Source organism: Parambassis ranga, chromosome 2 (genome assembly GCF_900634625.1).
Source record: "Parambassis ranga chromosome 2, fParRan2.1, whole genome shotgun sequence".
Taxonomy (NCBI): Eukaryota; Metazoa; Chordata; class Actinopteri; family Ambassidae; genus Parambassis; species Parambassis ranga.
Genome location: NC_041023.1, coordinates 25,930,592 through 26,049,340, shown reverse-complemented (window position 1 = coordinate 26,049,340; position 118,749 = coordinate 25,930,592). Strand labels below are relative to the sequence as shown.

Below are 118,749 nucleotides of genomic sequence, written 5' to 3'. Positions count from 1 at the left end.
CACTTCAAGCAACAACATACAGCACATTATCAACATTGGTATTATATGAAGGGTTACAACTGTTGCTTTAACCTTGCAGAGGCAGCTGAAGGTGTTCCTGTGTGTGTAGCAATACAGAAAATCAGTGATGAGAAGCAGTCAAATGTGTGTGTATATCAGAGCTCTGAGACAGCACAGCTCAGAAATACTTTGCATCATAAGACACATGGGACAAGTGCTATATTTTTTTTAAAACATATTAAAACATATTTAAATATAAAATATAGTATTTTAAAATATTTTCAAATAGGCCTATAGTATTTAATCAAATTTCATTTTCACATCTAAATTGTTAAAAGTATGTTATCAATGTAATCACATTGATAACATTTTTAATCAGGAATTACATGATTAATAGTTTTATTGTTGATTTCACTGTCTATACTTACAACTGCTGCTAGTAAATGTACTGATTATTTAGTGCAAATCAAAGCTAGCATTACTGTTTCTCCTGCATTCTTAGCTTTTCTAGCTTAAACAAAAGTATATAAAAAGGTACATCACCCAAGTCATCTCAATCCTGGCTCTAGAATGTGACCACAAGAGGTATTATACATTCAATATCAAACAAAAGAACTAAAAATAGCTTCATTTCAAAGTAAATGCAGTGAACTTTTTCCATCTCTGTGACCAGGAGATCACTCATTTGATTATTGCTTTTCCACTCTACTCAGTCACGAGTGACCTGTCTGACTCCACTGGATGCTGATAGAGGTGTACAGAGTTTAGGCAGATAATGAATCTGAATTTCAATATTGACTTCCTTCTTGATGAGGGCAGATAGGTCACATCACAAACAGGAAGTGACAGCTAAAAAGAAACCTGTTCCCAGGTTGCATTGGCAAGTACTTCCTGTGACTGCCTCACAACAGAGGCCACCCCATGTCTGAGTTAACACCAAGCAAGGAAGGCAAAGAAACACTTAGTAATGCCTGGAGAAAACTTTCCAAGTGGGTGATAGATGGATTCAACTCTCATTTCCACATCCCAGTACTTTGTCCCTCTGTGTTTCTACTAACCTGACCAGATGGTTTGTTACACAGAACCATCTAGAAAGTTGTCCTTGAAAACTGTGTTGTAAGAACAGGCACCATTAAAAATTATTTTGAGAATGACTGGCTGAACAATCTGATTACCGCCAATCATAAGTCAACAATCCATAGTATAGCCCACTGTTATTCTAACATAAAAGATGGGCTGTGTGTTCTATATACTTTGTGTTCTTAATTCTTTGAATCCATTTTATTACCGTGATTATCCACAGTGTGATTTTTTCTTCTATGAATAAAAATGAATAAATCATACATGAAAAGTCATTCTGCTGTGCTGAGATCATACTTTTAGTGAGTCAGCCTGGGCACAGCAGTGTGATGCTTTTCCAGTTCCTCTGTGCTGCTGACAGACAGTTTAAAGGACAAAGTAAGGGTGCCCTGATTGATCCGGTACCGGTCAGAGTCAGCTGATATTGGCTTTAGATTTATTAAGTGGCTGTCTACAAAAAAGACAATCAGAGGACCCAACCAGATGATGTCTAATGAAAGTTCCTGTTTGTCATGTCATGTATGGTCTTCCTAAAGAGCAGCTGCTTGGTAGCTCCGGCAGTTGCCTCTTGACAGTGCACAGATACAGTGTGTCATTAGCCATTTGAGTAACTGCCGCGTGCATGCTTCATGTTTCAGCTCCAAAGGTTGCTCCTTGCACTGAACAGAGGTTGGAGCTAATACTTAACCATAGCTTACATGTTGCTACTTAAAGCAGATTCCCAATAATCCCTGAAATAAGCTAGCAGAAAAGGTCAGTGAAGCATCTGGAATAAAATGTGTCTGCTTCTCTCACCATGCAATGGGAGAAATGAAAAGAAGCAGCACTAATGACAGTATCAAGGCTACAAAACCAGCCATTATCTCCATTAAATCCTCCCAATGTGACCCACTGTGTCTGAGCTGGTAACCATGCCAGCTATAACCACAGAGAACACTGACATTATCAGACCCCTCAGCCATTTGCCATCTGGAAAAATCTTGTAACCAACTCACCAGATCGATTCAGCTGGCCCCTGGAGGCATGGCTCATTGGGTGCATGATGCGTCCACTCCTGCTTTTCTACCTGACTCTACCTGTCATCATTTACATTTTGATAGGTCTCTGCCTGTGATGAATACTGATTTCTACCAAGGTCAAAGCTGCAGCACCTGAAGACAGTGAGGAGCAGGAAAAAAGAGGCAGAACTGATACTGATGGTGATGGAGGAGAAGAAGATGAGAGGCGCAGATAGAAAGGCTGTGTGAAAGGGGTGTGACTAGTCAGACTGGACAGGCAGATGGGAGAACAACAACAACAAGAAATGGAGTCATGCTGTGTGCAGTTTAAGGTATGTTGTACCAAATGATGGTATGTGATGAAAGATGGTATATAAATGCTGTTTTTGATGACAATGGAGACATTGATGCTGGATACAAGGTGTGTGAGTTGTGATTGGAGAAGCTGCTACAATTTCTTGAGAAACATATTTGCATTCTAAGTCCTGTCACCATACATAGGTATTGTGTCAATATTATATGTATGTCCTGCACAGATCAGAATTAATTGGCTTTAAAAATAACAAACACATATTTGTAGTTCAGACATGACCTTGGATTTCACTGTAAATTACATTGGACATAAACTTACTCCAGTAGGCTTGTTAACCTAATGTGACAGAACTATCTACTGTTGGAAAATATATGGAAGGGAGCAATGCATGGCTGGATTTCTAAACCATCGGTCAGTCACCACCCAGCACAGACTTCCTGCAACCAATCACATCAGTAAATCCCTCCATAGGTAACACAACAATCTGGTTTTGTTAGAGTTTGTGAAAAGGGTATTCTCTTATCCCCCAAAATATTTGAGATATTCTGTACTTTAAGTAGCAGCCCTGATGTGAATTTTGCACATAAACGTTTTCATGGAGGAATCAGCATGGAGGGATGTAAACCTTGTTCATTTACATATGCTGCCTAATACATATTCTAATCATGTAAAGCTGAACGGCAAAACCAGAATACTGTGTGCACGTGTAATTGTAGTAAGCCAAGTAATAAATCTGTCAATACACAAGTCTGTCTGTAGAACTACAGCAGACTACATAAAGGACTCAATAAGGTATGTAATTTTATGTTACCAGGAAAGACACTAAAGGCGTGAGATAAGAAAGACACCCATCTCTGTCATTGGATGACCCTGATCCATAGAGAGAGTCCAGGAGTAACTGTTAACTGGCACTGCAAGTGATAAATGGTCCTATTCACATCTCACACACATGCACACAAACATGTATCACACTATTCAAGTATCTGACATACCCTTTAGCATGTGTGCTGTGCTGGGGTGCACAGGCACACTTATCTCCACGAAACACACACAGGGTTGTTGGTGTGTTTGGAGGATAACACTCTGTAATCAACCCCAGAGGATCTGATGTTTGCATGTAACAGAATGATTTAGCTGTTAATCACGGGCAAATATACTCCATGGTTTAACATGTGTATCCACTGGGCAGTGCATGAAAAAAGCAAGTCTGCTTACATCATCAGTTTTATCCCATCATCCGTGATCAACTGTATATCACTTTTATTACTGTAAAGAAAAACAAAAAAAGCTATGATAAGAAAACATATCATTACACTTTAAATAAGTGGATGTTTTATACTAAATGAATTCCCTTTGCACTGAATTACAGTGAGAGAATGTATTTTCCAAAAACAGAAAGAGGAGCCATCAAATCAAACTGATTGATCCGTTCATAGATGCTCATAAAGTGCAGCTACCGATTTCAAATTTCCAAAACAAAGTTCAAAACCCCAATTCCTGTTTGACAAATAACCAGTAAAAATTGAAACATGCTGGGCAGCTACAGCCAAAGACACAATAGCTTTCTGCTTTAGACAACTATACAAAGAGAAATAAGGACAAGTCTGTAAGCACAAGTGAGGCAGATGTGTGGTGACATCTTCTGTCCAGCTGCATCTCAGCCAGATGGAAAGGGAAAGAAAACCGAGGAACTCAGCACTGACGTCTCTGTTTGCATCCACCTAAACACAAAATACAGACATGACATCTGCAGAGATGCAGTGCTTTCTTGTCTGTGTAGTGTCTACTGTACATCCCTACCACTCACTTTCTGTGGATAAATGTACTGTTCATGACAACTGTGTTGTGCTGCCTAACTAACGCTGTGCTACTGAGTGGCAAGTGGGTCACAAACCTGTTGCTTACACCTGTCTGCCAACTTGGTAGTCCACTACTAATATTTGAATGAACTTAGTATAATGAGTATCTCCCAGAAGGGACATGAAGACAACTCCAGGGCTCTGTACTGCAAAGTGAGCGACATTAAGATTCCAAACTGCTCTTCAGATGTTTGTTTATCTTTATGTACAGTCCACAGTCTGCAATTATATTGCACATGAATGAGCACCCATTATTCAACCCTTATAATGAACCTATGGATGTTAGTTATGTCAACATAACAACACGTAAAGTACTAATGTACAGCCAATCTTCATGTTAACACACACACACACACACACACAGTGTCTCAGATCCTCCACATGGCTTGTGTGGTTTACTCCGCTGTAACATCTCCGATGCTGCTGTTTAATCATTTATCACAGTTCTCTTCTCGATCGGAGACCCGCAATTATGTTTGTCAGGGGTCAATTTTAATACCAAACTCACTTTCATCTAAATTTCTCTTACATAATCGTTTCTATATCCCAGCTGCTTTGTCCTGAGTGTGTGCCCTGTTGCCATGGTGATTTTTCAAGAGGATGAATGGTGTTTGAAGGGCAAATGGGGGGGGGAGGCCCAGCAAACTGCCTGAATTAGGAACACAGCTGATTGTATGCCTGTAGAGATCGACCCCGCAGCTCTCCTTCTGTCCTCCCCTTCTCTCTATCTCTCTCTCTCACACACACTCACACTCACACATGCACACAGTCATCCAAAATTACTCCTTTGTGGTCCTAAAATAGAGACACCTACTTGGGCAATAGAGGAACAAAAAAGGCATCTGAGAGCAGGTTTTCACTGAAGACGAATTGCCTCTCTGCTGAGAGAAAGCAGGCCAGGCAAGATGAAGAAGAAGACGAGGTAAGCCCGGTCATCCCTGTCTCCTCCCTCCCTCACTCTGTCCTCCCCCAAGTTGACTAGACTAAAGATTCTCAATGGTACATTTAAACCTATAGTATAAACATTTAACCTATTGTATAAACTAATTGTGTGTCTACTCTTATTTACAACTAAGTGTTGCCACATTTGTAGTGTTTTTTTTAGTTGGTCACATTGCACATCTTTCTGTATGATCCCCCCCATACTTTCTATTACTTGCAAGTAATTTAATATTTAAATTGTTCTGAAGTAAATTTGTCATGTTTGCCAGCTGAATTAACACACCTCGACAATCCATGACATTAAATTAGAGGCATCAGTCTATAATGTCCTGGTGTAATTATTTGTAGAGTTTTTTTTTTTTTGCAATTGGCAGCATATTAAAAGTAAATCCACCATACATCCAGTGTAACATTAAATGTTACACTGGATTATTATTGTTCTTTAGCAGCTAAAAGCTCTACTTTATTCGTCAGCTAGTCACTTAGTCTGCCCGTCTGCCTCAGCTCCACGGGTGACGCAGTGACGCTGCCAACATGGCGATGGTTGAAGCATCCCAGAGCCTCCAAAGGGACTTATAACAGTGCTCCAGAAACCTGCATGTGACATTGTGGAAACTTCATGTATTTTGTTCTTACTTCATTGTACTTCATTTGTATTTTTTTTTTACTGTTAGTGGTTCACCCCGGCGTATCATGCCCTTTTTTAAAAGTACAATTACAGCTAAGTTACTATTGATCACAACAACTGAACATTAAGAAAAATTATCCTTAATGAATGAAACTAATTACTACCACGCCTGATAATTTACTCTCATATCATTTATGAACATTATAAAACTTTGTGTGGGCTCTATCCTCATGTTTAATGTTTACTCTGTAGTCATAAACACTAACTGCACCAGAAGAAGAGGTGAGTGAATTTACCTTTTAGAATAAATACTGAACTGACATTTTATTCTCATAGAATAAATTAGGTATTTCTATTTAGTTATTTGTGCTGGGTATACGCTCAAAAATCTGTGTCAAGCATGATGGACCATGTGTGTAATAGAAGGGCATAGAAGAATTGCACCTGGCTGAATGGAAGGTGTGCAGCATGAAGGATAGCATAACCTCTGCTTGCCATTCTGCAAACAGAAAAATGCATTTTAGCACACTTGGTGTGTCTCCCTAGTTTTGTGTGCAGAAATGCTGTGCACACGTCTGACCTAAACGGTTTTAGAAACCTTTACAGGGATATGAACATGATCTCAAGAAACCCCAGTCGAGATCAAAATGCTTATAGAGCTGAGAGCTTCATGTAGCACTGAGGTGGTAGACAGGAGGATTATCTGTTTCACTCAAATAGAGTATGCATTTCAGTTGGAAACTAGCTCAGCACAGCTCTATCAACAATCCAGTAGGCGATTACATTACCCTAACCCTGAAGTGACAATGTCCAATCAGAAAGCAGCCTGTTGGCTCAGTTCTGTCAACTAAAACTGCATGTTTCTGAGGGAAACAGGTTGAAACACCCAGGAAGGATTTAAGCATTGCCTCTGGGGCCTCAGAGCTTTCATACAGCGATGAAATAATTCAGATTTTGACATTACCATGAACTGAAATGAAATGGGGTTTTCTTATGCTATCTTAGTTTCACCTGATATGTAATGTCTTACTTAAGCTGCTCCAGCTATATGCAAAAGCAGACACAGGTGTTGTGAGTCTTTGAGCAGAGAAACCTGTCTGTCTGTCTGAGCGCAGCATTTCCCTGGATATATAAAGTCTGTGTTGTGCACTGTAAATGTGAAGTCTTGCCAGCAAACATTATGCCAGATGGCTTTCTCCTGAAGCATAGCTTACCCATATGTCAATCCCCAGTAATGACTCCCATCAGGTTGGCAGAAGGGAGAAAGGTTACACGCTCAGCCATAGACTTCAATTGCCACAAATCTTCCCTGCAAACAAATAAATAAATAAATCTGATATAAGATGCTCGAGTGGAGGCTGGTATGATAAAGGATAAAACATAAATATAGGCACGATTTTATTACATTTTAAAAACAATGACATCATCTGCATTTATAGCTGTTCACCATTGATTGACAATAAAGGGGATTTAAAATGAGAAAACAACATGCAGATTGTCTGATGATGTTGATGAATGGCATTTCTTCACTTGACACTGTCCTTTATCAGACTGCAGGTCAGGTCAAATGTTTAAGTGACTCATTTGTCATTTCTAGCAGCACGAGGACAATCATTTGTCCTTTGTCTCATCTCGATCTCTGTGTGTTCTCTGCTGAATGCGTCACCATTGAGAACATGTGTCTGCATGGAAGGATGATGGAAGGACTTCCATTCAGCGGCTCTGTGGAGATGTCTGAAAAGACAGCAATTTCTATGGCTGAAGTTTCACTGAAAGCTTCAAGGACAAATCTTTGTACTGAGAGAAAATCTCTGCACCTTCAACTAAAGGTTAACAGCTCCAATTCAATCATTCCCTGTCTCCATGGATACAAGAAACTTTCTTATTAAAGGCATACAGTAGCTTCACATTGACTACAGCATTTAACAGTGCCTTTTTATTCTGGTATATTGTCCAGTTCAGAAGAAACCTTGGATTTGAAGCTTTGTTACTATAAGCCGATACAAAATCATCCAAATCCCTAGAATCAAAGGGAAGTCAACATGATGGTTTGCTTCATTGATGTTTAGTCGATTCAGTGTTTCATGAAGTTTAATACATAAGTACGGTGGCCTTGAGTCACGTGGCCTGAGTTCTGAAAACCCAACCTTGCATCTCAGTGCCCTATGAAACATTGTAGAACAAACCATAAAAAGGATTAAATCAGAAAACAAGAACAACAGAACACAGGATCATGACATGATTCATACAGATAGAAACAAAATGATTAGCCCCGCTTTGAAAATGTCCCTTTTTTAAGTATTTCCTACATTTTGTTTAAAGGTAGGGTAGGAGATTTTGAAAACTCAGTGAGAGTCAGCCAGGTTTTGAAAGTAAACACACGCCATGCCTCCCAACCAGTCTGTGACTTCGGCCATCATGCATGTACCTCTCTGGTGCGTGCAGAGCAGGAAGAGAGTGACAACCAGCCAATACTACGCGCAGGTGCACCTCACAGGATTGGCTGATGTTTTTAGCGTTTTATAGCTTCCACAGATGATTAATATTCTTCGTTTTAAAGCGAAACTGCCAAACTAATTGGTTGCTATTGGATCGTGAAGAGAAGTTACACTAATTTAACACAAAGTGCATCAGAATGAAACAGACTAAATTGTATGTACAAACCACATTCTTCATTTTATCTCTGTATAAATGTTCCAAAAACTTGTTTACACTTGTTTAATGTATTAAAAACTCTGGGGATTCATGCATACATGCAGGGCACAGCGCATGCAGCCACCACCATAAAGCTTGCATTACCGCTAAAATGCACAATCCACGTTTCTATGCAGTGTCAGGTCACACACACGTGCACACGCACACGTACGTACGCACGCACGCGCGCGCACACACACACACACACACACACACACACACACACACACACACACACACACACACCATTCATTTTTCATTTGCTCTTAAAAGCTGAATCAATCTTCACAGCAATTAGACTGAACTTTCAGCTTCTACTTTGTGTCTCTGTAATTGTCTTTTTTTTTTAAACAAAAAAACCTTCAGAGAGGACTCATCATTGCAAAGTTGGTTTTTCTGCTTTTGAAATGCCACCATTTTAGCACTGCGATTCACCTCTGTGCCTGTTGCCAGGCAACTCCTGACACTTTGGGGATGCAGAATGAAAACAGGAGCTGCCATGGTATTTCCACACTGTTTAGCACCTCAGGACTTAGGTTTTAATGTCAGTCACTGGTGCTCAGCCCTTACAAATCTGTAAGTTAAACTGGTTACATTCCTCAAAATGTTGAGAAGACAAAATGACTGAAAACTGTGTGAACAGGGATTTAGGAGATGATGCAGCAAATGTACAGACTTTGACCTTTATGGAAGCCAGTTTTAGTAAGACAAAAGAATCCTGTCCCATATTAATGTCACAATAAACTGTTCTAGTAGAAAAGTTGGGGTTTATACTAATTTTGCATGCAAATAAATGAAATAATAATATTCCAATCAGAGCAGACTCTGCAGCTTCTTCCCTGGAGGAAAATCAAATAATATGCAGAAACAGCAGTCTGTTAGCCACTAGCTCAGCAGGTAGGGCTTGGTTCACAGTAAAACCTAAAGCTCGTAAAAACTGCCACAGCTGCCAGTGCACTCCAACGTGTATACAGGCCACAGTACATGAATAGTGAATGTCATGTATGAATGTTTAAATTTCTTCTTAATGTGTGCTTGACATAAAGGTGCATAGATTACCTACATTCCCATCTGCTCAGAGGTCATTGCTTTCACAGTGTCATTGTTCCTGTTCCGCCTAGATGTGTGTATGAATTGTCTCTACCAGCACTATGGGACTATGTTAATTCCCAGCTCAGGAGTCACTTGTTGGCCCGGCACAGCTTCACTCTGTAACACATACCTGCCTACGAGGTGCATGCAGAGCTGCTGTATTTACCCTCTCTGGCAGCCTGATGGATGTAGTGCGGGCTTGCCGCCGCTTTAAATACTTCAACTATGTCTGCTTGAGAATTCTGCTGGAAGGGATGGACATACTCCCTGTGCAGCCTGAAGTAAACAGGAGTAGATATGTGTAGTACGGTTTAACCAGCTAAACCCACACTGTTTTTTTGTGTCTTGTAAAAATCTCCAGCCCTGAACTCAGCAGTCTGTTTTGTCATTCTTCTGACAACAAAGGGCTGCACTAGGGTGGAGTATAATATTAAACTACACCTATTTTATCAGCCTAATTCACTGACTGATGAAATAGCCACATTAAGCCTTTCTGATCACTTGACAAACATGACAACTATAAAAGCAGGAATTGTTTTCTGTCTGCACGATCAAAACACAATTCAGTTTTTATACTATTGACAGAAGGACAAGAGGCTTTGCTGCCTCTGTTTGGCAGTTGTTTTTTGTCCATGGTGCCAAAGGAACAGCCTTGTTTTCGAGGGTTATGATCATTTTTGTGAAAATACAGTATACTTTAAAGGGATTTACTGTATTTTTAAGGGAGAATTTTCTCAACCCATAGAGAAGCATTTAATCCTATTTAGTGTACATTTTTAAAACTGTGCTTGGTCACTAATGATGCTTTCACCAGTTGCATAGTACAAAGGTGTGTATATGCTGAAGATGCTTATCAGTATAGTTTGTGCAGCTATGGTGCCACTGATTCATAAGTCTTATGTGTTTCTATGTGAAATACTTCATTTGTGTATTGATATTTAATAATGCAACTCACATTACTGTCAAAACAGATAGAAATACATCTGAAAGGGTCTTGGCCCTCATGAAGATCTGTGTCAGCACTGAGGCCAGGGCTGACAGAATGAATTTAGGAAAATTCTGCACAGAGGAGGCCTGTCTAACCCTGCAGGTAGCAGGTAAATTGCTTCAGGCATGCACAGCAAAGCATCAAATCCAATAATATTACTCTCTTCAGAATATTCACAATAAGGTGAAATTAAAGTCAATGGTCAGGATCAACTTACCCTTTCTTTCAGGTATGTTTGCTGTCATTAATATTAGAATCTCTGATTTTTTTCCTTGGTATCATCAGAAAAACAAAACATGAACTCAGTTTATAGAGGTGTTGCAGTATCATCAGAAATATCCTAGCAACCACATCTGGCATTAGGGAATCCTAGCAGACAGCTGACTGTGTACAGAATGAGAAGAAGAAAAATCTTTTGAGGCTTGTTTTGTGCCTGCTTCACACCAGAGTCTTCAAAATACTTTACCAGGGCTGCATTGAACTTGTATGTACAGCTAGCTATAACCGACAGCTACTTGAACATACAATGAAATAGCTGTATATCTAAGGTGCACAGATGCAAGAATATTTTGTTAGACAAGCAGTCATCAGAACATAGGACTGTGTTGTGCTTTGGCACTATAACTACAATATTGCTGTAACAGGTACTTTGGTAGGATTAGCAGATTGGCACTGATCTGACAATCCCAGGTTTTGAAAGTGCTGCTGCATTATTGAGGTGGGGTAGTTCATATGAATATAGAAGCTGCACATTTAAAATAAAGACAGCCTTAGGATGGAAGCCCAGCTGTCCTTCACTCCACCCACACCTTCTAGCTCCTCCCGAAGGGTACTACAAAGGCTGCATGCCAGATGGTCGGTATAATCCCTCTAGTGGTCTTGGTCTCCTCCTCCAAGAAGGATGCACCTCAAAAACCTGACTAAGGGGCATCCTGGAGGTTTCCTCAACACATCCATATAAATCCATTTCAGACAAAAACAGCAGTGACTCCATCTAGAGAACTGACAAAGTACACCTTTAAGCACTGTCTGAATAAACTGAACACAGAGCAGTGTCCCTTTGCACTTTAAAAGCTAACATTTTAGATATGGTAGCAACACAGCCAGGATGTAGACATGCCTGAGATGTTCCTTAGCCACATTCCTACCACTATCATCCCACTCACACTCAGACGGACGCTTTCAGCTGCAAGCGTGATGCCAGATATGCTCGGCACTCAGACATTGGTAATCAAATGATACTAATGAAACAAAGAGGCCTGCCGTGCCTCAGGCCCAGCGCCGCCTTGCTTCGGCTGATAACACAACCAATTGCTTCATGGCACTTTAAGCAGGCAGAGGCCCTGCAGCCATGATCAGGACTGCAAAAGGAGGATGTTGTTTTTTCAACTTTAAAAGTTGGTTTTAACTTTTCCAACCAGACTCTAAACTGAGTGCCAAGTTTACATTTGTTAATCTTTCCTACGAAGAGCTTCTGACAATTATCGCCGTTCTGATTGCTATGAGACCAGACAGCAGCCATCAAAGCATAAATAGAGGTAAATTCACAAGAATATTGCAAGTGGTGTGTGTTTGTGTACGAGTGAGTCATCGTGCTTGTTCTTTAGGTGCAGAGGGTGCTGTGTATAACACCTCAAGCTCTCTGCCGAAACCCATGTGACAAATCCAGTAGGAGCTTTGAAGCTGTAAAAAACATCAACAGCAGAAGCGTTAACCGGATTACCACTGGCTGACAACCGTGAGACATGTAAGACTGCAGGTGTAAGACCTGCATTCTGCTTCAGCTACACATATGTAAGTGTGTGCTGTGACTAAGGACTGATGGTCCGGCATTCACTGATGTTACTATAAAAACAGCATTATTGAACTGGATGTGGAAGAGACTCAGCAGGCCAAACATCTGGGGTATTTTAATTAACTCTGGTTATGCAAAAGAAAGTTTTCTTTAACTGAAGGCTAATTCAGGTGTTTGAGGGTGACGACCCTGTCTGAATGTTCTTTGAAGTGAGCTGGAATAGGGTCAATCTCAATGAATGTCACTGGCTGATAAAGGGACAGGTGATATTCCTTTTGTTAAGCAGGACCCTGGAGGTCTCCAGTGCTTAATTACATGTGGATTAATAAACTGATAAGCTTAATGAAACCTGACTGTTAAAGCAGGTGAAAAGGGGCTAATGGAAGTAATTACCTCAACTGATCTGTCCGTTGGAGGGCAAGTCGGTCCTAATCCGCACGATAAATCAAGGGGTAAAACCCACTGTGAGAAATGGAAATGAAATTTATCATTTGTAAAACATCCCCCTCATAGACACATTAGCTGTGAAGTTTATGAGGCGGTAAACAGGGATGGGCTATTTGACTTTGAAAACAATAAAGCATCGTCATACCCGAATGCTGACCTCAGCTGTTTCCATGACTCTAGGCAAAGGATACAAATAACTACCCATACACATTACACATTCAGATAAAGTGTTGACCGATTGTTTTGCCAATATACATTGAAGCTATGTAATGGTCACTGGTATTACTTTCAGATCAATACCAAGCCTGTAGCAGCTGTTTAACTAGGTGGGAAGGTTGATTTACTCAGTTTGTCACTCACAACAAAAGCCTAACCATGAATGTGTGTGTGGGCATGTCCCTGTGCAATCCTTGAGGAATAATGTCCTTCAATGACCTTCGGTCTGCCTGTAATTGAAACACATGGAATTGAACACATGGGATTGAAACACTGGTTGGTGCTCAGCTGAGCACTAACAAGGAGACACAAGGGGATCATGTGTATACCTTTATTGGTTGCATGATATTTGAAAGATGTAAGAGGGTGACAGCTTAACACCTTTGACCTAAGCAGTGGCTCTGAAACACCTAAGTTCCTGAACAAAATGATAAAAATGTTAAAATGGCTTTGCTTATCGGCACTTAGGAAATATTTAATAAAAGAATGACATTTTCACAGGGGGGCTATGAATTTTCCAAATGAAATGTGTCTCCAAATGTAAGTAGGACACGATAGAGGTCATTATGATTATAGCCATCAGGAATCATTAGGAAAACAATTTTTGTTAACGTAGGTGTAATACTGTACATTTAAATGAGAACTAAACTGACCTTTGTTTTCGCAGAGACCATTCAAGTTGTTTTTTGCTACTGGAGGACAAACTGTTGTGGAGTCCACAGCTCTATCAGACCTCTGTCACGTATTCAAGCTGCAGGTCTGGTTATTTGAGTCAGAAAAGAAAAATGAAACAAGAATAACCTTTACTGAAGGCGAATGGTGCTGCTTACCCAACCTGGCAAAAAACTGTTTCAGGGGCTGTTAGGTTGCTTTGGCAAAAAACTGAAATGAATGAAAACGTAGCAGTGAGGCAAACAGAACCAGACATAGAATATGCATACTGTGTAGGGATTTACACAATATATAGATAACACTAAAACAGGTTACATTACTGACTTTTACTGAAGTTCGACATACAACCAAGCACCAACTACTAACCAAATATTGTCTTATTCTTACCCCCATTTGGTGATGCCGGCAACACGCCTTACAGTGCATTACTGCAACCTGCGGTGTTCGGAAAGACACCATGAATACAAAGAAGTTGCAGTGATTTATGAGGCTTTGAAATACAGTATTTGCAGACCATGTGCATGTTCAACATGCCCACAACTGGCCACCTATGAACAATGAGCCTGACAAGTAACATTACTCTCCCTGTTTCTGCATTCCACGTAAAATAAAAGTTAGTTCCAACTAAACACCATTAAAAGCAAGAATGTAATATTTTTATCTATTTTGTTTCACCTTTAACAAGCACAAGCCCTATATTAATGTTCTTGTTAGACTACATTGATTATTCATTGCAATTTTTAATTACGTGATCTCCTTTTTCAATTGTTAGCCCACTAAACACTAATTGGATGTAACTTACAAGTTGTTGCTGAAGTTTGGGTTGCATAGCAACAAAAGAGATGCAGACTCCCCACAGCCTTTGAGCTATTGTTCTCTCTGTGTTTCTAATAGTGCTCACAGATTTGCTTTTCCCCCAGCCTGTGATCATAACACATGCTTGCGAGTAAACAAGCACGGTGCCTATAAATTTAGTTTTTATTACCAGGAAACAGAAACACTACCTGGCTGTCCTCTAACAAGGACTAAAAAGAAGCGAGCAGAGAAATAGCTGCTGTGTATATATTACATCAGACAGGAAAGCAGCAGTGACCCTCACTGTGTTCTGCTCCTCACCAGCAACAATAGATAGCTAAAAGACTGCTAAATTGCCCAGTGATTGCTTTTTCGCTCCTCTGTCCTTTTCCATAAATGGGGTGTAAGTGTTCAGTGACACAGCTCTACCTGACAGCTGTGGTCACTCCTCCAACTCAGACTGACTTTTCCTCTTTCTTCTTTCTGTTCAGTTTGCACAAAAAGAGGCTGAAGGGACTCTAAACACCAGTGTGATCAATATGTTTAGAAAAGGTGTCTCTTCTTCAGCATCTGTCATTGTTTGCACATTTCACTCATATTCATTACAGTTGTCATTCTGACGGAGCATGCTACAGAAGGCTTCCAAGGTTTTAAAATAAAAACACAATTTGGCATTTATTAACTAGGAGGCCAACTCAGAACTTTGGTGTATTCAGGTCGTGTAATTTGATGGAAGGCAAAGACCCTCCTGTGCCTGGGGGCCTGCAGGCAGGTATGGAGTGGAGCCCACCTACTGGTGACTCACAGGTAGCCAAGGAGGAGGCCACAGGGAACTCTGTGGAAGCCTTTGGACCACTAGCTGACTCTGCGAAAGGCTCAAAACCACTGGATGGCCCAGGTGAAGACAAAGACCAGACCCCAGCTGGCTCAAGCAAAGATGAAGACCAGACCCCAGCTGGCTCAGGCAAAGACAAGGAGAAGATACCAGACATTAAGCTCACCAGATGGCAGCTCCGAGGCCGACGACAAAAAGAGGGGAGTCCACCGGCTGGCGGCTCTGAGGCCAGTCCCGTCGAGGGGAGCTCCAAAGCAGGCAATGAGGAGGGCCCAGTCGGCTCTGTGAAATGCTTTGGCACAGAAACAAAAGAGAGAACCTCAGTCAGCCTCATGGAAGGCTTTGGACCACTGGCTGGCTCAGGAAACTGTGAAGATGAGGTGCAGGCCACAGCTGGCTCCAGTAGAGAAGAAGCGTTGACCCCAGCTGGCTTAGGCAGGGAGCTAGAGGCACCAGGGTAATGGGTGTAATGGGTTTGGGCCAGCAGATTGGAAATAGACTCGGGGCTTGGAGTGGTGCGAGAGGGAAGACCTTGACTGGAGCTAGAGTGATGGCCATGACCAGAGTTGGAGGGATGGCCATGACAGGAACTGGAGAGATGGCCGTGACCAGAGGTGAGGCTGTATGACTGGCAGGGCTGGAGCTGTGCTATAGCTGTGACTGGAGTGGGTGCTGTGGCCGTGGCTGGATGCCAACAGGGACGATGTCGCTCAGAACCCACACAAAGGCCCCGTTCACACTGGAGAAAGTCATTCCAGCTAGAGTAGGATTGAGCCCAGACAGCCTTTAAGCTGGATGCGTTCAGACCTATTTTCAAATCTGGCTAGCACACAGTTGTGTCCGCACCATTGACAGTAAAAACTATGGACAGAGCCTCCGTGACGTCACCCGTTTGTTTCTGAAGAGCCGTTTTGAGGCTCGGTGGGAGGTTCCGGGACTTGATGACCGCCGCCATGTTGGCAGCGTCACGTCAACTAAAACTCCGATTATGGACAAAGAGGGGGAGCACGAGCGGGGTTTAGGGGGGCGGGCGATCGTGGAAGCAGGAAACTCACACTGTGATACGTCAACTGTCTGTCACTCAAGCGGCAACGCCCATAATTAGGCGTAATTTTAAGTCCGAATACCATTGAAACGAGTGAGTTGTAAAAAAATTCACCCTCCCTACAATTGACACTAGCAGAGAACCTATCATCTGAGACCAGAGTGGTTTTTTGTACCAGGCTGTAAACATGTTTTTTTCTGCTGTGAAGTCGGCCATTTTAACATGGGAGTCTATGGGAAATTACTCGCTTTTGGAGCCAACCCCCAGCTGTTGCGGCGTGAATTACAAGTTTTGACACTTCCGCATGGGCTTCCACTTTGAGCCCCGAAGGTTGCCGCTTGGTCCGCACTCAATCCGGCTTCATCCAGCGTGTTTGCTGTTCTCCAAACCACTAGGTGGCGCCTCGTAATAGGGCTAATAATGTGGCAAGCCGGATTCGCTAGCCACATTTGCGTTCACACCTGAGCCACATTTGAGCCAATCCTGCTAGATCCACCTCTCGAGGGTGGATCTAGCCGGCTTGAAATCAAACTGGATTCAGCTGGATTGGAGGTGTTCACACTCGGAAAAAACACATCTGGATTGATCTGGATGCGGCCAAATCCTGCTTAAGCCACATTTTTTCCCCAGTGTGAACGGGGCCTAAGTGAGGGAGGCTTGATAGCCAGGCAAATTCCAGAGAAAAGTGTCTCAGACTGGTGGAGGAGCCAAGGTTTATAGTCCAACATGTCTTCAATGTAAGCAAGCAGAACATGTCTGTGCTCTACCATGGATCCATATTGGTTGGTTTGTTCTGTTCACATAGGACCCAAATGCAGGCAAGAAAACCAAGGTATTCAACAAAAGGTAAGCTTTATTGAAAATAAAGTCACAGACAAAAGAAGTCTAAAAATCCCAAATGTCAAATACCAGACTATCAAACCAAAGCCCAAACAAACAATCCTAAAACAGAACAGCAACAAATCAGGATGAAGAAAACCTGACTGGAAAAACACAGGGAACCGCAGGTTAACCCAAACCGCAAACTTTTCTTACAACCAAGTAGTTTGAATGTCTAAACCTGACTGAAAGCAAAAAAATATTGGCTGATTACTAATGAAAATCATCATTGGTTGCAATAAATATAATATAAATATATAACATAATAAGTTGTAATCTTCTTGTTAGTAGAGGTGTCAGTTTTAGTAACAATAACTGAGTGTCATGGTTCATGGACTCATTCTATGGATATCCTTAATTTTCTGTTGTGTAGAATTATGTTTTAATTATATTCTTGGTTTTGGTTCCATTTCCTGTCTTGTCTGCTGTGTCCTATGACATTATTTAACCCTCGGGGGCCCAAGACATTTTTGGCCATTTTTTCACTTTTTCAGTTTCATATTTTTAGTCACTGTAGGCTGTCACTGTAGTGCAATTTGAAGTGCTGTGCCTCTATGAAAACAGTACATCACCTCTAGGAGATGTTTCACGCAGTGACACCATCCATCCATCATCTGAACCCGAGGGTCACACGGAGCAGAAGCCTAACGCAGCAGGTGAGAGGCGGGGTACACCCTGGACAGGTCACGGTGGCACCCTAGGCATGCCAATCAGCAAACCAATTCTTCACTTCTATGCAGTTGTCAGTGCAGGATGATTTAACTACAGTGGCTTCTTCAACATTAACATTTTTTAAGGCAACCTGTTTCTTTTTTTTGTGAAACCGTAAAATTATCCATCCATATCTTGTTGGTATATAACATAGAGTCAACATAGCTTTTTGAACTACAGAATTCCTGAACATTTCAATCTGTCTTCTTATTGCATATGTCTTAATATCTTCTGCTGGATTTCTCTCATTGTTCCTTTCCCTGTCTTCACTTCATGAACACACGAATAAAGCCTGAGTCAGTGCCAACTGGAAAAGGCCCAGATCATCTGAAGGCTATCTGTGAGGCAAAGTTGCCAATTTCAAAGCGATTATGTTTCATTACAGTGGAAATGGGAGAACAGTGTTTCCTGGCGCCTCCGGATCAATAACCCCACCCTCCTCTGCACGCACACACACACACACACACACACACACACACACACACGCACAAACACAGCTGCTTCATTCTCATGTCTGCATACTTTTTAGTGTTGTTAAGAATCCTCTACTCTCTGCCAGGAGAGGATTATACTCATTGTTTATGCTTATCTTTGCTGGTGTATTTGTCATCTCTTTTTCATTTGTATTACGCATTAACTGATTAAATTTATGACTCTGGTGTATTTGTTGCATTATCATTAGGAGTAGCAGGCATAATTGTGTGAATGTGGATTTGTGCAGTCCAAAGTGCCACAGTGACTCGGGGTTTGTTTTGTAGCTGTAGCATCTTATTGTTTTTGTGCTCAGTGTAGGCTGTCAGCTGTATGTGATACTAACAGCAACTTTCCATGTGAAAAACCTTTCAGTGTTTTTATATTCAATTTCTCATGAAGTAATCTCTACTATTTTTCTTTAAAAGATCAACTGGCACTTCTACAGTGAGAATCTACAACCTTAGAAAAAAGCTCAAATAAGACAACAAAGACAGGAAAACAGGGCACGTAGTATAATTTGGCCACATAAACAGGCTTCTAGTTTATGGCAGTTTGGCTCCATTTAAATCACAGCCATCTGAATTATTCCATGTTCTGGGGGAGGGGTGGCTGGGTGTGGGAGGCTTCTCTGCTGTAATTAGTGCTGTTCTTTAACCCTGCATAAGGCTCCAACCACTATCGAGTATATTAGAATTTATCTCTGAGACTGCTTCTGGCAATAATCCAACAGATAATTAAGAGCAGTAAAAACGGATTCAGTGAATTACAGCTCCCACACCTCTAATTCTATATTAAACATCAATTTTCTAACCTCTTTATCTCACAGGCATGAGATGACTAATGGATATCGCTGAGCTAGGAGCTGCAAAGCTGTAGTTTAGTGCAATTGGTTAAATCGTGTTTAAAACATAAAGAAACATAAATACAAAGCATGATGTGCAATAGGGAGACAAGTGCAATGTGGAGGGTTTTGTGTCAGAAACTGCTTCCAGAGTTGTCATTCCTTCAATCAATCTATGAGCTTACTCAACTAACTTGATAAGTTAAATTCACAACATGAAATGAATAATGGTCAACTGCATGAATTGCAGTTTCTCAGGCCCAAATGTTGTTTCTACTGCCTTGACTGTTTGAGATGTAGGGCTGTGTGTGTTTAGCTAGTATGCAGTTGTTGTTCCTCTTGAGCTAAACAAAGCTGAAGACCAGACAAGCAAATCATTTTACTAAGAACACTTCTTTTGCTGACACCCTCTAATTGCAAAGGTAGGTTGAAAAATTCACTGCCTGCATGTATTCTGAATTTTTTAATCCATTGAGGTTTTAACAAAGTGATTTTCATTTCCCTAAGCATTGTCTCCTGCTTAGAGTCTAGCACGTCATAGCACTTCCTCCACCTGTTGTGTGGAGTGTTCTGTCAAATCCAGACGTTCAGATGTTTTAAAATGTCTCTGAAAGTCTATTGAGCTTGAATGACCAGCAGGATTAAATAAATAATGTCAGGCATGTGGATTCAATGAACAGAGACAACTGATTTCATTTCATCTCACACTCAATTACAGTTTTTGACTCCGGCATGTGGAGAGACATTGTTGCTGGGTTGGATTAACATACATTTGTGGTCCATTACAAGAGCCCATCAGATGACAACTTAATTGTCTGCTGCTTCATGAACTCCATCGAAGCACCACGTCATAAATGACACTGCTGTAATTGCGATGAATGTGATATGAATGTGCTTGAAAATATAAAAGCCATTTTATTGAGTATTGGAAGCACAGGGGGAAATTGCCTCATTTCTGTTTGTTTTTACTTATTTATTTGCTATGCTGCATCTCCGGCACTTTGCTCTCTCCTGTGCATGCAGATGAAGACTCTAGCAGCCATTTTACTCATTTATGATGAAGCAGTGACCATTCTAGTTATCTACCTTCTCAATCATTTCTGGTGTGGTGGATTTTAAATGTTTTCTGTTCTTTACATGTCAGATGAGAGCCGGCAACTGCAAGGAGATCAGCTCAGACACTATCAAGCACTTTCAGTGTTCTCTAAGCAATTTGGCGCCTGAATGCATCACAGCACAAATAAACAACAAGACCCAGAGACTCATGTGGTGTTTAATGTTTTAGTCCAAATCCATTAAGAGGATGTCTGGCCACATTAGAACAACAAGACTGAAACAGAGAGTGGCTGTTACTTCTCACTACTGTGTGGTGCTAGGGCATTTATTTACTTTTATTTTTAGCATTTATAACCCATCATTTGTGTTTATATATATTTACTTATTGTAATAGAGAAGGGGTGTGCTGTTATTCCTATGTATAATTGCACATTCTGTCATTGTAAAAGCACAGGGTGTTGAATGCTACAGATGATACTGTACAATTATAATAAATATTAATGTATGTATTACTACCATGTTAATAATAAAACATTATCTGTCCTTCCGGTGGCGGACAGGACTCTTTAATGATGCTGGTCATGGCCAGGGGGCAGTATGCGAGGAACAGGAAGTACAGCAAGCAATCAGCTTTTCAACTAAAAACAGATTGAAATATCCACCCCAAGCAGAACACATGGTAGGTAAGGCTGTAAAAAACCAAATGAAAAAGAAAACTAGCTGGTTCATTGCCCAAGTAAAACACTGTGTATTCATGAACACACCCACCCTCCTTTAACATAAACATTTATCAAAAAGTTTTTTAACGAGAATGAGTTCTTAAATCCAGCTTCTCTGTTTTTTACGACCCTCTTATCACCTGCTGAATATGTGATTTGAGTTCCAAACAGTGATTTTCCACCTTTAAAATTAAGCAAATGGCAGCCTCGACCAATTTAGAGCAGTATTAAAATATTAGAGACTAAAAAGCTCCAGAGAGTCATCAGGTATGCTGGCTGCTATGCAGGAGCTCAACAGCAAATACTGGAGTAAAGCTTGTCAACCTGTGCAGGATCACAAATCCACCATGCTAAATTTAACTTGCTGATACAAGTGCTGCTTGTGAAAGCCTGACGCAATGGTGTGCACAGGCTTACCTTAGCACAACTGGCTCATTAACACGCTGTTGGGTGCACACTGCCTATGATCTCTCTGTGTGTAATGACACAGAGGCAGCTGAGCTGGATAAGAGACTTCGGCTGATCAATGGGACTGTCTGACATAAAAATTTAATACTCCACCCCCTGCCCTCCTGCTTATAGATCAACATGTGAGGCGGTTCACTTCTTGAGTACCTGAGGATGTTGGAAATGGTTTGCTTTTTGCTCAATACCTTGTAAATCTTTGTTTCAGTCTGAGACCTTTTGGTAGCAGGATGCAGATACACTGAAAATGAGAGCAGCTGCGAAGGTTCATGTTTGCACTATGTAATCAGTTGGCAGCAGACTTACCTGTCCTTATTGAAAAGACTTTCTTTTGCAAGAAATATTTTTTTTGTTTTTCTGATCCTAAAGGTTTCAGTCTGTCTCTTGTACATTCATTTCTTATCTGTGCTGTCCGAGTACACATCAGTCAGCTCTTGCCTGGCTCTACTTTAATCTTAAAGTAAACCCATATCCAACTCCGAATGTATCAGTGAAAACTGAGGCCTGTCAGCAAACATTTCAAATGTCAAATGTCAATGATGCACACAGCTGTGGCACAGAAAACACAACACTCACAATGTCCTGGAAACACAAAGTCAGGAAATTATGGTCAGTTCTGGTCCATTTAAACCTCAGAAGCCAGGCTGCAGCCAGCTGTTACAACAGAGGGGACGATTATATTGACCCTGAAACTAAGCAGTCACTTCAGCAATGGCACAGTGCAGGGAAGAAGGGTGGGCAAAGACAGACAGGTCATCCTACACTAAATACATACTTACTCGAGAACATGTAGGGAAAAATCACAAGAGCAGAAAGGCTACTTGGACGGCTGTGTCGCATGGAAGACTCACAAGACGAACTGGCTGAAACCATGACAGTACCCCCCCCTCAAGGAACGGCTCCCAGACGTTCCACTAGAAACCACAAGTCCGAACAAAAATACAGGTCTCAGAAAAACTCAGTCTAATAAGGGTCTAATAAGGGTCCAGAAAACAAAAACTCAGAAAACTGAGTAGAGACCCAGCGTGACGAAGTCTGGGGGGGGCTCAGAGAGCAAGGCCAGAGGCTGAGAAGGCCGAGATTTCCCAGGGTCGAGAGAAACGGCGGGGGAACACCAGAGACGAGGTTGCAGACCCTCCAGGGTCTGGGCGGAAGAACAACAGAGATAGAGACGCGGCCCCTCCAGGGTCCGGGCGGGAAAACAACAGAGATGGAGACGCGGCCCCTCCAGGGTCCGGGCGGAAAAACAACAGAGATGGAGACGCGGACCCTCCAGGGTCCGGGCGGAAAAACAACAGAGATGGAGACGCGGACCCTCCAGGGTCCGGGCGGAAAAACAACAGAGATGGAGACGCGGACCCTCCAGAGTCCGGGCGGAAGACCACCAGCGATGGAGACGCGGACCCTCCAGGGTCCGGGCGGAAGACCACCAGCGATGACGAGACGACGGACCCTCCTGGGTCCGGGCGGAAGACCACCAGCGATGACGAGACGACGGACCCTCCTGGGTCCGGGCGGAAGACCACCAGCGATGGAGAGACGGACCCTCCTGGGTCCGGGCTGAAGACCAGCGAGGACGAGACGACGGACCCTCCTGGGTCCGGGCTGAAGACCAGCGAGGAAGGCGAGGCGGACCCTCCTGGGTCCGGGCAGAAGACCAGCGAGGAAGGCGAGGCAGACCCTCCTGGGTCCGGGCAGAAGACCAGCGAGGACGAGACGACGGACCCTCATGGGTCCGGGCTGAAGACCAGCGAGGAAGGCGAGGCGGACCCTCCTGGGTCCGGGCAGAAGACCAGCGAGGAAGGCGAGGCGGACCCTCCTGGGTCCGGGCAGAAGACCAGCGAAGACGATGAGACTGACCCACCAGGTTCAGGGCAGAAGGTCGGCGGAGATGAGGAGGCTGACCCACCAGACGAGGAGGCTGACCCTCCAGGGTCAGGGCAGAAGGTTGGCGGAGACGAGGCTGTGGACCCTCCCGGGTCCGGGCAGAAGGTCGGCGGAGACGATGAGGCTGACCCATCAGGGTCAGGGCAGAAGGTCGGCGGAGACGAGGCTGCGGACCCTCCAGGGTCCGGGCAGAACGCCGGCGAGGACGAGACAGAAGACCCTCCAGGGTCCAGACTGGAAACCGGCGCTAGAGCAGAAGACCCTCCAGGGTCCAGACTGGAGACCGGCGCTGGAGCAGAAGACCCTCCAGGGTCCAGACTGGAAGCCAGAGCCGAAGACGAGGCAGAAGACCCTCCAGGGTCCAGACTGGAAAGCCAGAACCGAAGACGAGGCAGAAGACCCTCCAGGGTCCAGACTGGAAGCCAGAGCCGAAGACGAGGCAGAAGACCCTCCAGGGTCCAGACAGGAAGCCAGAACCGAAGACGAGGCAGAAGACCCTCCAGGGTCCAGACTGGAAGCCAGAGCCGAAGACGAGGCAGAAGACCCTCCAGGGTCCAGACAGGAAGCCAGAACCGAAGACGAGGCAGAAGACCCTCCAGGGTCCAGACTGGAAGCCAGAGCCGAAGACGAGGCAGAAGACCCTCCAGGGTCCAGACAGGAAGCCAGAACCGAAGACGAGGCAGAAGACCCTCCAGGGTCCAGACTGGAAGCCAGAGCCGAAGATGAGGCAGAAGACCCTCCAGGGTCCAGACAGGAAGCCAGAACCGAAGACGAGGCAGAAGACCCTCCAGGGTCCAGACTGGAAGCCAGAGCCGAAGACGAGGCAGAAGACCCTCCAGGGTCCAGACAGGAAGCCAGAACCGAAGACGAGGCAGAAGACCCTCCAGGGTCCAGACTGGAAGCCAGAGCCGAAGACGAGGCAGAAGACCCTCCAGGGTCCAGACAGGAAGCCAGAACCGAAGACGAGGCAGAAGACCCTCCAGGGTCCAGACTGGAAGCCAGAGCCGAAGACGAGGCAAAAGACCCTCCAGGGTCCAGACTGGAAGCCAGAGCAGGGGACCCTCCTGGGTCCCGACAGGAAACCAGAGCAGGGGACCCTCCGGGGTCCGGGCAGGAAACCAGAGCCGAGGACCCTCCGGGGTCCGGACAGGAAACCAGAGCCGAGGACCCTCCGGGGTCCGGGCAGAAAACCAGAGCCGAGGACCCTCCGGGGTCCGGACAGGAAACCAGAGCAAGGGACCCTCCGGGGTCCGGGCAGGAAACCAGAGCCGAGGACCCTCCGGGGTCTGGACAGGAAACCAGAGCCGAGGACCCTCCGGGGTCCGGACAGGAAACCAGAACTGAGGGAGGACCACCGGCGTCAGGGCTGGAGACCAGAGGCGAGGGACCACCGGCGTCGGAACTGAAGACCAGAGGCGAAGGACCACCGGCGTCGGGACTGGGGCTCGGGAGCGGTGGACCACCGGGGTCGGAACAGGGACTCGGGAGCGGTGGACCACCGGGGTCGGAACAGGGACTCGGGAGCGGTGGACCACCGGGGTCGGAACTGGGACTCGGGAGCGGTGGACCACCGGGGTCGGAACAGGGACTCGGGAGCGGTGGACCACCGGGGTCGGAACTGGGACTCGGGAGCGGTGGACCACCGGAACAGGGACTCGGGAGCGGTGGACCACCGGGGTCGGGACAGGAAGCCGGAGACGGAACCCCACCAGGCTGAGAGCTAGAAACTGGAGTTGGGGGTTCCCCAGTGACAGAGTCAGTCGCTGGGGCTGAGGGTCCCTCTGGGTCAGGGCGTGGACCCAGAATAGATGGCCTCTCCAAGATCAAGGCTGGATGCACCCCCTGCCCCCGGGCGGAACCGGAAGTGGTGACGTCATCGGGAGCCCGCCCTCAGGCGGCACTGGGGAGAACGGCGTCAACTGGAGACGGAAACCAGGAGGGCAGAAAGGAGGCCACAGGCGCTGGGAACTCCTCCATTTCCTGTCCTATATAAAGGACGTGGAGCCAAGGCTCTGTGTTCAGTGCTTGGTCCATGCCAGCTTTCAGTAGCTCTTTCCAGTTCCATAATGTCCCCAGTTGCTGAAGCAGGACAACCCTGCAGTTAACCATCTGCCACATCTCCTTCTCTTCTGTGGGCGGTGAGGGCAGGTTGTCCAACAGGTTTAACTCGGCCTGGACAGTTTCCCTAAGCCGGTAAACCTGGCTCCAGAGGCGCACCATTTTAAACGGTGCCCACTGAAGGCTTCGGCTTTTAACAGCCGCTCCGACCTCTTGCATGTCTGCTGCGTCCTTTACTGGCCAGTTCGTAATGTCAAGGGGGGTTGTGAGACGGAGGACACAAATGCAGACTAAGCCGGAAGTATCAGGCAAATCTCAGTGTTTTAATTTAGGCAAGGTTCAGTACACAGGAGTTCAGTCCACGTGGCAGAGGTATCCAAAAAGGCAAAGGCAAAAAAGCAGTAGTCAAATCCAAACCAAGTCACACACAAGAGAATCCAAAACTTACTCGAAAACATGTAGGGAAAAAACACAAGAATCCAAAACTTACTCGAGAACACGTAGGGAAAAATCACAAGAGCAGAAAGGCTACTTGGACGGCTGTGTCGCATGGAAGACTCACAAGACGAACTGGCTGAAACCATGACAATTACATATCCAAAAATATTTGCCTTCAGCTACCACATTTGATTCCAGCAGAGCACCCCTCCTAAATTGAGTTAGAGTGTTAACCTGTCCAAAATTCATGCACCTAACTAACACAGACCAAGCCTCTTCCCATTCCATTAAAGGTAGGGTAGGAGATTTTATATTAAGCTGCATGGAAAGAGTATGAATATGACACCCTGCTTTATGAATTACCTGCAGACAGAACTGATGTTACCATGTATTTCGGTCTGTTTTAGGTCAGCATTATGAATTTTACACATGAATTTTGTACACAAACCTGTGCTTTACACTTTACTTTATTGTGCAGCCAATGCACGGTACATGCACACCGCTCAGGCACATCAAACACAACACTGCCGAACCAATTAGACAGAACAAGACAAGGACTTACTAAGATGACCAATATCTGCGTCCTTTACCCGCTGCAGTAACGTTAACGCAATTTTATCCACAGAACCCGCTTCGTTGACTGCTAGCTAAACGCTGTTAGCTTTAATTAGCAGCACTGGGAAACAAGCCATATAAAAAATGTCCACAGTTACTAATCGTGAGTTTAAATAACCGCTTCTAATATGTTTAAAGGATAATTTTTAATTTCAAACTAGACTGTAAACATCACCTAGCTAGCTATCATCGTCTTTTACCACTCAGTGTGACTGACAGTAACCAACAGGCACCTCCAGGGGGTGCTGTTTCACTGTCTCAACAGACATACCTGGAATAATGAAGCAGCCCTTAAACTTTCTTAGTGAAAGTGATAAAATGGGATATTATCAAATGTTATGAAACATGTGGCCTATATAAAAATAAATACTTGCATGGCTTTACCTCATCATCCTGCAGATAAATAAAGGATGAAACTCTAAACTCTGGAGGAGTTCACATCAGTGTCCCACATACGTACAGCAGTGAAGTGGACAGGAGTGCTGAGGGGCCAGCCCGATTTTGGAGAGTCGTTGCAGTGTGATCCTCGTCTCATCTCTGCTGTTTACTGTTTGTTAATTATTATTTTTCTCTTGTCTCCCAGAGCTGACACTGGTATTTACAGCCCTCGTGTCTCCCAGCACTAAACTCACACCACTACACGCTGCCATCCTGGCTGTCAATAAGGGGCTCCATGTCAGCGTGTGAGTAATTTAGAGCATTCCCGTGGCTTTTTGAGTACGCACCTGGAACAAAGCCTGTAAACGGAGCCCCCACTCTACTGCCTGACTCACTCTGCCCTCGTCAACTACGCCAGTCTCATTACATGGCACTTATCAGGATTTAAATGCCACACTGCAGTACAACAGCTTCATGGCCCAGCATCTTGCTTTCATTTATACAGTGTGAATATAAAAAGGCTGATCATCACCAGTGTCATCCCAGGTGGGCTTTTATCAAAACATATAACTCGGGCACCTATGTCTCCACTAGAAAATCCATAATAACATGTATTTTCTTTGCATTGCTAAGAGCTGTCAGTTAGCATCTGGCCCTAGTTTTTAGTCAGTGTGAGTCACCTTTTCAGTTGACTGATTGATCATGCTGGACTGTCAGTTGGATTGGTTGTGCAGCTGGGCGAATCAGAGCGCAAGAACAGCAGTGATGAAAGCAAGCGAAAACAGGATTTTAATCATGATCTCATCTGAACTTTATGAGTATTTGTAACAGCGTGACTGGACTCACGACACTAAACAGTGAAGAATGTAGACTACTCCCACCTGCTGGAGCAGAGGGTTTCACAGGCACAGGAGATCTGCTGTGGTCTTTGTGTTGTGTTCAGTTTGGCCCGTTCTCACAAACAAAACTTAACATGATGTTGATATTTCAGACCTTGTAAATAGAACATGTGTGCATATTCATTTTTATGTAGCATCGCTACATATTTACAGAGACGGGCACTCATCGCCAAAAATGGCAGCAGCAGGAAGGAGAGGTTTTTCTTGAAAAATATTTAATGTTAGGAATGATGTGTTTTAAGTGAAACCACAAGCTTCACCAAACCTCTTACCATGTTTTAACATCCATCCTTAACCCGTACTTTTAAATGCTAAGCACAACCTGTGAGTGTAAACAAGACGCAGCGTCAGGGTGTGAGAACCCTGGAATCCAGGGAGAAGGTCCACCACACTGCCTACAACTGTCCACAGGCTAGGATCCTATCCTGTCTTCCTATCCTATGATGGGGAGACATCAGGCAATACATTCATCTGTTACAAATAGCCATCTAGCATTAATGTAACCACGTACCTTAGGAGGTGTATTATCAGCCGAATGTGAGCACATGTTGGTTCAGGTGCAACTTCTTGTCCTTGATACAGGTAACACCACTGCTGGCCTTTGTCACTGATAGTACTTGTGACGCCCACTAATGTGTGGTCACAGTTGGGGTATTATTTTTTTTAATTATTATTTAAAGGCATATTTCTGTTTTCTGATTGTGATTTAAAATAATTTCAATTTAATAAAAAAGTTTATAATAATGTTTCTGTGATCTGTAAACTAACAAGCTAGCAGTCCCTATGTAATTGAGTTTAGACTCTGTGTTGTTATTAAGTTAATATTTTAATATGAGCTCATAGTTTGAGTGTAGTTACCTTCAGTGTGGCTTATGTGTTTACCATAAGGGGAGTATTTGTTCTTTATGAAAAGATGTGCAGCTGTCAAGTTGTTGATATATGTTGTGTATTTCCGGGTGACTCGCGCGCACTGACTCACTCTGTTTATCTGGGCAGGTTGTGTTCATTATTTAGTGCCTATTAGCTTCTGCAGTGCCTACTATCAACCAGCAATGTTAAATAAGAAATTTATTCTAAAGATGAGGTGGTAATGTCAGAATGAAAATAGTGAATTGTTTTATTGTGAAGCTGATGTGAATTGATAATTCATGGGAAAGTTTAGTTTTGAAGGAAGAACACAGTTCTACATTCATGTCAAAGGGGCATTTGTCGTATAGCATGGTGATGCAAAGAAATTATAAGTCCCTGGGATGTGTTTTAATAAAGTCATTGTATGCAGTGCAATTAAGCAATGAGCATCACGTCTTTGTGTCTCTCCTCTTTCTTACTGTTTAACAGGAAGGAATCAGACACAGGAATAATTACTAACTGTCAACACGGTTTGAGCCTCGGACCTGTAACATACTGACAAGTGTCAGGCCTTGATGTTAATGAATCCTGACTGTGTATTGGCCATGTGGCACCTGTTTAGCAATGTTTAGAACACAATATGAGGATATCCACTTGTACAAATTGTTATTCTGTAATTATGCAACCAAATGTTTACAATTATGATTACATTAATGATTTGGGAAAGGCTAAATATTTATGTTAGGAAACAATACTACAATTTAATACACCACATTTTATTGATCAATGGTTTAAGCACCAAAGGACTCATGTATATTTCTAGCCAGCAAGTGTCTGCTCTCATCTATTGTGTGCATGAGCGTTTGTTCTGTGTATTCATCTGTAACACACTGTATCCGTCAGGCTGGTCTGGATGACGTGTGTTTCACCAAGCAACAACCAAGAAGTTTAAAACAGCCACTGATGCAATATTCATGTCACGAATTTGGTATTTTGGTAATTCAGCAGCTGGCCCTGCAAGCCCCCCCCCTTCCGCAAGCGGGCAGACAGGTGGAGGTTGGGTGGTAGAGTGGGTGGAGGGGAGGAAGGAGAAGAAGAGAGGGGTCCAGTTCTGAAAAAAAACACTGTTTACATCTCTTTTGGCACGTCTGTGGCTGTTTCCATGGCGACGGGAGTAAAGATAGTCGGGTTGTCTCAGAGATACAGTGCACCGAGTGGTGCTGATTGCTGGACGTGAGTAGAAGAATAAAGAGGGAACGCAGGAAGTGTGAGAGAGCGGTGCCGGCTTACCATTAACTCAGCCTGAACCTGTGGGAGAAATCACGCCGGCCGCCACGCCGGCCATGCAGCTTCTGTTTTTAGGCACCAGCTGCTTTATTTGTCTTATCCTCTCACTGGGAAATGACATTTCCAGCTGCAGCAGGGTTAAAACACACCTGTGTTATTAGAGGAAATGATGCAGCTACAACAACACTCTAATTTAGGGGATACATGTTTACATGTCAAAACCCACATATTCACATGCACCCTGTAGTCGGTTTTATTCTTCCATACTAACGTGTCATGTTTATATATTAATTTAACTCAGTTCTCTGCTCTGATGTCTTCAGCATCTGGTATGCATCTGTTGCTATGGGAAACGAAACCACCCTAGTTGTCTAACACATCCAGCCCTTGAATTTGCATGTCTTTTCACAGAATTAAATATTCTGTAAAACTCCATGTGTCTTGTTTTCCCTGCCCTCTCTGCAGGAAAACAAGCTTTTAGAGAAGCACAGACAGCAATCAGTGCAGCCTGGTAATGGTCTGAAATCCTGCAGGAAGCTGGTGGATTTTGGTTTTTCACAGCCTTTGAATGGGAGAGATTCACGCTGGAACAACAACATGTATAAATTGTGAGACAAGAGTTCCAAATTATGTGCTGATAAAGCTTGACGAATGTTGGTGATGTATTTTTTGAACTTGTAAACATTCACAGAGGAATATGTTTGAATGACAAAGTAATCCACATTAATGAAGCAAAAGAGGCCATCAGTTAAAAGATAAATCGTTTATGTGAATCTCTCACACAGCATTTACCTTTACTCTATACATCGTTTTTAACATGATATACAGTATGTCTTCTTATTTTCTTTTGCAATTTCTTTTGCATTTTTTAGCATGCACTTTAGAATGCCAACAAAAGGCTGCACAAATACAGACTTCAAACTAGAATTCTTCTCACGGTAAAACATACAAAACATGAACTTCAAAAGCCTGACAGTTTGAGGACACGATGGAGAAGCACAGCATCAGACTACCATGACTTTTACAGGTAAGAGCAATGTACTCAACAGTAAGACACAAAAATACATGTTCTGGATTCAAAAAAATAAACAACCTTTTTTTTTTTCAAGTTACAACGTCGTCCTAGAAATACACAAAGAACGTACCCCTTTATCAAAGAGTAAAGCAGCGTGTGTACTACACGAGGAGGATTGTGGGTACAGGGTGACATTTTAACAGCTAACCTACAGCTAAGCAGGTTGCCCACCACGTGGTCCTGCCCACCAGCTTTCAGAGCTGCGTTTTTTCCACTCGGTTTGCCTTCTTGTTTGAACGGGCTGCTGAAGTCACAGTGTGCATCGGCGCTTTTTGTTTTTTGGGTGCTTATTGCAGATCCGATCTGATTGTTGAGTACATGGGATTGCTACTGTGCAGACGTAGCCATTCTAGAAGTCCCGCTTTAAAACTTGTTAAACTTCTGCTACACTTTTGCTCCACCCCCTCCAAAAAGGGGAAAGTTTGGAAGAATCAAGTTATGCAGTGTTTTTGTTTAGTCACCAGGTGTTATGAGGAGTAGTCCGGTAAGAATAATTTGGTTTGTGAAGAGGCAGCACTAACGCAGGGTAAGTTGCATGTAGTAATGCATGGCAGGAAGGGACTTCTACAACAGCTGCTGCATCACAGGAAAACTCTGTCTCCTTCATGTTTGTGCTAAAACTAACTGGAAGAGTGATAACCTCAAGTCCACTCGCTGGTCTTCACTGACCTTGTCTTTCAAACTGCAGATCTAACCCTGGAGTTTTAGGATACACACACACAGTTACACACAGCAGAGCAATTAACCTACTGAAATTTACCAAGGGAAATAAAAGCAGAGATGACAATAATGTCACATTTATTCAACTTAGCACGTTTGTCTCTCTATACTTTATACTGTATGTAGAATTTCATATATGAATACACTCCATTTTCAGAACACAAAGTGCTTCAACTGATACAATTTAATACACTTATTGCGAGGAGGTGTACCACAGCAAGAAAAGTGTTTGAGTGTCACTGCGCAACTTAGCAAACAAACTGCCTTGTTACCTGACTTGCCTCAAAAGACAGATGTGTGGACGGAACCACTCGGCCCAGATGTGCTGTGTTGTTATTTACAGGAGCAATATCTATACAGTAGATAGTCTCTTTTTAAGGATGTGTCGTTTGCTTTTTTTCCCCTTTTAAGAGTCTGACAGGAGGAAAAAACAGAAACATGTAAATTCCTTTTCCTGCTTGCCGAGCCATGAGCTGGCTGTCAGTCAGTCAAAGGCTTTTTGCGTGTGTCCTCGTCTGTATTGTCCTGTCGAAGTGGCCTTATGGCTCCAAATGGGGGTCTTCCTACTGCAATAGGTCCCTCATACTGATGACAGTCTTATCCCACCGTCATTCAAATAGGAAATGTATTGTCTAAATAAAATACAAAAACATCTCTAAATATCAGAAACACATGAACAGAAACGAAAACAGTACATATTTATGACCGTGGATGAGAATATATCCAGAGTTATAAAAGCTCTATTGTACTGTACTCTATAATGCAGCACTTAACTGTCAACTGTTAGAGCCTGCATGTGTGCGTGTGTGTGTGTGTGTGTGTGTGGGGGGGGGGGGGGGGGGGGGATTCAACAATTTGATGCACAGACAAATAGATATGTTTAAGAGAGCTTTTCTTTTTTTAATTGACTTTTTGCTGAGTGTATAAGATGCATCTAGCTGTGAGCCAGTTGCTAAGCAACACTCTGCTACTGGTATAGACATACTGTAGGGATGGGTGAGGCACATTGCTGCATGGCTGTGTCTCACACCTGTTGGTGCGCAGAGGCAATTTGTGCCTGTCATGGTGAAAAGAAAGACGTCATCAATAATAAAGGGCTGCTGCAGCTTAGAATGAGATTTGTTTTAAAATGGTTCCAGTCTACATGATTTAAGTGTTTTTAGAGCAGCCCTTGTTGTTGGGAGGATATTAGGGGGATTTAAAAGGAGGGAAGCTGATTGATTTTTTTAATCCATAAGAATGTATTTTAGGGTGCAAATCATAAAATCTGTGTTTTTTCTGTTTACAATCATAATAACATCAACAATCCACTAAAAAAGGCAGCACTGTCGTGCTTATACGGTAATACATTCCAACCTGACCCTCACAGCCCTTCCAGACAGTTACCTTTTCGCCATGGCAGTGCCTTTCCCCTCATGCCATTAAGATAGAACGCTGCTTTCTGCTTGTGTGAAACCAGTAAAGACAACCTCTTTGCAGTTATCTGTGAGTAAACAATCAGAAACACAACAGCTTTGGTGTGGCACTCGGAAATGAAACATTATAAAGAGAAGAGGAGGCGGAGGGAGTTAATCGGAAACAGCAGCAGCTGAGCAGAAACCCACATGCTGAGAGCAAAAGACACCCTGTGTGTTTTCAGTCTCCTTGGTGGATTGTTGGTGAAGCCAATGGCAAAATGAGACATGATGCAAATCGAACTAAAACCCCAACATAATAACATTCAAATGAAAAAATACTCCTCTGTGTGTATAAATCCTCTCCTCACTGTCTGCCTCCTCCCCTAGTCGCCCTCTTGCAGACGATGGTTACAGAATGGTCCATGCAAAAACATGAGCAGGCCCAGCAGTGGGTGAAGAGTGACAGACTGTACGTGTGCTTGTGTGAGTTAAAAACTAAATCTTCAAAAGAATAATCCTCCATCCCTCTTATCTGCAACCCAAAATAAAACTCACTTTCTTTTTATGGAAGCACATCTTTTTTCAAAGTACCTAAATATAGCAACATCTAATATCCCTGATTATTAATGTTAATACTTTATTAAATGTTTATTAAATGTTATGGCTGCTACTTCTGAAGCCACCAGTCAGAGTTCTTTTATTGCAAGTCAAGTACGACAATACGATAATCGAGTGAAAGGGGACTCCAAGTGACAAAGGACAACTGACAAGCTACTTAAGGATGTTAGCTAAGCACATGTACCTTCAGAAAATGAGAATTTGCTCAGTTTGTCCAAGCTTTTAACGTTAGTCTTAGCTACAGTGTTAAGTACTTATCCACTAGTCACAATATCTAGACCAGAGTTCAGATATGATGCCAAAGGGAGGCGTTATTAGGGCGTTGAGTGGTGAGCTTGACGTCTCACAGGATGGAGGGGATTGGGGAGCGAGAGCGCCGCAGCGGGCAGGGTGATCCATAGGGCGAGGTCACAGGAGACAACCTCAGGGCGTTACCAGCCATGCCAGTCATGCCCGCTATGTTGTTTAAGCTCCGGGATTTCTCATAGCCTTCAGATGAAGGGGGCGACAAAAGGTGGTGGTGGTAGTGGTGGTGGTGGTGGTGGTGGTGGTTGTGGTTGTGCAGGAACAGGACATGAACACACACAGGCAGGCAGGCAGGCAGGCAGGCAGGCAACGATCCGAGTCCGAGCCAGCCGAGTGAACCGAGACAAGACAGGAGACAGGAGTGAGACAGAGCAACAGTAACATACTGTATGGTGAGAGCATGCACAGCACATTTCCTGACAGTGACAGTAAGGCAGAGTAAAATCAAATGATTAGAACAGAGCTGCTTTGGATGGACCTCAGTAGATAAGTACATTGATTTTAACTTGACTTTAATGTAAGACTTCATTTAGGTGAAAAGATGGCTGTTGTTCTGGTTGTTCCGTGCAGACGTCCAGTGCCTCCTCTTTAATATTAACTTTCATTTTTGGCAGACAAAAATGAAAAAGAATGGAAAATACCCAAATGCTGATGTGTTGTAATGTAAAGAAGCAAAAGAATATTAACGTTGTCAAACTGGTGAGTCTGATTTTTAAATGTCAGTAAGTTTACCTTGCCACAGGCATTTTTGTAGTTTCAGCCTATAGTTGCATATTGTGTTGCTGGGCATTGTTGTATGTTCTGTTTGAAATTAACTACAAAAATCTCCTGGCTCCACCCCTTCACTTGAGATAGTTGTAACCTCCACAGCAGCTCCATTTCAAGTTAAAATTCAGAGTCAGAGTTTTAAAGGTTGGTAGATTTCTAAAAAACACAGTCATACATGAGCAGTCACATTTTCATAGCATCATCATTAGTATTTTCTCACATGTTCACAGTTTAATTCTCATTAATTAGGTGTAGTTCAAATATATATGTGATAGTAATAAGCTTTAAAGCTGCCAACATGCACATATTAAGTGTTAATTTGTATAGAAATCCAGGAGGCACATACTGATGATAAGGGCAATTAAAAATACCTTTATTAAAAAATGTTCACACTGAAACAGCTAAAACTTCTATAAATGCTGTATATGATGCACGCTGTGCAAAATAAGCAAACAAGCCAAAGCAGCCAGACTAGTAATGGAGCATGCCAGTCAGCTGGCATAAATACTGATGAGAATCAGCTAATGGAAACGCTGCCTCATTACCGTACTGCATACACCACCATTTGTTTGGCCATGAGGATGGGTTTGCATTTTTAGAACCTGTGGGCAGAACAAAGGGCGGCCAGAGTCTGAGCCAACAGGTAGAAAGGACCAGAAGGGATCCAATGTTTTATGCATTAGCATCAGTGTGGCAGTTACTGAAGAGGCCAAGAGGAAGGCACAGCTGTTCGGTCCCTATGCTGAAAAAACAATACTGGTAAGGTGCCTGCTGTGAACCACCGCCATCATGTGCCCCTGTAGCAGCACAGGCTTAAAATTTGTCTGAAGATTGTGTCAGGCTTCACCAATAAACTGGTGATAGGTAGGAGTGGTTATCCAATTGAACAAAGTCATCCATTTACAGTCTAATCTTATGATGGCGGTGATTTGACTGCTGTAGAGGAGTGAAGTAGCACTAGCAGGCTAAAGAGCAATAACACTGAGAGCAGGACGTTTAGACTCTAATAGAAGGCAATTAGTCGAAGCCTAACACTTACACTTTAAAGTGCAGATTAACACAAAAGTAATGTCTTACTGCTGGATATAAAATGGAGTAATTATACCAACAAACATGCATTACATGGCGCCCATATATTACTTGAGTGTTGCCAGACTGACTGTAGATGGAAGGATGTTGCAGAGATAATGTGTTTCCATCCTGTGAGGTGCCGTTCATACATTGGAAATGACCCAGAACAGCTATAAGGCTTTCTGTTATTTCAGCAGGTGTGAACTTCAGTGACCTTTAGTTTGGGTCAAAGTGTTGGGAAGCTGGTTTTGAGTCTGACCTTTCTACTGAAGCACTACACAGCTGACACCAGAAGCATGGTCAGCTCATAATGTTCGATAAATTGACTTCTTCATTATTCCAAAAAACTGATAAAACTATATTGGATGAAAGACCTGTAAATTAGGCAACACTTAAACAAACTGTGATCTCATCGATATCTAAGTCTTTGTTATGTCTTGGAGAGTTTTTTTCTGATTACACATATAAATATATATATAAATATAAGCAGCTGTGAAGTGCGATGGCTTGAGATAGATCATCCACACTCATCTGTTAAAAGCAGTGTGTTAAATACAGCCTAGTTTTTCTTTTTTGTTTATTAATCATCAGGCTACAATAAAAGTTATCAATACTGACACTGAATCCTACCCTGACCGTGTTGCTCTTTATTCCATTTTCTTCCTTTCAGAGTCGGCTAGACATCATCATGCTTGTGGTTGAAACGTTCTGAGTGGTAAATGTACCAGCGTCATCTCAGCAACATGCGTATGGTCTATGGAAAAATGGAAAATGCACCACCTGCACAGCAACAGTAACTAAGGGGCCGAGGCCGATCTGATAATTTGCTGCATAAGACTAAACTTCAGAACAAAACATGAGTGTACTTGTGTCTGATAAGAATATGATGTTTAAGCTGCACAGTGCTACAAATGAAGAAGTCAAAATGTTTATGAGTTGATAAAATTAAAATTTGTTACTTTAACCATCTAATTTCTTCTGATAGGGAAACATCAAAAATATCTGTGGATGTATCATCTCCATAGAAGGAGATGATGCAGAGGACAGTTTAGCTGGATGTTGTAGATGGTCAATGAACCTTGCAACAATCAAAAAGTGAAGGTTAGAAATGTATTCAAGTGTTTCCTGGCAACAAGAAAACATGAATAAATTGTGAAGAAACAGTTCTGAGTCAGCTGCATGGGCACGTTTTCCCCTCAGAACTCTGTTGAGAGTCACAAGAGCAGATTCACAGGTTACATTACTTGAGCTATGGCTGAAAAAACAGCCCCCCCCCTAATCCTAATGAGGATTTTGACTGGTGTTTAAGATATTTCCTATCTTCTAAAGTTAAACCACCCTGACACATGAAACATGAGGGGAAGCCTAACCCAGACTTATAATGGTTACTTTATCCACAGTAGCATGCATGAACATCAGAATGATTCTCTAAAACAAGAACATGGCATGCATTTTTATTTACTTTATATTTATATATTCTGCATACAAAACATTTTTTCCTGAAATCTCCACATGCAGTTACTGTACCTGTTTTTCGTAACCCTCCATCTGCAGGGCAGGTGTAGTCACTAGCAGCGAGCAGGAAACAAGTCCCTGTGCTCCTGCGGTCCTGCTCCCGGGTGCTGGACCTCCGCATCTGAACCCTCTCCTCTGGAGACATGGTGAGGTCACTGCCTCCGCTGCAGTCTGCTGACAGAACTGGGAGGAAAGTAACAGAAATGTTCCTCACTGGTTCCAGTAGAGCAGTTTATATTTCTTTGACTCAAACAGTTTATAGTATTCTGACAACAGTACAATAAACTCATCATACAATTAATGGTGTCAGTTGTAATTTCTTATCCTTAACAGGATGATTTGATAGTTCTAAATTGTTTTAATCATATCCTTTCCTTCATAGATAGAAGTTGCCAGGCAACAGAAATGATTCTCCTCCAGTCTGGTTTTTAACCTTGTCCATTACATATCTCTAGTAACAAGAAACAAAATGTGTCTTCTCTCATTATATAAACCACTTTTATGTTAATTTTTAAGTACTTTTTAAAACACATATCAAGATATTTTTTTCTAAAGTGGCTAACATTAAGCTAGAAGTCATTACCATCACACTGTTATGTTACACCCTAAAAAACAAGTCTAGTAACAGGTGCACAGTCCTCATGGTATCGTGGCTATCTATGACTAAGCTGTTTTTGTTGATACACTCTCTGAATGGGCATGTGTGTCCCAGTGGTATTTCTGCTGTCATCCTGCAGGAGCTGAGTTTGTGGGTGAGGGAAGAGAGAGTGTGATGTGACGGAAAGATTCCCAGTCACAACAAACCTGGGCCAAATGTCACAAGCACAGCAAAGGTCAAAGGTCCGATGGTGTAGAGTACTCTAGTGGATGACACAGATACACTGCTCAAGAACCAATGAGAGGCTTTATTATAAAATAATACAAATCTGGCTTCACTTTTATGATTGCAATTGCTTAAATGATTAACTTAAAACCATATTTGACAAATAGGGGTGTAAACCCCAATAATCTAATTAAATGGCTGCAATATTTGTTATTATTCCTATAGATATGGCCAATAGATAGGGACCTTCCTTTACCAATCACCTGAGTCCTGATGGTAAAGTGCATTGGTGGATACTGAGCCTGTCACAGGCACACGGAAACATTATCATCAATCCATTTTCTTTGTTACCATGGTGATGACTTCCAGTGGACATTGGAAGGGTCTACAATACATTCACATGCAAGAATCTTATCACTCATCAAGTAGATATTATAGATAATGCAGCTTCTAGTCTTTAAGCCATTGTTTTAGCCGATAATGGACATTTAGTGAGCTGATACCTTTCAAATAAGCTTGCTATGTACAGTATTGTTATGTTGTCCAAAAAGCCAGAATCTTAGGTTGCATTTGTGTAGTCACATATAGAAGTGCATAGTGTACTGCTGGATTTGGATTATAAATGTCATCTGTTACAATAAGATAATCAGCATGCATTTCTGAGCATGCTCAATAACACCTGGCAGGCATGGATTGGTCTTGTCATGAAGGTACACAGGCAAAATGCATAAAATAAAAGTATTTTGTTGTGTTACAGTAGTTATTGTAACTACACTTGTCATGCTGAGTCTGACATAAGACTGAGTCCACTATAGATTTTTTGATTCACGTTTTAGATTGTAGCTGCTCCTAGCAATTTTGGTCTGGGCTATGGAGGATTCTGCATTTATATCACAAGCTGTCACAATAAATCTTGTGATAAGTGAGGTCACGGGATACACTTGTTACATCCTTTGTTATCCTTTGTTAGAAAGGTGAATTTCTTGGCTACATTTAAATGACTATTGATACACAATTTATTGACCTGCATCAATCGCAGCCCTGACAGGGTGTACACACCACATTGATATAAAACATTAGCTCTAGGAGCTGGGTGAAGTTTTTATTTTGCCATGTGAATTTGTATGCTTCCAGCTGTCTGTCTTTTCAAAAATGCATTTGATGGTTGCATACAGTACATATTGTGCTAGATGGCTAAAATTAAAACTACATGTCTAAGACATTAAAATTAAACCACACTAAGACAAAAAGCAGGCAGCAGTCTAAAGGTCACCGTAGAAGAGTAACTGTGCAGTCTGTGTATTGTAAATGACCTCTGAGGAAATTACACAGGCAACTGTGATACTGCTTGTGCCAGACTGATACTGCTTGTGCATTCAGTCAAGGTATGAATTATTCTATGCTTATTAAATGTAAGGTTCTGAGACCTTATAAATAAATAGACTGTAAAGAACCGGGAGTCTGCACCTACACCCTCAGGAATGTCTGTGCCAGAATTCAAAGAAAATGGGTATAGAGAGGTCGACACTAATTTCCATCAATATCAGATGTGTCAGAGTAAATTACTGACACAGGCCTAGAGGGAGAACAGCCACCTACGGTCTCAACAACAAATGAACAATAGCTACCGGAAGAAGGCTGAGCTTTCACACAGACATCTCCTACTCTGACACTGGCTCCTTTATCACTGTGGCAAGCACAGATGAACGCTACAAGGCAAAGTAGCTGAGTCTTCTGTGAGGAAGCTGCTGTAGGTCACGATTTCTAGTTTCAGAGGTGGAATCTGTCAAATGGTCTCTGCTTTCTACCTGAGATGAGCTTGAGATAAGTCTTTTTTTAACTGATAATACATAAACAACACCCTTATGTTATATGAACTTATAATTTTCTCCATATGGCCTTGGTCTGACCATATGGTCTTACCTGAACGGTTGCGTTCTAGTACCCTGCTCCCTTTGACGTGGCACAGGTCACCTTGAGTGCTGTTGCAGGTGGTGTTGAGATCAGCTTTGCAGTAGGTGGGGGGCCCTCCCTGCACAGTCTGTGGGATGTGTTTCTTCCTCTTCTTAGGCAGCTTTTGCTTGGCCATGGCCAGGGAGTAGTACATCCCAAAGTTATTGACAATTACGGGCACAGGCATAGCTATCGTGAGCACACCAGCTAAAGCACACAGCGCGCCCACCACCATGCCTGACCAAGTCTGTGGATACATATCGCCATAGCCCAAGGTGGTCATGGTTACCACGGCCCACCAGAAGCCAATGGGGATGTTCTTGAACTTGGTGTGGATGCTACCAGTAGGGTCATTAGATTTGGCGCCGATTCGTTCGGCATAGTAAATCATGGTTGCAAAAATTAACACTCCCAAGGCCAGAAAGATGATAAGCAGCAGAAATTCATTGGTGCTGGCCCGCAATGTGTGGCCTAGCACTCTTAGCCCCACAAAATGACGTGTTAGCTTGAAGATACGCAAGATACGAACAAAACGCACCACCCTGAGGAAACCCAACACATCCTTGGCAGCCTTGGATGAAAGGCCGCTCAGCCCTACTTCCAAATAGAAAGGCAGGATAGCCACAAAGTCGATGATGTTGAGGACACTCTTGACAAACTCCAACTTAACTGGGCAGAAGGTCACACGCACCAGGAATTCAATGGTGAACCAGAAGACGCAAACTCCCTCCACATACGTGAGCGCAGGGTCAGTTTCAATCTCATACTGTGGACCTGAGTCACTGCTGTTCCGCATCAAATCAGTCTTGTTGATGATTTTGTTGAAAGCTTCATGAGTCTCCAGGCAGAAGGTGGTGATGGAGACCAGAATGAAGAACAAAGATGCAAAGGCAATAAACTAAAGGAGAGAAAAAGACAAAAACACATATTACTGTTGATATCCCTATCCCTTACATGATCTTCAACACCTGGAGTTCAGGATACACATTACACCAAGATCAATTCATTTGCTCTGGAGAGAGAGATTGAACTCAGACAGGTTTAATTAACTTGCATCAATTTGAATGGACTCTGGAGAGAGGAGCAATTTATTAGCAGGAGAAACAAATAAACACACACTTTCCTGTGCTGCCTGAGAAAAACTAACACTGGAGCACAGATGCAGTCAAAATTAATTTACTGATACTGGTATGGTGGGCAGTTGGCAGTAAAGCATGCAGGGAAGTTTAAAGAACCAAGCAATCACAAGACATCAGGGGAATAGAGACTAACTAACAACACAAACATGTTTCTATACACTGTTAACATGTGACAAGGTCTCTCTGATAATTTCCTCATTCACAAAATAATTGTTCGATATCACCTGACACATTTAGGGACACCTGTTATTGCAAACATGAAGGACAGCAAACATACAAAGGACAACAATGAACAAAGACATATAGAGTATGGGGAAAAAATAATTTGCGTTTATTTATATACCCTATACCAGATCTAGAGGCTGTGATAAACATTGTAAAAGGGGTAGGTTAGGTAAATAATAGTTTACAGGTTAAGTAACAAATGCTTATTTATACACATGACCTATCCCTGATCGTCCACTAACATCAAAAGCATTGCATCCTATTAGTTCCTATTTCAAGTCTTCAAGTGTTTAAGTAATACAGTAGTTGTAAACAGATCGTCTTCTAATGGATTTCAATGTGCTTTCAAAATTATTTGGCTGGCAAAAAGGTTTGAGGTGTGCAACTTTTTCTTAGATGTACAGATCAGCTCTACTCTTTACTAAACACTTAACATCATCAACATCATACATCACACATCTATCAAACCACAGAGGTCCCTACAAGAATCTCAGGCTGATCTGCAAACATCCATGTCTTTCTCTGAGAGCTACACATAGCAGATTTCTACACACTGAGCCTACTATGCTCCTTCTCCACCTTCCTCCCACAGCCCATCCACTGCCTACTAAGCTCTGAAGAAGATGTTTCACACTCTGCCTTGTTTTTGGATTGCATGACTCACACGCTCTTAAAATATCATTGCCACTATTTGGGTCACCCTGATCCTGAACTGTGTGCATGCATTTACTCTCCTGCCTCCTTTATACATTATAAATGCATGTTGATTGCCCTATAACTGTGTTTGTGTACATCCTTCTTCACTGAGGTTGTGTTAAAGCTACAGTAGAATGCAGAATTACACCTTCAGTTTGAGGCTGTTGCTAAGCATCACTTTAACCTGACTTTCTACATCCTGCAACCAGTTTCACTTCTTCTATTTAACAGTACAGTATGAGATAACACAAAACTTTGCAGACACTTACAGAAGTTGTACTTATACAGGGCATCACAACAGCAAGTAAACATGACTTGTTACTGCACTGTACTGGGGTCTATGGTGGTTGTAGTAAGTACAAGAAAACAGATAATAATGCTTGCAGCAGACCAATGAAAGTAAGAAGCAGAGATATATGTTAGCAAAAGCAGTACAACTGTGGACCTATACGAGGCAAGACTATAGACTGAAGCAAAGATTGAACTTTTCCTTTGAAATATGAGCAAGAGATGTTGTGGAAACTGTGTTGAAATACAAGTAATAATGTTTTTTTCTTCACAAAGCCCACACTGATTACCATGAGCATGAACACACAAACAGTATGACACAAAGGTCTCATTAGGACATAGTCTGACTTTCCCCATTGGACATTACTTCAAATGATTGTAGAAATAAATGAAAACTCCTGATGCAACTACAATTTCCTCCTCCTGCTTAGTTCTGACTTTTTCTCCTTCCTCGCCCGTCAACACAATCTTCCTCTTATCATGAACATGGCTGAAACGAACAGCAGGACTACATGAGCTGTTTCCATTGGATGCATGGATGCTGTGCCTACTAATGGAAACTTCTCTCTCATGCTGGGCAGTAATTTTGTTGCGTTCATGTCTGCAGAGTAAGGATATATCACCTCTCCAGTGCACGTCAGCCTGCAACAGCTGAATCATGTCATATTACTGCAGCCAGACATGAAACACACATGCATACACTAACACACTGCTGTGCACACGGATGCTCCTGTTTATCCACACACACACACAGCCTTACAAGGTTATTTATGATAGACATTAAAAATGCAAAGGCGCTAACCTACCATGTGATTGCAAAAGGCACATGCTTCTCGACATCCTGATTTCCAGCACACACACTCTCCAGGCTAAATAAGTCCTGTACTTCTATAACTCGCTCTTTGAAGGCAACGTGGGGCGGATGTGGCACAGACCACAGTCCATCTGTGGACAATGCAGATCTAATTTAGCCCAAGGACAAGCCCCATTTCTTTTCATCATCTTTATCATTACATCTAAGGGTTTTAGCTGCAGAGATTCTCAGTCATAGGAGCAGCTGATAATGTGCCGAGCCGACTGTTGCAGAGGTCTAACGTGTGACCTTCCTGTCTGTACTCCAGTGAAATAGAATTATTGAATACAACACTGACCTATTTATATGGGTATGTGTAAGGATATTGGGTAGACACAACTGCAGCATTTCTAAAAACGTTGCTCTAATCATGGCTTTTAGAAAGTCATTTCACATGTAGACTAAACCACTTTAGTAAATTTACAGTGGAGGTAAATCCGTCCTCCAGCTCTGGTGCATTTCAACTCAACAAGAAATTAATATGTGCACAAAATGTTAAGTACACAAGCTGTAAGAGACTTGGTTCTTAACATCACATTACTGCAAAGGGTTAAATACCACAAAATTGTTTGTTCTGTAGTCTGGAGTGAACTTTTCAACCTCCAAGGGCACCAGTATTTCTAGTCTAACTAAAATGTCAGGCTTATTTCTCTCCTGTTTGCGTTTGTTCATTGTTATTGCCTATAAACCTCTGGCAGTGAGCATGAGAAAGAAACCTTTGTTTTGTTTAGCCATTATTTCAGTGTGCCTGATTTGAATGTTTTCGTGTCAGTCACTTAACCAGGGTGGGAAACTGGCACCAGCCTAATTCTAGAGCCAGAGCCAGAAGTTTCCTCCAAGATAGAATCCATCATTTCAAATGCACATTATCAGCATGCTGGCTTAGTTATTCCAGGCAGAATGATGGCACATGGTGTATTTCAGAGTAAATGTAAAACATTCAACACTAAATGATTCTTAAAATGGCTCATCCATGAGCTCTGTGTATCTCCTTTAGATGTACTGTACAAACAGAGTGATTTATTAGAACTTAACAGATTCAGTCAGCAGCCTCATCACCAGCCCTTAACACTGATGGGACATGATTGCTGTCACAGTCCCGAAGCAGGGAGGCCCTCCTCATAATCACATCATTTTTCACAAGACATCTCTACCACTCCCTGGAACTCTGTCAGAGGAAGAAGAAAATGCCTGATCAAACAGCTTCAGCCATACAGCCCCCTCACAGATTATGTCTGCCACTTGGCTTAGAGCCGATGGGTCAGCACTCTGACACTGGAGCTCTGCAACTTCAGTTTCTGTAAACACACCTGGGCATCACATTACTGTAAGATGCTAAAAGAACAGCTCTGACCCCGATGGGTTACATAGCCACTGAAGATAGCATTTTGAGGAACTCAAACTACAGGGACCTGTCCATGAAAACAGCATTTAGAGAAAAAAAGTAACATTTGTCTCTGAAATACAGAAGTCAGAGTAAAGGATCATAAAGTGAAAACACTTGAAGCACATCAAAAAGCACAATGCTTTTGGAAATGCATTTTGCCAGTGCTTGCCATGAAGCATGTATGTGGATTGTCATCAAAACAATGGCACTCAGTGCCAACAGTGGATATGAATATAACATATCTATTCTATTTGCTTCATCAGTAAAAGCTTCGTAATTTTTCCAAAGAACGCCTGAAAGAACAGCATTTGACTCAATAATGTTCTTTCTGAATCGGTGCTGTATAAGTTAAAGAATGAACATTCACAGAGAGATAAATATTGATAAAATTAGCTGCAAGCTGGGGTGGAATTTGTTGTGTTTAAAGCCTGGCAGAATAATTATTTAAAATAAAAACCTAATGGTATTTGAAATACCATGTGGTTAATCCTTGTATTTCTAGCACTCATGCTGAGAGCTAAAAACAGAATACCCCTCATGGGTCACACATTTTTCCGTACATCCCTTCATCTGTTGGCACAGCAACACGTTGCATTGGCAAACCTTGGCAACCTGCCGCTGAAAAATACCCCCCAACAAACACACAACCACACAACCCACCACCCTGATCCTCTGTTTCAGAAACTGCCCTGCTGGCTCAGCCAATCAGAGCGCTTTCTGCCCTCACCTCCTTAGGACTGCCGCCATCTGTTTGACACTTTGAGTGGAAGCTATGTGCTCCAATATAGGCCTGAGACCACCTTCCACCACCATGCTGGTCCTCTGTAAAGCTGCTATGACATCATCAAGCTAGGGGACTCCGGAGGTGCCAACACAGTCTAAGAGGACTCCCAAACACACGCGCACACACATGTCTACACAGTGACATAATTAAACCTGTGGGGTTTGGGGGTTTGAGCTTGTATGTGCTTTGCCTTCTGTTTCTGCTTGATTGCCCGGTTATAATTTCAATTTGTATTTAGGGCTTTTAAACTGTGAAAACACATGAAGCCTGCACACATCAGCCATCATGTAATACAGTGTGGATAGTAAAACCACCCTGAGCCAGTTTATGTGTTAGACAGTGAGAAATATTGATATAAATACAAAGATAGGCATGTACACATTCTATGTTGTCCTCTCTCTCTCTCTCTCTGTTTGTGTCTTTCTCTCCCACAGACACTGAGCTCAGCTCCAGTTGGAAGCAGAGACCCCTGGGCAGAGATATCCCTCCGTCTGTTGCTCTGTGTCTGTCACTCAGCAGTGTTGTGTCTCTTCAAAGCAGCTCCCCCTCCTCGCTGTCACGTCACAACAACCCACCGTACTGACAACACACCAGGGAGCCGCGCTGATCACCTACATAATAAAAGGAGCATCGCTCTCAATGTATCTATCCCCCTGCTCCCTCCCCTTCTTTGTGCTGCCTGGTAACTACTGTACCAGGGCTTGTAAACAAAAGTCAAATAGACTCCACAGCTGATTTGTTTATGAGTTTTGGCAACCTGTGATCACACCAGGTTGGAGGTTTTGGCAGCTGGGTGATGAGAGAGCATTAACTATGCTAAATTTGGCTAAGCATTTCACCTTGACATGTCTGTTGTCCAGTGACAGGGATCAAGCTGCTTTTATCCACTGACATGAACACCAGCAACCAGCAACACACCAAATAGACAGAAAATTAGTTTTACAACATATAAAAACCAGAATAATAAACAAAGTTCTAGAGGAAAAATATAATTTTCAATGAACTGCTTGAACATGCTTTGGGTAAAAGCACCTCCTCACATACACGACACAGACATCAAAGCTGTAGTAACATATACCCAACCCAAGTTTGTAATATCTGGAGTAACAATTTAGTGTATTCAGTTTGGGGTTGCCAGAGGAATCCTATATCAGGTGACCCCTGGTTGCTTTTTCCACGCTGTAGTAGACAGCCAATAAATAAAGTCAACTGCAACTATAAGTTTATGCATTCCAGTTGAACATCTTATTCACTCTTTGTACTTTAAGTGTGAATGAGAGGGAAGTGGGAAGTTGTTATATTTTACATGCTGTATGCCACTGCGGCTCTCTCTGGATCAGGCAGTCTAATATAGGAAAACAATGCAAACATGGATAGAGAGTGCAGCAAACTGGTTCTGTTATGCATGATATAATCACACAGTATATTTAGAAATGTCAGAAGTAACGCTCTGTAGCACTGAATACAGACAACAAAGTGAGTTTGTTATGACAGACCTCTGAACAGGTCCTTTGGGGTTTAAGAACCTTTTGATGACTGTCTTCTTCAGAGTCCAGGACACTAGCTGTATACACAGTCAATATGGCTGCTTGGGCATGCTGCGTGATAACTGAGCCAGCTTGTCGGAGGAGAATGGTGCATGGTGGGAAACTGACATGATGTCTGTATTGGGAAGTTTTGTCACATGGAGCTCTTAAAAGCTCGCAATTAAACAGTGGCTAAATCAACATTATGCAGTGTAGTTTGCTGAATGGTTCATTTAGAGAGCATCGTAGTGCATACATAATTAAACCAGCAAGTAATTGATTTCCATCTCTGCCATATTCTATAGAGACAAGGCTGATGATATTTCTCTTATTAAATAAAGCAGGATAAAAATAAAGTGGGTGCCTGGGAGGACATTGATGAGTCCCAGGGAATATCAGAGTCAGGGAAGAACAGGAGGCTACTAATGAATTGTCCTAAACTACAATAACGTCCCCAAACAAAAGCATGTTTTTTGACATACACAGGTCTATGCTTTTTCCCTTATCAGCCACCGCCATGGTAATGGCACCACTTTTTTCGACAGCTCAAGATGGTGAATCGTAAGTGTGAAGAGAGGGGGGAAAAAAGAGAAGCAGAGAAGGCAGCGGAGGGGAAAATGAATGGTTGTACTCTTTGGCAGAAAAAAGGGTTTCCCCCTCTGTGGCTCTCCCATTCTCCCTTTCCCTTAATATGATAAAATATTTTTTTTATGTTATCTTTAGCACAGACAACAGACAGATGACAAAACAACAGCAGGATTTGCCGTCAATCACTTGCTGGGTTTTAATAAAGGGGTTTCTGTGCTAATTGAGAATCAACAAGGAGGGATGTGAGCAGGCGTGAAAACAGATCCCAGACTCCAAAAAAACACTGAAATGCTTCCACATGACAGGATGATGTGCCTTTCCCCTTGTTCTCTCTCTGTCTGCATCTCTCCCGCTCACTCACACAGACTTGCTCCCCGTCCTCATTATACAGCTCGCTGTGACATGACAGCCAGCTCACTGGGGGAGCCCTTCTAAATCTATTGCTTTTGGCAACCAACCACATGCCAGTGATAAAAATAGAATATAAAAAATGTCCAGGCTTTCTAATTTGAATAATTTACTGTAACTTCAAGTTGGTGAAGTCAGTTTTGGAGGAGAAAATAGGAGATTGAGGTCCAGACAGATAGATCCCTGCCAGTCTCTGTTGAATACATTTACACAGAATCTCAATGGGTCAAGAGAAAACCCGATTACTCCTGTTATCAGCCTGGATGCTAAAATAAATATAACAATACCCAAGCTAGCACGTAATGTCAGCTTTTAACAGGGAGAGCAAAACTATAGACAGACACCATGAGTCTGAAAAAGGACATGTTACCGAGGTAACCAAAACCCACACCTTAATCTGTTCCCTAAACCTAACCAAGCAGTTTTTGTGCACAAAGGTAATCAAATCCTGCATGAGTGATCTCTGAACCACCTCTTGAAGTGGACTGTGTGGTAGACTTGTATGACCTCGATCACCACAAAACTGTGCTTCATTTCCACATCCTTTTAGCTAGGCTAAGAAATTAAGTGGATATTTGTTAATGGAGAGAGGAGTGATGGTACAGTATGAGGAAGTCAGGAGTGGCAGATATGTACGTCAGAGTAGTTCAGAATATGTATGAGAGGAGTATGACTGTAGTGAGATGTGCTGTAGGTCACACAGAGGAGTTCAAGGTGGAGGTGGGGCTACATTAATGATCTGCTTTGAGCCGCTTCTTGTTTGCTATATTGATGGACAGGTGGACAGATGAGGTCAGACAGGATCCTCCATGGACAATGATGTTTGTGGATGACAGTGTGAGCAGAGAGTAAGTGGAGGCACACCTGGAGAATCTAGGTGTGCTCTAGAAAGAAGAGAATTGAAAATCAGCCATTGTACGACATAATATGTGTGTGTGTGAACAGAAGAGAGGAAGTGGAACAGTGAGGTTACAGGGGGTGGAGGTCAAGAAGGTACAGGAGTTCTTGTGTTGAACAGTTCAGTGTGATGGGGAGTGTGGAAAAGAGGTGAGGAGACGAGTGCGGGTGGGTTGGAGTGGGTGGAGGAAAGAGTTAGCAGTGTTGTGTGACAAGTGTCAGCAAAAATCAAAGGAATAGTGTACAAAACAGTAGTGAGACCAGCTATAAAGTGGGGCAGAGCAGGCGGTAGCAGAGATGAAGATGTTGAGGTTCTCTTTAGGAGAGACGAGGATGGATAAGATCAGAAATGAGATATATATGCTATATGAGGACATGAAGTTAGTTAGTGTGAGAGAAGAGACAGATGATTTACTATGTCGACCCCTTATAGCAGCAGTCCCCAACCTTTGTTGCACCACGGACCGGTAATATGTAAAACAATATTTTTACGGACCGGCACAGAAAAACATAAATAAAATAAAAACAAAGTGCATACAAAGACAACTTACTCTTATGCTTAATTAGTGGGAGCCTTTGAGCTTTCTCAGCAATGAAGCGGTCCCATCTGGGGATAATGCGCCTCTGCGAATAATAATGCGAATCTGATCGATTTATAAATGAAACAGCTTTCAGACTCAGATGATGAATAATATATGAATAAATGAATAATATATTTTTTGCTCAGTCTTTCTGTGCGGCCCGGTACCAAATGACCCACGGACCGGTACCAGTCCCCGGCCCGGTGGTTGGGGACCACTGCCTTATAGGAACAGTCAAAAGTAGAAGAAGAATGGGCAGCAGTGGCTCAGTGGTAGAGCAGGTTTGTCCAATAATCGGAAGGTTAGTGGTTCAATCCCAACTCCTCCCTAGTCATTGTTGTGTGTCCTTGGGCAAGACACTTTACCCACATTGCCTCCAGTAAGTGCACTGGAGGCAATGTGGGTAACTGGTGTGTGGTGCTCTTTGCTGGGCAGCCTTAAAGAGATAAAGATTATTAGAGTATTTAAAAAAAAAAGATGGGGGGGTCTGACCAAGCATCCATATCCATGTATTGAGCGGAGAGTGAGAATGTATTCAATTCAATTCAATTCATTTTTATTTATATAGCGCATTTTACAATCAGAAATTGTCTCAAAGCGCTTCACAGAAACTCAGAGCGTGAGACCCAGAACCCGAACCCCCCTAAGAGCACTGTGGCAAGGAAAAACTCCCTTTAAGAGGAAGAAACCTTGAGCAGGACCGGTCAACTTAAGGGGGAACCAGTCCTGCTGCTAGTCGGCCGGGTAGAGGTGAAGAAGAGGGATTCAGTTGGGTTCTCTCAGTTAGTAACTGTATAACCGGTGACTGAAAATGAAAGTGACAGATTTTGAACGAGATAAATCATGGTCACATGTGGACTTGTCCTGTGTCCTTCTACAGGGCAAGAGCCAACAGTTTAAGGAAGTGACACCCCTCTTCAGTTATCTGCAGACTGCATGGCAGAACAGCCAGACTACCCATACTGAAAAAAAACATGTGGCCTATGGTGAGGATATCACAGTCTAACAGACGGACTCATGTTGATTATATCTGTCCAGCTATTAAAGTGACTTGTTTATTTCCAATCACTTACAACCAATTTCTCTTAAATTTCCATCCTTGCACTGTGCCAAACCTAATCCAACAACAATCCAACAATTGTAAGAGTCAAGCCATTCCCAAGCTATGCGAAATTTAGAGGCACCATTAAAATACGTTTGCACATCCCTTGAACGAGCGGTGTTTTGGGCAGCAGCGACAAGTCACATTCTCACTGACAATTCCAGAAGTGTGTCCAAAATATCTGTTTCCTTTCACTGTCATCGTCTGGCATCATTCAATTCAAAATATTCCTCAGCTGCTGCTTCCTTTTAAAGCTGCCCCAGATAATGCCTGGTAGAAAACAAAGAATTTAAGACACAGATTAAAGTGAGCAGCGGGCCGACAGCATGTGAGTGCTTATCGTAACATCACTCAAAAACCTACAACAAAAGCTGCATTCAACCTCTCCAGTCAGACAAAAATACTCCCGCTTGAAGATCCCAGGGAGGCTGTGATACTAAATATAACCAGCACGCCTCTCTCTCACACTGCTTCTCTCTTTCATCTGTTCATCTGCCCATCAATATTTCAGCACTTTGCCTATGGCTCAGACAAACCATTGACTCATGAAAGCTGATGTCAATGTGAGTATGTCTACTGTATAGTGGCATAAATATTAGTGGAGACTGCACTGATGTGTTTAGTGACACTGTATACACAGTATATAAATAGGACATGGCAGGTCTGATTTTGCTCACTGACATTCTTTTTAGATGGATGTCTGGCAGTGACAAAATTGAACCAGGTAAAGAACGGTTTTTTCCACTAAACTTTGAATTGATACTTTTTAGTAAACTACCATGGTGGTGCAGGGATAGGGTGTCAAGAAGTAAGTATGTGTCAAGAAAAAACAGATAAATACATTTAAAGGATATAGTTAAATACATTTCTCTGTGAAACTCAGAGATCCACCCACGGAGGTCCCTAACCACAAATAAACCTGTATTCACAAAAGCAGTTGAAAAGTGTTCAAAAAAAAAAAGTTTTCAAGGAACTCTAACAAGTCAATTTGTCTCGTTTCAAACTCTTAAACGTGACTGAAAATCTTCATTGACGTATCACATTGAGAATGTAGTATCCTTCTGTCACTGAGACACCCTGGTCTCTAAAGAAATTTGTCACTATGCAAATAATTTCTAATCTTAATAGCCCCAAAAATGCCATTACATACATTCATTCCCCTGTGAGGACACTGACTGCCCATATTCCCAATAAAAGACGCAATCCTTTGATTCCACATTTGAATCCTGCTTCCAAATCCTCAGAGACTAAATGTGACATTAATCACATTTCAAAGCTGGGGCACATCTGAAAGTCCGACATGATAATATGAAACAGAGGAGGATCAGAGAGACAAGTCTCAAATGGAAGACAAGTAGCCTCATTTGACTTAGCAGCCTCGATATTTCAGTGACCCACAATGTGTGGCACACAGTTGAGGAGCCATAGTTTGACAACTAGACTTTTGTATAGACCAAGGTGGAGAAAGGTGGACAGGCAAGGTGTTTGTTTTGTGGAAATGTGTAAGACAAGTTTGCCTAACTTGTCCCTGATTTATATGAAGCGTTTATCTGTTGTTGATTCATCACTGACTTTGTCAGGAAAAATACTGACAAGGTGAACATCCAGGTGTCACAGATACGCACACTGTGAAAACTAGACATCCAAGGAGGTTTTTGGCACAACACCGTGCCAACACTGACTTTGACTGCCTTGGAACAGAAAAATAAATAAAAAGTAGTATTATTAGATCAGAGAAAATGTCTCAAAAATGATTGGAAAACAGAAAATATAAATGAATTAAAATATCAAAGTCGCTGCACATATCAGCATCAAACATGATTAGAACTACTTCACAATGCCACTGCCAGAAGGAAAGTGTAGCTTGGGTGTGACTTTTCCTCAGTCTGTCATGGCTATAAACTCAAGCCACAACTGGTTAAGACATGTCTTCAAAGCCACAGACACTTGCCATGTGTGCAGCATCGTACATTGTACACCTAGACTCCCTATGAATCCAAATACAGGCAAAGAGGTGGAACTAGAGAGGAGCTGATGCAGGCAGGCAGTCATGAAGGCAGGAAACTCATCATGCTGTGAGTCAGCACTTGTTTGTTGTTTAAAGCAGTCGCACCCAAAATTATATGCAAATTGTATAAATGATCTCCCTTCCACAGCTGCAAAAAAGGGACCATACCAATAGAGACCCAAACTGACTGTAAACACGCTTATTTGTAAAGTTGACTGACCTCTGATTCCAACCCCCAGAAGTTTGCTCCATATGGGCTTCATTTCTTAGCCCAAGAGGTTGCTGTTGTTGGAGTCCCAGTTTGATGGGAGTTTGTTGACTGACTCAACAGTTAACATGTTGAAGAATGAAGTGAAACTTAATTAAACATATTTGACGTCAGTCTTTATTGATCTGAGGTTTTACAATTTTTAAACCTTATACAATAAAAAATTCACAAACCACACAGCAGATCTTGTTACACCACATTCAGATATGTTTGTGTGTCTGTGCTTTTGGAAAATAACACACTGCACTAGTGGTGCATAAAAGCTTGGTAAGGCACTGATTCTGTCCCTCCTCCTGTCATCCATATGTAGACAAGTAAAGAGAAACATGTGATTTGTGTGTGTGCGCCTGTGTGTGTCTGAATGTGTCTCAGTGCTGGAGTGTAAAAATTGATGTCAGTATCTGGGCTTTCTTTCTGTTGTGATTAAAAGCCTAGTTGGCAGGCATTTGCTCAGCCCTCCCAAGATTTCCTGAATACATGAATACATTATTGTCATTTAAAAGAAACAAACATGCAATTATATGGAGAGTAGGAATAAAGTAGAGAAACAAGGCTAGTCGAACCGCTATACATACCCCCTCTCTGTGTGTGACCGAATCCACACTCACACACACATTACCTCCCGCTGACATTCGCAGCCTTTCCCTTCAATCACAGCCTGCTAAAAACAACATGTACCTTCAACAGTAAATGAGTCTATTATGTGTCACTTTGCTATTATTTGTGCTATGACAAGCTTCCTGCTCCAGATTTCATCATCTTAATTTAGCCAAAAGCTACACTCAAGTAGGTCACACACACACACACACACACAAATATCTGGGTAGTCCGCAGTGTAGCTGTCAGGGTAGAAAGTTCTCCTCTATCATCATGGTACAGGTAGTGCCTGCTATTTAAATTAAAAAGCCAACATGAGCTGCAGAGAGAAATTATCCCAGTTTGCCATCTAGCAAGTCAGCAGGGAAGATGGTATTGTTCACCTCCAGGTTCTGATAAATAAACCATGGGGTGTGATGTCTTGCACAATGTCCAAGGTCAAATCTGATGGCTGTGCTATAGGTATGCTGTTTTATTCAATTTTCAGTCTGGACATGAACCTCGTGAATTTTAGAGAAATAAAGCACAGAGTTAAATAGTTTTCACGGTGCAGGAACTGTGACAGATGCATTAACCTAAAATGAGGATTTACATGCAGGGGGCAGGACCAGGAACAGGAAGTATTGACTGTGAGGAAGGGAAGGGGGACTAAGGCGATGGCAGGTGGTTGGAGAGTTTTTACCTGCTCTGATGACCTTGGTTCTATATGCAATTTATAGAGAATTCCAATGGTGTATTACAAAGGTTTTCATGTTTCTCAGCCATTTACGCACATGCAGTTCAGTGCTGTTTGAATAAGTAGTTTTGTGCAAACCAATCCTAAATACTGTATTCATTCCACATCCATCTTCTTAAGAACGCTGAAATCTGGCCAAAAGATGATTTTCTAATTTGTTACCAGCTACCACAGAACAACTGCTGATGTCTTACACCCTTGACAGCTGCACTGTACACCTCAGTAAATAAATACATTTATTCCACTAAACAATTAATCTTAGAATACTTTGGGTCACAAGCCATTAGATCCTCTGTGATGAGCATAGAGAATGCTACATTTACCCGCCTCATTTATAGCAGCAAAATGGCAAAGCACTGTCACATAGCTGTGATGGAAACGGTCTTCATTCAATGGTGATATCAATATTCCCGAACATTTTGGGCTCTAAAAATGCTAAAAGTCAGACATACGTCACATGCTGTCAGCCACTAAGGAAACCTGATGAATTCAAATGATTTATGTTGAATGGTGCATCAGTCATTCTGTGAGACAAACTCATCACACTGTGTCTGCTCCATTCACTCGTTCCCACAGCAGATCAGCATTATTCAACATCTTCAGGGCCATGGCTCTCACTGAGAGATGAGGTAGTGAAAGCCACTGTTGCTATGACGATGAGGAACATGTAAGTGGCGGCTGAAAAGCACCGTGACAAAAGACAAGGCCAGATATGACGACGCCTGCACCAATTTTGACTTTGAGCAGAATGCTGATGTGTTTTGACAATAAAACAAACTCGAACCAACATTCAACCTGAGAGTTATACCTGACACTCTTTACTCTCATTTTGTCTGGCAGCACTCAGTGCACATTACAACAGCCGAAAGCAGCAACCATGTAGACATCGAATACATGCTGACATGACAGCCAGCCAAAACAACAGTCTGACGAAATAAAAGTCAAGGCAACTTCTGTCCACTAGCAACAGCCTGCATTATGCCTATAAGGCTGATGTGAAGCCAAACAGCCCACCATCATTACCAACATATATCCATATAATTAAACTGGCAGATTACTTCTTCTAACACATAAACCATGCACCAGAAGCTGATTGATTCCACACAGCTGTTACCCTGGCTGTGTTAAAAAAGGCGGAGCTGCATTTGTTCCTCTGTAGTTCTCCCAAATCTCCCAGTTTAGAGTGCTTTACAATTAGCCTGGTGAAACCACACAGCACGCCATAAGCTCTCATTCTGCTTCTTCATGTATCTCTCCCTAGCTGGACAGCAGGGAGGCCCTCTGCTCATGTCTGATTGCAGGGCAGTGCTGTCCAGTGCTATACCGGGTTGCCATATAGAGTGCTTTGGCCAGTGAAATAATCCCTCATGGGATTTGCTGCTGACCCAATAAAGGTCACGCAGAATGTAACACAGGCAGGCTATACAGTCATGATGGGGTTGAGTTTCAATATCGATGCCTGAACAACTTCCAACATTTGTGCGATAGTTGGATATGGTTTACACTGTGAGCCACACACAGTAAACACGATGAAATTAGAACAGTGTTTATGAGCCAAAATAACTGATACACAAGTTATAAAAGGAAACAGATTTCCATTCGCATGATTCACTGAACAGAAACAGGTGCTAATACACAACTGCCGCATGCTTTTTAAAGCACAGGATAAACAGTGTTTGGGTGCATGTGCCTGTGAGATCTGCTGTAAGAATGGTTATGCCAAGGGACAATAAAATGTAGACAAACATGGGTCAGAACATTTACATGGCTGCCAGAGGTCCTTGTCAGGTTAGTGTCAGCAACATCTTGTTGAATTGAAGTTTTTAGTCATTTAATTTGAAGTTTCAGCTTATAAAAAACTCATTGTTTTAAGCATGATGGTACAAAACCCATATTCCTCTTTTCCGAGTGTACAATCTTTTTCTAGCGGTGTCAGAAATTTAGGGATGACTATCTCAGTGTGACAGCTGCTACGACCACCGATCATCCTCCTCCTTGCATATTGACATACGTCGTAACCTGCAATCGCCTGCGATTCAATAAATGGTCATCATACAATCTGCACGCATCAAACTTGACATTGTACCAAAGTTTATTAGATCCATAAACTTTGGTACAACAGAATTTCTGTTTTTTTTTTCATGTTTTACAGATATTGGTACTTCACCCGAGCTTTGCCCTTCAGAAGTCCAGACAGGTCATGCAACACAATTACCAGTTGCTAATGTTAGCAATTATGCAAAAAAGAATGATGATAGAAAATGCACATTCTGTGCTGTTTTGGGGTGTCACCCCACCTCGTCTCACCTCTGATTCCAGACCCACTCTTAATATGCAGGACAGGCAATTCCAATAGTGGATTTCTTTTTTCATTTACCATTTTATATACAACCAAATTTTGAAACGTTAAATTGGAACGTGATGTCTCTGCTAAGAGGAGAAGACCTGGACTTATTCTGGAAGTCCTCCAGGCATGACAACCCTAACAATGAATAAATTCATGTTTGATGTAGTCACACCTCTCCCCTCTACCAGCTCCGGGGACACACACCCATATACACATAGAGGAAAAATAGAAACCTGAATGTTAATGCAAATCAAGGTCAGGGAAGTGTTTTTTTAAGGCCTGTGCTGGTCTGGGATCTAAGCCTAGTGACTGATGAGTGGCCCACGGCTAAATGTGCAACACCTCCTTTTCAATCTGACACACCTCGTTTCCTGTGTCAAAGGGAAATATAGCATTCGGTTTGTCTCTACCCATGGGAGCAATGTGCAAAATAACTGGCCAGGAGATGAATTATTTATCTGTTGTGCTGTTTTAAGACCTTGAAGTGACAGGACATATAATCATTTTAAGTATAAATTTTTACCGATATTCACCAGTTTACGGGCTAGCGCACTGTCTTGATACTACAGTTGGACATTTGGGATTGTAAAGATGGGAATAAATGACCATGAATGACATTCCTTGAGCAACAATCTGAATATATTACTGTAATTTGGCAGCTAAATGTTATTAACACTTATCAATGGGCATCATAAATCAAACCACCTACCTCTATTGAGATGACTTCCACTCAGCAGTGCTGCTAATGTGTGATGGTGTCGGAGGCAACAACCAGGAGATATTTTCTGCCACTTCAAAAAAGGATCAAAGCCTTACATCTGTCACCACTACACTACAGTAAATCTATTTGTGGCTCACCTGCTGAATTATTCATAGATATGTATTCTCCTCCTCACTGATCACTCATGAAGCAGTGTCATGTTGAAGCACACACTGAATGATAGAGGTGTAAAGGTGAATTATAGAATTTATTTAAAAAAAACTCATCCCATGTCATTGTTTTGTGAAGATAAAATTAGCACTAGAACTTCACTTGCTGTTACACAAAACAGATTCAAGTATTTCAGCAAAGTTTTGCCCTAGGTGACAGTTTGTTTAGTTTTTAAATAATGTTGTACTTTATGTTGTAGTGGCATGCCCCTGATCTGCTTACTCCTTTATATCAGATCACTGCGTTGTGAAGATGGACATTGAGCCAGCGTTACACCAGCTTTGTTCACAATAAACCTGCAAAAGGACCACATTAGGAGGGTTCCTCTTAATGTGGGCTACTGTCAGTATGTTTTCCATTTTAAGGTTCTGTATTACATTCACATCTAGACGTATGGTTAAAGCTTTGGGCATAGCAATAAAAATTCAAGTCAGTCAAAATATTCCAAAGCTACTGTTTACGTGCCAGCTAAAGGTGGCCAGTCTCCTATGTCTCAATGTATCCTAGAGAGTTGTAACATTCCAAACGCACATGCATGATTATACTGTCACTGACGACATAACGTTTGTCAGGTTAGATCTTCATGAGAGATATCTGTGATCCCATGAGGACAGACTCTAATTACTTAGCTGGTCTCTAGACCTTTTCTGTGACAGACTGTTTACCATAAAATGATCATCATGGCCTCTATAGATAATGAACTTTCCATTTTGAACTATCTGTTAGACTGGTCCAATCACTTTTCACAGGCCAAAATGTCCAAAAGCAAGTCTATGGGACTTTGTCTGACTGATTTGTACGATCTAAATTTAGAACACTGTTCTGTGGTTCTGGCTTCTTTATGCCTAGGTGTCATGGCTGCATGCCAAAAAGCTCTCTGGAATAACATATACAATTAGTTCAATAATTACATTTCTGTCAGAAAGCTGATTAGATAAAATTCCTCAGAGAGGACGAGACAGAGCAAGCCAGAGATAAAGAGACAGCACACACAGGAAGGAGTAGCTACTGATGCTAAAAGGGAAGCAAACATAATGGAAGGGAGGAGGAAATACTTGATAACAGAAATTATGAAAGAGCAGAGGAGGAAGACATGGAGTGATGATAATCAATGTGGCTGCTGGATGTGGATCACACGCTACAATCCTGACCAGCCATCGTCCAACCGCTCCTCGTTAAATAATACAGATAAGATGGAAAAGCTCTCATCATCCACATCCATTTGGCTAAATCACACTCTATTGTAGAAAAAAAAACTATGTTTAATGATTCATGAAGCAGCTCCCATTACTATCTCACCAACTTCCAGAGACGGTGTGATCAACAGACAGGCCAGGAGCTGAACTGTGGCAGCTCTCAGGTTTTGACTTTCATTAGAATAAGGAGCAAGACAGGAGAACAGAAGTAGAGAAACCATGTGCGTGCTAGGTCAAGAAGTGGAATTACATACTTGACCTTTAGTTCATTTTTCTGTGCTGTTAGAAGACACATAGTGACCAACACTCATGTGTTTCAAGGGGCAGAGGTCAGTACTATATGTCAAATGTAATGTTTAAATTAATATTTAGGAAGGAAGCAGCTGTCAAGTGTTGAACAGTGTAGACATGTGTTGGGATTCATGCTTGTGTTGGTCTCAAAATCCAGCACATGTACAGGGAAGTCAGAGCAGTGATGTATATCATCATTGTGTTCTGAATCTGGCATGCCACAAGGTGACAAAAGCAACTTCCACACCAACGTTTACAAAAAAGTATATATGCTTAAAATTCTTCTGCACTACACCTGACAGTAAAAGTAATTTAGTTACTTACAGACATTAATTTGGCCATTGCACAACTATGTATTTTCAGTGGATTTCATCTGTAAATCTTGAGCTGACTAAAATTTCAGTACTGACAGTCTAATCTGTGATACTTTCAGTTATTTCAGTGTTTCATCTTTAGCTGACACTCCAACAGTGCTTACAGTGTAAGCCACTGACACCTCAAGCTATTTTTGTAATTTAACTTCAAATAACTCTTCAACTTTTATCAATACTTTCAGTCTAAGCTACTGTCACTTAAAGCTTTTTTAGTGTTTCAGTTGTAACTAACGTTTACACTGCTTACAGTCTAAGCGATTTTATTCATTATTACTTTAAAAATTATGCACAACAAAAGCAGTATATTCTAGCATAATGTTTGTGCTTTGAAATGATCAGTTTCACCTCATGTAGTTTCATTTAGTCATAAGATGTGGGCTTCTTTTCTTATCATTTTATCAATGGAGTAGACAAAATACACATATATATTCTATAGGAACAATTCAATCCAAATTGCTAAGTGACTGATTTGAACCTTTTCATGGTGCCAGACTGATACAGCTCCCAAACTACAAAAATGATAATATGATTACCACCAATTATAAGCTTACATTATAAGGTTTGGAATTATGATCATCTGTGATAAAGAGTCAGCAAATCTGCATCAGTTTCACTACAACGCTGCTTCTCATCAAATTAGCGTGCTCGCTCAACCTCAACTCGCTGCCAGGCAACCTGTGCAGCACAAACTGACATTTGGGAGCAGCCAATGTTTGGTTCGGTTAGCGTTGTACGATGCAGACAGTCTGGCACGCACTTGTAGACAGGCACACATGACAACACAACCGCACACACATACACTGTGTGCACAGCAGACACGCATCCCACTGCGACCCCCCTACTCACCTGAGACTGTTTGGTCTCGAATACAGCCAGGCAGTGAGCTGCTTTTGCTAAAATGCTGAAGAGAAGCCCCCAGCGGATAGATATCAACGCTAGGCATTATGGGTGAACCTATCTGGCGTTTCAGATCGAGTTAGGGCCAATTAGCCTGTAGGGAGTGGGAGAAGCATCACAATGGAAGCTGCTGAGAGGAACAGCACACAGAAGGCTGAAGACACCCCACAGCACTGATTATCACAGAAAATACTCCACCACACCAACATAAATACTAGTCTAACCAAAAACACCAAACTGAAAATAAAACATATAACTCTCTGACAGACAGACATTTTCTTATACTCATTACACTAACAGACATACATATAGATCACATCAATTGTGGCATAGTTTAACATTTGTTGAACTTTGATTTACTGTAACAGGAAAGTTGGTTAATGTTGAGTGTTGAGTGTTAGTGATATGTCCTTCAGTGTGTGGCACTGATTACATAATTAGTACCTTATGTATCCTTATGGTGTCAGCATGCATCAAACTAAGAGAATGATCTCATTTGTCATATTAACAATTTTATATTAAAACAAAAGAGGTAACCATTTTACTTCTTTTCAGTACAGAGATGTATATTATGTTTCCAAAACATGCCAGCCTGCTCCATTTGTTAATCTGTAATATTATATTATGCACAAATGTGAGCAGATAAGAATACAGCCCAAACTCTGCCCACTGCTCATGGACTCTCATGCACATAAATGTTACCATACCATATATATGTGTTGTTAGAGCTACATTATAATGGTGTTGACAATCAGATTTCTGATTGGCTGTGTCAGCTCAGGTTTAACTGTGCCTCTGCTATATCAAGCAAACCTCTGCCTGGGTTACCTGGGCATAATGAGCCTGGCTTGGCTTCTGCAGCATTTATATATGAGCTAGTTCCATCATAGCATACAATGGTGTAGCATCAACCAACCAGCCTGGCTGTCAGTGTGCAGTGAGGTGGAGGTGATCTAAGCAGCAAGGCAGGATGGATATAAACATCATTTGTTTTCCCTGAAGGAGACTGAGATAAGCAGTGCAGGGATGGATGATGTGTGGAGTGAGAGGGCAGCCCTGCAGATTGATGTTGTGTTAACATAAAATGAATTGCCAGAGGAAGGGAAACTGTATAGTGTTCTGAGGTATGATAAGAGATCAAGCAGAGATGGAAGTTGCAGGCGTGTGTGTCAGCATTTGTACGCATGTGTGGGTACATGTATTGTTTGTGAATGAGTGGCTCATATGGTGAGTGGCATTCTGCCTTAGCTGCAGTATTTATATGTGAGTCAAAAAATAAAAAAGTAGGGACAGTGAGGAAGGAAGTTAGAGAAAGAAAAAAGAGAATAGCAAAGAGAATTCTAACACTACTCAGACTGCATCTGAGAGCTTATAGCCTCTATTTTGCCTACTTTCTCTCCCTCTAATCTTTCTCCCTCTGTCTGTCTGCCTCTCTCCCTCCAGTGGGTTTGGGTATCACCTTCCGTAATGAGAGCACACACTTCCCCTGCTCACACTCCCCAACTTCTAAATAAGGCCTGGGATCTGCCAAGGAAACTATCGACATCTATCCCTCCCTTAACTCTATAACAGGTATGTGATTTCCAAATTCCTCACTGCCTCAAGGTCATTGCCATCCATGGTAGGAGTGGGAGGGGACAGATATGTCTATGTGTGTGTGTGTGTGGTAGGGTTATAATTGTTTGATGGAGTGCAAGACAGAGGGAGATAGACCGGACTTAATTGGCTTTTACTAATCTATGTTCCTGTACATCAGAAGGAGATTTTGGTCTGAAGAAGAAGTAAAGTTAAAGACATAAATAGCAGCACATGCATGTTAGCACACTACATGTTATTAAATCTGTTTTCTAATAAACCTCTTAAGTAAACCATCTTAAAAAAAACAGACAACATTGCACTGCCAGACCTCAGCGATTGAGATGACCAGGCTTTTTATTTCCAAGTCTCAACTAGCAAAAGCTTGCATATGTGAGCTATGTGAGATTCCACAGAATAACTGTGACGCCATTTGTTTTATTACAGCATTAATATATTTACAGCCTAGAGCAATCAATATTATTGCATGTTGCTTATTTGCTGGTGAAGACCATGAAATGTGAATAAAAACTTGTCAATGACAATAAATATATTTTAAGAAATAAAGACCTGTGACTGTTGTTCATGTGAATATATTAATTACACTGGTACATTTAGCTGACTAACATTAATTAAAAACAGCCATGGCAGAAAGAGTAGTGCAAGTAGTGATATAATAAATAGCCATGATGTGTAGTTAATAATAATTGCTATATAGTAGGGATCGTCATTACAGTGCCTGCAGTAATGGAATCCTTACAGTACTTGCTGCCGAAACACTTGATACAGGATGTGCAATAGTAGTACTAGAAGTTGCTGTAACAGGTGTGGCATCAGAGCGCACTTTGTTATAGGCTCTATATCACTTCATGAGGCTCTATATCACTTCATAACATGATAAATGACCAACAACCAATGGGCTTCTTCATGTGTAAATGGTGACCAATGAGGCTGTCTGCCAGGGTGGAGTGGACGCTATGCTTCACTGCACCTGAAGTTAAAAACACCTCACACATCATTCCTATCCTCCTCCACCTCCCATCTGCTTTTTTCCAATCACAGTGAGTTCTTTAAAGCAAACCCTCAGGGACACTGAGCCGAGCACCTCCATTTGTTGTCACTGTGGCAGGTAAACAAAGGAGAAAGGATTTTCAATTGACACAGAGACTTCCGTGCTGTTTTAAATGAGTGACCTTATTGTGCTGCCCTTTAACGTTTGACCTGCCAGAGGACTGCACCTGAGGCAGAAATTTGGTCACTGACTACACAGTTACCCATAGCAACCAGGAGCTATGTAAGCAGTTGCCATGCCTCACAATCATTTTCATGCAAATAAATCATACGCTCAAGTGTTAATGAGGAGAGCTGCATCTCATTCCTGTGAAACGTGTTGCAGGTGGCGTGCAAGCAGATGTTTTTGTGTTGATGTCAGAGTGGTCGGCTCAGCTGACACCGTGCCTCATCTGTCTGCATCATACGATACAATAATACCTATAAAGTTTAGCTTTTAGCATTGTAGCCTGGCTGTGCAGCTCTTTGCACTGTTCCAGGTATTTTTTTTATTTGAATAAAATGCTAACTAAACTTGCAAAACTTTTTGACTCAGGTCAAAAAAACTAAGGATTTGACAGGAGTCTGTGAGAGTTGGAGCAGGAAGTCTTCTTCCTAGAATAACCTAAGGAGTACTGTGTATGTGAAGCTGTTGTATTGTTCTATGCTGGCTGAACATTGGCACAGTGGACAGTAAGTAAGCCTGTTGCCGTGAGTCAGGTGAGTTAAAAATCAATAAGCGGCCTGCAGCGAGCAAGGCCAACATCCTGGTCTGCCCCTCAGGGAGTAGTTTGACCAGCTGGCTGCCGATTTAGAGATTCTTTAATGCTCACTACAATTACATTTGCACATTTAATGTTAGTGGCGGTGGACTGTGGTTTTTTTTTCAGTGTTACGTTTCAATGAGTTTTTATCTGTATCTGTTTTAGACCAACTACATCTTAAAGAATACATTTGGCTTTTTGGAAAATAATCTTACAAACAAGATGATAGTTAGCTTTGCTTGGAATAAAACCTGAAAGAGTAGCAAATGGTCCTGGTAGTTGTTAACAGGAACTGTTTGTTATGGAAACCGAAAGGCAAAATAACATTCTATTGGCCAAAAACAAGCCTGCTTATTGCTAAGCTCGCTCTTGTTTTTATAGACATGCTTATTATACAACAGTGATAGTTAGGGTTGAGTACAGTTTATATTTAAACTAATACCAGTACCAGTGCTGGTACCTGGAATTTCATATCATTTTGTCAACAGCACCATTTGTCAGTACTTGACTGCTCTAAAATGTTACATCAACAAAATCACAGACAAGCTGCAGGGTACTGTATCATGCCATAAACATCCACCTTAATATGCAAAGTGTTTTTCTTCATGTGTTGGGGGGGACCTATTTGAATTGAAAGAAATTGTTATGAGAAGGAAAATGGCGCTGGTGGAAGACCTGCAAATTGTGGAACATAAAGCAGAACACGTTTTGCCGCAGGCTCCTTATACACCGTAGGGATTGAAGGCACTTTATATACACTATTGAGCAATGCTCACAGGCACTATTAGACAGTTGGGAAAGACATGTTCATATGGTGCAGGATATTTATGTCTTTGTGTTTGGCAGAAAATGCCTGAGGGCCATGTGTGACAGCAAAAGATGAAGGAGACCCTGGAAGAGATAGCAGGCCTGGCTCCCCAATCTGGCCTGCAAAATACTGGACCCTCTGGTTCCAGTAGATTGGCTTGAGATGACTTGGCACTCCTAACAAAGCTATTTCCATCTTTCAAGCTCACTTACTTCATCCCGATGACAAATGACCAGCGTCTGACCTCCTGTGGCAGCCATTTTACACCTTAACTCAATTGATTAATGTTCTAAAAATACCTGCATTCAAAAACAGCACACCTCCAGGAGTGTGAGAGTGGGAAAACAGAGAAGCCACGTGAGCATAACAGCTTTGCTGTACAACAAACACCTGAAAAAGGGATTTCTGGATATATATCCAGACCTCATGCTGTGTCTAGCTGGAAAGCACAGCCAAACAGGCATCCTCACAGGATCTTTGCTGTTTAATGCGTCTGTGTGGCCTAGGAGGTAAGTACAGCCATGCTGTCTTGTTAAAAAGTGTGCAGAAGCTTTTCCTTCAAAAGCAGACAGAAGAACAGACTCTGCCAGCAGGATCAATGCCAGGCAGACTTGGAGCAATACGGCCACACAGCTCGTCTTACTCTGCTCGGTACCATTTCACTAGGGATTATATAGGAGATAAAGAACGCAGGGAAAGAACAATGACATGTAACAAAGGACAGAAGCAACTGCACAAATAAAGTGAAAGCACAAAAGAATAGTTTAGTAGAAGTTTATAATATTGCATTACCTTCAGATCTTTATGTGGTTATATGCTAGCAAGAAAGTGTTGTCAGAACTGCCCTTTAAGCATCTGAGCACAGAAACACTTCTTATGTGTCATTACACAAAATTACCATCATTAGTAATTATCTACTGATTAGGTATTCAAGTGTCCAGTTCTGTGGCACCAAGGATCCACTTCTCACAGCCACTCCCCAAGACAATGCCAAAGTGTCCAACTAACTGAGTGTGACAGTATAGAAAAAGAACATAAGGGAACCAAGGAGGAGACTGCACCCCAAGCATGGGTGCAGAAGGCAAGCTGAAACTGTAATCACACCGATGGGAAAACTAGGTTCTGATGTTCCCACAGAGGCACCACCATCGCCTTCCAGAAGAATGACATTCTAAGGATAGTTCTCAACTGAGAATATCCTGTGTATGGAAAAAGGTTGTTGAATGTAGGCCAAAGTCAGTGAGACACAGAGCATAAAGTGAACACCAGGAGATTTGCCCAGGCTTGTGCTGGTCCCCGGTGTGTCTGTGTTTTCCACTCTGGTGTTCTTCCTCTTTCTGACTGATCACCCCTGCTTCCTCTACAGGTGAGGCTGCCTGCTCTGCTGCTCTCACTGGTACCTGAGCTGGGAATACATGCAGGGCAGCAGTGGCTCAGTGGTAGATCAGGGTTGTCCAATAACCGGAAGGTTGGCGGTTCGACCCCAGCTCCTCCCTAGTCATTGTTGTGTGTCCTTGGGCAAGGCACTTTACCCGCATTGCCTCCAGTGCACTCACTGGTGTATGAAGGCGGTGGTCGGAGAGGCCGTAGACGCACCTTGGCAGCCACGTCTCCGTCAGTCTCCCCCTGGGGAGCTGTGGCTACCACTCAGCTCACCACTGCCACTGTGTGAATGTGGTGTGAAAGAATAATGCATCTCAATGTAAGCGCTTTGAGGGCCTGCCCAAAAGAGCAGAAAAGCGCAATATAAGACCAATGCATTATTATTATTATTATGCTGATTGGTAAAGCTGCAGAGCAGAGTGTGTTCTAAGCAGCAGAACTCAGGAGGACATGTGGCTACAGCAGGGTATTAGAGAGCAATTCTGCAACTCACACAGTAATGTGTGAGACTAGTAGAGCAGAAAGAGATGAGTACTTCCAGAGTCAACACAGTACTTTCTCTGAGCAATTTTTAGGCAAACACACAATACAAGGTCGTTGCTGGTCATTTTCTAAAGTCGTCTTGGCTACCCCAAAGCCTCTCCTTTCACACAAAAATTTGATCAGAGCTGAATATCAGCAATATCCTCTATCCTGCTTTTATATTGGATTTGTACTGTTGCTTAGAAAACAACAGCAGCAGTCCTTGAATTGTTTAAGCAACTGAAACAACCATACATGTATGCTCTCATGTGCCATGTAAAGTCAGTCAGTAAAGGTAGCTGAGAGAATGGTAGAGATGTTTGTTGCAGATTGAAGAAGCCTGCCTTGTAACATGAAAATCTTAACCATGTATAGTGTTGGTGACTTATAACACTTTTGCTACAGTTAAGACTGCCAGTGAGTTCTAGAAAAATGTATGTGTGCTGCCTAAAATGAGAAGGCTGACTTACAGTTAAGAAACCACTATTTCGAAAATATTTCACATCCAGTCCAGGAACAGAGTGTAACATGATGTTAAATTAAGCTGCTATTCACGTTGGGGTTGTTCTCTATAACTGTGTGATGATCCCAGTGTGTTGTGTTGTGCAGTATCCCCCACATAATTAACACACACAAATACATACACAGTGAGGACATCCCAGAATACTTGGAATGCATCCAGCCTCTTCACCCCCAGATTTAATTAATCTGTCTTGTCACAGTAGTGGACATTATTGTATCACTACGTGGTGACAGCTGCCTCTCCCATATAAAAATGGATCCTATTGTCAGGTAATTAGCTTGGGCCTCTGTCTTTCTTTTTGTGAATCCTTTCTTCTGACTTACTAAGGCCAATGACACATAGAGGTGACAAGATACCATCTTTATTTATACAGCAGGGTTGCAATCGAGTACAGACCAGCCACACACGCTGGATTCTTATAAGTTCAGCTACCGTTCAAAGCACTTAAACAACAGACTGTTTTGCTCCTGTAGGCTATCAGGAGTCAGCTGTATTTGGCCCAGTTTATGTTTTTGGCAGACCAGTATATGACTCATTGATTACCTCACATCACTTCCATGTGGTTCCATTGTTTGACCTATGGGAAAGAATTATCTGCAGCACAAACACGGGCCAAACACTGCCAATGTGGGATTAAACACAAAATGACCCTGAGTTGAATGGAAAGGCCAGAGGGCAACTTTAGAAGCTGCTGACAGATGAGGATTCCAGGAATGGGATCGGAGTGAGGAAAGAAGTGTTATTTAGAAGTAGCACTTTGTACTTGGCACAAGTACACAGCAGCACTGATGTGGTTCAGATCCAAGCCCCATGGCTGTCTTTCTCTGTGCCGGTTACTGGAACTCCATGTACCTCATCCTTTCTCGGGCTTAAACTCCAAACTTGTCTCTTCTACCCTACCTGAAATAGAAAATCAAAATGAACTGACCTCTGAGTTTTGTTTCAAAGTGAAACAAGAGCTACTTCAAAAAATGATAAAAAAAGAGAAAAAAAACAAATAAATGTGATTGTGATGTGTGAATGTGAAGGGATAAATAGATAATAAAGTAATGCAATTCCATATTTGCATCAAACACCCAGAAAGGATAATATCTTGATCCTTCAATGCAATATTATTAAAAATCTCTATCTCAGAGAACAAACGCTCCTCAGTTACAGATTTTAACTCCAAATATGGAGAAAGAAAAAAACATTGGTTCAAATTTCCCTTAGAGATACAGAGAAACATCATCTCTGCTTGCAGACCAACATGCCAGACAGGCTAATTGCAGTGCACATCAAGCTCTCTGATATCAAGTCCTGCTTCCACCCATACCTAATGAGAACATGAAGCCAGATGTCCAAAAAAGGTGCGTCAGACATTAGTCATGTCATTAAATGTGGTATTGCAGCCTAGACTGCAGCATTATATGGCTGCATTCATGTGAATGTCAGGCTCAGAGGAACATAAGGCACTGTGGCAGGACAGCAGGTCACTGAAATGTGCCCTCCTCCATAATCACCTCTATTTGGAGGGGTTGAAAGAAGGGCCTATAAAAATGACCTTTTCTCAGACTCTAATTGCTCTCTTTGGTTCCATTTCCAACATGACAGTTTTACAAGTCCCTTCTGATACCAGCGCCTGTGCTCAGGGACACTAAACACGCATAACTACAGACTAGCGCAGCCAGCCGGGGAAAAGGAGGGAGAAGGATGAAGGGAAGGAGGAGGATAATCTGGCACATGGTCAAAGTCACTATCAGGAACATCAAGGACAGAAATGTCCATTAGCATCAAGTGCTTTAGTTAGCTTTGATCTCACCACTACATAAACAGGCATTTGTAGAGCAGATGCTCACCAAAGGTTATGTATATTGAATATAACAGATGACATCCATAAAAGTTGTAAAAAGTCCTTAGTCTATTGCTTATATCAGTTTAAGTGCACTTGTTCACTGATCTATAAACCTATTGAAAAAATTAACAGTGTTAAACAAGGCAAGATTTTGCAGGAAGTAAATGGTTTACATGGAAAAGGTAAACCGAGGTCCAAGAAATAAGCTATTATTTGCACAAATAAAAATCTATGGCATAAGATTATTTTGTGAAAGGTTTGTTTACATTTTACTTAAACTTCATCAACATGCTGCATATTAATATTTTAAAATAACATTTCTGAAAGCATAACTCCAGAGTAGAAGAAGACCATGAATAATTTATCATTTGTCACCTAATAAGTAATGCTGATGTCTCTTGTTTATTTTGTCAGTATGACTTATTTTGTGTGTCTGTTCTGATGTCCCTTGAAGAAAACAAGGATAGTTGTGTGATACAACTGTACGCATCAACGTGAACCTCACCTGGACAATCAACACTACACATCTTGTGAAGAAACTCAACAGTGGCTGTACTTCCTGAGGAAGTTTGGCCTCACCAAAGATCCTCAGCAACTTTTACAGCTGCATTGTTGTGTCCATCCTGATCAGCTGCATCACCATGTGGTATGGCAGCTCTACTGCCATGGGCCGCTGGACCCATTCCCAGCAAGGTCTGTCCACGCTCCTCCAAAATTGGCAAGAGAAACCCTAATAAGTACAATTTGGAGAATAAGGTGAAAATGACACAGAGTGACCGACCGAAGAAATGGAAAACGTGTCCTCTCAGACCTAGCTGGGTCTGTGGGTCCTCTTTCCTTACATTAGAGGGATGTTCTGAATCATGCCTGCAGCATTCTCGCTGTCCTCTTGCACTACTTCACTACAACCTTTTAGACCTACTCCCAGAATAACGCCTTTAAAAATAGCTCGCCTCCACATAAAAACACACACACACCTGTGACCAAACACACATTAGTCTATCATACTGCCTAAAGCAGTGGTCCCCAACCACCGGGCCGGGGACCGGTACCGGTCCGTGGGTCATTTGGTACCGGGCCGCACAGAAAGACTGAGCAAAACATATATTATTCATTATCTGAGTCTGACAGCTGTTTCATTTATAAATCGATCAGATTCATCCGCCTGTGCCTTTAAGCACCTGCCCAGACGCTTGTCTCGGTCACGGGATACGGAACCCCAAAATTAAGCCCACAAGCAGCAAAAATAAATAAAAAACAAACGTCTTTGGAGAGCTTCTTCGGAAAGGGGAAAAGGCCTAACGAGGAGACAGAAGAAGAGGAGCCTACCCCTTCAAAGAAAAAGAAACCCGCATTTAAAAGACTATATCAGGAGTCCTATTTAAAATACGGATTTATTGCAACAGGTGATTCTCACACACCAAGTCCGCTCTGAGTGATGTGGCGACAGACTTGCAAATGAGGCAACGAAGCCTTCAAAACTGCGAGACCGAGCACCCTGCATTAAAAGACGAGCCATGGAAGAAAACATGAACAAGAACGACTGAAGCAATTAATGACGGCCAGAACAAAATTACGGAGTGGACTGGACATAAGAAACACACTTCGGGTGTCATTGTCTCCCATTATCCCCAGATGGGACCGCCTCATTGCTGGGAAAGCTCAAAGGCTCCCACTAATTAAGCATAAGAGTAAGAGTCTGTTTATGCACTTTGTTTTTTTTTTTTTTTTTTTTTTTTTCTGTGCCGGTCCGTGAAAGTATTGTTTTACATGATACCGGTCCGTGGTGCAAAAAAGGTTGGGGACCGCTGGCCTAAAGGACATCATGCCCTGAGGAAGAAAACTTCTTCCTGCTCCATGACTTACAACTACAACAGCTTTGACCTGTTACATTCAGTGATAAGCAGAATACCACACAACTCATGAGTCATCACTGCTGGCAACCTCAACAGCAAGTGGTCGTCATGACACCAAAAACACATTTCCTCTGAGGAAAGTAGGTAATATCTATGCAAATTCTGGAACACTTCTTCACACATGAATGGATATAGAAATATGAGTTATCCTGAGGACTCACCTCAATCCTGGTGCTATTTTAGCCCTGAGTAAGACAGTAACTTCTACTGAAAATGTGTGCAGTGGAAAGAAATCATTTGTTTTGTGTCAATGGGGTGCTACCTTTTTTGCACTCAGACTCTTCAAACTAGATAAATCTCACAACAATCTTAACAATCTACTGATATCCAGAGGGCTTCAGATGGAAAGAACTACAAATTCAACAAATGAAGCTCTTAGCGCAAGTTCAATCAGGAAGACTATCCTCACATTTTCGTCACTTCTTCCAAACGTTAATATAGAGCAACTCCCCCTCTAATCAGCGGTCGAGCCGTACCTCTCCTGCCTAATCACAGCTCAGCAAAAATCATTTCAAAGTTTTCCGTCTTGTCTCCAGCTGTCTTTCAGATCGTTTTCGGCAACCCTCCTCCACCCCAAGCTCCACCAGTTCCTCAACAGCGCAAGGTCTCTTACGCCCTACTCTCCAGCTCCTTCACCACCGCCAGGTCTACACCCGGGGGGATTCCTGTTTAAGCGGCATCATCTGCTGTCCTTTCCCCCCTTTTGGATGTTGGTCATCACGTCGGGGTCTAGAATGCCAAAGCACATTTCATTCATTCATTGTACTTCAATAAATATTTTTTCTCATCTAATCATCCTAGTCTCTCCTGATTTAAATGATTCTGGTGTCATCACAGATATTATTTTATTATTAGATGTTACAAAACATCCAATGTGGGTTAATACACATACTTTTTGTCAGTACTCAGATCAGTGTCCTTGGTTGAAGCCATATTTTAGTTCAGTACCAGCAATTAAAGCAAAAAAGGTATACACAATAAAAAGAGCATGTGGCAGTAGGATGCAGCTCTGTAATAACACCAAATGACCTATGAGGTCTTAAAACAGTTGTTGGGGATACACCCGTAGTTTTTGGCCCTGACCCTGCACCTGCACAGTGTGTGGGCCGATCCTCAGAGCACCTGCCTGTTCACATTTATTCCTAAGTTACTTTACATGTCACTACCTATAAAAACTCCGTAGGAACAAATCTCCAAAAGCCTTTTTTGCGATAGTTTACCTTAAGAAAACATTTGTGCGTAGCATATGCAAATAATTGAACCCCTATGTTCTAACAGGCAAGAGACTAACAAATACATTGACGTGTATTTGTTTGTCTATATATGCTTTAAAATGTCTCAGCTCTCACCCAGAACTTCAGTGCAGTTCATTAGTATTTCCAACAAACCAGGAATAACTGCAGAAACGCCTCCAAAATGCCAGGGTTTATGGGTTCAAGGAGAGCAATGTTTACATGTGACAGCCTGCAGTTTGTCACAGTTGGAAGGCCAAGTCTAACATAATGAACTGAGGTGCAACAACAGATTGGACTGCTGCTCATACTCTGAACAAACAGAGCAAGACAGAAACAGAGAAGGGAATAAACCACAACCAACCAATTAAACAAGTCAATAAGGTTTAACTATGGATTAGGTCAAACTACCTGTATAGCACCATTATCAAGGCTGGAAACACCCCCATTTCTCACAGAAACTCCACAATCTGCATGTCATTCAAGGTGCTGGTAAGCCCTGACAGACAGAGTTTGAATACAGATAGAAAAAAACAGTTGGTCAATAATGCCAAGAGTTATGGTAACACCTCCTCCCGGCATGTTAGCAATAAATTAATATAAATGTATCAATATATCCCATTTGTCCAGAAGGAAACTTAACAACGAATGGATGTTCTGTGTTATACATTATGCTATGTTGAGCTTCATAATATTGATATATGAAGCATTTATTGATTCCTGCAGAATTGTATCCCTGTCAGTGTGGACACACCTCTGAGAGCATTTTGACTATAACGGAGCACTAAAACTGAGTCATACTTTGAGAGCTGGTAAGACACAGATGATGACTCACTCACTGAAAGGAACCTCTGGGATAGATTTCACCTTTCAACAAAAAAGTATCACAGATATTAAGATGAGAAGAAAGAAAATCAACTATCATTGCTTGTTTTATTTGATTCTGAGCAATTTCCCGCTGGGATTAATAAAGTATTTCTGATTTTGATTTGATGTAGGATTTAATGTCCAACATTTTACTGTTTTTTTTGCTTCAACACAATATGTCCTACATAGGGGTATGTACTCTTTAGTACGCTGTCTATAAGTAGAGTACTTGGTTGTACACTCAGTTTTGCTATGAAGAAATGATTGCATGTGGATGTGTCTGTTTTCAACATTACAAAAGAATTAATGAGTGTAGCTTTTGACTTACTGTTTCTGATACAGCCAGCAGCTTTTTGGGAATATAAAAGCACGATTGTTGTAAAATGTAAATGTAGTTTATATATTCTATAAGTGTGTGGGCACACGTCTGTTGCTGCGGTCAGTGCAGTGATGTTTGTGTCATCATGTGATGCTGAGCATGGACAGCCAGAGCTGCACAGATGGTGTCAAGGCAGGGCTCCACCAGTGTCACTGGCCTCCTGCCGTCTGCATTCACAGACAGGGAGCAAGAGATCAAAAGGGAAAAAGAGACATTTCACATGGTGGAGAATGTTCATGTTTGCTTTACAAAAGCCAACAAGGTAGAATCAGCAGTATAGTAAAGATGCCTGTGCGCTTTTGTTGCAACTCTAAAATTGTTGAAATGTAAACTGTTGTCTATTAAAGGACCAATGCTACAAATGTGTTAAAATCAAGCAACAAGCTACACAGCTAAGAAATGAAGCAAAGAGCAGTGCCAAAACATGCAGTTCCTCAAACGGCCACACGAGGCTGGCTGCCAAAGTGAGTCAGTTCCCATAGACCTCCACATTCAAATGTCCAACCTCACAGGAGAAATTAACATGTTTACAGCCGGAGCAAAAAGTTTCAGTTTTCCTTATAGATAATGTTCATGTTCATGACAACAAGTGAATCCAACCAATGTATAAATGTCTGTGTTGTTTCTAACGTCTTAGAAATAAACATCTTAGTGTTCCAAAGACAACCAGCTTTTATGATGGGCTTCAAACCCTTTAGGGAATCTATGGATGTTGTTTTATACAGTTAAACCTCAGAGCAGCTGAGCTGGCATTGTAACCAAGATGAAGGACATCTAGCTCATTGTTTATGGTTTTGCGATAGAATAGAAGAATATTGGATCAAAATTCATAAATTAATGAGTGAGATTACAAACACTGTAATCCCATTTAATCCAAAAATGTTTGTTTTAGGAGAAGATTCCATTTTAACAGAACAAGACAGGTACATTAAGAGTTGGATCCAAGCTAGTGCCATGAAAACATGTCATATAAACAGTTAGGATGTGCTTCTTTGTATTTAAAGAAATGGAATAAATACTTGTGTTATTTGAGTGGACATGAACCCTTAGTGGGGATATATGTGTGATGATTAGTGTAAGAACCATATGTTATGTCATATGAATAATTGTAAATGAATGTCAGAGGCATCAGGGGGCGCTAAAGGATCTGGCGCCCATGGCAGTGCCAAGGGCTGCCACAGGTGATTTAAGGCCCCGTTCACACTGGGGAAAAAAATGTGGCTTAAGCATCCAGATCAATCCAGATGTGTTTTTTTCCGAGTGTGAACACCTCCAATCCGGCTGAATCCAGTTTGATTTCAAGCCAGCTAGATCCACCCTCGAGAGGTGGATCTAGCTTGGCTTGATATCAATCAAAAATCAACCAAAGATTGGCTCAAATGTGGCTCAGGTGTGAACGCAAATGTGGCTAGCCAATCCGGCTAGCCACATTATTAGCCATATTACGAGGCGCCACCTAGTGGTTTGGAGAACAGCAAACACGCTGGATGAAGCCGGATTGAGTGCGGACACAACTGTGTGCTAGCCAGATTTGAAAATAGGTCTGAACGCATCCAGCTTAAAGGCTGTCTGGGCTCAATCCTACTCTAGCTGGAATGACTTTCTCCAGTGTGAACGGGGCCTAAGTGAACACAGTTAAAGCACCCGGTGCTGATGAATGAGGAAGCAAACAGTTTTTTGACTGCATGAGGATTGCTTCCTGAACGGTATCTATTTTTGTTGTTATGAAGTTGAAACCTGAAATTTAATCTAAGTCACGAGTTAATAAACCAATATTATTTACGGCAAGATAAAATACTGTTTCATTCATTCAAATGCACGTCAAACCAACATTGGACATCAGCCGGTAGCTGCATGTATTGGACTTAGTAGCTACAATTAGTAACATTTATGTACTGTGTATGTGAAGATGAATGGTGGACATGCTGAGGGGGCTGGACTTAAGAATAACCTAAATCTCGAACACAGGCCCTAACAGCATCTCAACATTGCAATTCCCTCTCAATGTAAGTGTGATGGCCGGGGTGGGTCGGAGGGTGCACTATGTATATGTAAGTATGCGGGTGTACATGTGTGTGCATTTGTTTGCTTGTTGTATGCATACATGTTAAAAATCAATAACGATGTTAATCACAAAAACCTCAGAGCAGCAAGAAGTCTTATGGACACACACAATGCCTCATAATTACTTTTGCAAATGGGCTCTTCTTTATTTACTTTTCATTCATATTTAACAGCTTTTGCTGATGTGTCCCTGCATAGGAAAAAAACTTGACCCTTAGTTGCTCACAACATTTTGAATACCATTGAGTAGGTAGGACAACAGCACTATATACATAAATATACAGTTGACTATCCGTTCACCTTATCACCCTTATCCTGTACAGGTTCATGAGGGATTGGGACCTCTCAGAAGGGTCACTGGGTGAGACGTGGGGTAGAGTCTGGACAAGTAAGCAGTCTACTGGAGGACTTTTTTATACTATATTATACAGTGTATATACATTAATTGTGTATCTGCTATTAAAACACAATTCGATACTATTCTTAGAAGGTTGAACAGAGGAGCACTGCTGTGCTTCTATTCTGTTGCAACTGGTAGTGTTGAAGTAGAGAACTTTTGTGATGGCTCAGTCATGTAGACCAGCGCTCCCCAACCTTTTTTGCACCACGGACCGGTATCATGTAAAACAATACTTTCACGGACCGGCACAGAAAAAAAAGTGCATAAAGAGACAACTTACTCTTATGCTTAATTAGTGGGAGCCTTTGAGCTTTCTCAGCAATGAGGGGGTCCTATCTGGGGATAATGGGAGACATGACACCCGAAGTGTGTTTCTTATGTCCAGTCCACTCCGTAATTTTGTTTTGGCCGTCATTAATTGCTTCAGTCGTTCTCGTTCATGTTTTCTTCCATGGCTTGTCTTTTAATGCAGGGTGCTCGGTCTCGCAGTTTTGGAGGCTTCGTTGCCTCACTTGCCAGTCTGTCGCCACATATCACTCAGAGCGGACTTGGTGTGTGAGAATCACCTGTTGCAATAAATCCGTATTTTAAATAGGACTCCTGATATAGTCTTTTAAATGCGGGTTTCTTTTTCTTTGAAGGGGTAGGCTCCTCTTCTTCTGTCTCCTCGTTAGGCCTTTTCCCCTTTCCGAAGAAGCTCTCCAAAGACGTTTGTTTTTTATTCATTTTTGCTAGCTTGTGGGCTTAATTTTGGGGCGCCGTGACTGAGACAAGCGTCTGGGCAGGTGCTTAAAGGCACAGGCGGATGGATCTGATCGATTTATAAATGAAACAGCTTTCAGACTCAGATAATGAATAATATATGTTTTGCTCAGTCTTTCTGTGCGGCCCGGTACCAAATGACCCACGGACCGGTACCGGTCCCCGGCCCGGTGGTTGGGGACCACTGATGTAGACCAAGGGTAGCTGAAAATAAGATTCTGTTCAAATGTCCCCTAAATATAAATATAAGTACAAATAGTATTGGTATTAGTATCAGGTATCAGTGACATTTTGGCACACCAGACAGAAATCATAATGTGCATCGCCCACTACAAAACCACATATGTAAATCATGTGAAATGTGACGAGTCTGGAACACAGATCCAAATATGATGGTAGGTTGTTGCAAGGTATAATACTGGTACAGATATCTTTACTGTGATTTGTGAGTGCCTCTATTTTTACTTCACTTCTGTATTCATAGCACAATACTGTGAAGATGATGAAAGGAATTTGAGTCTTGAAGGTCTGAAACTGTCCTATGGTGCTGGAAGTGGAGTGACCTAAGATGAAGACAAAGCTCTTGCTCATATTAAGATTTCTTATCACTTGAAAAGCCACTTATACTCACTACTACAAGTGTGTGTCTATGTGTGTGTGTGTGTGAGAGTTTGTGTGCTCTCCTGTGGAAAAAGAGACCCTCTCCACAACTCCACTAGCCTCCTCCAGCACGCTGCTTAAGTGACTTCTAATGGGAAGAGAGTCATGGTTCGAGGCAGAGCTTGGCAGAGAATGAATAGCATAATTGCCTGTGTCTGAGGAGGGCGGGAATACGAGGGTGCTACAGAGGAGAGGGTTATATTTACATGCTGGGTTTTGAGCGTGAGCAGACACACCACGGCATTTAAATCTGACACTGCAGCCAGCGGTGAACCTGCAGAACTCACGCAGCGCCTGATTGTTTTTACTCCCATAAATGCTTGCTGCATAAATAGTGGAATGAAACTGCACTGAATGGCACACTCTCTGATTGTGGTTCCAACACATTAAAATAAGGGAGAACATGCAGAGCTCGATTTCAGCAAATAAAGGTGCGGGTAAACATTTTGCTATAACAGTATCATTATGTCTACATTCCAGGGTGTTGGTGACATGACCATAAGACATTTGTATCAAATTCTGGCCCGTTAGACCAAACATGTTTTTTGTGAGGTCAGAGTGACCTCCAGCAGGTTCATGGTCTACTATTACCAGACCTGTAGATTTGGCTCTAATTTAGTTTCTATTCTCTGTTTCTGTGGGTTTAGGTACCAAACTCTTTCCAAACTTCTCAGCTTCTCCACGGATTCTATTGATGGCTAAGGCAGCCTGACAGATTTTATGCAATAAATCATGTGACCACAGGAGAAGGCATAGCTACGCAGGTAATTTCAATCGATTTCAAAAACTGATGTTTTCCTAGTAAAAGGGGGTTTGTGAAAATGCAAACAAAATAAGTAACAAACAAGTGAGCAGGAGCTGTAATGACTCAGCAGGTGTCAGAGACACATTAACACAATGTCACAATTAAGTAGGAGCACTAAACTTCATGTGTCAGAGGCTCAGTCTACTCTTTTAGAATATATTATTAGACTTTTATGTTCTTTCACAAAATGGAGACAGTGGATAACTTCCTTTGTGTTTCTTCTTTGAGGCTTGAGCTCAGACTGCAAGAACCCTGTGATCTGCAGCAGGCTAATAAACACTGCATGTTAACTTTAGTTTGGGAGCAGAAGCTGTCCAAATATTCCAGCGTCCTTCAGCCTAGCCTCAGTGATTGACACTTGAGTAAGTCTTAGGCTAGCAAGAGTTTCTGCTTTTTGGTACTGCAAACTCACAGTGTAATCCTCTCAAAGTCAGGCTGTTTACCTCAAGATCAGACCCAGTTGAGCATCTGGGCTGAACGTGATATCTGAGGTCATTCAGATAAAGCTGAAGACACATGGTGACTTAGCTCTTTTTACATCAGCTGTCCTTCCTGCAATCTCTTCCTTTCTCCTTCTCAGGACTCTGCAGCCGCTGCAGGTATTTTAGGGTGCTAACCCAGCCCCGAGATGTTCATGAAATAGGCTCTAAATAAATGCAGCACCTCTGACTGATGGATCACCTCAGCAATATCAAAGATCCTCTGAGAAAACAGGATTCTTGCATTGAAGACATAATTTGTGTGGTCATTTTTTGGGGAAACATACAAAAACCTATATATTCATAAAGTAAATGATAAAATTATATGTTTCTTGTAGTGTAAGAATGTTAAAAAAAGTTTCATGGTCCCTAATGATGCTGATAATATTTATTGTGTTTTTAGAAAGGACACTTTGAAATCAACGAAAAATACAGTGGCTCATAAAACTGAATGTGTCTACATCATTGCTTTCATCATCGGTTTCTGCTTGTCCAGAAGAAAACCCAAGTGTTCTCCAAAACCATGCATTGTCAGCAACATTTGCCAAAGCCAAACTTTACAATGCTGCTACATCATAGGAGGTGTCTACAATGTTTGTGCTTGACCCAAGGTTGAGATAATATTATCTGCCAATTTTCTGTATTTGTTTTCTGTAATTTCTGTATGTCAACTCTTAGTGCTCCCTTATAATATACTGATGTTACCAAGGCAACAGCACATACAGTCAGGTGATTTTCTGTTTCAGCACTGCATAATGTTGGTTTGTCACCAAGCGTCATTTTGATTTATGTTTACGTACTCTACTTTGACTTATGATTTACTCTTTCCCACAGCTGTGGAACATGGAATGCCAGTCAAGCTGCTAACTGAATAGAATTGTGAAGTTAGGTAGATGATTAAACAGCCATTTAGCTGCAGCACGTGCTGACTTACAACACTCCTCCGCCCTTCTGACAGCAAGCAGCAGTGGTAATTTAAGATAAATCACATGCCAAGAGGCTGGCACACAGTGGCATGCATCTGCTCAGATGAAGACTCACACGCAGGAGTGTACTCTCCCTCCGCACGAGCCTGAGAGACACTCGGTTCTCCTTGGATAGCAGCTGCCCGAGAGGCTGCAATTCTCGCGCTCGAGCAGCGCTGAAGTCAAGCTCTTAAAATGGCTCCTCAGCCTGCGGGAGCAGATGCTTGGTTACTCTGTACGCCTGTACCTGCAGAATTCAGGTTAACTGTCACAGAGCAGCATTTCAAGGAACAGGTGGGAGAGTGCAGACTGGAAGTGAGCCTCACGCAGATGTGTGCAGGAAACAACAGGTTTGTGCTCACATATATAAACCTTCTTATTTTAAGAGAGTTTGTGTGTCTGAAAAAAAACTGACTACAGAAGAGAGATTCTGCAATAAATGCAGGGCATCAAAGGGAACAATGAACTGGATTATCCTTGCATTTAGCAGAGCATTTACCACAATCGAGACACTGATTATAACATTTTCATATTGATTATAATCATATTTTTTATGAAACACAGACATACAGAACCAAGATTGTGGATTAGCATCCTGACAATAAAAAAGATTTTCTAATGTCACCCATAAAGCATCCAGACAAGTCTGATGTCAGTGGCACAAACTGGTTAAAACTGTGTATTTTATACTTGCTAACTACAAATAACTCTCCACTAGTGACCTGTGACAGCCACCTTTAATTCAAGCTATCACTCACTTAAATAAGCATACATGTTGAGTGATAGTAATTTAACCATTTGAGTTATCAATTATCTATAAAGATAGACTGTTTTATGTTGTAAATACGGACACCTAAAAAATGACGCTGTCTACTAGTTTGAAAGAAAAAAATCACACCTCCAATATTTAAGCTGCACCAGCTGAAAACCAAGTCTTCAGAAATTCACTACAGACATTAATTTACTCATTAAGAATAAAAGCATCAGCCGGTGGGACTGCTCAGTGAAGTGACCTGCAGCAGTTTGGATCTCTCTGTGGCAAGTGTTTGAACGTCACTTTCACAGAAACAGCCATTTGTACTATAAATGACTTTCAGAGTGTGATAGGTAACAGATTAATTTTGTAGTCATTTATAGCAGTGGCCAGGGGGAAGGTTTTCATCCCAGCTTGATGTCTGCAACACTGAAGATGTGTGAGTCAATGACAGAATTGCCGGTGTGGGGGTGAATCTGTTTTCTACTTTTAAAGAAAAAAAAAAAGCACACTCTTTACATCTCATCACTTTAAGTTACAAAATATTTACACTAAGACTGAGGCACACTCAAAAGAAAGTCAAGTAATTCAGTTTTTCTCCCACTCATGTTTTTGAATGACTTTACTTGACACCCACAGAGGGTATTCACCAGCAACGGCTGACATTAGGGATGATATTCATTTTCCAGACTGATATGAGTCATGTCTGCACATAAACACAACAGATGTATTAAAAAGTACATTATTTGGACAGTTCAGTGTTGACGCTAATCTTATTTGGAGACAGGACATGTTTGCATGCGTCATTGTCTTTTTGGTGCTTTTCTGAATGTAACATCACACCTCAGCAGTAACCATGTGGGTAAACTAGTTACACGCTGCTGAATAAATACCCTGTAGTGCCACAATCAGAGCCCTTCAGTGGCTTGCTCTAGTAACAGTGTCTTGGAAAAGAAGCGGGTCACTTTTTATTACATATGAGCTGCTGCTAACCCAGTAATTTGAGTTATTTCAGTCAAAGGTGTACAAAAAAAAAGCCTGATGGGGCATGAAACTGGAACTTCTCTAAATAAATCAGACTTTAGGTTTCCCCTCTGAAAAGTGATTTCATAATGTTGCTAAAATATTGGATCATTACCTTATTATCTGTGTATTCTATTCTACCTATTTCATCCCATTAGTGTTCGTGCTTAGTATTTTTGCTCGAATACGTTTTTAGGGTTCATGGAATATAAATATTTTAATCAGGCAATGTGCATGTGTCCTCAAGCAATTTTTTGCTCATACAGGGGAAAATTACCCATTATCTGAAGCTGTGTAAGGATGTCTGTCACTACAATACGAGTAAATCTATATCAACCACAGGCAGCACTGATGTGACAATGTATCATGGCTGCAGGATATCTGGGGCACTACCTGCTTATTAACATTTTCACCTTAAAAAAAAGGTCATACTACAAATACAAATGAACAATGATCTGTGAAAATGTGAAATTCTCATGTTAACAGTTTTATTGCTGCCTTAGGTGAAACATATTTAAAACATAGCTATATGCTTCTTTTAAATTATAAAGATTAGTATACTATTAATAAATACTTCACACTCATTTAGTGTGTTTAGAGTTCATGGTAGTAAACGTTATGATTGTTAGTATTATGTGTACTATATACTACAATCATAACGTTAGTATTATGTGCGTTTTATATTGTTTTATCACTTATGGGCTTCCATAGCTCAGGCACGTGACAGCTTCTGGTGGTGTTTGTTGACAAGTTAGCCAACTTTGTCACGTGATTCACTAAGAGGTTCTGAGGTTCTATGTTCTGAAGAACTGTTCATGTTCTGGCCTGTTATTAATAAAGACTGAGAAGATTGGACCAGTTGTACTTATAATATAATATTATATTATTATTATATTATATATAATATTTGAAACCCTTTTTTTTGTGGAATACTTGACCCATACCCAGCCTCATCCAGACTCCACCCCCAGCGGCTCCCCAGGTAAGTTGAGTTTGAGACCCCTGGTCTAAACCCTGGTTGCATGGTTGGTTGTTTGAAAAGGGAGTAGTCTGCGATTCATTCAGTCTTCAAGTCCTGCTGGTATCATTCACCAAACAACAAACCAGCATTACTAAGTGTGGAATTTTTGTGACACTTTGAACTGACAAATGCTGACTGCAGAGTCAGCTGTGAGCTGATACAGCTCAGGGGCGCCTGTTCAAAAATGACCAAAGGTGTTAAATTAACTCTGAAAGCTGTAGACAAAAAAAACTGTCATAGCGTTTATTGTTAAAGTTAATGCTCTGAAGAATACTCCTCCTTTTTCTGTTAAGGAGTCAGTGACATGCTGTGAACAGAAAGTGGCAACAAAACAATCCACACATAACATGCCTACAAGTCCACAACCTGGGTTCAGATTTTTCTTTTTTCTGTCCTTTTTTCTGAGACAGAATTGGTGGTTCATTTTCTCCTGAGGTGCTTAATTCAATCAAAACCTACAGCGAAGTGATTCTTGCTTCCCATCCATCAATGTTGGGTGACTAATGAATCCTTCTAGCTTGACTCATCTGGTGGGAATATCAAATTATTTTATTCTACTAAATACTCCTGGAGACAAATGATCAAAAATAATTAACATTACAGGTCTAATTTAATACCTTCTGATTTGCATTAAATGATGTGAATATTAGTAGCAGCCAGTGAACAGCAAGTCACAGTGGGGAAAAATGTAATTTTAATTCTTCCTCCAAAATGTATAAGTACCCACATAACATGACCGCTCATGACTCAGCTGACAGCACAAGCAATTATAAAAATATCCTGTCCACATATACGCCAGTTTCCCAAGCAACTGATCTTTTCTCCTTTACAACCAAATGTAATTATGAAACATTATACATTTGTCTTTTTTGTTGGCCATGTGAATGGAAAAAAAACTTGAATTATGTTCCAAGTTTAAAATAACATTTAGAAGATGTGCAATGTTGAACAAATAGAGAAGTCCCAAGAGATTGTATAAAAGACAAACAGAGGTGGCAGGACATGTGATGGTGGGTCACCAGATTCTTACACAGAACCATTACTACCATCACTATTTGGTTAGGTTTAGGCACAAATACTGCTTTGCAAAGTTCCTTGTCCTATTTATATGACACTTCTGAAAAGAAGGAACTGCGATGGTCTGATGGCATGCTGTTCCTGATGCTTAGAGAGGAAATGATCACTGTAGTTAGCATAAATAAAAGATGGATTACCCATCTAAACAATAAAACAGGTTTAACACTGTCAGTGAGGATTACAATAACTGCAATTATTTTTACAAATGTTGCAAGATGTAGAGCCACCTGTCTGAGGCAGTGACGTCACACAGATGGTTGTGTGGAAGTCCGACAGTAGCTGGCATTAGCTAACCAGCAGTGACAGTTTTGACAATGACTACCAAGCTAAAGTGAGTAGAAGCATGTTCAAGGAATAGATCGTTCATTTTCATGTTTTGTCTCTTAAGTGGTGAGTGGCACTAAAATGAGAACCCTTATGTTGGTCTGATGCTAATGCTAATATTTCTGCGACCACTGAGTAAATGGGCATAATGTGAAGGGGATGATTGTTAAGGGACACTTTGAACTCTAGCCAGCCTCCCTCTGTGTTTGACTTTCCCTTTTACATAACCAGGTACGGGCTGCCATTAGTGCTGGCCATTCGGTATGATCATCCAGAGAGGTCCAGACAGGACATACATGAGAACTGTTGCAGTTGTTAAGAATTATTAAGTGGGTGAAATGGATCAGTTCTTGTATAGCAAATGTGCCATGGATTAAACTTTTGCCCCCTACATCCTACCCTTTTTCCCTCTCGAGGCTATCCCACTGCACGTGGTGATGCAAATTTCTTTCTTTTACCGTGCAAACCATGCAAGAGGAATTGGACACATTGCAAATCCTGTTCAGTGGGGATTGGCCATCAATCACCATGGATAAGAATGTGAAGTAAATGTGTCTTTCTGCCTTAACCAGCTTTAAAAGTTGTTGCAAACACACAGAGATTTCCTCAGGCAGGGGCCTTTTAACCTCTTCCTTCAGAGACAGGACTCTATCTTTGTACTGACAAACCCCTCGTGGTTGTTACTGAAGAGCAAACGCACTCAGGCATGAATATCCTCTGTCTGTGAGCCTAGTGAAGAGGAGAGGGCTGCAGGAGCGGAGGGCTCCTGCGAGTCCCCAGGAGCCTGAATCCAGTAGAGAATTACTAATAGGATTGGTTCTGCCAGGTCTGTGTCAGTGAACCATAGAAGACAAAGACTCCGGCGCTGCACTGCTGCGCTGGGGTCAGCTTGCTTCCACTTCAGTCAGACCACAAACATTTTCGTCACACTGTTCGTCTTCTAATATCACTAGTGAAGCAACCTTTATAGACATCTGGACATTAAAAGCTTCAGTGATAACCACCTAGACTTGTAACTTCACTCTGAAAATGCAGATATTTGGAATAATAATCTTTGAATGCATTCCTACTTTCGATTCAAAAGATATCACACTTTTTCTTAAAAATGAATCTAGGTATATCAAGATACATTAATTATTATAAATATGTTCAGCACACATGCTCCACCTGTATTTTGGGATTTTATGTGCCCATCAACCAAAACATCTGCTACAAAAGCCAAAAACAGCATTTGATCATTTGTCTGAATGTTGGAGGATGAAGACACCGTAAACAAAATATGTACAGTACATATTATCTTGTATTTTCTGCATTGTGGGAATTCCAGTCACTATGACTGACCCTTTAATTGTGATAGTATTTTGAACCTCTGTTAGTATAACGTTAATTTAATAATACAACAATTAAAAAGTAGGAATGAAAGTTAAGGTATTCAAATTAATCAATACATGATAGTTAGAGGTACAGATATATCTTCATTGTCCTACTGGTTTTTCAAATGAAGTCTATAAAACTGTTGTGGGTTGTCATAGCTGTATGGTTTTGCAAAGGGGAGAGCATGGGATCTGCTGCTTGTGGCATGATCGCCCACAGGTTTTATGCTCTAATCACTGTAAACTCAACTTACCTACACAACATAACTACCTACCTAAATATAAAATACAACTTGAAACAATCAAATGCAACATCTAGGTGGAATGGAGTGTTGTTTAGCAGAGCATGAAGTCTTTCCAACATTCTCCACCTCAAATCAAACAAGCTGCAAATCCCTGTAGACCAGACTTAACAGGAAGAGGTCTGCAGCCTGTTAAAGGTTCATCAGCAGAGGCATCTGATGTTCACAGCATCTCAAAGTAGACAAAGTCTCCTCACTACTGTGATTCATACAAGGTTTAAGCCTTAGCCATAAATCTGAGCTGCTATTTACACTTCTGCAATGGTGTGTATTTTCATCACATTCTTTTAATATCCATTTTGACTCTCATGCAGATTTTTTCCTCGAGGAAGCTTCAAAATGAAATATATTCTGAAGCATCACTTTGTGCCTGACAATGTGTTTTTGTGCCAGAGGGCAGAGGCAGCACATCGACCCAAGTTAACTTTTTCCCCCTTAGAGAGACGGCCTCCTGGGAGGTTTCTGTTACTGACTGCAGTCGATATCAGGCTGACAAAGCCCGCATTACCATATATCATCATCAACAGCCACAGAGAACCCTGGCAATAATGACAGAAGTTACATTAACAGTATTTACAATTACAGGTTCACAGAAAAGAAGCAGATATTCTGGTCTCCAGGATACCTGAGAGAGATCTGAATATTTCATGTTTTTCTCTGAGCTTGACTTTCTTTGACGTTCAGGAGACAGCACAAGTCAGGGATGAAAACACATTCAAATTAGACCTAAATAAATAAATACTACACCTAAACATAGAAAAGCGATATCTTTAGACTTTATAATGATATAACACATACCATTAACCCTACATTTGCTGGAATAACACTACGATTGAGTTGTTGTATTTGTTGGGTTGAAAGGAAAAACTAGATATTATGCGCCTACAGACTGTTTTTATATAATCAGTCAAGTGGGACCATTCTTTTCCCTTTTTTAAGTTTTGTTTTCTCTTTCTGTTAACTATGTTTTCTGACAGAATTTCCACATAAAGCTGCAGCTACAGTATGCGCGAAACACTGATTGAACCCCGACTATGATTTAATCTGTCAGGGTTCAGCAACAGTATTAGGACACAAGTGCAGGACAGGAGCGGTTCACATTCAACAAAGTCTTTATTTTCTCCAGGCAGAGTCAGGAAACAAAGATAACTCCATATCACGGAGTTAATTCAAAAATACAAGTTCTTCTTGGCTTGGCTGAACTAAGTGTTCAAGGTTAATACAAAAGTTCATCACAGCATGGATTTCAACAGAAAGTTCAACAAAAAGAAGGATTTACCAGGCAAAAGGACAAAAGCCGTAAAGGCTGGCCATGCGTTGTGAGGCGACATGAACCCACAAAGACACAGAACACACTGACACCGAGTGAAGGGAAGACACACAAGATATACAGAGGATCAGGGAAGACAATGAGACACAGGTGGCACACATTAGGGAGGAGCAGGTAATCACCAGAAACACAGGGAAACAAACTCACAGGGACACAAGGGGAAATACCAACAAAGGACTTTCAAAGTAAAACAGGATGTACCAGACACTGAAAACACAACTAAGATGAACATTACCTACAGCTAACAATGACACAATAACAGAACACAGGTTAACCCAGAGACCAAACCTAAGAGGACAACATAAAAACAATAAGACAAGGTGAAACAGAATCCAAGTCCTGACATAATCTCATGGTTTTTACTATTAGTCCATGAGTCTGCACAGCTCACTGTGTCCCCTTCTTTCGTTGCTATGTTGATTTGGCTCAACATATGCTCTAATTGAGCCCTGCATGCTCAGATGTGGCTGCATTATACAATAGGTCCTCTTTAAAGTGCCTGTCTTTGAACCTCTGTAAATGATCAGTGAGTAGAACTAAAAGCCAGAGGTTGATCCAGCAGAGGAGCCAGGCACGCAATTAGCATCAGACAAAGTTACCAAGAAAACGGAGCAATCCAGTTCATTACAGAGCCACACTTTGTAGGGACAGAAATAAATGACACATTTTACAGCTTCAATAACAACCAAAGCTGTCAAAGAGGGTCAGCCTGCAACTAGCTGTCATGATTACGAGATGACATCTCTTTCTGTGCCCTGTTGTTGAGCGACATTTTCAGTTTGCAGCCTGACCCTCGTCTTTGTCTAGGACTGCAGCTTCCACCATGGTTACTGGGGCTCTGTTTTCAGTCAAAGCTGTGATGATGGCTGAGCAATGTGCTGTCACCCTAGAGCCTACCATGGAATGAATGTGACTGTTGACAAATAAATAAGATGCCGCTGAGCATAAACACCTCTTGGAAAATGTCGCCTGACCTTTGCCTGTGAAGTCTGGAAGGCTGAGAGGGTGCGTTCCAACTAAAACTGAGTTAATCTAAGCAGCAGGGAAGAGTTTCTTCAATACTTACTGCAGCTTAAAGGAAAAAAAATATCTGAAGGCTGAGCAGCTTATTAGATTGCACGAGCCTTCAGTTGCTAAGTGACTGGATTTCAAACCCTAAACATAGACGGTAGAATGGACAGGAATATTTTTTTGATAGTGCATATTGCTGTTGGGCTTAACATCTTATTGGACAAACAGTTTTCGTAAACCTCAAGAAAATCCTAACCCTAGCCCCCCTCTAGATGTGTGGAACCTCCAGCATCCCTGCTGACCTCCCAATGTGGATTTTTGTTGGCCCCTGCCGACTGCAGACTACGTAATAGGAATGCAGCCTCAAAACAGCTCTTCAGAAACAGTGACGTCATGAAAGCTTTGTCCATAGTTTTAACAGTCTTTACATTGAATAAATGACAACATGTGATATAAAAGGTTGCTTGAAAGTAGGTTTGATTTAGCCTTGCAACTTTTGAACAAAGGAAAAAAAGGTTCACTTCTTGAACAGAAGGTATGTGGACGTTAAGTCGTTTACCAATGGCAATAAATATGTACAGTATTGTCAGTGGTATTCTGTGGTTCATTGGAGCAAATCTTGTCAAAGACAAGATATGAGTAAGATCATACCATGAACTGGGAAAGAACAGAAACACAGCAACTGACCCTGCTCTCATTGAGCACAGTGTTATGTTAGACCTCAGCCTCAGCCAGCCGAGTGAGGCACAGATTCAGGAAACACAAATCAGCCAGAAAGTCTGATTTATTAATTACCTTTTAATGCATAAGCCTTGGGGTTGTGCAAATGGTGCCAGAGAAAAGAACTTTCAGTAAATCCATTGTCCTTGGAAAGCGTTCAATCTTTTAGAGTGAATGGATAAGCATTAATAATTCAGCATTAAGCCCAAACAAATGGCACATCTGGTATCTTTGCCCTGACGTCAGGGCCCCTTCTGGCAGTGGAGAGGTATTGCACAGAAGACAGGAGGAGCACCCCTTTAGCATGCATGCTATTACATCCATAAATGCATGATACATAACTCTTATCTAACCCATTCCTAAGTGCACTTCTGAGGCATATTTCTCTGCTGTATAATCCAGTGTCTTTCAGGGTGTCCTGTCTCCTTCCCTTTGATCTACTCCAGTCTCAGCAGTACTCCTCACAGTCTCCACTCAGGGTGACATTAAATTTCTGTTTGCAAATTGAGCAACAAAGTTCTTCCAATCTGGCTAACATTGAGTCATATGCATTCTGTGAAAACCACCCACGACATCTTCATTTTTGAGGTGACTGTCACACTGAGAACCTTTTTTCTCACACATTTCCACTCCATACATACAATGTTTAAACACTTTACATGATCTGATGATAAATGTGCAGTTTTCTTTTCCCCCAGATGTGTACCTGGAGACGCCCGGCCTTATCTGTATAGAAAGATGGTTAGTGGGTGGTTCGGGTTAAGAGGAAACCTTAAGTGGGACAAGAGGAGTGCTGCCATAATGGAAGGTCAAACATGCACTTTTTATCTCATGCTGCAAAATGCTTCATTCATTATCGAATGCATATCATGCTGACTTTAATAAAAAGAAGAAATACAAGCTGCTTTTCTAGTTGCTAGCTATTCCACCAATGCCCACAATTCTTCATCCATTAAACTGTTAAACAACAATCTATGCCCTACTAACTAACAAAGTGTGAAGATCATAACAAATATCTGAATGATCAAGTATTCCAAGCAAAAATAATCAACAGTTACACAGGCCTCACAAAGGGGATGAATCAGTCACAGGGACCCAGGACCAACACTGTCATCATGTATGTCAAATCTGGTACTTTAATCTACTGCGTAATAATTTAAAACTCCCTGTGCAGAGAGAGTGAGCATTGTTCTCTGTTTCTGTGAAAAGTGTGTGAGAGAGGGTGAGACCGAGAGTCAGACGAAGAAAGCAAGGCCTGATGGGATGTCGTATAGCAAAAAACTGTAAGGCGAGGGGTCCAATCATGCACACGGAGCAAGTCTCCTTCATTAACTATCCAACAGGGCCCTCTCTTTCTCTTCTTTTGTATGCACACAGACACATTCCAGCACTGTCCTTATTGCAAGTGAACACTCACTATGTTATATTATATGAATAAGTATCTGCTTTCATAAGCCTTTTTTTGACTGATTTCTTATTAATTTTGCTTGTTTCTTCTGAAAAATGTCTTGGACCAAACAATATTTCAGAGGAATTGAGCATGATCAGCAACATGACTACACAAGCAGCAACCACTTAAGTTAATCAGTAAAGCTATTGAATAGTGAATATGCCTACAAATGGTCAAATAGACACATAGGTCACTCGAAGATTCAGGCATTTTAACAACACAGACATTTTATGCTGATTTTAATAACATTGTCATGAAAACAGCAGCAATTGACCAGTAGTTTCAGTGCTCTGAGGGTTTTAAGTAAAATTTGATGGATATAAGGAGCTGCTCTTAAGCAGAATATAATACTTAAGGCTGATGTTCTTTTGATAACTACAGGGTGTAATGTGGCTACAGGATAATAATACACTGAATTCCCTATCACTTTCCCGGGTCAAACTGAAAACAAACACACTTTGTGATGGCCATGATGCAGTTACTCCTTATTTTAATTAGTAAAGAAAAAACCTCTACTTGCCCCAAAACTAAAAAGTGATACCAGTTTTGGAAATGTCTCAAACACCACCTAAACTGCAGGTGTCATTTTGGTAGGTGCTGATCCAAAAACATATTTATCTATACTGATAAGGGATTTTTTTCTCTAGCTGACACCTATGGCTATACAACATAACACAAAAATCATTTTAGTGATGTTTGATAGAAAGCACATATAGAAAGCCAATATTAGAAACACAGCCTTAGAATAGCTGTGCTGTTGTTACGTCTTACATTTATAGAATAGAATAGAATAGAATATACTTTATTAATCCCTTCGTGAAGGTCCCTCAGGGAAATTCGTGTAATGATTTACATCTCTCAATGACTGGTTATTATGATATCATGGACTTCATTGTTCTATCAAAGAAATATAAGGCAATAAATGATTATTTTTTGTGGGGGTGTGACTGGTGCCACAATATTGTTAGCCATTATGATTGCTGCTTGCTTGTCTAATTTTCTTGCTAAAGGCTTTGTTTCCTGGAGTAATTTTAAGGAACAGCTGTAACCTTTCTACATACAGGTGTAGGTGAAGTCACAGTTACATGGTGCATTTTCTATACTCTGTATGCATAAGAAACTAACACCACAGTGCAGGACTGGCAGGTGATACAAATAAAACTGCAGTGACGTAAGCTTAGCAACAAACACAACAGCAAATGTTCAGCCACTGAGCATTACACCTTTACCAGAACCTAAACTGTTAATGTGAAAGTCTTGCTCACACTAACCTCCTTCTTAATTACCACAGCTGCAGCCCTCCTGTGCACTGATCTATTACATTTAACCAAAGCAGTGCAGGATGATGATTGGCTGGGCAGATTAACATGACTGGCAGTAGCTACAAACATACCCAGCGGCACACCGTCACCACCCACGCACGGGCAGCCTTTTGCCCTGCTCTCCTACCCAGTGTCAGGTCTGCTGCTGTTTACACGTCAGACTCTATTTACTCAGCAAGGCCTTGCCGTCTGTTTGCAGCAGATCAGCTGGCCTCCTACAACCTCAAACTCCGCACAATACGATTCAACAGGGCTTTCTGATGAGCTTAAAATGAGTAGCTTAAAAAAGTGAGGAAGCTAAAGCACAAACATCATGTTATCACCTCTGACAGCAATAAGAAAGTCATTAAAGAGACATGCACACATGAATCGTGAGTAATGCTCCAACACTCATTTTCCATCACTGCCTCAAAACTAACAAACTAGCACGGAGGGGGTTACTGAGCATTAAGGGTTCACGGTCGAGAGGGTTTCTGAAATCAATCAGTTTCACAAACTGGACAGATCTGAATGAAAACAGGCTGTGGTGATGAGCGATGATGTTGCCATGACAACAGGCAGGCTGAGCGTGCAGCCTGGCTTTGGTATCTTCAGGCGTGCGGCAGGCGGCACCCAGACGGTTTGGGTTTTTAACCTCTTAAGTGGCAGAAAGCAAGCTGCAGTCTCAGATGGGATCATGGGAGGATGGGAAATAGGGGGATGCGTGGGTGGGTGGGTGAAGTGTATGTGTGTTTGTGTGTGGTGGGTGGGGGGGGACTACAAAGTCAGGCATCATTTAAACCTCTGCCTCAGAGTGCAGACATTGGAAATGAAAAAGGTGGCGGGTTAATTCTTCTTTTTTTTGTTACCATCCCAATCCAGCAATGGCCAACTACAAAAATATGAGAGGGACAAACAAACAGATTAACAGATAGAAGAACATATATATATATATATATATACTAAGACAAACACAGAAAACAACCATATATGCTCAGACTTTTTCTTTTTAATTGTTAACATATAAGAAAACCAATTAGAAATTCACCATCATCTCACACACACACCACTGAACACATAGATAGGTGCTCTTAAAAACACACTGCATACAGATTAAAGAGGCAGCACTGAGAGTGAGGAGAGAACAGGATGACTACAACAATAGAAACAGCGTGGGGAGCCCAGAGAAGCACGCCTGCTACCGCTGACTGCTGGCACATGAACACTCGTGGATGAGTTGGTTAAAGGAACAGATCAGACTTTTGGGACTTAAGCTTACATGGAGAGACAGCTGATCTTACAAGTAGGTCTGACATCAGTTAGTTTACTGATAATGAAACCACTATATGGAAAATTATCAAATTACTGTGATGTAATTATTATGAAGGAATAAGACAATGAATGAGGACTGGTGCTCTGTCATGCTACTTGCAATAAGTGCTACCGCTGCCTACAATTAAGACCACTCACTTCAAAGGTGAACTGTTCCAAGAAGGAAGACTATTTTATTATTATTTTATTATTATTACCTGTTACTATTTTTTTTACCTTTACATCCACCAGTAGCAGGTATTTAAAACTAAATGTCTTTTGTTTAAAAAAAAAAAAACACAAATATCAAGCTGCCTGTATATTTGGAAATTGGTCTATCATTATAAACCTCATTGATAACGAGATGCTACATTACATGCATTGTAAATCATAGGTGGAAATACCACTTTACAAATAAATAAATCTGATCAACCTTACTATGAGCCAGTAGAGAGCTGCAGAAGCAAACCTTAAAACATGGACAGTCTTTAGCTTTTACTTCTTTAGGTCCTAAAGTCAAATATTTATTGCACTATTGGTTGATTTTCACCTACCCCAAAAACAACATATGGTGGGATTTAGAGGTTAAAATATACAAGTATAAATGTCACCAAAAAGTGTACAATAAGAAGTGGCAGGGTGGAATGTACATATTTCTATGACACTGAATATGTCAGTGTATTCAACACCAGGTGCTTTCTAACTGCTATATGGGACTATTGAAGCTGTCAGGGACATCATACATCATCATGCAGGTCAAGCTCACTCAAGTCAAAATATAATGATAAACATGAAATACAGGATCCATCCACCCATTTTTCTATTCACCAGTACACCACTACATTTAATATCATTCTCGCAGTTAAATAGCACTTTGCTAGTACTCTGGTTTTAGAGTGAACAGTGAACACCTCTTCTATCCATGGACATTTTTTTTCATGTTACTCTCTTCTAACATCTTGTAATGTCGCAGAATAATGATCTGAGGGTATTCTTTCAGGCATCCACACACTGTGGTACCTCTCTGTGTCACATAATGTCTCATTCTTGTCTGTACGAGGCTAACCAAAGGTTAACCAAATGCCTGCTGGCCCTAACTACTGCTGCTAAACTAAGATGTTTGTTTTCCCATCAGGGATTCTCAAAGATTTGAAGGTATTTTGTAGAAACAAATGTTTCTGTGTTGTATCGGTGGCAGGAAAATGTGATGGGACTTCTCTGTTGCGGGTGCATGTTGGGTTATTGTGTTGGTGCAAGGAGACAGATGTAGTTTATGTGGTGTAAACACAGGCATGCAGCGCCATCAACTCTCTCCTGCCAGTAAAGCATAGCTGAAACTAATTCAGTATTGCCCTGTCTTATGTCGATGCAAGTTCCTCTGTCAGTAGGGTCATCACCAAAAAAGATTTCAAGAAAATAACAGTAAGATGTACTGGACAGGAATTAACAGATTACTGTTTTTCCCCATGCCGTTTGCCATATGTAGTCTAAGGTTAATGTGAAATATTATGAAATTATTATAAAATACACACTCAGTATCTGGATTCACACATCAAGACAAATCCCTGCCTCACTGAAAGTTTGCTGATGGATTAAAAGAGGAGGATAAGTGATATGGAGCAAGGTCAATAACACCCACACACACGTCCTGCCGAACACCTCCCCTCTTGTTAAAAATGTAGACGGACTCTGGTATTAGGCAACAGAAGAAGCAATTAAATATAGACTGCATCAGGCAAAACTGATCACTGATACCAGTCACTAAAGATTAAAAGATATTTGTCTCATCGTACAAAAACTGATGGGGTGTTATGTAAACCAACGATACTGCTTCCTTTGTTCAAACATCAACCTCATATAAAAGCCAGTGTAGTCCTGTTCATGCTGCCACCTGCAGACAATGAAGAGGAGGAATGATGTAATCACAGTAGATGAAACCAGAGCTGATTCTGTTACTGTATTTTTAGCTTTTAGATCTATGAAGAAAGGTCTACTATTTAGGAGTTTGGCTCACTAATGAGCTTGATTCAGATTACTAATAAAAACAGCCTAACACGGAACAATGACAGACTGCTAGCACTAGATGTGTACAAAACTAAATTAGGATACATAAAAAAATAGCATGAAAGAACTTATAATATCAGTTGTAAACGTAAAAATGTATTTCTGTGGAGATAAACTACCAACATTGCAAAGTTTTTGTAAGCTTTTTAAAAACAGACTTAGCTGTCTACAGTAGAAGTCGTGGAAAACCTTAGCTGGACTGGGCTAAAATGATCCTTTCACAAAGTAAGACCAGTATTTCTGGCCAACTAAACACATTTTATTACCATTCTAGATCCTAGATGTATATTTAAGTGCTGATCATTTTCTTATTTCAGCCAATAATGTGTTGAGCTCTGATCCTAGGAGGAACTCTTCTTCTGCCAGCAATGTGCATATTGATTACAGTGTGTTTCCAGGCTACCGTGCAAAGCTCTAGGAAGCTACCTTATTTGCTAAAGGCTTTTTTTTTAAACAATTTCACACTCTTATGGCCTATACGCTGTTTGCTTGTCCTCCTAACTTTCAATGTGACCTCCAGCCACACCCCAATCAAAATGTGATGTAACACCGGGTGCTTTGTCACTGACGACACAGAATAAACATTAGCAGCAGTGTATGACTGTGAGTTTAATTACTTTTAAAAACCCTGTATCAGTCAAACCTGTGCAGCCGTGACACCATGAATTCTTTTGTGTTGCTGTTTGCATTTATTTGTTATATACATAACATGACATCCAAGCTGGCAGGTATTCATTCTTGCATCAGCCAATGATTGAACGATTTGCTGCCCATTACCCAGAATTCACCAGCAGCCTACGGCGAGCTTAGCAGAGATCCTGTCTTTGACCGATAGGAAAGCAGAAGCAACTTTTGCAGATGCGGTGCCCAGCTGACAGTTAACTTAAACTACATCAAAACTTCTGCCAAGTGATCTCTGATATCTGAGGACAGCTTTGCTGTTACTGTCCAACAGCTCACATCAGCTTAGCTCACTGGGTTGTTAATGCACATTGTGGATAGCTGCACACTGAATAAGCAGTATTAAATCAAATCCAACCAATTTGCCACACACCTTATGCCTGGAAACTGTTAATGATGATCAAAAAGGAGAGCCAAGGAAGCCACATGTGGCCTGTAAGTTTACATCTCGCCTTCTCCCAGCCAGAGCCTGTGCACTAAATTTGGATCAGATAAAAGTCCCACACATTTCTTGTGTATTGTGATCAGAAATAGAGCACTGCTGTGGTGCAGGTGCTGAAGAAACACTGTTAAAAGTGTGACTTTACAGAGCACTGCAAGAGCTGTGACCCAATAAACAGCATTTTTTATTTAAAATGAGAAAAAATGTATTTTAAAATGAGAAACCTTGAAGTGACACAGACACGGGAGGTATGGCTGACACAATCAGCATCAGTGCAACAAATGGAGGCTTACAGCTTGTGTTTAGCTCGGGCCTACACACATAAAAACACTGCTGCTATGAATATCCATCCTGACAGTGTTAACACCTTGTGTGCTTATAAGTGAAAAAATAAATCTGCTTATTTTAGCTGAGAGGAATACAAAGGGTTTAAGGGAGGATCATTTTAAACCAAAACAAATAATGGGCTGGAAGGAAAATAATGCAAAATATAAGTTTTTTAGACTTAACCAACTTTTGACTTTCCCTTATTTTTGGGTTACAATAACGCGCTGAGATGGGCAGTGTGTTTCTATGAATGAAAGGAGGCAGGGCAGAGGGAGTAAAGTGGAGGTTAGAGTGTGTGTTTTGGAGAGCCCCAGACTCAGCGGTGCGCCCTTACCCTCGCCGCCCTGGAGGAGTAGGGATCCTCGAATAGATTCCAGATCACCGGCTGCCACTTCCTCCAGAGGCTGACATTCCCGTCGGCAGCCACATCCTCAATGCCGAGCCTCTTTCCTATCTCGTCGTCCTCGTCTCCGTTGTCCACATTGAGCTCGAACACGTCCAGAGCCTCCTCTGCGTCCCGGTGCTGCCGGTATGTCATCCAGCAGCAGGGCTCCACGTCCGTCTCATCAATGCCCCAAAAAGAGAGTTCCTCCTCGAACAGCGGTCCGCACACATCCGCCGGGCAGTGGAGCTTCCCGGTGCGGTAGTAGTTGAGCACGTAGGCGAAGACACCCGGGTGGCGGTCGAAGAAGTACTCGTTGGTCCGCGCGTTGTACTCGATAAAGCCGGGGACTTGTTGCAGCTGATCCAGCACAGAGTCGATGTCCGAATCTGAGGCGAGCAGGGCCAGTCGAGTCCCCGGGAGGGTCTTCAGGGTGGTTTTGTAGGTTTCGTGTCTGGTGCCACCGACGTTGAGGATTATCCTCTCGTTGTCGTCAAACTTGCCCATCGCTCTGTATCAGACATGACTTGATGGAAAGCGGGGGAAGTTGGCCAGTGCAGTCCAGAGGTAACGGCGAGCCCGACGCGCACACACCCACAAACCTGTTTAAAAGAGCTCCGCGATTTTGGCCGTGGTGCGGACCATCTCCGATTTCATTCATCCGTCGCTTTGGTTTTTTTGGGGGGGCCCGAGGAAAATGTCCATCGTTTGTTCAGGAATATTTTAGTAGAGGTGAAGGTTGTCGATCTGTATCCCACAATCCCTTCAGACAGTCAGCGCTGCGAGCATTGAGTGATCTCAACCGGTGGCTCCAAACAGAATGCGCTGCTGATGCCGTTGCGCGTCTTTGGCGTCCCTGCCTTCTCCAAGACGCACAACCGCTCGTCAGCGTCGGGCTCGTTACTTTAACATGTGTAACGCAATGAGATTCATTACAAAAAGTAATTCCACTACTGCAGACATTACAAAGGAAAAGTTACGCATTAAATGCCATATCAGCCTTACATCAATATTGTTGCCTCGTTCTCTGCGTCACAAAACAGAAGTCCGCTCCAGGGATGAACGCCCCTCTGCTGCACGATTTCACCACGTTAAATAATCTGAAGAAATTATTCAATCCTAAAAAAGCGATTTACGGAGGACATCATTCGAAATGAACACAGAAGCCTTTCATTCTTCAACAGGTCAATCACTCAGCATTATTTTACCGTCTTTGATAAAGTTAAGTGAACTTTCCAATGAGATTTCACAGAGCCTACAAAAAGTGTCCTTTAACATGACACCATCACCTCTGATTCAAACGTAGAATCACATTCACACAGTCCACCTGTGGAATAGTTTCCACATTTGGACAGTGGAATAAAATTTAAAAGTATGAACAAAGGATAGTGATTTCACATAATATTCTATAGGATCAGCTCAATAAGAGATAGATGAGGTCTACAACCAAATAGTTTACACTCAAGTTAGGCTAAAAGTTCAAACACAGCTCTCCACACCAAGTATTCCATCCTCCAGTCAGTTTAGCATACCATTTCTACTGCATTACTTTATTCACATGTGTTTGCATAGGGTTGTTTTAGTAATATGTGTAATATAACAGAGCCATTACATCCCCAGCAGTGATTCTCATGGTGCAGGTTTAAACTATGAGGCTGGGAAGCAGCTGCCAACCAGAAGGCCCATCATCTGACAGCCAACACAGCGTACTACGAGGAGGAAAGAGTGACATCTTTAGGGAGTCTAAGCACAGCTCAATCAACACAGAGACACGCCAGGCGATTTGCCTATAATTACATGCATCATTATTCCCTGCTGTAAGGCTGTTTTGTAAAAACGCAACCTCTGAGTAACCTCATTACTTGTCTTCATCAAATCTGCTGAGGAACACATCTCTTTGGGCTTTTAAAATTCTGGGTTTAAAATGGAAATGATTTCTTTCATGGTCATTTTTATTTCAGTGGGGTGATAGTAATTGGTTTCTCTTGTAATCAAAATAAATTGGCTCTTACCTGGAAGAGAGAAATCCCAGCTGTAATACACTGTAATTAATTTGTTCATTTTTTTAATTGCTTCAAGGTATACTGGCAAATACAAGAGAGAATTTCATGTATAGTGACACGCGAGACAGCAGGAGAGACAAATGGTTTTAATTAAGGTTTATTTACTTTGGCTCCAGTGTAATATCTGTTTTACCACCTGCTATAAATGTTTTGATTTGGGCAAACTGACACCGTCAGATTAATTATTAGCAATTCATGCCCATACCTGGATCACTGGGTTACTTTGATATAAAGATAAACTTAATATGTCCAGAGTTAAAGCCCTATCAGTTTATAGTAACTTTCATAGCACCTGTGGCTATGTAACCACTCTGCATCATTACATTTTAAATGTAGTTAAGACTCACTTATCATCAGCAGAGGTCGATTTAGGTCACAGAGTACATGAACCCTTTAGAAAACATTTACAGTGATAATATTACTCATTTTCCATGACATGCTTCTCACTTCAATTTAAAATGCAGCAGACCAGCTGAAATCTGAAATTGGGTGTTGACTCCTTTTAATGTTTCACTAATGAGGTCATTCATCACGGCAGATGAAGTATTGGGGACTATAGTGGGTCAAGACAGTCCCTGCCTAAACAGCCATCCCTGCAACTGAATGATACAGGAAGAATACTATCCCCCCACCTACCCCCTCCCTCTAATATCGTCACTAAAAATAGAACACCCAGATTGCTGATCTTTATCAGGAACTGGAGAGGAAAAGAAAAGAAAGCAAGAAAAAGTCTATTGGAAAGCCAAGGTTCTTGGTCAATCCATTTTACTCAAGTAGAGCCTCAAAATCAGTCCCAGAGGAGGTTGTAGTCTAGACAGGCAGCCGTGGCATTCAGAAACACTTTAGGACTTTAAGACAAGATTGTGTTAAGGGTTAGCAGAGGACAGGAACAGCAACATTAGAAAAAACTGAAATAAAAAGAAAAGCCTACTGCTCTGCAGAAGGATTTTCACTAATTTATTACAAGAAGCAGAGTATTAATATACCCCAACAATGGCACAGAATCACAAACAATTCAGGGAAAAGGTAAATGATTGTATCCCAATAAGCTTCAGTGAAGTTAATAGAATGAGGATAAATTCCATTGAAATGCTTTCCTTTCACTAACTACAAAGACAGTGGTCTTGTCAGACAGAGACAGGGAGAGTTTTCTGCCCTTTCAGTCTGAACTTTCAGTACCACTCTGTGCACACTGTCTGCTGGGTTTATCTGATGAAGCCTACAATACCTCTGCCTCCCTCCCATAGCTCTGAAAACACAGTCCTGCTGCCTTTAAAGACATCCAGAGACCAAAGAGAGACATCTTTGTATGAATACTAAAATAAATACATGTTAGAAAGTCCTCAGACATAAACAAAACTGGTTGATTGGCAATTAAACCCAAAAACAGCATGAATGGATGCAACTCCAGACAGATTGGTTTTCCTGTCTTGAGCTGGATCATTACTCTGTCACTTTCAATGCTTTTAATTTAGTTGGTAAAACCAGCAAGGGGGACAAGCTGCCAGTGGGGATATAACACACCAAGGCTTGTCATGTGTTATTTCATGTAATTTCACTAAGATGTGAAGAGCTGGAAATGTGTCGACGTGACACACATGATGTGCGTTGGAATAATGCACTACTGAATTTGTCCAGGTTGTTATTCTTACGCCTGTATTCACTGACAAAACAAAAGTTACAGTACTGACTTGTCATCAAACTGCTCAAACAGCAAGCAAATGAGCACACGAGGCACTGCTGACATGCTTTGAACATTACAGTCCTTACACAGTTAAACACTTCATAAACGCTGCACCACTCATGAGAATGCTTCTGGTGTGATTAAAAGTCCGGTGCAGTCTGAAGGGAGCTGAGGAGGGAATTAGATTTTTCTTGTAGCCTATGCAGGCTGCACCACATAAAACTTTTTGCTTCATTCACAGCTATGGAGTACAACAAAAACAAATTATCCTGCTAACCACAGGCTCTTGGATGGAATTAGGCAGGAATCCCAGTGGAGGAAAACTGAGCTGATTAAATGTTACATTCCTAATTGAGACAGCCAAGCTCATTTACAATGAATCCCAGATCTTTTTCCTGTGCTGCATGAGAGGAAGTCATTAACGAACTCTGTATGTCTAATTATAAGTTATCATTAGAGGTCGTTTATTTCACCAGGATGCTTCAGAGAACTTTTCAAAATAAAGGTTTGCTGGATTGTTGGAGCTTATTTTATTGTGCTGACGCAACCTTTACTTTTAACTGTCATAACATAATACACATGTATTAGCAGCAAACATGTAGTTGTTTTTTTTATGCTGTATTAGTACTTTTTTGTTTAGTCACCAATGTAAATATGTCCTCTGTCACCCCTTACTGAGTGCTTTTACCTTACTGCCTTTTTCCTGTAATGTGTTCCTCCAGCACCATCTGTAGGTTACAGGCGGTACTTCAGCATGTCCTCAAATTTAAATCCATCTTGGGGATACATGCTGCTGACTCACAACTGACAACAAACAAGCTTCCAGATGATCCAGATCCAGAGTAAAGATCAAGAATATGATCTCTGTCATTCAATTGTATGGGTTCTAATAATTGGATTAGAAAACATATGCCACTTATCTACTGATGGATACTGACAGAAACTGTATTCTGAGCACACCACACTTAAGTTACTTACTCATTAAAGCTGGCTTTAGGACTGTGGTCATGTCTCCCTATGGTCCACCTGTGAATGCAAGGACTTTATGGACCAACAGTAAATGCTGTTTGTTCCCACATTATGCAGTGATAGAAATGTTCCTAATGAACATCACATAAGCCATAAAATGTAAAATAATGACCAAGCTGTACCTTACTTGGAAGAGGAAATCAAATGCCCTACCTGGAACTGGACATGGGAAGGAGAGCTAGTCTTCTCCAGGACCCACTGTACACAGATAGGCACCTGGGTCTGGTGCAAGCCAGCCTGTGTGGCAAACCATGGCATCACTTCCTGTTAAAAAGCAGCGGGGGGAATAAGAAGAGGCATTTTTTAAACAGCGTTCTATAAGATAATGGTATGGGGCTCAGTGATGTCATATATTGGAGCAACCAATTAGTCTACTGCATGTAATCAAAGAGTCACATCTACACCACACAATAAAAACAAAAATAAATCTGTAAAAGCCATCAGTGCATGTTTGTCATCCTGTCATCCAACATTTTATCAATATTTAAAATCTCTGCTTTGTGTTTAGCCGCTAACAGTCAAACATTTCCCACAGGAACTACTGAAAAGTTGTAACCGAAGTATAAGAAAATTAAACATTCAGGCTTTAAATTAGGCACCATTTTCGTATAATTTGGGTTTAAAAAACCCTATATCCCGTGAATGCACCATACACGTAAGCAATGCTTAATAAGAATAAGCACAATTTGACTAGGAAATTATGACTAAGCATCAGTTCAAAAGTCATGCAGACAAACATCATTTTATGTTTTATTTTCAAGTAAGGCAAGCCGAGTTTGTTCTCTCAGCCCACACATGAAACACACAACATCCTACGCAGACATATAACTATGCAAAAAGGGTAACAAACGATACAAAACATTTATAAATAAATTAAGGCAAAGTTTAGTGGTTTCCAAGTTGTGGCAACAAACTCAACGTGTGGAAAAAAATAAGGCAACGCACAGTTGAATTATTAAACAATATTACTACACAATTAATGCAGTATTACAAGAGTGTCTATTTTGGCTAATAATGCAAGTAATCACCACATTTATGAAATAAAAAACAGCGTAATGCTGCAATGTGCAGTAGAATGATACATGCAACCTAACTCCATGAATGCATTTGGTGTTAACTGATCTCAGCATAAAGTCCAAGTTGTCTTTTCTTTTAAATGATGACCCACACTGCTTCAGTTCAGTGCGTTTGGAAATTCATAGGATCAGCTTGTTGGATGTAACCCAGCAACAAACCACATGGAAATAAGCTGAAAACCTCATGGTTTCCTCACAGTGACCTCTCAGACCAACCCCCTAAGCACACATTTGAAAGAAAGTCATATAAGAGTGAAACAATGTTTATGTTGGTAGAAATGATTGTCGTCTTCAAAAAATAATTCATGCAGTCATAACACAAAAACGCTCTAAAACAATAAAAACATGCAGAGTAATGTTTGGATGTATAAACATGCCACAAGCTCGAGTTCACACCTCTACAATATCATATAATCTGCAGTCTATGCAGCACCCAGCTGCAGCATCAGTTGAGAACATATATTATAAAATCAAGTGTTTTGACATTTGCTATTCTGAAAGTAACCTGAGGGTGGCAGCTCAGGGTGAAGATGCAATAACAAAAGTCAAGCCGTCCTGTCATGTGTGGTGTCAGAGTGAAATAATAGGGCAGACATTTTGGCTTGTCACTTCGTAATTAGCACAGAAAAAACTATTAATATAGCCAGCAGTGAGCCTTGAGAGGCTGCAAATATGATTTGCCTAGTGATTCAAACAGAAACTAAATAAACCTGCTGGACCAGAGATGCTTTAAATGTTTCAATTCACACATAACCAGGTGCAAAACTCATGACTAGGGTCTAGCGACAGAGGAAGAGTGAAGAACATTGTTGGCTCTATTTTCAGATCCACACAAAAACTAAAACATGTAACAAATGTTACACATTCTGCTTTGGTTTGTCCATAACAAAGGCATTGATTATTATCAGTTTAGTGGAAATAGTGCTTTCTGACAGTACATTTACACACTTGTCAAAACATATTTACAAAAGCATGTAAAATGATTACGTGACTGATGAGCTATACATTAAAAATAAAGGGGTGGTACACATTTCTTGTGCTTGCCTGTTTTCGTTTTTGATCAACAACAATATATATTTGTCCAGTAGCCTTCTATAAGCTTTATCACTATCAAAAATTGTGAAAATTGTGTAACATGAACCGTTAGCTTGTTAGCATAGTTTACAGGAAACAAGTAAAGTGTAGTTGCCATAATGTTGCTTAATTATTATGAGGTTTCTGAATGGTTGTTTGTAACATACATTTGACCACTAGGATATAGTAGAAATTCTCAACCAAGTTCCAGAGTGCCAGTGATTGCATTTTTTGATTTGAATATATGATGCTTTACACCAAAACAACTCCACAAAGAAACAGGAAGTGGCAGGACTTACAATATGAACAAGGTTTGCACAAGTTGATGCTCTTTCATGCACCCTTCAATGAATTTGTGTTCCCTTATTTTAGGCTTTCTTTTTAATGTAAACAACAAGGTAAATGTTGGAAGAATTCCTTTTACTCTGTCTTTAACTGTTAACCATTACTATAGTAGTTTGTATTTAGGGGTTAAGAGTCAAGTGTTACACCAGATGGTGGTGGGGTTAGGCTCAGGGTCACGTAGATGGACTGGTGACCATGACCTGATCACAAGTAAATAAGGCTTGACCATTAGCAGTAGAAGACTGTGATCTTGTTTTATGATTATGCCTTCTCCAAGATGTAATTCCAAGCTGTGTGTCTTCTGAGAAAAACAACATCTGTCTGATAGTAGGAGAGTATAAGAAGGGAGCTGCTCTGAAAAGACCTTGAGCACTCCTACAGAGGCAACTGTCTGTGTGTGTTACTGCTCCTTCCTGCAGGAATAAAAACACTTGAGTGAACTCCAGCTATTATCTCTTGTGTAATTTTCTAACATAAAGTTTACAAGAAATGAACAAGAAAGAGGGAAATGGGTATTGAACTTGCATAGCACTCTGAAAACAAGGCCAGAACATTTGCAGCTACTTCTGTTCACATGCCACAACTCTGTCTCCTGCCTGTATACTACCACACAAGTACCTATAACTCAAAATGCCACCCTTTGTGTATATAGCACCATAAGACACAGTATGCGATGCAGTTGGAGCTACCCTCAATTGACCTTCCAGTACATGTTTGTGCTGGTCTTTGTGACTGGAACACAAAAATAGAGCCAAATGAATGCATTATATTACTTTGATGGTTATGCAGACAGCCTTTTGGAATGAAAGCATTTCATATAATAAATATTAATAATAATAATGTCACATTTTTGTACAATGCACAAGTCTTCTGTGAGTTCATTCAGGCCTGTTGCGCCGCCTGAGGCCAGATGCACACTCCTCAGTGTTTCTCTCATGCAAGTTTTCTACTGAAGGCATTAACTCAGAGTGCTCCAATTCTTCATCATCATCATCATCCACTGCCTCCACATCCTCATCTTGTTCTTCTTCTGCTTTCCTGTCAGATTCTTCTGGTCTAAGCTCCTTCATGTCCTCACCTTCTGTTGCAGCATCATCTTTGACTTCTGAAGGCTTTTCATAAACCTTTTCAGAAGGCTCTGTTTCTGCAGGTTGTGTGGTCACTGCGGTCGGGTGTGTGTCCACTGTGGCTGAGGTATCCCTAGCCCCGAGGGACTCGATGAGGTCGTCCAGATTACGCTCACAAGATGCCTCTAAAAGACAAGACATGACATGTTACAATGTATGCTGTCATCCACAACTCAAAGATGGAACTGAAGGAAAAATGGCCACAAAACTAGAGGTGAAATTAGAGCTACAGTTCCAGAAACAAATGCAAAAAGGAACATTAAATGAGATTATATAGCAAAAATACCAGTGCCAAACTAACAAACTGTGACAATGACAAAACCTAAAGCTGGATCAAAATGGCTGGTATGAAAAATGTGCTCACCTGTAAGGCATCTCAACATAGATGCAAAACCATTCCTAGTAAACTGGAACTGCTTTTGCATGTAAACAACACTATTTACAAGGTATACATTACCTGAGCATCAGCTCATGTACTGCAACTGATGAAGCCACTTGGGAGTGTGCCAAATCTTCAGAAAACTATAATATTATCCCAGCTGCCTTAATGTTAACCTCTTGGATATATTATGACTGTATACTATATTATAACCTGATAAATATCAAGAAAACAGAATCTAAAAAACCTCTTTGACAAGCAGTATAAGATCATTTATCAGCCCACCGTTGAGATTCAGAGGTGGACAGTCCATTCCTCTTTTCTTCATCAGATACCGGATGGTCTGGAGCTGAGACATGAGCTCATTCTTCTGGTCCTGGGCCACAGACTTGACACTACAAAGACCACAAATCAACATGATGGTGAAGATCTCAGAGGAGCTACTTTGGATGTAGTTAGAATGCTGCACTTTAGCCAGTGGGAGGAAAAATGGTATCACATTTAAAATTGGGCCAACATCTTCTGCATCCATCTGCTTCACCACTGACATCTGGACCTCAAGTCATTCTCCGCTATCCTTAGTCTGACTGCGCACTGGATAGACAATGTGTTTACATTGCAGAGAGCAGTGTTACATGCACGCGAGTAACACTAATAGCGAGTAACACTAATAGCGAGTAACAGTAAGAGTGGTCAGCAGTTTAATAACTGACTGACATTGTTTTCTGCTCTTGTTATTAGAGAGGTGTGTTTATTTTGTTTACACTATTTGTTTAAGACTAAGAGCAATGACCACATTGTTTTGGGCCCAGTTAGTAAAACTGGAGCTGTGTGGACTCTTGAGTTTGAGCAGTTGGACAGTGAACAATATTGTTGTTGGTTTTGTGTCCCTGCTCTCAGTTGTTCTCACCATAGTGAGCTTGCCCTGAATTATTTGCACTTTAAAAGTATAATTTGTTTTTATTTTATTACAGAGGTTATTTTTCTGGGTCTCCTAATTTTTTTTTTACTTTTGTATTTTATTGAATTGTTAATAAATGGGTCTTTCTCATCCCTACTGCTTCTGACAATTTATAAAGCCTTTTCTAACATTCCACTCTACAAAATTTGTAATTAAAGTATGTGTGATATGTGTTGATTTAGTGTTCAGTGAATATTGGCTCAATATCGGTATCGGTCGATATTCATGGCTGCAATATCGGTATAATATCGGCAGTGAAAAAGTTGTATCGGGACAGCCCTAGTTCATACAGCACTCTTCAGTTCCCTGTTTGCTTTCTCTCTGTATTTTCTGGCTGTCGCTCCTCACTTATCCATCTGCCAATGGGAATTGAAATTAAAACATGATCATATACACCTTTATTTATTCAATAGTTGTGATTGAGATTGATTTTCTTCAGCGTTTCTAATGTAGCTACAGTATCTCTTTTCTCATCTTCCTCACCTCTCTGCCTCTCTTTCTAAAGCTGAGCTCCAGCTGACAGACTTTTCATTATGTCTGTTACAGTTCTAGCTGTATGCAGACATCAGATCAATGGTCCACTATAGCAGGATGATAACAATACTTTTTAAATGGGCGTTCGTCATGTAACCATGTACTATAACTCCTTAAAACCAGCTGACTGCTGTCAGTCAGAGAGTTAACAAACAACAGATTTCTCCGTTTTCGTGGAGTATGGAACAAGCTTTAGCACATAGCATCAGCTCAGCGTATGTCCGTGTTTTTCTTCTTCTTCTGGATTTTCGGCAGACGGTCTCGGTCTGCACGCACACACCCACGCACTTTTCAATACTTTTTAAGGGTCTTAATTTTCCTAAAATTGATTTATCAACTTTTAATACTTTTTAAGACCCCACGGACACCCTGCTTCCGAATATACAAATTAAAGGTAGGGTAGGGGATTTCACTTTGATGCAGTTTTTGTTAAATTAGTGTAACTTCTCTTTACAATCCGATAGCAACCGATTAGTTCGGCAGTTTCGCTTTAAAACGAAAAATATTAATCATCTGTGGAAGCTATAAAACACTAAAAACATCAGCCAATCCTACGAGGCGCACCTGCTCGGAGTATTGGCTGGTTGTCACTCTCTTCCTGCTCTGCGCACACCAGAGAGGTACATGCATGATGGCCGAAGTCACAGACTGGTTGGAAGGCGTGGCTTTGCGGTGAACTCCGAGAGAAAGGGACGTGTGTTTACTTTCAAAATCTGGCTGACTCTCACTGAGTTTTCAAAATCTCCTACCCTACCTTTAATCAAAACCTGAAACCCTCTCCTCACATCTTGTGGGAGGATAATGCACATGATGTATTAAAAAAAAAAAAAAGAAGCGGTGCACATCTGAACCTGTGTTCAAGCTGATAGCTGTGTTGACTCACCAGTTAGTAAGCGGATCCAGCTGGGTAAGGATGGAGTTAAGCATCCTTTCTGTCTGTGCCAGCCTTTGTTCCAGCTCATTCAGCTGGTTCTCTGCATAATGACAAATATATACACTGAAGATGATAATAAACAACATTAATTGTGGTATGTGTAAATGCAATACACACCTGCTTCCACTGATCTTTTGGCTCCTTTTGCAACTTTGTCCTTTTGTGCCTTGTCATCAGCAGACTTAATCTGTGAGATAACACAGAAAACAAAAGGAAAACAGACATACTCTGCAGTGTCTTACCAGTAAGTTGTACATATGTAATTTAGTACTGCATGTAGTTACCTTCAAAAACTTGTAGGCTGCAAATACACCAACTCCAATGGCATAAAGAGGCATGAGTGTAAAAACGTAGCCTTTATTATTATTGGATTTGTACTTGTCGCTCTTCAGCTCTTGCTCCATCCGTTTCTTCATCTGCTGCATGTTCTCAGGGGTCTGATGCGAGCCAGGGGCGTTTACATTGATGGGCTGACCTCTGACACCACCAGGGCCTTGTCCTGCAGCCACAAATACAACATTGTGAAAGAAGACAAACACAGTAAATAACTATGTAAACAATGACAACAAGAGAGCAAGGCTACTGAACTCAAAGTCATGACCAGGAAGCCAGTTTGAGATTATTAATTAGTAGCCATTAGAAGACATTAAACTGCAGCCAAAAGGGGATGCACCCAATCAGCAGCAATAGCCAGAAAGCCTGTGGCATTTAGGGCACTCAAAGTTCTTGATGCTAGACAGATTTGAGAATAATATATATATATATATATATATAGTGTACTATAGTGGACTTTACCTTTAATTCATGCATTATAATGAACTTTAAAAATTCACACATTGGACATTTAAATGATTTAAAAAGGAGCCATATGATTTTGACTTAAACAAGAGATCTCCATATGCCAGTCCATCCTATTTGATGAAACTGGATTGGACCTTCATAGGCGTGGCCTCTATGGGCAGCATCCTTCAAAGGATGCAGCTCTGAAACTCAGACTCAGAACTTGGCACTCTTTAGATGACAGAGGCCTCATTTACATGATGAAACTTCGAATTAACGCTCAAAACAACGTTACAAAAAGTAAACTGTAACAATTACTCAACAAATCAAAGTAGAATTAAACAAGAAAGTAAATGAGCATAAAGATACTAACAACAGAAGTGTTTTATATATACTACTTATCATAAAAAGAGCAGTAACGAGGGTTGTCGTCACTTTTATGTAGTATAAACAAGCCAGAGCACACGAGCGTGACTGCAAACAAAGTGGAGCCTGCTGCGCTCGAGGCAAATGAGACATATGCAAACAAACCACATCAGTGCGACGACACCTGTCTAACCTTTTCTGTTGTAACGAGGGTCGTATTTGGTTTCCCTCGCCGTGGTCCCGCCGCCGACGCCGAACAGCCTCGGCAGGACGACGAACGTGAAAAGCACGGCCGTGAAAGCCAGAGCGACTTGCTGTGATGTTGACAAAACCATCCCTGAACCACCGAGGTACGAAACCTCCACCGCAAGTGAGCAACGCTAGCTGATACAAGAGCTCGGTAAAAGAAACGAGAGGCAGAAACGTTATGCTGTCATGTCAAATTGCAGTAAAAACAAAAACTTTGACATTTGTGGACACTTAAGATATAAACCACAGCTGTTCCATCCAAAACAGGCTGCGCTAAGCTCCGCTGCAGAGACAGGACTTCCTGAAATGATGTCTTCTTCGCTTCTTCTTCTTCTTCTCTGGGTTTGTGCAGCTGTCCCATTACTGCCCCCTTCTGGCTGTTCAACACTGGAGTTTGAAGGCTTTTGATTCATTAATACCACTCAACAAAAATATAAACGCAACACTTTTGTTTTTGCTCCCATGTTTCATGAGATGGACTTGAAGATCTAAACTTCATTCCAGATGGCTTCCAGGTGGCCTTTTATTGTGGGCAGTTTGAGGTACACCTGTGCACTAATCATGATGTCAGATCAGCATCTTGATGTGGCACACCTGTGAGGTGGGATGGATTATCTCAGCAAAGCAGAAGTGCTCACTATCACACATTTAGACAGATTTGTGAACAATGTTTGAGAGGAATGGTAATATTGTGTATCTGGAATGAAGTTTAGATCTTCAAGTCCATCTCATGAAACATGGGAGCAAAAACAAAAGTGTTGCGTTTATATTTTTGTTGAGTGTATGTGGCATTCCCCCTGGTGTTTACACTGCTCTGTTTACACTGAGCAGCTGAAACTATTTCCTGCCGGGTGGATGTGTTTTTGTGGATCAACACGGAAACTGGCATCTCATGGATTCCTCCCTCACAATGCCAGTGACATTTTTATTGGCTTCTGGATTATTGCAGAAAATAAGCTCAGTTTAGTTTTATTTAGCAAATTGACATTTCTTTCTTTGATCTTTTCCTGCAGATGTTAATGTTGATTTATTTACTACTCTTTTTATTTCAGATAAATTAAAAGGTACATTTATTGCTCCACATGACTCAATACTTCCTGCAGCTAGTTCTTACTACTACCTTTTATATATTTTTGTATATACTATTATTACTGTCCCTCGTAATTTTCAACCATATCCTAAAATAAGTATCATAGACATTTATTCCACTTTTTCTCCCATTGTGCAAGATTCTGGGTAGTGATCACTGCCAGTCCCAGCATAAGAACTAAACACAGACACTCTTGTTCCACCACCATCATTCAAACAGACCAAATCTCTCAAATCCACCAAGTCCTCTATGACCTTCCAATTCGATCATCCTCCTTCTTTATGCCGTTTAACTTTAGAATGACAACATTTTTCTCAAATCTCTTTGCTTTCACCACTCCCAGCACTATCATTTCTTAACCTTTTATTTCCTTTGCCACTGTTCCTGTTCATCCATGCCCCTCCTTCCTCCTCATCTCCTTCTTCATAATATCTGCCCAGTTGCTTACAGCTGAACCATTTGCAGAGCAGCCATTATAAAGGGATCTTTATTAGATTTCCCCACTTGTTGTCATCTGTTATTTCCTGCTGTCATTCTCTCCTCAATGGAAAGACTAATTGCTGTGGTGTCATTTGTGCTCTTATTTGACCTCTGGTTCTCAGGTAACTATAGCCTAATCATAAGTGGTGGATTTAATGGGTTTTTGTGTCAGAGAATCAAAGGCATTGAGAATGGGGGCATTTTAACCAGAAACCCATAAAAGGGTGTTGTAAGACACATTTCTGTTGCTCTGTTTTTATTTTTATTTTATTTTATTTTAGATTAGAATAGAATGCCTTGCACAAATGCTACGGCAAGGGGGAGCCAGGACACAAGGTCAGGGGGGGAACAACATCATCTTCACCTGAGATTGGGTACCAAGCCCCAATAGTAAGCCCCCACCTGCACAACACAAGAGCCGCTGTCCTGAGAGAGAACATCATGGGCAAGATGGACACCTGGAACCTCTGCAGCCAGTTACCAAGACTAAGTGAAGTACTAAGTGAAGTACTCTCTAAAGTCTACTAGTGAATGCAGCACTACAAACAATCCCTACTGTGACCATCACTGAGACCAACAAGCTAATGTACACCACAGCAACAGTTATCCTTGAGATGCTTGGCCACAAAATAAACACCACCAAGGAGCAGTGTCAAGCATGGAGGAGAAGGTTAGAGGCAAAAATAAGGGCAACTCGGAGAGAAGTTAGCTAACTGTCAGAAATACAGAGAAGGGGGGTGAAATCAGGTAAGAAATACAGCAGACTGTCCATAACAGAAGCCCTGGAGACTGTTAAACAATGACTCTCAGCCCTGGCCACACACTTGAAGAGATACACCAGAGAGATAGAAGCAAGGAGAATAAACAGGATGTTCTCCACAAGTACATAAGGAAGATGGCCCCAAGCGATGGAATACTTAGTGAATACCTCAGGCAACAGAAGCCCAATGCAGAGGAAGAAGAGCAAGAACCATCATGGCAGGACAAGCCCCTCCACGGAATGTACCACTGACAGATACAGGAGGTGGCTGACATCAAGAAGTCCCACCAGTTGCTGAAAAAAGCTGGACTGAAAGACAGCACAGAGGCATAATCGTAGCAGCACAGGAACGGGCCCTGAGCACAAGCTCTATACGGGCTAGGGTCTACAAACCAGACAGGACCCCAGGTGCAGACTGTGCAAAGACGCCCCTGAGACAATCCAGCACATAACAGCAGGGTGTAAGATGCTAGCAGGCAGGGCGTACATGGAAAGGCATAACCAAGTGGCAGGCATAGTGTACAGGAACATCTGTGCCAAGTATGGCCTGGAGGTCCCAAGGTCAAGATGCGACACACCTCCAAAGGTGATTGAGAATGACCAAGCTAAGATCCTGTGGGACTTCCAGATACAGACCGACAAAATGGTGATGGCTAACCAACCAGACAGTAGTAGTGGACAAACAGCAGAGGAAAGCCGTAGTGGTAGATGTAGCAATCCCAAGTGTTGGCAACATACGGAAGAAGGAACATGAGAAACTGAAAAAATACCAAGGGCTTAAAAAGGCTACAAAAGATGTGGAAGGTGAAGGTAACAGTGGTCCTCGTGGTAATTGGAAACCTCAGGGCTGTGACCCTCAAACTCAGAGAGTGGCTCCAACAGATCCCAGCTGATGATCTTCTGTGCTGTCTGAACAACTCTCTTTAACCTCTCCTTCTCTGCTACAGTGCAGCTGCCGTACCAAAATGTGATGCAGTATGTCAGCAGGCTCTCAATGGATGAGCGGCAGGGTTTAGGTTGTGCTTCCTGAGACTCTCATTCATGCTGGTGATGGGAGACTTCTTTGGCACCGGGATTATTGTGGAAGATTTCAGGCAGTGCCAAGGTGGTGACCTGGTGGGTGCATGCTTTGAGCACCTTTGAGAGATGGTCAGACTGTCCGGGGTGGGGGAGGGGTATGGCTCTGTATTTTGCTTGATGTTGGTATACACGTGAACCAAACTGTTCTCCCCACTTGTAGAACACTTAACATGCTGATAGAACTTCGGGAGTACAGACTTTAAGTTTCCCGTATTAAAGTCCCTGCTATGATGTGAACACCGTTGGGGTGGGCCCGCTGTTGTTCGTTTATGGCGTTCAGCAGGAGAGAGAGTGCTGTGTTTACGTTGGCATCGGGTGATAGATATACAGCCGTTATGAACAGTCAGCTCTCTCAGCAGAAAAGCCGACATCTTACAGTCATGTACTCTACGTCCATTATCAAGGCCACTGATCCAGAGATATTTAACAATGGTAATCTCGCAGTAAGATGTGACAGATTCACAGTAATAGCTTTAATACCAGCAGTGACTGGACAGTAAAATCCTGTTAATGTTTTACAAAGAATCAACTCGGAGGCTGTCTCCCACTCTGGGGATAACAGGAGGCTTCCTGAAACAGGAACTCCTGTGCAGGAAGTGTTTGTTTTAACTGCCCATAGTTAAACTGCACATTGTTGAGTAAAACTCTTGTGAGCATGATTTATGATGAGTACTACTACTGTTTCCTTTAGCTCTCTCTCTCTGTCTCTCCCTCTACAACTTCTTATATGCTTTTGTCTTCAGCTTCTGGGCTCTGCTATGTCCTGCCTTCCAGAGGTCAGTCCCGCCTCATCATCCTCTGTCCAGGCATTCCGCTCCGCTAGCTTTTGTCCTTATCTCACTTTGTAAACTGTCAGAATTCTTGTCAGTTCATGGGTTTTGTTCAGAGCTGCAGTGCAAAAATCAAGCAAGAGACTAAGCGTGCTGTCTGTCCTAGTTTAAAGGCTTGAATACCCACAGCCAGTAGTCAGGGTTAAACACTCAAAGACCCTCCCGACTGATCATTCTGGTTTACCATTCAATCAGAAGGCAATGGTGAGATACACTACATTTGAAAGTTTGTTTTATTTAAGTCTAAACAAATCTCTTTGTTATAGTGTTCTTAAGGATATAAATGTTAAAAACCGTGCAGAGGACCTCAATGCGCTTATCAAGGAGTTTGCACCTGAAATCAAAACATGGACCCCCAAACCAGGTGCAGTGCTGGACCTCAGCCTCGCTCTGAGAGACTCTACAAGCAGGTCTGTGTGTGTGCTGCACATAACTTTCATTACACATGTCAGTATAAGGCCAGTGTTTACTTTGATTGGGCATGCCAGCAAAGCAAAGCATGACCCACTTAGTGAAGCAGTGCATTGAGCTAAGTATGCAGGCCAGTGTGGGTGTAGCCTGTGAAGAAATAAAAAAAAGAACTCTGAAATAATTGTGTGGGTGGACAGATCCAGAAACATCAGCCAACACTTCCTATCTCCCTTGGTGATTAAGGTAAAGATTAGAATTAACTTTGTGGGAATTAGGTTGTAGTAGCAGTATATATAAGAAGAAGTGGCAGTAAATACAGTAAAAAAAACACACATAGCCACACACACATACTTAAATACACTTGTCTGTGAAAACAGAAGTGAACCTGACCACGCAGCCTCAGCCTCTTATTGTTGTGCAAGCTCTCTTTTTATCTGGACTATAATAACTGGAATACAGCTCAGGGTTTGAGGTTAGGTTAGATAACCCAACTGACCGCACATACCATATCTTTGGCAGTGCTGTCCTGTCTGATGATCAAAGGTTCACTTTGTAGACAGCAAAAAACAAAAGAAATAATTATAACAGTGGACTTTAATAATAGCACAGTTGAAAGTAAAATTACAAAGTGACATATATACATATGTGACATATATATGCTAAACCATAAATGTGCAGCTCAGGAGATCAGCTGCTTAAACGTTCAGTGTGCACTCAATGTTCATCTTTGTAAAATAGCAGCTGTGTTCGAGAGGGAAGGGAGGTAACTGGATAAAGGTAACTTAGAGGATTAGAAACGGTCACAGCTGAGGTTATGGCTACTGGGTTATTGACATGTGGCTGCTGCAGCTACATCAAAGTAGTGTTTAACACTACATTTACACTACACTACACTACATTTGTACAAATGTACAAATGTACAAATGTAGTAATGTACATTTTTCCTTTACTACTTTCTATATCACCACTGACCACAGTGAGCCCATCACCGACCCACCAGCCGGTACAAAAATCTACAAGGACAGCTACGAGTTTGACTTGTATTTGGATGAATTGAACAGCGCCATCAGCTGTGAGATATTTAAACATCAAAGCTGGATCCAGTTTTATTACACCTGGGCAGGATTTCGAAACTACAACCTTGTTGTGCGGGTAAATATATATATGAACCAACGGAGGCAGAAACTGTCAGCTCTACTTCTTGTACTTTTTCTCTATTTAAGTTGTCATTTGGACAATCCTCCCTTTTCTTGTCACCTTTTACTTTATGCTATTAAAAATGCTATAAAAACAGCTATAGCTTATGCTAAACACAATGCTAAACTGCATTCTACAAACACATTTATTATATACAGTAATAATGTATTTGACAGATTGGTTTTAAGCCTGAAACTATTGGAGATAGAGCTGGTTTGATGAACAGATGGAGCCTGTTTGACCACAGCAGCCTCTGCAGTCACTCAGCTCAGCAAGAACTGTGAGGATGGGAGTCATAGTTAATGATTATAGATAGCTCTTGGTTGTTTCCTCATCATATTTCCCTCCCTTTCAGCTTTGAGTGATCCTCCTTGGCTACTTTCTCTCAAAACCCCTGGCCTGCTCCTTTCAGTAAGCTTTTTATGAACTGAACCTAGTTTTAATTTTGGCTTTTACGCTTTCCTCCTTTTCATTCCCAGCTTGTTTAACACAAATGTGCATTTGAATAATTGCATATGTCTCCACATGTAGGTCATTGAGACAGATGATGACTTTGAACCTGTCAGTGGTGGCTATGACTATCTCGTGGACTTTTTGGATCTGTCATTCCCCACCACGACGCCTAAAAGAGAGCACTCCTATGTGGAAGTGAGTCACTGTGGAACTGAACGTATTATTCCTTCAATCCCTAATTCAATATGTGATTAAATAATTGAATTACTACAAATTGAAGGCTGTTTAAAGCTGTCATCGAAATGTAGAAAACTGTCTGCAAATGACAGCATCTAGATGATAGATTCCTTCATGTTGATTCTTGATGTTACATCCAGGGAAGTGATCCAGGGCTAGCGTGCTAAAGTTTGGGGTCATTTGCAGTGTCACACACGAGGTGCTGCTTTGACAGAGCAGTTAAGCTAAATTTCTTTGTCTCTTCTTTCAAGTTAAAAAACAGAATCGGGGTAATGAGGTATACTGTGCTGCACGGGCGTCTCTGGGATGACCTCTACATCGGCTATCAGAACCGAATAAGCCGAGACCCCGACATCTACCACCACAAGTACATACACTCATATGTCTCATATGTTAATATAAGTCATGATAAATGTAATATAATGATGTAAATACTGGAATACAAAATGCACACTGTGTTCCAATGTCAGTATGACCAGGACCGTCATTGTTCCTTACATGTATTATAAATTTGGCCTCCAGGTTCTGGAACCACTTCCAGGCAGAGTTACCACTTAGCCGACCAGACTGGGACCAGTTCTTGCAGCAGATACCTGCCATCCAGGAGCCGGACATACCACAGGAATCAAGGGCATGGGACTACTGTGTTGTGGCATGAATCTGGATTATTGGTAAATGAAGAAGAACAAATTGAAAGCCCAACAACATTCAAACTATCTGAATAATAATAGCTGGATGTATGTGACCTGCCATAGAACCAAGTCCGCCAGAGCATAGTTTACATTTTTACCTGCTGTGGTGCCATTGTTTGAGTATTTTAATTTGCCATACATCAATACAAGCCTAGATTTTAATAATATATATGGAGTTAGGTCAATATTAACTAAAGAAAGTGTCAAAACTACAATAAACCACAAAAAATTAAAAAAAAAAATGTTTTTTTTTTCTACACATTTTTTTTCTAAATACAGTCATGTCATAGCATTACATACACAATCAGGCATAAATATATACATGAAGGCACAATCTGCAGAAAAATAACATGAAAATCCAAAACTAGTTACTATAAAAACTATTTACAGTGAAACAGTATTGTACTGCACTCAAGAGCTGTGGTAGGAGCCAGCTAAATCACCAGGGAGTGACTCCTTCCTCTCCCTCTGCCTCCCCCAAAGTAACAGATCCTTTTGCCTTTTCCCATTCAACATTGATGTCTGGAACCTTTTCAATATACAAGAGACTCCAGAAGGAGATCCTGAGTTGTATCCCACACAGATGAGAATTTGACATTGCAAATTACATGTAATCATTCTACTGTTGGAGTACTGCAAATAGGAGGAGAAGGAACAGTTGGTGCAGAGCTTTGGTTAAAATATAACAGTAAATCAGTTACAGTAGGCTTATCTCCAACATTATTTTCCATTACACAAACAGCTAATTACAGACCCCCGTCTATTCTCCAGACCATGTAGTCCGTCAGTCTAAGAGGCTTTCTTATCTCCACCCTTTTCCTCCAACTTCTACAGGAAGATATAATCTGTCCATTGAGTCTCATGTCTGCCCCGGGGGGCCTCTGTTCAGATGGCACAGAGCTTCTGTGCAGCCCAGATGTCTGTTGAATGGTGTACAGCAGTTGCACCACTGATCATTACTCAGTAGTTTATCATCAATAATCAATGTACACACTCTAAAGCACAATACACAGTGAGTGTGTATTTTGTGGTACAGACGCAGTCATTAGCACTAAACCTTAACACCACAGGAAGGACGTGCACCCCAACACTACTGAATTCTTAAAATGCACGGCTCCCTCCCTTTGAGCTGCACTTAACCATGTACATCTATTTTTTCCCAATGCACTAGGGTTGTTTATGCTGAATGAATCAATTGTAATGAAATATATTTTCTTTGCACCACACAGCCTAAAATTGACATTTAAATTTGCATAATCTGTATTATGGAATAAAAACAATTTCATAACTTAAAGTTGCACATAACTTGTTCGTGAAGAATCAAACCACTCGATGCCTAATCTTTTCACTCAGGGTCATTCTTAATACAGATAGCACAGTCAGTTCCTATTAACCACCTGCTGTTTGTTTCCACCACTCCCAGATGGCGTTAGAAAATAATCCCATAAATAATAGATAAAAGATGACTCAGTCGTCCTCAGAGGACAGATGTACCCCCAGCAGTAGTAATGTGGCCGAAATGGGAGGGTGGTCATTGTGGTTCCTCAAACAGTCCTCTTCCTCTCAGCCACAAATTACAGGAAGTGATTTTTGAAAGCATTTGGGAGGGTGCCAAATGGTAAGATAAAGGCTTTACCAAAAGAAGCGATCAAATCCTTCATACTGTGAAAAAGAACAAGACAGAGCTGTCCTTAAATGCAAAATAAATATAAAAATAATGACAGCTCTAATTAAGATAAGTGTAAATAAACAGTGTAAATGTATAAATCATACACAACCCCCCATTTAAAGAAGACAACAGTGAGACCATCAGGAGAGAGGATGATACAACAAGGTATAACCACCAGGAGTACACCACCCTGACCAAGGAGAAGCAGCACTCTACAGGTACATGCTACGCCCAATGATCTTCACCCTGAAGATGAAGAAGCTAACTAACCAAGCAGTGGTGTTTCTACAATGAATTACCCCCGGGCGAGACCCCCCCCCCTCGGTGAGACCCCCTCGCTTTTAGATTTCAGTAAGCAACATAAAAGGTTGCTTACTGAAGCATGAGATCCAAGATGGCGCCAGTGTGTACGGCCCGCTCTCTGTCTCCACAAACTTTGGTTGTAATTCTGCTGTTTTTGTCACTTGTCCTTTTAAATGTCAACGCTCTGCTGGTGTATGATCGCCAAATGCTTCTGAATCTTCGACTGTCCTTTGAAAATTTGGGGCAGTATGGACATGATGGACAGAAAACTTTCTGCCCCCCGGTTCTCTCTGGTATACCGGCTTACCTTCTCCGTGTTCCGCCTCTACCTGCACGCAGAGGGCGTAGACGCCGGGGAAAACGCAGTGGCAGACTGGTGCAGCTGAAAGCGTGCTTGGCGTGCTCTCCTGAGGCCGCTTTGGAATACTTTGGACCCGACTGTCAGACTGGGTGAACCTGCACAACTTGCGGCCACTTCTTCGGATCCCACAGACGACTAATGCGCCGGCTCCAGCTCCGGTCAGGATGGCCCTGGTGAATGCTAGATCACTAGCCAACAAAACTTTTATCCTTAAGGATTTCTTTACGTCGCGCCAGTTGGATTTTCTGTGCGTAACAGAAACATGGATGACTACCGGTGAGTCCAGTGCTCTTTGTGAACTTTTGCCACCTGACTGCTCATACTTCAACTCTCCCAGGACATCAGGTCGCGGAGGAGGCATAGTGACTGTTTACAGGGAGAGTT

The 118,749-nt window shown here is 41.6% G+C and overlaps 3 protein-coding genes across 5 annotated transcripts; 1 reads left to right on the top strand and 2 right to left on the bottom strand.

The window, feature by feature from the left end:
• Positions 1-30,863: 30,863 nt before the first annotated feature.
• Positions 30,864-97,061, bottom strand: kcnc2 (potassium voltage-gated channel, Shaw-related subfamily, member 2). Of its 3 annotated transcripts, XM_028399533.1 has the most exons (5): positions 96,154-97,061; positions 40,172-41,099; positions 37,438-37,608; positions 33,137-33,233; positions 30,864-32,382 (listed from the first exon to the last, which is right to left on the bottom strand). In XM_028399533.1, exons 1-4 carry the CDS (start codon positions 96,706-96,708, stop codon positions 33,172-33,174), a joined length of 1,716 nt encoding a protein of 571 aa, XP_028255334.1. In that variant the 5' UTR covers positions 96,709-97,061; the 3' UTR covers positions 30,864-32,382; positions 33,137-33,171. The 3 variants fall into 3 exon arrangements, with proteins under 3 accessions (XP_028255334.1, XP_028255336.1, XP_028255333.1); XM_028399535.1 differs by lacking the exon at positions 33,137-33,233; XM_028399532.1 differs by lacking the exons at positions 30,864-32,382; positions 33,137-33,233 and adding an exon at positions 33,729-34,254.
• Positions 97,062-101,714: 4,653 nt separating this feature from the next.
• LOC114432641 (glutamic acid-rich protein) lies at positions 101,715-109,105 on the bottom strand. Its single transcript, XM_028400791.1, has 6 exons — positions 108,747-109,105; positions 107,692-107,906; positions 107,525-107,594; positions 107,357-107,447; positions 105,264-105,373; positions 101,715-104,724 (listed from the first exon to the last, which is right to left on the bottom strand). The coding sequence occupies exons 1-6, from the start codon at positions 108,886-108,888 to the stop codon at positions 104,351-104,353; spliced, it is 1,002 nt and encodes a 333-aa protein (XP_028256592.1). The 5' UTR covers positions 108,889-109,105; the 3' UTR covers positions 101,715-104,350.
• Positions 109,106-113,092: 3,987 nt separating this feature from the next.
• Positions 113,093-116,246, top strand: LOC114431827 (cytidine monophosphate-N-acetylneuraminic acid hydroxylase-like). Its single transcript, XM_028399481.1, has 5 exons — positions 113,093-113,452; positions 114,431-114,605; positions 115,182-115,298; positions 115,592-115,707; positions 115,863-116,246. Exons 1-5 carry the CDS (start codon positions 113,244-113,246, stop codon positions 115,996-115,998), a joined length of 753 nt encoding a protein of 250 aa, XP_028255282.1. The 5' UTR covers positions 113,093-113,243; the 3' UTR covers positions 115,999-116,246.
• Positions 116,247-118,749: the final 2,503 nt, after the last annotated feature.

Bases quoted from the DNA above. Each gene is read 5' to 3' on its own strand.
- kcnc2 (XM_028399532.1), bottom strand. From the start codon at position 96,708: ATGGGCAAGTTTGACGACAACGAGAGGATAATCCTCAACGTCGGTGGC. The intron at 37,609-40,171 runs GTAAGACCATAT...CTTTCCTCCCAG, and splicing joins ACTAGAACGCAACCGTTCAG to TTCTGTCAGCAGACTGCAGC. The intron at 34,255-37,437 runs GTACAGTAACTG...CTTCATCTGAAG, and splicing joins TGGAGGGTTACGAAAAACAG to GCTATGAGAAATCCCGGAGC.
- LOC114431827 (XM_028399481.1), top strand. From the start codon at position 113,244: ATGGTGAGATACACTACATTTGAAAGTTTGTTTTATTTAAGTCTAAAC. The intron at 113,453-114,430 runs GTCTGTGTGTGT...CACTGACCACAG, and splicing joins CTGAGAGACTCTACAAGCAG to TGAGCCCATCACCGACCCAC. The intron at 115,708-115,862 runs GTACATACACTC...TTTGGCCTCCAG, and splicing joins CCCGACATCTACCACCACAA to GTTCTGGAACCACTTCCAGG.
- LOC114432641 (XM_028400791.1), bottom strand. From the start codon at position 108,888: ATGGTTTTGTCAACATCACAGCAAGTCGCTCTGGCTTTCACGGCCGTG. The intron at 107,448-107,524 runs GTGTGTATTGCA...GTCATTATGCAG, and splicing joins CAAAAGATCAGTGGAAGCAG to AGAACCAGCTGAATGAGCTG. The intron at 105,374-107,356 runs GTGAGTCAACAC...TGGTCTTTGTAG, and splicing joins CTGGATCCGCTTACTAACTG to TGTCAAGTCTGTGGCCCAGG.